Raw genomic sequence first — 144,179 nt, 5'->3', positions numbered from 1 at the left:
CAGTTTACTTTACAAAGAGGTGCTCCAGTTATATCTGCCTGCTATCTTTAAACTCTGTAAGATAAAAAAGCAAGCCAAAATTTTGAACCTTAAGTTTTAACCTGTATTTTTCTTTTTTTAAAAGAAATGCATATGCAATAGAAATATAGAAAACACAGAAAATTAAATGTTTATTCATTATTATATTCTGCTTTTATAAAACCTATTTGTATTTTTGTTTGTTTTTCCAGGCTTAATGACAGAAGTTTTAAGACAGTTGTCCCTTGCCAGTACATATTCTTCTATATCAGCAACTTAAGATTCATAAAGTTGCATCTTTTTTTAATGTAAAATGATTTACTTAACCAATCCTCTACTTCAGAGCATTAGGCTGCTATAAATTCATCATAAATGTAACGAACCCTGCGATAGGCATCCTTCTCTCTGTAATCTTTATGTGTGCCTCTGAATATTTTGGGGGGATGGCTTCAAAGGACTATATGTTTCTTTAGGTCTTGATTCAATCTTCTCCATTGTCCTTTAGAAAAGTGGTATCAATTTATACTCCCCAGTGAATGAGAGGGCTTACATCTACATAATCAAACCAGCACTGAAGAAGGACATTCTTTTTCTTTAACACCAAACATATGCCTTTTTTTGTACAAAATAATAAAAATAATAACTTTCATGGTTTCCATTTAAATTTTAGTAATTACTGATTTTACTTAATTACTAATTACTTGTGTTCTTTTTTGAATTTCCTATTTGTACTCTTCATTTTCTATTGTGTTTTTTTATTATTTTGGTTATTGGTCTAATTTTTTTACTCTTTGTGTTTATCTTGGCAAATTATATATTTTCTAAGAAAATAATTTTACTGAGATTTTCCAATTTTATGCACGATGTTCACTTTTTTAATTTAAAAATTATCTTCCAAGTCTGTGGTTTTATTTCCCATCTCATTTCTGATTTAGTGTCTTTGCCTAATTTAGTATATATTTAGTGTAGAATGCTTTTTGTTTCAAGTGACAGAAAATCCCAGCTCAAATTGACTTAAGCCAAAGTGTCAACTCGCTGATTTTCATTGCTAAAAGTTCAGTTAGATCTCACTTCAGGCATTACTGACTACTGGGGCTCAAAATATGTTACCAGAAAAAAAGTGTTTTGTCCTTTTGTATCGACTGCCTCTGTTTTGACTAGACTCAAATAGGCTTTCTTATGCGACAATATGGAAGCCAGTATCTCCCAGGAAAAGATATGTCCAGCCTCAAGTAAAGCATACAACAGCAGGAGCTTTTGCTCCAGCAAATATCCTGAGTGCTTCTCTCGGGACTAACATCAGTCATGTGGCTGTATAATATCCAGGTTACTGTAGGCAACACTGACTGGCTTGGATCTAAGTTACCTGCTCCTTCTTTAGGGTTGGGTAGTAGCTGTTGAACTGGTGGTGGGGGAAGGTACCTCATTAAGTGAAAATCAGGGCTAATGTCATGAGGAGGTGTTGAGGTAAATTACAAATAGTCAGTGTAGTATGGTCCCGCTCTGTGTTTACTTCTTGATAACGTGGATTTATGGTTTGTCTATATTATTGGTTTTTCAGAGAATAAGTGCTTGTATTTACTTGAAAAACTTACCGTTTTCTAAAACATAAATTTCTACCTTTAAACAATCTTTTTCACCTGCTTTCTTTAGTCTTAATTTGTTAGTGTCTAACTTCTTGACTTGAATGCTATAAATCTCTTATTTACGTATGTATTAATTTTTGAGTTAAGTTAAAACCAATTGGGCAAAAGCATCCAAAATTGATGAAAAGTAGCTTTACAGAATGAATTCAGTCCTACATATATCTGAGCATCTTATTGACTCCAACTCAGCTTCTCATGGCTGAACAATTTTCAGTTGTCCTATGGCACAATACTACCAATGGAAAGAGGTATCATTATATTCAAGTAGAAGAATGTCAGTTCCCTATGAAACATGCATAGGAAAGTGGCATACTGAGGGAGTCATTTTGGAACCACTCTAAAGGTAATACGATTTATAATCACAAATTGAGGGTCTTTTGACACAGCATGAATAGGTTACAAAGTGAGACTAATGGGTGTAATGAACATATATAAAGTTTCTTTGCTGAAATAAGGACAGACCACCATGAGTCTAATGCAGGTTATTTATGTAGACATACATTAAGCTCTTTAACATCCAGTTTATAAGCTAGCGTTCCACACCTCTCTATCTGCCCCTGTGTTTGTGATGACACTTCTCTAACTTATATGTGCTAACTGCTCTCTTGCTCCTCCTTAGAAAATAATAAATTGTTCAATATTAAGAGTAGCCACCCTTGGCTAGAGTGAGGCACAGTGGAGTGGAGCTGTTCATAATTCTTTTACTGAGGCATTTAATTTAACAACAACGATGCCCTTTGTGTCCAAGACAACCTATTTTTTCATGGGAATAACAGCACAAAAGGTCTTACAGGCATATGCTTTCTAAAGAACCCTGACATCCTTCTCACTGAATATTTTTGAGCATTTTCTTTAAGTTATGCTCCCAAACATCACCAGATCTTGCTGTATTTTTGTACCCACCCAAGCCTATATAATCACATTTCAATCTTCTGAATAAAATCATTGTAATCTTATAGCAATGTTCCATTAGCTATTACAGTCAAGAAGTAAGCCACTTGGGGCACAGCTGGCATTGCCTGTGAGTAAATGAGGAAGACCCAAGATGAAAACCCTTTCATTTCCCAATGCAGCCTGACTAAAGCACAACCAAGGTTAATTTACAAAGCAGCATGATAGTTGACCCTGGTGTTGCTTCAACACATTAATCTTGTGTCTAAGTGGCAGGCTGTGGAAGACCTTACCTCACCCACCTTATGAAACACTCTACATAAAACAAACACAGGGTGAAATGTATAAATTACATTCAGATAAAACTTTCTGCGGAGTGTAATGGTTATGAACACAGCTGGTAGAGCCAAATTTCTTTCCTATGTTCAAGTCCTGCTTCTGCCCTAAGTAGCTCTGTGACCTTGGGTGGTTGCTTTATCTCTCTCTGTCTCAGTTTCCACATCTGTAAAATTGGAATAATAATAGAACTTACTCCATAAGCTTCTTAAGATTGAATGAGTTAATATATCTACAGTCTGTGTAACAGTGTCTGCCCTAGAGAAAGTACTGCTCTTTTGCATTTCTTTTTTTAGTGAGGCTGCCCACACATATCATCTACCTTTGTCTAATGTTTGGGGCCCCTATACAGTTATTATATATAATGTCTGGATATTATATATAATGTTTAAATATATTTAAAGCAGTGGAGCCTGTGGACTTGAAAGGGCGTTCACACGCTGAATCACAAAGCAAATAGGTGTTAGGATTTCTGTGACTTGGGCTGCTCCTCAGTCTGTGGAGGAAGGTGGCAGAGGTGAGAGCATCAGGAATTTGGTGCCTGATTCCCCAAGTAGTTCAGATCTTCTCTGGCCAGAGAAAGTGACCCACAGAAAACAACAGGCAAGAGTAATGAGAATACAGTAACTCCTGAGGCACTTCCTGCTCCAAGTCAGAAGGCTACACTTGCTCTGTGGGACTCTCAGAACAATTACTGTGAAGTTCGGTCCTCTCCTGATTTCTCAGACCTCAGACCCCAGAACCCTGCTGCGTTATTCTCTCAGCACCCGTCCCTGACCCTGCTATCTGGCTTCAGGGTAGCAGAACCAATCAGCCTAAGCTTACTGTTTTCTTGCCCATAATGTTTGGCAGTGTTTCCACTGTGTAGCCCTCATAAGGCATGTAGCATAATCACAGACATGAAATTCTTCAGGCAAAACCCCGAGAGCAGGGAGGCTGTTTGTCTTCCCAAAAACAGAGAGAACGCATCAGAGAACACACCTGCTCTCTCTGCCAAAAGCAATTGGCTGTAAAAAGCCTTTTTAAAATCCTAGTTCAGGCTTAGCTTTCAGATTAGAAGCAGAGCAGAAGCCAAAGGGTTAAGATCTTAGCCCAGTGCCAGACAGGTGACAAGTCTTCTATAAATGCTAGTTGTAATTTGATGATAATGATGATGACGATGATGACTAAAGAGACAGAGTAGCCATTTACAAGGACATAAAAAAATAACCAGAGAATTTTTCAAGGGCATTAGAGAAATCAAATCTCCTTAAGAATAGCATTAAAAAAAGTTTGTACTTAAAGGGGATGGGACTACTAGAGCAAAACTACATAAATTTTCTTGGATAAAAAGTATCACTGTTTCAGCCTTTCCTTAGACTTTCAGATGCATCTGCATCTTCATCCTCCATAATCTGCTTGCTCCTTGACTTGTGGAATTCTTCCAGATGGCAGCCAACTCATGCTTCCAGACTCATTTAGCTTGGAATCTTGGCTGACACTTCTTGTCTTATTCCATTTGGACTTGTTAACAAGGATCCAGATTGTCTACTTCATGAATAGCTTATAAAGCACAAGACTTCCTAACACTAGAAACTGCCCTCAGTATTGCCTCTCTCAGCCCTAAGTGGGTCCTTAGAATTCCCACCATAAGAGATCTGACAAAGATGGCCCCAGGAAGGGAAAGTGACATCTCAGCACTGTCAGTGTGGACAAACACCCAAGGATTACCAATATCTGGACAATTTATAAGGTTGAGAAAGCCATTTTTGCTCAGAGACTGTGCTTCAGGAACAAGGGACTCAGTTTTCCTCAATCCCCAGTAAAGAATTGGATATTCGCATTAGAGCCTTATTGTACAGTATGGACAATTGTTTATTTTGAGTTCAATCATCCTAATCTAATTTTTTGTTACGTTTAAAGAGTCTGAAAGGGTAGATTATATCTATTTTATCAAAACATGGGTGTATAAAGTGGGGGAAACAATGAAGCAGAATCTCTTAATGCTGCCACGTAAGAATTTTCAGTCTATGAGATGCTACGCATTAAATATGAAGACCTTCAGGAATCTATTGTTTTCCTCTACTGATGTGGTCTACCTTGTTAATTTTTACAAAATTGAGACCAGGATCATCTAAAAAGTGAGAATCATGACTTCTATTTTTACTATAACGCTCATCCCCACCCTAAGTTTTTCTCATATCATAAATTATTTCCTTCACAGTTTTTATGGTAACTTGTAATTACTTTTTTTAACATATTCATTGTATCTCATGCTTTGTAAAGTTGATTAAAGCAGAGACTTGTTTTCTTGTTCAATGTTAAATTTTCAGCTTCAAATACAGAGCCGAGTACATAAGTGCTATGTTAACATTAAATTAACCTGGTCCAATTCCTTCATGTTGCATTTATAGAGGAGGAAGTGAGATTTAGTGGAATTATTTGATATATTAGATATCTTTTGTTCAATGGCAAAATCCAGAATTGCGCACTAGTCTCCTGGCTCTTAGGAGGTATTATTTTACCTTCTACAACAAGTTATCTCTCTTAATATGTTGTTTTTAATGTGGTTCTCAGCCCTGAGTACACATTAGAGTCACCAGGAGTGTTTTATAAAACCCGAAGGCTCAGACCACACTCCTCAATTACTCAGCGTCAGTATGTTTGAAGTTCTCTGGAAGATTCCAAAGTGCATTAAGATTGAGAACCTGTGTGTGTGTGTGTACCTGTAGGTGCAAAAGGGCCGAGCCAGAGTTTAGATTTCATTCAGGAACCAATCAAGAAGTGAAGCCACGTTGTGTTTTGTTTTTTTTTTAAATTTTATTTGAAGCATAGTTGGGTATAATATTATATAAGTTACAGGTATTACAATATAGTGATTCACAATTGTTAAAGGTTATACTCCATTTATAGTTATAAAACATTTGCTATATTCCTGGTGTTGTACAATATATTCTTACAGCCTATTTTATACCTAATACTTTGTACCTCTTTGGAGAAGGCTGATCTAGCAGCTGCATAGGATAGCTTGGGGTAGATGTCAAATGACAGCAAAGCAACCTATTGCTAATGCAGTAAGAACCACCTGAACTGAGGTGTTAACAGTTGAAATACAATAGAGGAAATAGGGAATGTATGTGAGACACATTGTGGAGACAGATCTATGAGATTTGGCAATTGATTGAAATTTCTCTCCCCTGTAGCATTCACATTCAGAGAGCCTTGACAATTGTGCCTAGCCTGATTCCAGAAGTAATTTGTTACCCATAGGTGGTAAATTAATACTTTGAGTGACAGTATACCAATTTGCAAATTACTTCTTTCAGGACATTAATGACTGAAGAGCATAATCATCATGGCATTATTTTTATTGGCATTAGCATTAATAAATATTTCATGAGCAACCAAAAATTACAGTGCCTATATTTTGAAGAATAGGTATTCCTCCAAAATATGAAATACAAACCTCAGGCTATCACCAGTGCCGAAAATTCTATAAATATTTATAAACAAAATAACAATTCATTTGAGTAGAAAATTAATTGAGATGACTTGCAATTATGCTTAATGTTAAGTAGTTTTGTTTATGTCATTATAAATTGGAGGGCTTGAAGAACTGAGCAGCATGAATTCCAGCAACAATTTAACTGTAACATTGGGAGAGTTTCATAAAGTCTCTAGATTTCAGTTGCCTTATCTGTAAACTGAAGAAAATAATATTTTGTCTGTCTGATAGCAACAATTTGAGCCAGACTTTTCCCCCTTCCTTTAGGTCTGCAAGGTAAAAAATATATGAATGGAAAGTGAAATAGTATGGAAAAAGCACTGGATGAGGAATTCAATGTTTTGAAATTCAGTCTATTTCAAACGATGCAAGAATTAGACAAATAATTTTTTAGTTTTCTTTTGCATTCTAAAGTTCAAAATTCAATATGGAGTTGACACTTTCAGGAGGATGGGTGTAACAAGATATCAAGGAAAAGTAGCAGATTGAATTTCTAGAAAGATGAGGAGACGGTGGCCTGGATCCAAGAAGAAAAGATGAGTCAGAATTGTTCTTGGGCCTTTCTTCATCCACTGATGTTGTGAAAGTGCCTGAAAACATGATACCAATTCAAAGCCTTTCTAAAATATTAAAAAAAAAATTTCATTTTTATTTTGTTGCCATTTTCAAATTTAGGGAGGCAGGCTTTTGTTTTATAGAAAAATTGAAGAGAATTTGCAGGAGAAGTCTTCTGCTCTATACAAATGCCAGGGATGAAATAAAGAAGGCACTTTATTTTGTGGCATTTCTGCAGATTCCTTTTCACCATGCCTATGTAGGCATGTCAGTAAAATAAATTCATGATTTAGTAGGTTTGGGTTGATGAAGTGCAGCAATAAATACTGCCAGGTAGAGGAATAATTCAGTCTTTTATTTTAAGCCACTCAAAAGCTTAAACACCAGAGGGAAATAGTCACAGCATCAGCAAACCCTTAGAAAATGCTTTCACACCATTGGGAAAGGCTCTGCCAGATTTTTCAAGAAATTATGAAGTGAACCAGACAAAATAAGCCAAGTCATCAAACATTAACAAGACAGGTGGGAGTGGCTGGTAAGCACCATTTTTCCCGACACATGTCATTTAGACAAGCAGGCCAGAGGATTATATAAAATGCAAATGCTAAAAAATTTAACATCGGGATGACTGCCTCAGTAAGGTTACTTTGAGAAAAACAAGGTTAAAAATAGAATTCTTAAGAACATGGTTCTGAGTTCTGGTAAAAATGGCCAAGTTACTTAACAGGAAAAGTAGAAAGAACAGAAGTTATTCAGTGTAGATGAAAGAAACAATTCAACAAATATTTATTGAACCTCTACTATGGGCCAGACTGTGCTCAGATCCTTCAGATGCCTTGGTGGGGCTTACATTTTGGAGAAAGAAAAACAGAAAATTAACATAGTAAATTAGACTTGTACATGAAAAGGGGATATGCAATAATACAAAGAGGAAATAAAGTATGGTTCTAAAGTTTCAGTTTTACTCAAAGAGGATACACAGAGAAGAGTCAGGGTAAGATTCATTCAAACGTAAGCAAATACTTAAAATCTTAGAGCATTAGCCAAGTGATAAGGGGAGAGATGTGTTCCAGGCAGAAGGAGTGGATAGAGCCAAAGTCGTAAGACGTGAGTGTGCATGGCACATTGTGGGACAGAAAGGAGCCTAATGGCTGGCAAAGCAAAAATGGGTGGAGACTGTAAGTAACCAGTGAGGTCAGAGAGCAAGTAGGTGTGCATACACTGTGTAATCAAGTTGAGCCTAGAGGACATCTTGGAAAACACTTTGGCTTTCACTCTGGGTTCTAGGCAGAGGGGTGCCGTGATCGGCTCCGAGGCTTTAGAACTTCCATGCTGAGAACAGACTGGGAGTGGGGCAAGGTAACCTGCTCGGAGGCTATGGCAGTATAGAAAGAAAAGAGCAGCATCACTTTCATAAAGATGTGCTCTGAGCTGCTCACCTGGGAAGGGAGAGAGTTGTGTGGTATGTTACCTATACCTGCTTGATCCTACCGAAGACTCTCCTTCTAAGTGCATAAAGAACAGTGGGGATTTTGGAAGGGAGGAAAGGAATTGACCAAACCAGGAGATTTTACTGCTGTCTCTTTAAACGTCTGCTTCAGAAAGTTCATCCATTTCTTAATTCAAGTGCTTTCTTCCTCCTCTGAATCCAATGCCATTTTGCTGGTTCTTACCTCTAAACTGAGCTATTATTCCTTGCCTCCAACCCTGCTAGTTTCCACCTGGTCATGTGCCTATTTCCCCAAATCAGTGTTTCTAAACTTACCTTGTCGCCACACAACATAACTGTCTTAATCATGAGTCCACAAATGTGTCAGTTATTCTGGGTTAAAATCGGAAGACACTCTGATTCCTATCTTTTGATCCCATACACCTAGGCAATCTTTGAAAGGTGTTAATGATTCCTTCAGAGTATCTCTTGCTTCTCTTTCCTACATCCATCACCTAAAACAAAGTACATCTCATCCCTGTATTATTGTAATGGTTTCCCAAGTGTTACCCCTTCCATCCTACTTGATCCTACCGAAGACTGTCATAAACACTATTTTCATTGACACGCAGAACACTTCAACGGTCGACAATGTATACACGTGTCATCTAAAGAAGAAGAATCGTTAAATGTACAAATATTGTTAGAGCAAAAGAAAAAGTCAGTAGTTCTGGTTGTATGAAAATTAATATTATGGCATATCAAAAAACCTTTGAAAGACAGAAACCAGGAAAAGTAAAAGTTTTTAAAAATGAGATTCCATGTTTCCATAATCAAAAGTTGTTTTCAGTGATAACATTCATTGTTAATTGGTATTGGTGGGGAGGGGCGTCAAATGGGTCCAATCTTCCTATAAAGCAATCTGGTAATACCTACTGAGAGCTTTTTAAAAGTCCCACTGGCAGTGCAATTAAAGTTCTATTAATTTTTTAAGGAGAATTTCAGGAAAAAATATGTTTATAAATATATTTTTCAAAGAATTAGTTACAAAGAATGTCTTTCATATCTATCCCATCTTCTCTATCTTTACTGCTTCTGTTTCATAAAGGTCTTTGTCTGGACTCCCAAGATGTTCTTCTAGACTCTAGTCTTGTTCCCTTCCAATGCATCTTCCATGCCCGCCACTAGAATGAGCTTCCTAAAACACTGGTCTCAATGGTACATTCTGCAATGATGGGAAAGTCCTATATCCGGACCGTCCAATATAGTAGCAACCAGACACACATGACTGGTCAGGTAAAATGTGGCTAGTGCAACAGAGGAAATGAATTTTTAATTGTATTTAATTCTAATTAAGTTGCGAGGTAGTCATATCATCTCCCATTTTACAGATGAAGAGAATGAGGCTTAGTTTAAGTCATTTATCCATTATTCTATAACTGATAGTATGAGAGCAGGAGCAATGGATGAGATGTGTATAAGCAGCATGATTGGATCCTAAAAACTTGATCTGAGTGGAAAATATAAATAATCCAATGTGCAATAATTGGATAGTAAATAAGCACTTATAATTAAAAGCTATATGTGAAAAAAAACACTCAAGACACACTTAAAATACGTGCACACATACTACATATATGTATACTTATTTATATTTATATATTAAGATGATTGAGGCAGAGGGGAGTGGGGGCTGTGGATAAAAGAAATTGAATGAATGAATGAATGAAAATGAATGGATGAATGAATGAGTGACTGAACAATAAATGAATCTAAAGAAGCCTCTTGTTTGAGCTAATTATAATATGTCTGGACCTGGAGAGAGAGGAGAAAGAACAGGAGAGAAAGAGAGACTGACACAGAGAGAGAGAATAAAACAATGTGTTAATTACCGCAAATGGTTTTCATTATGCTGAATATGTTAATAAGAGCAACTGTAATTGCCTCAGAAGTTTTAAAATGTAAATCCATCACACTGTGTGCATTACTGAATGAATGAGGTAGGAGCCAAAGTTGAGATTTCAGCAACATTCCTGTTATTACTCACAAATGCACTTATGTTTTGCTAGGGAACTGAGAAAAGAGTTAATTTTGTCAGTTTACCATTTGCTCATTTTATTTTCCAGTTGTCTTAGTTGTCCACCACATGTTTATTTTTAAGCATTGATTCTCTTAGAATGAAAATTTCTGAAGAGTTGTTAGCTGTTTAATTCACTTGATGTATATCTTCATGTATTCATTCATCAAAATTATGTCTATATCTATTTCTGTCTCCTACTATGTGCCCAAAGCTATGCTGATCTCTTTAATGAATGTAAAATACTTCTGATGATGATGAAGTATGAAGTACTCCCCAAAACTGATTTTATTTTTTTCTTTAACCATCAAAGCTTATCATGGTTAGTACTAAATTTAGTCCTAACATCTAGAACAATCAAATCTATGGTAGGATATGCAGATTGTTTTAATTTTATAATTCCAGCCAGTCATTCCAGAAAATGATATCAAAGAAAGATTAAACTGAAGCCCTGAATAGCAGAAAGTGATACTAGAAAGGTCCTATGTGCAAGAAATTTGATCCCTATTAAATTATTCTTCAAGATGTTTGTCAACATTTTGCTTCCCTTTGCGTTCATCTGTGTATACGTTTCTCACCAAAATGACTGGCAGAAGAAAAATATTTTAAAAGTAATGCTTAGTCCAAAAAACCCAATATTCTTTTCCTTTGTTGTTGTTGACTGACTAAATCTGGTTCTAATACCAAGTGGAATTTCAAAACATGACCTGGGTCAAGACAGAAAGCGAAAGTCAACATATTGCCCAAGGTATTAAAACTATCAGAAGGAAGTTCTAATATTTCCTTAAACACACACAATGCAAAATGAATCAAGATATGATGTCATGCTTTATTGAAATATTTATTTTCATAACAATTCGCACAGTTCTTCAAGGTCAAAATGACACTGGTCTTACTAGAAAATATGGGATTTGCGTTGCATAAATCATTCTCTACTGTTTAGAAAACAAACCATGAATTTTCATGAATTTGGGACACAACTCTAGGAACAAGATGGTATCAAACTTCAAAGATAAGTGACAGTATTTCTTTTCTAAAGGCTTTATTGGAAAAAGTTTAACTTTTGTGGTTATATCGGAAAAAAAAAATGCAAAGACCAGTACAGCCTATCCTTTTTTCTTTTAGAAGTTGTGGAGGCCTTTTTTTCAGCAGTGTGATTCCCTGACATCCCCCTACTCTGTCATTCTACTAAATTTCCTCTCACATCTTCTATACAGCCCCCTCCCACATACACAGGACAGAAGTGGAACAAGTGGAGAAGAAAATGATGAGAGTAATGCCGAGGGAAGACAGCAGTGTGTTTAACATCACAAGATCAGAGGGAGCCCGGAAGCAGAACCTAGAAAAATCCTTTCACAGCATGCAATATAGAACAAAAATCCCCAGAAAACTCAAATACTACTATTATCATGTTTCAAAACAAGAAAGCTAAGAAAGGTGACAAAAGGACCCAAGAAAGGATAGCACATACTTTCAGCCACCTGTGTGTCAGGTGGAAAGTTTTCATCAGAACGCTTTAATTCTTCCCTTTGATGTATAAGCCCAATCAAGACAATAATATGTCCTTGAACCAAAATGAATCCTCTATGATACACTATCGCTCTCCGTGATAAACAAAGCTTTAAAAGACATAAACTAGCTCCGTAGCTGGCCTTCACTCACTCCAAGAAAGCTTTTGATTAAAATAAAAATGTATGTAGGAACAAAGTTGAATAAAGGCATACCAAAAGTTTTATTCCATTTGGGAGAAATAAACACAAAAATGAGACCTCTTCAATACCTCTGCAGAAGTAGGCAAATTGATCAAACCAAACAGTAAGATAAAAGGAGAAATAACAACTTCCCTTCAACTGCCTCAAGATTTTTATTTTTAGGAGAATTATCATCAAGGGTTGAACTACCCCTAAGTAGTTCTTTTCTGTACTGTTGTCTAACTTGTTCAACAACAAATATGACCATCTGCTCATGGGCTTGGTTAAGGAAGCTGAAAAGTGAACTCAAGTTAAAGGAAGCTGTGACTTCTGACCTAATGGCAATCTATTTTGAGGAAGTCTCCTCAAAAGAAGAGATGAATAATGATGCAAACAAGTAAAAGAGACCAAAAGCAAGTGAGAAATGGAAGAACACTGGGAAACAAAGGGAAGAAACGGAGGCTGTATTTCAGCATTAAGAGAAGAAATTCAAATGGTAGATATTTCTTCTGGCTCATAACTACAGGAAGCTACAATAGAAATGGACACCTTACTGCCTAGTAAAAATGGAAATATGGAAGCACTAGTTATTGGATAACACAACAAGAAGCAAGTATAATTATTGTAAATTTAATCACCTAAGAGAATATTCTGTTGGGTGTTGAGTGTAGCTTAAGACTTTCTGAAGACAACTCTCACAAAGGCAATTTCATGGGCATGATCACTAGAAGCTCAACTGTTTTTCAGACTTTGGAGCAGGTAAAAGAAATTCAAAATAGAGGATACTATTAGTAAACTCACCATTTAATTTCTCAAAGATACTAGAGTACTTGAAAATGTCAGAGAATAGTGCCAAGCCATTCATTTCAAGTCCTCTGAAAGCACATTTTTAAAAACATGAACCATTTGGGGAAGAGAGAGCTTGGCTTTGGTTAAGTTTGGTTAAATTTAGTTACTTATTGTGTTTCAGGAGAAATAAAAAACTTAAAACTGTACGTTAACCAACATTTTTAAGCTACTACACAGAAGTTCTGCTGATGCGCTTGATGGTTTGTGGAACAAAAATGTTATAATCTCACTCCACTACAGAGAAGACATAAAATAGAATGTTTTATTTTTTTCATTTTAACTTTTAAATTTTTAATTGTTAAAAATTAAGGAAATATTAAAATGTTAAACCTGTAAATAAGAAGATAAAATTTTAAGAATTCAAAATATTCTTTCTTTTAGTGAAATGAAAGTGAATGTAATGAACACAACAAACTACTCAAATTCTTCTACAATTCAGATTATTGGACCAATCTTTCAAATCATATGCAACCAGATAGTAACAATTCTTGACTTGTCTTAGTAATAGGGGGCTGATAAGACAAGAAAAAATAATATCAATATTCATTACCCAAACCTATTTAAACCAATGTTTTCCATGTTTCTTTTATCAAGTATATTTATTTTTTTTATATCAGAACTGCAAATAATCAATGACATTTATAAATTTTCTAACAACTGGGACTGTTTTTGAAAGTTATATATATTTCACTGTTGACAAAGTGCTAAGTGCTTGAAGGAAGCATCAAAAACATCTATAATTATTAGTGTCCATAAGGAAATCATGTACCAATGAATTTAGGCAATCTTACTGTTTTATTCAAATAATTTTAATGATTCAGGATAAGTGATGTTCGGTTTTGCATAAAGAATACCAGATAAATGAATCATCAGATTAAAAATGATTTTTAAAATATCTGGCTTCTAAACATTGTTAGCATTTTTTTTTTCTGGCATTAAAAACTAGAGATTTGGGAAATACAGATTACAAAAAGAAGAAGAAAAATCATTAAAAGTATCCTAATCTCACCAATTAGAGACAACCACTCTTAAGTATATTCTCCTGACAGAGGAAAAGTGTGAGCAAGATGGGAGTAGGGAGCAAGAGAGAGAATATTTTATGAAATTGAGGATTGACTATTAAAAATGAAAAAAAGCAATGTATTCCTGTATAAAGATAGTGATACTTTGCCTGTAAATATTTGTTGTAATAATCTTCCCACTTACACATTTTGCCTAGTAATTGTATATGTGTTTTTGAGTCGTAGTCATTTCATTGTTTTGTGCACTCACATCAGTTGCTCTTTTTCTTAATGATTTCTCCATAGCTTTTAAGTCTAAGTCACTAAAGATTTACGTAAAAGGTATGACCTGTTCAGAGCTGTCTTTTGGAGCAACAATTCTCTAACATTTACTTCCAAAGAATGTGTATTTATGTTGATTATATCTGTCAATAGTTTCTAAGTTAGAAATTAAAATCAAGAAATTTTAAAAATCTGTATTTATTAATTCATCCAAAAATAGCAATAGTAAGCCTTCATACGTTAACACATATGGCATGTTTTTGTGAAGTAGTTTTCAAGAGAAAATTATTCAGGAAGAAAAATTTCATTGATTTACACGTTAGCAAATCTCTTTCATGCCTGACTTAATAGAAGAAAGCAAGGGTCTGATACCTGCTTTTGTATTCAGTCTGTTGCAATATGGTCTTTGGTTGAAATATAGGAAGAAAATCCAACCTCACATGAATATGTCAATGGAAAAAAGAAAGAGTATCTTATACTCTTTTATCTCTTTTATACTCTTGTATTTTATCTTATAATAGCCTTTTCATATAATCATGGGTATTCTTTTTTTATGCCTCACCAAAAAAAAAAAAAAAAAGAAAATGACAAGTAGTAGTAATTTCTTAAAGATTAGTTGCAAAGAGAAATCTAAAGCCATATCAATAAACTTTTTGTACTGTCGCATTAAAATCCATTGACCTGTCTTACACTTTGAATGGTCTTTGACCCATACATAATTTTTAAACATCGTTCATTGGTCTTTGGAAAACTTAGCTCCCTGAGTTTATAAGATCTTCCAAATGTTGACACATTTCATTATAAAATATTTTAAAAATCACATTCATTGCTATCTTGGCTGATTTAATTTTAAATCCTTTTAAAAAAAAGATTTTGCATATTGGATACAAGTTTTCAAAACTCTAATTTTCACTTGAAAGCTCAAACATTGTTATTGGCAACAAATACCACCAGTTGTGTTTCTTGACGTGACAGATTTAGTTCATCAATTTTTAAGACACTGTCTGCCAGATACTCAAGTCTGGATAACAATAGTTTGTCTACTAGTAATTCTTTTATGTAAAAAATGGTGTACCATGAAAAAAGTGGCCTGTTCATCTCACAATTCAATCATACAAATGTTTTTCCTCAAGACAATCATTTTACTGCAGCAGGCAGAAGTGTTCTTCTAATTTTGTCAAGCAGTATATTTTAAAAGTCTTGTGCCTAAGGGCTGAGATTTAATACTGCTAATAATTATTACTGCTTCTTCAAAGATATTCTCGAGTGAAAAGTCACCTTCTTTTAATTTATGTGGAGGTTCATTCCAGTTGAGCACACTGCAGGCAGCATCACTCTCTCTCCTTGTTTACAGCATCAGCCTCCCAACTGTCTCCTTGCATCTACTCTATTCTCAAAATAGTAATCAAAATTATCCTCTTAAAACATAAATCATGCTTCCAAAGCATGACATATAGAAAGGAAAAAATAGTAACTGTAAGTGGAGAAATGTGGCAAATACTACCATAACCAAATGATGAAGGTCAGTATCATCAATGAGGTCATGCAGATATCATAAACCCTTTGATATGACATGACAGGATGAGCACTTCACCTCTGGGAATTCTTTCCAAAAACGGGTGACTTCATTCTAATCATGAGCTAAACATCAGACAAACCCAGAATGGGGGATATTATACAGAATAATTTGGCCACTACTCCTCAAGACTGTCAAGGTCATTAAAAATAAGGATGGAGAGACTATAATGGACCAGAAAAGACCATGGGGACCTGCCAACCTAAAGCCGTTCAAAGCATGGCCTGGATCATGGAACAGACAGAGGACATTAATGGAGGAACTGATGAAATCCAAATAAGTCTGGAATGTGGATAATAGTAATGCACAAATGTTGGTTATTTACCTTGACAAAGAAACCATGTAAGACGTTAACTATGGGGAAACTAGTGAGATGTACATGTATGGGAACTCCCACTGCTATCTCTGCAAATCTTGAGTAAATTTAAAATTATTTCAAAGTGAAAAGTTTACTGGGAGAGAATATTTTTAAAAAGGCACATCATTTTACACCTCTGCTCAAAATTCTCCATTTGCTACTCATCTCACTCAAAGCTGAAGTATTTAACAATCCGTATATAATCTGGCTACCCATGAACTTTCTATTATCTTTTCCTTATAGTCTTTCCCTGGCTCACTTTGCTTCAGCCATGCAGAGCTCTCTGCCATTGTTCCTAACACATTAAGCATGTGTTTCCCTCAGGGCCTTTGCACTGCTTTTTTCTCTGCCAAGAACTTACTTCTTCCAGATAGCAGCATTGTTTATTCCCTGACTTCTTCAGGCCTGTGCACAAATTTCACCCTATTAAAGAGATCTTCTTTGACCATTTTATATCAAATAGTAGCCACCTGTCCCACTCTGGCAAGGCTTATTCCATTCACTCTGCTTTATTTTTCTCCATCTGCTATAACATCAGATGGAGAAAATTTATACTTGTACATTTGTTTAATTCTTCTTCCTGGAAGTTAATCTTTTTGAAAGTAGGGACTTTGTTCACTGCTGTTCCTTAGCATTTAGAACAGAACCTAGCACACCACTCTCAGTAAATATTTTTTGAATAATAAGTCAACAGTGAAGTGTTCATGGGTTCACTTCAAAATAAGAAATGCAAGTAATATATATTTGTTTCTGCCAACCACTACTTCTTGAGAAAACTTGTAATTTATTTTGATATTATATCTCTGATTAATTTTGTTTGTTAAAATCTTTGATGATATTAACAGGGGTTTTTTTAGTAATGTTTTTTCTTAGCAAAATAAAATAGTTGAAAATCTTATGTTTGTTCTCACAACCATTTCTGGAAATTTTACTGATCTAAGAAATCCAAAAGTCTGATTTTAAACTTCTATGTACTACAAAGTTCTAGAGAAATTCACATAAAACATGTACCAAATATCGGTATGGGACTGCATTTCAATAAGCACCATCATTAATTTAAATATCACATGTGTGAAATAGCAACACAAGTTTTATGTCTTATAATTCTGGTCACTTCTCTCAAGAATTAGGTAAAAAACACCTCTCAATAAATCTTATCTTCTCAAAGGGCATTGTTTTCATCTATTTGTAGAACAGGGAAATTGGCTGGGGATAGATTTTAGGTTTTTTGCTAAGATAAAGATTTAGTTAAAGGATGTAATTTTTTAGGTTTATCTAATTATTTACCATATGAATATGTAGCTCTGCTATTTTTAAATATATACGTTCCTTATTTTAATTCACATTGTCACTAGGTAAGTGACAATCTAAGTAAAAAGTACACAATATTAGAGAAAAAAGTCCTTCAAAATCTGATTGCATTGTCCTTCATTAATTGTGCCTAACAATTTATTGAAAGTTTTTTTAAAAATTATGCTTTACACCATTTATAAATAACAATAGGAAATTAAAGGCTATGTTATTCTATCTTGAGTTACCATATTTTTTAAAAGACAAATTATTTTTTTACATATTTTTCAGATTTCTAAATGGTAAAACGCTTTCACTGGATTCAGAGCTTTATTCAAAGGTAACTTCTTAGTTTTTAATTGTTTTATTTGGGATCCACAGATGGTTATGGTTGGCCTGAAAAAATGTTCATTTTTAAATATTTATAGAACTGATACATTTAAAAATTAAGCATGCTGATTCCCCATCTCTCCTGCCTCCATGGTCCCCACCTCCCAGAAAACTCGGTCTAGATTCTGGGTAATTGGTAGACTTGGTAGACCTGATCATAATATTTTATATATGGCAAGTATGTACGTATTTTAAGGTCATCAGGTTATTAGGGCATGGAAGAAAGTTCTGAGGTTGGAAGTACATTGAATAGTTGCTCTTCTAATAGAAAAATTCTATTGATTTAAACCCAGCTCAATAATAATCCTAAACTTTAGGTGTCAGTTTATAACCTTGTAAAAGGCTTATATGCATTTCCACAATTCTGTATAAATTACTTTTTTTTTTAAACTGGAAGTTTGTACCTTTTGATCAGCTTTGCCCATTTTGCCCACTCTCCACCCCCTGCCTCAGGCTACCACCAATCTGTTCTGTATCTATGAATTCAAGTTTGCTTTTTTTTGTTTGTTTGTTTCGTTTTGTCAGATTCCACAAATTGGTGAGATCATACAGTATGTCTTTCTCTTTCTGGCTTATTTCACTTAGCGTAATGCCCTCAAGTTCCACCCATGTTGTTTTATGGCTAAATAATATTCCGTTTCTGTGTGCGTGTGTGTGTGAGATATATATTTGAAAAAAATATACGTATAAATATATATGTGAGATATATATATATATATATATATAGCACATTTTCTTTATCCACTTTTTCATTGATGAACACAGGTTTTTTCCATGTCTTACCTATTGTAAACAATGCTACAATGAACATGAAGTTGCGGATATCTTTTCAAGTTAGTATTTTTGTTTCCTTCAGATAAATACTAAGAATTGGAATTGCTGGATCATATGCTAGTTCTATTATTAATTTTGGGGGGGAACCTCCATACTGTTTTCCATAGTGGCTGAAGCAATTTACATTCACACCAAGAGTGTACAGCGTTCCCTTTTCTCCACATCCTCTCCAACACTTGTTATTTATCTTTTTGATTATAGCCATTCTAACAGGTGTGAGGTCATATGTTATTGAAGTTTTGATTTCCCTAATGATTCGTGATATTGAGCATCTTTTCATGTACCCATTGGCCATCTGCTTGTCTTCTTCAGGAAAATGTTTATTCAGATCCTCTGCCCATGTTTTAATCAATTTCTTGGGGCTTTTTTGCATTTTGAGGTTTTTTTTCTTTGGTTGGTTGGTTTTTTGCTTTTCAGTTGTATAAATTAGATTTTATTATGTTATAGTTGCTTCCAGTCAAGCGGTCAAGGTAGCATTGTAAGTTCATCCTTTGAGGTCCCCCATGCTCAAAATACATAGCAATGTGGAAAACAAAATACAATTTTTAGAAAAAGAAACTATATATATATGTATATGTATATGTATATATATATATATACACACACATATATAGCTTCCTTTGTGTATCTGAGCTCATAGCAAGCTGAATGGCTCTGTGGAATAGACTACTGGAACAGGTACACATAGTATAAGTAAGGCTGAGGCTGTGGGCGTGCTGGGCTCCACACCCAGATCAGGTCAAGACAGCAGGAGGTTCACTTACTGTGATGTAATGAATATTACATCAGCCTCAGTTCTTAAAACAAAGGTTTGGGATATTGTTTCCTATCCTTGCCCCCTGCTCGCACTGTGCTTTGAGAGGACAATGAAAATAGCTGCTTTGGATCACTAAGGACTGTGATTTAAAAGATGACACATACTTTGAGAGACTGGAGGGAGGGAACTCAGATTTGAAGCCAGGTCTGAACCCAAACCAGATATTGGCTCAATTAATCAATTTGAAATATCCCCAGTTGGGAGCAGCTAGTCATCAGCCTAAGACCTGATTCTGACAAGGTGGCCCTAGGGGACCAGATAGAGCAACTCAAAAATTCTTAGACAGTAGAGAGGAAGACCTGGAATTTAGAGAGAGAAAAAAATTAAAGTGCGTTCAAGAAGAAGATTCAGAATGAACATTCAGAACACATGAGAAACTGCCACTAAGAAAGACAACAAACGAAATAAAAATTTAGAAAATGAATTCACATCAAATAAATATAATTGAACAACTTGACAATAACTTAAAAAGTTTGGTTCATTCAATAAGGAACCCCGGGAAAATAATTATTCAAGAAATAAAAACTTGTTCTACCTTTCCTGTTAATGACCATTAATAGGAAAATATCTAATGTCTATGAAATTATTTAAACTTGTTTGTTGGGAGACAATCCTCCACAGCACCGCTCACATTTCAGCATGTCCTGCAAGAATGTTTGTGTAATGAATAGCCTTGGAAGATAGAGATCGTATCTCCCTCTGCAGCTCAGGCCATGTTTGTTTACTCTCCAGTATAATAAACATAATATCTTCCTCCAGGGAAAAAGTATAGCTGGTTTGCTCACAGCTGATTAATAAAGATTTGGGTTCGCTAAGCTTGGGTCACTCAATCTTCTGCATATGCAGGCATTGCCTGTTCTTTTTTGTGTTACCCTGTGGGAGTTGGAGTTCAGGAAATTCGTATAAATGCTGATACTCTGGATGTTGCTCTCGCTGTTAGTAAAAAAGTCCTTTGTTTCTAACAAAGGTGTCTGTTGTCTACCAGCATCCATGAAATTGTGGCAAGCTAGATTTAACTTGCAAATAGACTAAAGTCTCAGACCCTTCACAGCTGCGGACATCGTTAAAAAGTTGAACTAAGTCTCTATAGAATGATGTGGAAAGATCTCTGAGATGTACTGTGAAGGACAAAACAGAACAAGAATGTATATACGAATACACACATACCACGTAGAGTATAAGACCATATTTGAGCACAACATACACAAATAGAATGTAAATATTTAAAGAGAATTCTGGAAGAATATACAGCAAATAATTTTAAAAAGCTTACTTATCTACTGGAAGAGAAGTATGATAGGCATTTGAGTTAAAGGTGGGTGGGGCAATGAATAGGGGGCTACGGAGAAAAGTTCAAGCAGTTGGCTTCTGATCCATTCAGTCTCCTTTGGAGTGCGGAGCACCCCTGGGTGAAAGAAAATGAGGAAAAGTGAATTGATCTAATCTCCTTATCAGCTGGACTTACATGTAAATAGACTAATAATATTTGCTGGAAGAAAGTGACCTTATTCACAGAATTCTCTCAGCAAGCTGCCCCTGACTAAAGGATTACTATAGTAAATAAATCCAGGATCTATGTATGTATTTATAAGGCGTGACTCTTGGAGAACGTCCCATAAATTATAGAATTCTCTTGGGTGTAAAATGGAGATGTTTCATAACTTATATGTTCCTGATTGTGTCAGGTAACACTGTAAAACCTTTTCTGGAGGCCTTATGTTATTTGGGGCCGGAGATAGGATGTCTGTTGCAGGAGGAATGACTGGGAAAGCTATGTGGAAGTTCCAGACCTCTCTGTTTCATCTGTGCTTCTTTTTGAGGACATCCTTAAAATTATTTATAAAGCTTGATACTGGGTGAGAGATCAGATTTGTATGAGTCTGCTTTAATAATCCAATACTTTACTCCTCAACCCACTATTCTCCTGACCTTCTCTACCCAAGGTATTTTGATTGTTCTTGACAAAAATCATCAAAAATTCAATGAACTCTTTTCAAAGTCCTCTTATATATTTGCCTAATGAAAATTATCATTTGCTTCTTTTTCAGTGACTGTTTCTTGAATTCTATTACATAGTTTCTTCCTGGCACTTTTCTACTTTTCTAGTAACTCATCATTTAATGAGCATTTACGTTATCCTAGGTACTTTGCACATATTTATAATACTCATAACACCCCTGTGATCTAAATGTTATCTCTATTTTACAAAGGAGCTCATGAGAATCAAAGAATGCACTCATCTGCTCAAATTCAAATAGAGCGTAGATTAAACCCAAGCCTTTATGATCCCAGAACCTGGGCACTAACACTTCTTTCCCCATCTTCTCCTCTCTAACCCTTAAATGTTATTTTCCAAAACTTCTTTTCTTGTACTTCCACTCTTGCTCCAAATTTGTGTTTCTTAAACTTTTCTGGGTCAAGGAATACTTTGAGAGTTTGAAGAAAGCTTTGGGCTTATTTCTCAGAAAAGTTTATCTAAAAATAAATACAAATATATTTCGTACTTTTTATAGGTTTACTTGTGAAATCTGACCATGTCAAGAGCTGCTGGTCTGTGTGTCTACTCTAGTGATCTCATTAAGTTGAGGAGCTTCAACTAGCACCTATTTGTGTTTTTTTGTTTGTTTTTTTGTGGGTTTCTTTGCGGTACGCGGGCCTCTCACTGCTGTGGCCTCTCCCGTTGCGGAGCACAGGCTCCGGACGCGCAGGCTCAGCGGCCATGGCTCACGGGCCCAGCCGCTCCGCGACATGTGGGATCTTCCCGGACTGGGGCACGAACCCGTGTCCCCTGCATCGGCAGGCAGACCCTCAACTACTGCGCCACCAGGGAAGCCCCAATTTGTGGTTATCTTTTATAGCAAATACATCTGGTGCCCTGACTCACATTTGCTAAGTGACATCTCTGTTTTCAGCTATGAATGGAGCTGATAGTTACGCGGGGCTTCTACCCATCTCATGCTGACCAAATCTAGCATCAAGTCACCCCTTACTGGCTTTCTGCACCAGAGTTTCTAGTTCAGACCTGTGAGAGTTAGGTGGGCCAGAGCAAGCACAGCTTGGAAGTGTGGGTGTCAATACCCTCGGGGAATGTCGGCCAATGGAATAGAATGTTATAGATTAACGCCCTGGCCTCTTGTCCTCAGATACACGTTTCTGGGAAACATTCTGTGCCGTTCTTAGCTGGTACTAGCAGAATTGAGGCCCACTGCCCACAGTGACGACCTCAGTAACACCTTTAAATTGGTTTTTCCTCTTCGCCTGTGTCTCTCTTCCTGATCCCTCAATCCTGCTCTCTGGATCACCTCCCAAATAAAGTAAATACAAGTTCTTGCTTCGGACTCTGCTTTCAGAGCAATGCTATCCAAATTAAAATAACTCTCAAATTTACTTTTCTTGTCCTGACTTCTTTTTAGAGCTCCCGTTCCCCGTGTCAGGCTGCCTGGTTATTCCATGCGTATGCGACCCTTATTCTTAGCACATTGCATTCATCAAACTTCCTTTATATTGGTTACTGACACGATCATAAGGCGGTTCAAGATAAAACCTTTGGTGTCATCCTTGACTCTTTCCTCATTCTCATATCCTGTTACTAAGTCCCATATATTCAATCATCAGTTTATCTCCTGAATGTCTCATCCCCCATCCTTTAACCCCTCTACCATAGACCTAGGAGCCTTAAGTATTGGACCATCGTTGACCTCTCTATAACAATAGACCAACATATCTGGTCTCACTTTCTTCCTTCTGTCTCCCTCATTTCCAGTACCTTCCCATCTATTTGCCTAAATGACCTCTCTAAAACACAAATCTGAAACTGCCTTTTCCTGCTTAAAATTATGGCAAGTAGAATAAGATCTGAATTATTTGGCATAGCATAAAAAACAATTTAGCCACAGCTTATATTCTCAGTCTCATCTTCCACCCTGTCCCTCTCACGTAAGTTGTTTTTTAGCCACTTAAAAGTTCTCTGGTCTTACTAGGACATGCATGCTCTTCGTAGCTTCCTTTATTTGTAGATGCTGTCCCTTCTGCTTGAACTGTCCTCCCTCCTCTCCTTGTCTGCCTGGGAAATGTGAAATCATCTTTCAAGAACTGGCTCAAATGATAGTTCCAACCTAATTCTCATTCCTCCCAAGCCTTGGTCTTCTGCAGTCCCAAACAGTTTTCACATTTCTCTAAATCTCACAATGCATTTTCATAATTTCTTCACGTCTTTGTTTCCCTCAGTCTACCGTGTGCTCTGGAAATGCAGGAGCCAACTCTGATTTAGCTTGTCTTCCCAGTGCATAGTAGAAAGTGGCCAGTTAAAAGAGTGTGCCGAGGGACTTCCCAGGTGGCGCAGTGGTTAAGAAGCCGCCTGCCAATGCAGGGGACACGGCTTCAAGCCCTGGTGGGGGAAGATCCCACATGCTGCGGAGCAACTAAGCCCGCGTGCCACAACTACTGAGCCTGCGCTCTAGAACCCGCGAGGCACAACTACTGAAACCTGTGCGCCTAGAGCCCATTCTCCGCAACAAGAGAAACCACTGCAATGAGAAGCCCGTGCACCGCAACGAAGACCCAACGCAGCTGTAAATTAATTAATTAACTAATTAATTTAAAAAAGGGTGTGCTGAACTTAGCTGAATGGTAATAAGAATGTCGAGAGAGAATTAGACATTGAAGAGAAGCACAGGGCTGAGAGGATGATGGACTTAGGAGAGGATATTATAAACAGGCAATTTGGAGGAAGCAGTGAAGAATGATGAATGAAAATGGAACTTGAATATACAAGGAAAGTCAGAAGAAGAAAAACATCTGCAGATAGAATGCAAAGAGAGGAGAGATACAGATGATACAGACAGCTGTTCAGGGCTCTTGCTGTAGTTAAAAAAAATATCCTACAGGTTATTAGCACTAAATTTCCTAAGTACTATTATTGTTTATACAAACTGTGGTACTCTCAGGGTTAATTTAATTTCAGATTTCAATTTATTCTTCAAAAGTTTTCTCTGTGAAGACAACATGTACAAAATAATGTTAAATGATTTAAATGATCATTTCTATTTTGAAAATATTTTACATTCTGGAATTTCCCTTTTGAGAATCTCGATGGTCCAGACTTCTATATCAGAATGTTGAGCATCACTCTGAGTACCTCATATTTTTCCTGATGTAAAAGCCAGAGGTGGAGCCCAATGAGCAGTGGTATCGGGCTGCCAAAAAGACTCTGAAATTTTCACAAATGAAAAACTCGACATGCTTTCATCATACAAGTAAGTTCAGCAGAACTTGATTTGATTTATAGTGTCAATTCCCCTTGCTAGACTATATCGAGCAAGTAGAAAATATTTGAAACTTTTTTGGATTTTAATATAGAAGATATGTTGGAGAGATACCAGACCTATTAGACTGTCCGAGATTTCGGAATTCATATGAAAAAGGATTTCTCAGAGTTCTAATAAAAAGAACTTCCCCTATGAGTGCAGTGTTCTTTGTTGCTGTCTTGCAGTGACATGATATTCTTTGTGCCATGATACGACGTTCCGTGAATCCTTTTTTTTTTTTTTTGATACACTGTCAATGGTCTCTGTTACTATTTTCTTAATACAGTATGATTGTATTTTTCTGTTCTCTTCCTATCCACGTCTTCTGTTTAGCTGGGCTGTTTTGCCATGAGTTTTTCCTTTTAGAAGGAGACAACTAGGATTCTAATGCCTGTAATATAGTCAGATTTTGCTAGAAAAGAGTCAGCAACCCTTCTTCAAAACAGTTATTCTGGTTATTCTTCCAGGATATATAGGTGATTACGTCAAACAAGGAGATACACACACACACACACACAAACACACACGCACATATTTTTATCAACACAACATAAAAAGCTTACTTCTGGGATTACTTTATACTTAAATCATATTTTTATACTTAGCTTATGTGACTGTGATAGAAATTTGTATTTGTAGCTGAATTGGAAGCAATCAGGAGATACAGAAGGCAAACTGAAAAATGATATAAACTGTTTCTAGACTAACTGAATACTATTGATATGTTGCACATATAAACTTAGATATTGTATGATTTTTATTTTTCCTTGATGAAGTTCAATATAGGTTATTAATATTTGTTCTGTCCGATTTTTTTTAATACATATATACCAGTTTCTCCCATTACCTTGTAGGAGTTTCTAGACCATAAACTATCCCTGCGAATTGATCCCACACTCCCTCAAATAAGACTTTTCATAAGCCCGGTCCTTTAAAAATACAACATTTCATATATTTCTCAGACTACATGTCAAATCAGTATCATGCAAACATAATACTTTTACTACTTTCTTAGAGCATGGTGTTGAGAGGAAAAAATTTAATATATCTGTGCTACATCTCCATTAATGCAGTGGTGCAATATTGAAACTGCTCTTATCTGCCACATTTCTCAAATGAAAGCAGCAGCTAAATTTTATGGTAGTTAAACCGTGAACCTTGCACACAATCTTGCCTGTGTGGATGTGGCCCTTTGGTATTATTAAGGCAGTAGTCTTTATTTTGTATCTTAGATGTTAAAATTTGCTGTGGATATAAGAAACCTATCATGTGGTCATGTCTACACTGTAAAATCTTTCCAAAGTATGCAGCAAATTTTTGATAGAATTCGTAGGCCTTTCAAGAAATTAGAGCAAAATTTTGCCTGGCATTTCCGAAGCTGGCTATAGAGGAGACTGCGGTCTACCTAGGCTCCCAAAGACCATAGACATAGACTTATCAATAGTTCTTGAGTGGATTGGGAATCATCGATTCCCAATCGATTCCCAAACCGATTGTTTGCATCTCCTGCTGTCTACCTTATAATCTTATATCTCACACACAAGGAAAGTGTAAATTCCACCATTTGAACCAACAATGCCTACAATTAAGTGTTTTGAGATAAATATGGTCTCTGTTAGAGTTTAGTTAAATCTTTCAGAGAAATTTACCATTAAGCTGAAAAGGGGGCTGCAGATAAACCACTTCCCATGCAAATGTGTTTAAATGGCTTAGAAAGGGATTATGTTTTAAATATTCTTATACCTTTATGTAAATTGCGTATGCTAGCATCCTTGCTGTGATGCTGATAAACTCCTCTATCATCCACAGTCAACAATATCTTTTCTTTAGCTGTCCTGATTAAATGAGAGACATTCACTATTCGCAAATCCCCCCTGGAGTAACGTGAGCTCATGTGTGCCTAGCCACAATACCAGTAATGACATGATTCTGAGGGGATTTGAAACTCTACCTCAACAAATTTATTTCTGTTTTTCAACCTATATTCAAAGCAATACTTTGGCATTGTAATGCGATTCTTGACAGGGCTAAGGTAAATTCATCATGCTAAACTGAAATGTTTCTGGCAGGTGTCTACTCTGTAACAATCAAATTGTGTGTGCTGTAATATATGACAACCACAGTGCTACTTCTAGTTGTAAAACTTACAAGTATAATTCTTTATTAATGCAAACGTGGCATGTAATTATGCAGTGTATTAGCCCACCATATTTTTCATTTAGAAAAACTTTTTGAAGACAATCTGCCATCTTCCAAAAGACGGGAAATTTTGAGTGAATATAGAAAGAATACAACTTTTTTGTCACAAATATATGCAGGCATTTGATACTTTTCAAAATCAGATACTTGTTGAAAATTAAGAAAGCATAAAAGTAACATGTTTTCTCTCATTAAATATGAATTTTACTCCCCATGGAAATAGTCATAGGCAGATACTCTTCTTTAAAGAAGAAATGATTAAAATGCCAATAGTATGCACTGAAATATTTTAAAAATAGATATGTTTTGAGCTAGCCTCTGACTAATTACTAGTACCACGTATATACTTCAGTACAGTTTATCATATTTAAGGTCAAAGAACCTAAACAACAAAACGTTTTGTTTAAAGGAAAATGTAATCTAAATAAATGGCAACCATTTGACTTCATAATATATTGAAAACCTTAGCATATGACTCCTTTTATTCTATGATGTGATCTCTGAAAACAAAAACACCCAAGGAGTCAAAATAAACATTTTAAGAATCTAGCCAGTTTAAGCTTTGGTTTGGATTTCCATTGCCTTGTCTTCCATACTTTCAATAATTAATAAATATTTTCATGAACAGATAAAAGCCCTCAGTTCATATTTTATGATCTAGTTGCCAGATGCAAGTCAAACTTCCACCTGGGCAGCTGTATTGTGATTCCCTTCAAGTACCAGCCTCCACCACCAGGGACAAGTGACTTCCTTTTGCCCTGGTGACTCTCCTTCTCCCTTATGATCCTTAGGACACACCTATATTTTAAAGACCTCCTTGAAAATCCATTAGTATTTGCAATGTGAATTTAAGTATTTACATTTTAACGTAATTATTTTGTAAAAAACAGAATTTAATTCTATGATCCTTTTGCAAATGTTTTGCGAAGAATAAAATAGTTAAAGCAGGTTTGGGTCACTTTATTAGGTAGAACTAAGGAAACAATGTATTAGGTAACATATGACCTCAGACATGATGGGAACTGGACTTACTCACTAAGCCGATTAAAGAATGATTCATTTAACCAGTCAGTAATCAGTAACTGGTTAGGGATCTTTCGATTTAGTTAAAAATGACCCATCCATTGTGTGCGTAGCCCAGTGAAAATTTCCCCTCTCTTTCAGTTATTATGCTCGTAATTTTCATCCAGTGTGTTGTAGTAATACAAATCCAATTCTGCACATTGTTATTCATGATATACATATATGCTCATTTATTTACTCATTTGTTCACATATTAATTCAGTAAATATATAAATGAACACCTCTTATATGCCAGACACTCTGGAGATCCTTTGTCCATGTCCCTTTGCTTCTGTTTTTCTCTCACTTCTCCCTGTTAACCCCTGGCTTACATCCATTAGCATACATCCCTAGCATACTAGGGAAGTGGAAAATTTTACTCTAACATTTTTCTCACTGGTTCACCCACCTGAACACTATGTATACTACCATTCCCATCATATAAACCCTAAATGGAATTCTGACAAAGTTTCCTAATGTTGGTGAAACTGTTTACAAGTACTTTCAGATCCATTAACTCACTAGTGAAGACATGACACTGGTGGCCTGAAACATGTATATACTTTAAAATTTCTATGAATTTGACTTTGATTAAACATTCATACAGTTTTGTATGCAAACACAGGGCACATTTAACTCGTTATTTCACCTGGAATAGTCTTTCAATTCTCTTTCAGAAATGTGTTTAATTCTGTCCCTCCCCATGGTGCCCCCACCCCCCAATCCGTTTCTACAGTCAATGCCTTAGGTCAGGCCCTCACCATCTTTTGTGCAGATGAACCCACAATCTTTTAACTCCCGACCCACGTTCATCCTCAGTCCCCTCTAATCCATCATTCCTCTGCTGCCCCAATAAAATTATATCAAAATATAAATTTGATCTTGCCATTTCCTTGATTTAAATCCTCAGAAGGCTTCACTTTGCCTACAGGTCAGAGTTCAGAAGACTTCAGCAAAGCAGTTAAAGTGCTGCCTTGTTGGACTCAGTTCTACTTCTTCCCATAATCACCAACTCTATCCTTTCCAACATTACTGCAACTTCAGAATGCACCAATAACTATTTACTTTCTCCAAATCCCAGTTCAAATATTACCTCTTCTAGGAAAACTTCCTGGCTCTCCTGGGGAGCATTAGTCAGCCTCCATTTCTCCCCTCTCTTAGCAATTATACTGTCTCTATTAAAACTCTTTAATTCTATCAAATTAATCTGCATTCTCTCTCTAAACTGAGAATTCGTAAATGGACATCTTGCTATCCCTATTTCCAGCACAGGGTCTGGAACAAACAGGTTATCAGTAAAGTCTCCTTGACTAACTGGGTGAATATTGAGGCATCAGTTAAAATGTTGTCAGTTTACCAACTTGGGGGTTGAACTGGAGGACCAAGGTTGATACTGGACCTACTTTAGCTTAGAACTGTTTGACTCTGAAGGCATACAGATGTCATATTCAATTGTTTTATTACCACTGGTTACATTCACGTAGAGTCCCCAGATAGGACATTTCTGGAGGGATTCATTTCCAGGCTAAGGTTTCTATGGTGGGTCTGCTTATGTCAATAATGTTGAATCATTTTAGGTTGTAGGGAAACAGGAAAACCTCATTATCTCTAGGGATCCTAAAGCTTTACAAACTCAATAAACTTTGGACCATTCATGGTAATGATACCCTCTTTCTTTCCATCTCCCACCCTCAGCTTGTTATAGTCTCAAATATTAGCATGGAGAGATGTGATCATTGAACCTGAAGTTGTCAAGTACATTTCTGGAGTGTCTAGTGTAGTTCTTGCGATAGTAAATTAGACTGTCCATGTTAGAGAAAGACATCTAAGAGACCACGAGGATTTACGTTACTTTGATAAATCTTAGAAACACATGATAACAGTATTGGATTCAGACAACATGTGCATTTGCACACACACAAACTCACTTTTACTCATTAGTCAGAGTACTGGCAGGAAACAGATGGCTCACTCAAAGGGCTTAATTGAAGAGCATTTAATAAAAGGGACTGTTTACAGAGGAACAATCAGTTGAAAGGTAACAAAAGAGGGATTTTTGAAGTTCCAGGGACCAGCAGAGGTGGGAAATATTACTTCCCCATGCCGGAGGGGGCAAGATCACGGAGTTGTAGCTATGGGACAGGGGTCACTGCACAAGATCACCTTATATGGAGGAATGGAGTTGTTAAAAATCACTGCCTGGCAGGAAGGGGCCCTAGGAGCACAGTGGGAATTAGTACCTTGACCTCTCTCTCCTCCCACCTTCTGATTTCCCATTAGTGCTTGCCATCAGCCAGAGCCAATTAGAAATCAGAAAGCAAGGGATCCTGGCGCAATGCAGGCAGAGACAGAGAACAGATCTGCAGGGACCTATGGAGAATGACCAGCAAATAGTCTTATGAAGAACATCTAACTCTTGGGGCTTCCCTGGTGGCGCAGTGGTTGAGAGTCCGCCTGCCATGCGGGGGACACGGGTTCGTTCCCCGGTTCGGGAAGATCCCACATGCCGCGGAGTGGTTGGACCCATGAGCCATGGCCGCTGAGCCTGCGCGTCCGGAGCCAGTGCTCCGCAACGGGCGAGGCCACAACAGTGAGAGGCCCGCGTACCGCCAAAAAAAAAAAAAAGAACATCTAACTCTTGACTCCTCATCCATCTAGGAAAAAACAAAAAGACTCATTGATAGGTAGGAACAGGACAGTGAAATATTGTGAGTTGATTGACTTTGGGGTCAATGTGTATAATAAGAAATAAGTAGCACATATAAGTATCTTCAGATAAGTAGCTATGATTTTCAGTCTCCCTTGGAGCCCATGCCAGGACATCCACTGAAGGTAGGAAAGATGGGAAACAAGGAACAAGGCAGATAAGAATTCAGATCCCAACTTCCTCACTCCAGTTTCAATCAGAGGCGTTGCAGCTGAATCTCCTTATTATATTAAGTTGTATATAAGATTGCTTACAAAAAAATACCTCTCTAATGGAAAGACCTGGGAATAGAAATCAGGTTTCCTACATTCTATCAGGAACTGTGTGGCTTTAGGAAGTGAACTTAAGCAGTCTGTCACAGTGTTTTCATCTGTAAAATGGAGGTAAAAATGTATATCTTGGATAAATCATGGCATTGTGAAGATCAAATGAGAAAATGCCTATGGTTTCCTTTTGAAAAGTTAAACAAGCTCTACAAACGTCAGGCCCTATCACTTTTGGATACCATCTTATAAAGCTGGTCCCTGAGTATAAGCTTGCCAATCATCACATCCTCTCTTTTGGGCTATCTTTCCTCTACACATGGAGCACTTCACTCAACTCCAACTGAAACATCACATACAAAGAAAAGATAAGCAGTAAGAAAATCCAAATGTGTTGGCAATACCACTGCATGTTAAAAAGAAAGAACTAGACTCCGGTTGAACTCCGTTTTCGTGGTGCATAACTCCCCTTTCCATAGGTCCTATTAACTTCAAAGGGAGCTCTGTGCATGTAAATGATTATATTTATTGGATGCGCCAACTCATTCCTATCCTCCGGGCACAATTAGAAATATCATAGAAAAATGAATGTAGAGACTTGGATCCATGTTTGATATTTTATGGGAAATTTCCCATAGTTACAGATGTTAAAAATCCTGCCCAATGGTCCAGTTACAAATTTGTAGTATTTCTTCTTCTGTCATCCCTAGAATTATTTTTTTCTCTGATTTTAGAATATTCTTTTTTACATTAAAGGAAAAATATTCTCTTTAGGTCCAGATAAGCTAGTGATAAAATCTGGGCTTGTTGTACAAATTGGTATTGTAATACAAATTTAGACTGCAAACCCCTCTCTTCCAAGGAACTATTAGCACTTCCCTGAGAGTATATCATTAATACTTACAGCAAACCTGTTCCCACTTCACGTTCACTCTGGGAACTGCTGGTTGAGACAGTATCTAGGAACTAAATTCCTGGGTGTCCAGTTTAATATTACATTTCACTAAACCATACTGTAATTTCAGTGTTTGTTGTAAGTTCAGGCCATTATCAATGTTCTTGTTACCTAGTTGTAAACTCGGGTTTTTTTCCAGTTGAAATTGCCACAGTTAGTGGAAACAGATGGTAGGTATATGGAGAACTGTACTTTTCATAATGCTTTATTGTTTGTTCTTTTTAAATTTTTAAATGTCTCGTGGTTCTTGGTAGAACTGTCTCTAGAACTAATTCTTACAAACAACTTAATATCTTCACCTGGTCTTATCAGTGAATATAAGGGCCTTGCAAGTGTTACAGGCATGGCTTCTCAGCCATGCTATGTATATTATATACCCAAGAGGGCAGGTCAACTCTTTAACTGTACATTTTGTTTTGTAAGTGACAAAAAAGGAGAAAAATGGAAGAAGCCCCTCAAAGTGAATATTTAGAACTATGATGAAAGAGAAAACAGATACTATTCAACGATGAAAACCTTCACTGGAAATGTACCCACATGTGATGGATAGTGTGAAAAATACAAAGATTTTTTTAAACACTATTTTGTTAGCAATATGATTTACAAAAGATCATGCTAACTAGCCTTATAGAGGAACAAATAAAACCACATGCGCAAAGTAATTCGGATCCACTTTGAATTATTTGTAAGAAATAAGTAAGCAAAGGCAGTTTAATTTTAGTAAATATTTATAGGGCAAAACAATCCCAAGTATATATAACAATCAAATTTCTAGTGAAAATGTGTGTAAGTAGGTTTATTTTGAAAGGAGAAGTCCTACTCCCAGTGTCATAACCAATTAAATTCTCCAGGTAATGACCCCATTTGCATAGTGAGCGGAACCCACAAGTGGGAATTTTAATGGGCACACCACCTGAGTACAGTAATTGAGAGTGACACAACTTGAACTAGTTTTGTGCTTACCCCACTGAAAATTCTACTCATATTATTTTTAATGTCAAGCTACAAGTCAAATTTCAAGATGATGGATTTGTTCTTTTTTAAGCACTGAGTTTGAATAAAAGAAATGCTTTAATTCTGTTATGCATTGCATATCTTTGCTTTAACTAATCTGTAGTTCTGATTCTCACCATTGCTTCATTTTCTTCAGTGATTTGAATTTAATTTTATTCATTAATTTGTGAATAATTAGATAAAAAAATATCATGTCCTCAGCAGCCAAATTGCTTTAGGATTGCCATTTAATGTACTTTTACCAGAATATGTATTATCGTTAAGCTGGCATAATAGTTTACTAAAACGTAATTGTGTAAATATGCCCAATTATTCTTTCTGATGATCTAACAAAATCTAATATAATATGTATTCATGGGCATTTCCCTCCTCCTTCACCTCAACACCAATAAAACGCAGTTCCTGCAGAGCTGATCACAGGTGCCTTGTCATCTGAAGGTGTTACTTTTAAAAGATATTCTCCTTATCTCTCAGGCACTATTCATGTCCTTGAAAGAATTGTGCATTCTGATTGAGGGATCATATGACGTCCACATTAAATTATATAATAAAGGTGATCTCGAGACTCTGAGAGTCAGACACATATGATGAACTGTGCTATCTAGGTTTTGAAATGACATTTTAAAACTTCTTTTGTTTCACTCTAAGATTGCTTGAGATCCTAACTATTTGTAGGTGTTTGACACCACTCCGCCACATCTGTAATTGGCATAGCATCCAGCAGACAGGCTCTGTACATCTTTACACTGCAACCTACCAAGTTAAGAAATGTATTGGTTCAATATAAAACAGCAGGCTGTTTTTAGACATAGTTACTAGTGCACAAGCTTTAATATGGCTTGGCTTCATCCTATAATGAGATCTTTTGGTTCCCTGCTCAACGGGCTTTTATTCCTTTGCAAAAGGCTATGAACTATGTCAAGTGGATCAGCTGCTTTTGTACACCCTCTTTCTTGGCTTTGGAATGTAATTCCTTTGCTTCTACCCCTTTATGCATCAGACAGAACTTAAGAACCTTTTCAGTTTTTCAAGCTAAACTTAGAATTTGTTTGAATTTACTTTTCACTATTTTCCTGATAATTACATTCTCCACTGAACCTCAAAGACCTGCCTGAAAATGAACACTTAATTGCAGAGCTATACTTTGTCTTTAACACATATAGCTATACTCGATGTTGGTAATATGTCCAGGCATGGGTATCTAAAGTGATTTCTTCATGGTCCCCTCACAAATAAATTCAAGAGTCTCTTTTAGCAAGGGCTGAGGCGAGGGGTCAAGGGCATACATAATGGACAAACAACAGAACTGGAACTAGTGGCCGCGGTTCAGTCGGAAGGGAGGGAACTACTCAGGTTGACATATGGCAGCTTAGGGGCTATAGTTGTTACCCTAGTGGGAGACGTCACACTGTTGTCCCAGTCTGATAAAGAATGAGGTGCTGCAGATTTCTGCTTGCCTAGATAGAGATCCTGCTTTCCAGGTGAGGCTCAGATGTGGCTTTGCTTAGAATCCTTTCCACGTACAGATTGCCGGTTGACTTTATTAAAATTTGATCATTCGGATGATACTGATTCATAGTCCTTTAAAGTACAGGGAGCAGCCATTGTTCGCTGGGAATTTTGCAGTGTGAAAACACATGGTGGATTTAGTCACCAATGACAGTTTTTGCAAAAACCACCCTCTACGTTAGGGCTGCATCATAACGGTATTCCCTCTCCACAGCCCCTTCCATTTTAACCAGAATCTCTAAAAGTAATCTGAAATGAACAAGTATATATCAGTAGCCTCACTGTTGGAACTAACAGTTTTCTCACGGGAAGCGCCAAACTTCTTCCCTAGGATGAAACATCCTGAGGGTTTTTTGACTCCCTTGAGGGGCTTAGAGAAAATAGTCACTATAAATTTATTGGTTATAGGGGACATGGAGATGAAGGGTTAAAAAGACTGCCTTGTAGTACCTAATCCTCGATTATAAAATATAAATAGTGTAGAATAAACCCTATCCCTGTATTAACTGCTGTTTAAAACAAAAATGGTATGATTTCCTATATTAGTATTAAAATAAGAGAAAAATGGATATTATAGTATCTGATTAAATTTTATCTTGCTTGTCAGATTAGATGTAATAAACCTACAGGCCTACAAATCACAAGTAATTGGAAAGGGCATAAAGGTCTTGAATAATTTGAAAAATAATCTTATTAATAAATAAACTTATTCATTAGGTGGTTGGGTACATCTAGGCATTTAAACTGGAATTCAAGAAGGCAAGCCACAGAGACTCTGGACTCAAGTCTTATTTATGTTAGGCAGTGAGTTTGACGTTTATAACATTAGAATCTAGGGCACTGATAGAGTTTGTATGGATAAAGAATGAAAAGTTATTACCTAAGGTTGCCTTGGTTACTCCTTGAACTGTTCAGAGAAGCACTGACTGCTTCAGGTGAGGAAAATGGATATAGTCGATATACTATAAAAACACAAAAATAAAATTATTATATTCCTAAGTAAAAAGGCTTCTCCTAAATAAAGTGATTTTGGGGGTTAAATACTAACAGTAAAACATTTCCTGTTACTTAAAAATTGTGACACTAAAGATCCTAGTTGAAAGTAATTCTGATGATTTACTCTTGGGTGAAATTCATTAAATTTAATACCCAATTGCACAGCTATTTTGTGTTTAATTTCAGTACACATATTAAAAAAACCTACCACAGTTTTTATAAGTTGGGAGATAATTCCAAAGCAAATGAGTAAAAGCAATTTACTAAAAAAATGTACAGAACATGCATTTTGCTCTACTGTGAATTTTTAAAAGAAAACTATGTTTTGAAATCATTTGTCAGCTATGATTTGCAGTATAAACTGATCTGAATCTTTCATAGTTCATTTATGGTCATGAGTCATGTGATTTACATAATAAGACTAGGAAATCTTTAGAGAGGGATGTAAGGAGAAAAGAAAAGCTTAAGGTTTTAGATTATAGTTGAATTCGTTTAAATATCAATATATCAATTAGATTGAAAATAGGCTAAAGAACAAGAGAGAAGTCATTTTTTAAATTTCATAATAATATATTTGGGATAATACAGATCCAGTTGAAAAATATTTAAGATTAAATTTCCACATTTAAAAAGAGACCAAATCTATAACTGTAAACTAGAGCACTTAGTCATGATGACCATATAATTCAACAAAACATTTTACATACAGAAATTCTAAAATACATATTGAAACTATTTTCACATTTGCCTACTTTTGTTTTTTTCATTTATTTTTTAAATCATACATGGTACTTTATGGAGTGACTGCAGGATAGACAATAGAGCAAAAGTACTGTGAATATAAATACGAGAATAAAATTCTGCTATCAACTAATGCTCTCTGTTACAGAGAAACATTATTTTAAAAGTGCTAATACCATCATCGCAAATAGTAGCAGAATACACTTAAATATTAGTCAAACCATTTGGCTGAAAATTTTTGCAGGACAAAAAGTATAATATTTTAATGATTTCAGGTCATTAGGAGGTTTTATATGTCAATATAAAGTTGATACTCTCACATCCTAATATATATGCATAAGTTAACTCTGGGTATATGTAAATACTCAGACTCTGGTTACTATGAAATAGTAGAAAGATGTTCTTATATTTCATTTGTTACATCAAAGATGCTCTTTAGACAAGGAACAGAAAGACAGCTGTTTACAAGAACTCTATTTAAAACGGACAGTTTAACTGTGTGTGTGTGTGTGTGTGTGTGTGTGTGTGTGTGTGTGTGCGCGCGCGTGTGTAAACAGTACTGAAAGGGGGATTCAAGAGTCTGCTAACTTTTTTTTCTTTTTTAAGCCTTTTAAGTAATGATGTAAGTAGAAACTAAGTTTCATCTCAAAGGAAAAACCGTGGGTCTCATACCCATGCTTTAGGTTTAAAATCTTTCTTAAAAGACTAAATTTACTAAAAGGCTTCCTAAAAGTATGCATTTGTTTTTACTATCAATTTGATGTTCAACTGGAAGAATCAAAAATAACTATTCATCCAAAGGTATACTTTCAAAATTTCTACAAGGAATTACATTAAATCAAACCAAACTACAATTTGGGGACATCAAACTTAGCAGGAGAGCAGGTGGCAGGAAAATTTATCCTCCCTTTCATCTGCATCACACAAAGTCTCTAGGTATTAGTAACTTTGTAACTTACTAAGTCGCTAACACTTAGTAAGTCTTGTAACTGACTAATTTCTTTATACTTAAGGATATTTATAACCTGCCATAATGGTTTCATTTAATATAAAGTTGCAGTACTGAAATTCGGTCATAGTAGTGGATGTCAAGATTCCTACTGAATTGGAAGGAATGGTTTGCATTTAAGATTAACTGTGTTTATAAATATTGGGGGGTTTTTGGTTTGTTTCTTAACAACCCCCCCCCAGCAAAAGACTTAAAGCTCTCAAAAAGAAAAGCTTTTGAATAAATCAAAATGAGAATGCTGAGATTTTAATATTAAAAAATCTCCTAATTTAAGCGTAACTTTTCAAAAGTATTCCACATTCTTTAGAAAACATAGCTATTTTAATAAAGCATTGTTTTTATCAAAACTTTATCATAACATCTAAATTATGTAAAAAATGCATATTATCAGTTAATTTTATAGTTTAAAAAAAGAAAACACATACTTAAGGCGTTTTTCTTCTAACAGCTCAAGGGCACACACAGCTCAGGCTAGTCACCTAAAACTTGGTCCTAAATCTAATTCATTCAAGCAGCAGATGAATCACTCATCCTAAGAGGCCTCCTTCAAATGCCACATTCTCCTTGAAGCCTTCTGAATATTCCAGTAGACATTAGCTTTCCTTTCTGTGTATTCCTATAGCCTTCTGAGTTTCTCTCTCTCATAATCCTCACTTCAATATGCCCTGTGGGCTGGTTTATCCTTTACAGGTCTCTTTCCTCTTCTAAACTTTCCTATGCTCCTCTGGATTGGAGCTGAATGACATCCATCTCTGTGTTGCAGCAGGAGGTTACACACAGTAGGCACTCAGCGTTTGCTGAGCGAGTGGCGAACACAGCATGGAGATGAACACTGGGTCCCCGACAACTGTGTGGGTTTGTTTCCCAAAGTTTAAAGAATACTTACTTTTAACCATTAATAAACATCACAAGTAAATTGTCTGATTTAAATAACCACTGAGAAATAATACATTTGGAGCAAGGGGCTCCTAAGAATGGTTAAAAGAAATAGAAATAAGTAAATAAAGGAGGAGACATTTTGTCTTTTTCTTTCTCCCTCCCTCTCTCCCTTCCTCCCTCCCTCCCTCTCTCCCTTCCTCCCTCCCTCCCTCTCTCCCTTCCTCCCTCCCTTCCTTTCTTTCTGTTTTGTCAAAATGTCCCTCAGTCATTGTAACCTATTAAGAAGTCTAAAAGTAGTTAAAATTTCACATATTAAACCATGTAGATTTGGTTAGAGGAAGGAAAAGGCTCTCAGAGATTTCCTAAAATAATGAGTTAACAGTGCAAATACTGGATTGTTTGATGAGAATCTTACCACGTGCTTTTCTTTCCCCCTTAAAAGAAAAATTTTAAAACACTCTCCAGTTTTAATGCAAACAGAAGATAAATATTTACGAAGGAAAACAAATTCCACAGCATTCCATACAGATTTCCAAACAGTCTGATGATTCACAACAGGCATCCATGATGCCACAATCCATGTCACAAGGGCAGTTACAGTCATCTCCCATTTCATCTCCGCAGCAACAGCAGCAGGCTTCAGAGGTGCAGATGCCACACGAAGCTTGTCCCAGGACAATATTGCAGAGGGTCAGGAATTCACAGAACAGGCAGGCCAGGATACAGTGGACACAGCAATCTTCATTTTCAGTTGGGAGGAGGCCACATAGAAAAAGGAGGAACACAAAATATATAAATCATCAATATACTGAATAGTAAGAATGGATGAAAATAATTAAGTAATCCAGAACCTAATGACATGCAGTCCTAGTAGTCTTTTGTGGGCTGGAGCATAAAAAGAAACAAGTTAAATTCTAGATGAGCAATCTTTAGAAGTAGATACTGGATCTGGAAAAAAAAAAAAAAAAAGACTGTACTTGTGTATATGTGTGTGTACATGTGGGTTAGAGTATTACTCACACACTGTGCACTGGTCCTGCACTTTTCTATGCCTCTCATCCGTCTTCGCTATCTACTGCTCTCTGCTAAATGACTCCATGACATTATAGTCCTTCAGAAAATAGAAACTGCTTTTCCACTTCCTGTGTGGCAAAGTACTTTACATTTCTATTATTTCCCGAGACATCTCTAGTGATGCCTCTCTAAACAATAAATTTCATGAACTGATATAAAAAAGTGAGAAATCAAATGGATTACAATCTAATAAATTTAGTACACCATGTTCTAAACTTCTTTCCTGTAGAATTTTGGGGCAAGTAAGTAAAAGGAACAACTGAAGAAAATTTCTATTTCTGGAGGACTTTAACACATGCAATAAAAATAATTTAAGACCAATGTTATAAGACATTTGTCTATTTTCAGAAATATTTGTGAATTTTTAGCAGGATTATTTCTGGGTTTGTATTTGTGTTCCTTTCCTTCTTTTTTCTTTTCTTTTTTAAATTTCATACAATGCAAGCTTTAATGAGGGGATTCTGCTTCCAACAACAACAACGGTACAGAACAATCCCTACCCGCATCCCACTGTCACATGACTTGTGTATTTCTGTATTTGGCTTTACGATTGCGTGCCTTTGATGGAGTTTCATCAAATTGTGTATTCCATCATAAACTCCCCAACTCCTTGAACATTGCCGTTTCTCTGTAGTCTCTAACTTTGTAGAGAGTCTGTAACTTTGTAAAAGGGGGAAATGTGGGAAATGCATACTCTACATGCCAGATGGCAAAAAGGGGAGAGAGTCAGAAAAAACTCAAAAAGGAAAACTCCAGAGTTGGCTGCAGAAATAAAGTCTAGGAGTTCTCTGGTGGCCTAGTGGTTAGGATTCCTGGCTTTCACTGCCGTGGTCCGGGTTCAATCCATGGTCAGGGAACTGAGATCCCGTAAGACATGCGGTATGGGAAAAAAAAAAAAAAAAAAAAAGCTAAAAAACACACCAATGTTTCCTCCCAATCTTCTCAGTGCCAAGCCCACTCTCATGTAAAATTGTCTATGGAGCAATTGGAAAAAGATCACAGAACTGTAAGACTGTGAGCTTCTCTCCATCTTCCCCTAATGTGTTTAGTAGTACAGTAGTCCTCCTTTATTACTGGGGGATACATTCCAAGACCCCCAGTGGATGCATGAAATCACGGATAATACTGAGCTCTATATATACTATTTATTTCCCATGTATACACACCAATGATGAAGTTTAACTTATAAATTAGGCAAAGAGATTAACAATAATAACTGCTAGTAAAAGAGAACAATTATAACAATATTCTGTAATAAAATTTATGTGAATGTAGTCTCTCTTGAAATATCTTGTACAAATGTAATGCTTTTTCTATCTTAACTACAAACTTATTAGGTACTGTGGCCATAAGTTTTTACAGTTTGAGGTATGACAGCAAAATTATCACAAATTTCTTTCTCCTTCTTCACAATTTCATGGATAGAAGAGTCATTCTTACCATAGACTTTAGCAACCTCAGCATATAATTTTTTTTCTTTCCTTACTGAGAACTTTCACCTTTTCACTTAAAGAATTACTTTACCGCATCTCTTTGGCATATCTGAGTTGCCAGCATCACTACTCTTGTGCTTTGGAGCCATTATTATGTAAAATAAAAATTACTTGAACACAAGCACTGCAATATTGCGACAGTCGGTCTGATAACCAAGAGGGCTGCTAAGTGATGGTCAGGTGAAACATGCTGGACAAAGGGATAATTCATGTTTCGCGTGGGATGGAGTGGGAAGGCATGAGATTTCATCATGCTACTCAGGGCAACATGCAATTTAAAACTTATGAATTGTTTATTTCTAAAGTATTCCATTTAATACTTTGGTGTTGCAGTTGACTGTGGGAAAATGAAACCATGGAAAGCGAAACCACAGATAAGTGGGGATTACTATATCCAATCATATTAGGAGAACAGTAAAATCAACTTCATGGATCCAGGTCCACAGCCTTGGAAAGTTCTTTGTTTCTAGACAGTCCAGAGTTTCCCTCTTTCTACATTCTTTCTATAAATTTTTATCCTAATATCTTATATGTATCTGTTCAGTAGAGTTTTTCCAGGATTATGTTATCGTGATTTGTAAAATATCTGAAATGTTATAGAGCTAGCTTTAGTATTATTACTCCTATTAAGAAACTAGTGTTTAACTGGAAAGCAACCCAGTTCTATTCAATATGCCTTCAAACAAATATCCATATTAACTAATTCTAAGGACACTCCTAACCTTAACTTCGTATTCTACTGTGGAATGCTTATATTTCAAGACTAAGAGGAGGAATCCACAAAAACTCACTTGATACTGAAAAACATTAAGTATAGCTATTGAGCATTAGATTCTTTATGTATTAATCATAAAATATACATTGAACTGTATGTAGTGAATCTATCAATCTTAAAGGGGAAAGAATGGCCTTCCCACCCAGCCTTAGAAATAGAGGGTAATGATACCTTTGAAGCCTCCTTTGGTCCCTTCCTAAATCATCTTCCTCTCCCCTTGCCTTTCACTGTACTTTATACAACAGTGAATGTGTAAATATCCCTACATAATCTATCAGAAAGGAAACGATACCATATAAATTCCCGTAAGTAGCGTTTTTCCTCAATATCATGTGTTTCAGACCTACCCCTCTTGATTCATGTAGCTAAAGTTCACTTGTTTTCTAGATGTACAGTATTCCATTGATTTAACACACTGTAATTTATTTATTCATCCTACTTAGGAATATTCTGGTCATTTCCAGTGTTTTGCTATTCCAAACATTAATGTTTGAAACAGTTTTGCGCAAGTCTCCTAGAGTACACATGCCAAATAACTAGCAGTAGAATTGTTGGGCCACAGGATACGCATACGTTTAATCAAGTTAGGTAATACCACATTTGCTTTCAAAGTGATTGCTCCAAAATGTATTCCCACCAACCAAGTATGAGAATGCTCATTGTTCCACATCTTCACCAGTCTATGAAACTGGTATATTTTCATATATGCCAATTCATTGAGTGTGAAATGGCATCTCATGGTGGTTTTATTTTGCATTTACTTGTTTACTAATAAGTTTGAACATCTTATCATGTTTTTGGCCATTCATGTTTCACCTTTGAAACAGGTGTTCATGTATTCCCCTCACTTTTCTATTGAACTGCCTTTTTCTCTTATTGATTTGTAGAAGTTCTTGATATAGTCAAGACATCAGTCTTTTGTCAAGTATGATTGTCTTCTCTCAGTAGGTGGCTTTTTGTAATTAAAAGAGGTAAGATACAGATGAGTTACCGTTTAGACCTTGGGAGTTTGAACTGATGAAGAGAAATTCAAATCTTGTTTTTAGCTGAAGATATGGGATAATAAGGCTGAGGAAGTAAAGTGGCAGATAGCCAAGTCTGGCAAATGAGTCAGTGAAAAGGAGAGGAGGCGTTAACAAGATTCAGTAGCAGAATGAAATAAAAAGTTTTCGCGTTTGATTTAAAACAAGGGAGTCCAGCCATTCCGATATACAGAAAGGGAGGGGAAAACAATAAGTAATCAGGAGGGAGGGACTGAATGTAACATGTGAAATCAGCTGCCCTCAGGATGACGAGGAATGGGAGTGATAGTCCCAACTAAACTCATTGGTGCTCATAGAACATATTAATTTGAGAATCAAAGTCCCTTCCAGATCTTAGACAATAATGATGGTTGTTATACAAAAATCAGAAGCCCTAAGCCAAGAATAGAATCTCTCCAAACTCCTACTTTTAGCCAACAAGATCTACAAAGTAATTGAAGTCTGTTAAACTTTGCATTTTTAGTAAACAAGGAACATGAAAAAATAAATTCTTAGCGCAAATAGATCGAACACTCGTTTTCTAGACTGTCTTCAACAACACAGTGTAATTTCTCTTTTTTTGAATTTTATTTAATTTTTTTTTTATACAGCAAGTTCCTATTATCTATTTTATACATATTAGTGTATATATGTCAATCCCAATCTCCCAATTCATCCCACTCTCCACCCCACTCCCATCCCCCAGCTTTCCCCCCTTGGTGTAGATAGGTTTGTTCTCTACATCTGTGTCTCTATCTCTGCCTTGCAAACCGGTTCATCTGTACTATTTTTCTAGATTCCACATGTATGCGTTAATATACGATATTGTTTTTCTCTTTCTCACTTACTTCACTCTGTATGACAGTCTCTAGGTCCATCCACATCTCTACAAATGACCCAACTTCATTCCTTTTTATGGCTGAGTGATATTCCATTGTATATATGTACCACATCTTCTTTATCCACTCGCCTGTCAGTGGGCATTTAGGTTGCTTCCATGACCTGGCTATTGTAAATAGTGCTGCAATGAACATTGGGGTACATGTGTCTTTTTGAATTATGGTTTTCTCTGGGTATATGCCCAGTAGTGGGATTGCTGGGTCATATAGTGTAATTTGTACAATAGATACAAGCAGTGGTTTTACATAGAATAAGAAGTCTGGCATTAATGAAGAAAAAAGCATTTATTAATTAAGAATGTGTAATCTTAGGAGAAGAGATATTTTCATCACTCTTTCAATTTTTTTAACTATTTAAGAAACTTGGCAATTCTGTTAAATTCTGGTTTAAGCTTTTTACAAATACTAATTCATTTGATTCAAATAACATCCCTAAGAAGCAGTAATGGTATTATCCCCATTTTACCACAGACAGATTACAGAAAACTTAGGAAATCTTCTCAAAGTCACAGAGCCAGGAAGTAGTAGGCAGGGTCAGAACCCACACAACCTGCCTGTGTAATCCATGGTCTAATCCAGCATGCTATGCTGCCAGTACAGGGATGGGTCACTTCTAACAGTTCATCTTCCTGGCGGGAAAAAGATCAGTTATAAATCCAACTGATTTCTGCTGATTTGTCTTGCTGATCTGTTTTCAGCCTCGATTCACATTTCCTTTCTAAAGATGATTCTGAATTTTAGTTTTAATGAAGACTTGGTAGTTAAGTATTATCCTTCAACATGTTAAGAGCAAAGCTGATGAGTTGGAGAACTCATAAACTTCCAGTTACATTGTGGAAACAGACATAAGACGTAGGCAGCCAAGAGAGAGACGATGTGTCAATCAAAAGAAATCTAAATTTAAAACTTAAAAATTAAGGTTCATATTTATATGAACAGAAGCATTGTAGAGATTATATAGGAACTCTACTGGTAAAATATACGGTTATGACAGAGTTCTCAAAAGGATAAGCCCTTTATGTAAATACTAAAACTTACAAAAATAGTCATCCTCTTAAAACATAGGTCCTACATAATTTACTAGACAAGCACTTTGGGCTGCTCTGAAAAAACAAATCTATGAATAGGGCACGTAAAGAAGCCACAAACCAAAATTCATTTTAGATATTAAAGTGATATTAAGCAAGGTGCATTTACAGAAACATCTACCAGAAACACATTCATTTTCTGTAGTTTATAAGTAGAGAAATACTTAAGACATGACAACAAAAAAAGAAACCAAAAAATGAATCCCTAAATCCTATCAAATCAATTTAATAATCTGGTTTGTATTCCTTTCCAAAAGCATTTTTCTTTTCAGTTGTGTTCTAGAAAGAGTAGTTTGATTGTGATTGGGGTAACGAAAAGGTTAAAATAAACTAAGAAGAAACAGCTGTTACAGTTTCTGTCACTGCCACCCCTCCCACTCCCAGGGGGATGGAGAATCATAAAAGGCATTATGTTGTTGGTTTTATTTGAAGCAAAGAGAGGATCGTAAGAATTAACAAACTAAGAAGACCTAAACGGAGGAACAAACTTTAAAAGAGACGAGTCCTCTGCATCCATGTAGTTCACTGTCAGAAATAATTGTTTTTCCTGCTGTTCTCGTGGTTTTTCGTTTTCATGGTTTTATTCGGTCATATTTGCAGTTTTTTGCCAAAAGTGTTTAACCTTTGAGAAGCCAACTAGGTTCTGGGAAGAATGCCTGTTCCAAACTAGGCCCAAAAGAATTGCACAATTCAGTGTATTACTGAGAGGAGAACTCAGCACAAGACTGACAGCTACTGTAAATTTAGGAAAACAGAGAAACACACCAGCAGCCAAGGAACTAAAAAGAAAGCATAAAAGGAAATCTTTAGCACAACATTTGACTCTTAAAAAAACTGTTATGAATTACTTGCAGACACAAACCCAAACAAAATCTCTGAGTCCTCTGAAAGGTCATCAATGTTAAATCCATGCAGCTGGCATATCTGGCAAGTGTCTAGCTTCCCAACACCCTGAAGGTAACAACTGAAACTTACTTAAACAGCATCTTTGATGACTGGTGAAAATATCTGTGACTGATCTGAGGGCCTTTGTTCTCTTGAAATGAGATGGAAGACTTATTTTTATAAGAATACACGAATTTAATAATAAAATCCCAAATTGTCTTACCCAATCACAGGTGGCTCAAAATACTAGGCAAACGTGAGGAAAGCAGTTATAGTGAAAGGAACCCTAAGAACCATCAGAAAACTCTTTGCACAGGAAACTCAGCTGTATTCTAAATAAGTCTGTTTTTTTTTTTTAGTTTCCTTGTTTTAAGATGTGGTATGACAGGTGCTTTGAGTCTCTTGAAACAAAGACACTGTACAGCAGAGTACAGGGAAGGGCAAAGTGAATTCTGAGAATAACCCACAACCCATTTTTAAGCGAAGGTAGATTTGTATGTGTCTTATCTTGACTGATCTCTAATAACATTTCCTATGACTGAACATGCTTGAAAATACTCTCTTCATCAGGTCCCCATCATGTAGACTGTATACTAAGAAACGGGTTCGTTATTTTTTTCAACAGGCCAACAGTATGCCAAAGAGCAAATGCAGGTTAAAGCATGAACAGTCAGTTATGCGTAATTAGTAATTTGGGAAATTGTGTTGCAATCAAACCTGACTCTAGCTTTATAATCAAAGCCACAGAGAACCCACAGGTGTCCCCGTGTCTTTAGCTGCTAAGGCTCACATCCGCCCTGGGAGGGCACAGGGGGACTCACCATGCAGAGCAAGAGGCATTCCTCTTCCCAGATATTGCTTTGCTGCAACTGTTTCTCAATACAAAATCAAAAAGCAGGCTGAAAGTGGGTTTTGGTCATCCTGAATTGCAGCCAGGATGGCTAAGTCAGTATCTGGCCTCTGTGAAAAGCCAGCTGTGAGGGACGAGACACAGACATCTCCAGGGAGTTCTGCTCCTCAAGTGATCACGGGGGCAGGAAATATTTACTAAGACGGCACGATAGCTTAGCTCCAAGTAGCTGCATGTCTCCAAGCCAGAGGACGCACAGCATTCTGGCCTACAGCCGAAGAATGACCTGCTGCTTGCATAAATTGGCCTGAAGTATGCCTCCCACACAGAGCCCTCTGGCACACTGCTGTCCCCTCGAGGCCATGCGTCTTAGCCAAAACACAGTCAACATTTTCCTAGTAGGGAAGAAAGTGAGATAGGTCAGGAGGTAAAAGAAAGAGAGGAGCTACATTTTCCACTGCAGCACAAAGAGGACCCCACACTTACAGAAACGGAACAATAACCTTTACTATTATCTTTCCTCTCAATAAACTCAAAAGAACTATAGAAAAAAACAGTACCATTCTCCCACACCCCACAAGAGGACTCCTCAATCACATACCTAACACGTGTCCAAATCCTAGAATCCATCCTCCTCCTGTGGGAAGTGCATTCGTATTTTAAATTACAGTAAGTGGATAGCACAGATTTTTTTTGATTCTCTTATTTGTTTGCCCTGCTGCCTCCTCTGTTGCTGATTCATTAAATATTCCAAACTCTCAAGAGAGATTTGATCCAGTAATTGTTGGTCATGACTTAACTATAGCACTGATTCAAGTATTCCTTTCTAAAGAGTCACACTTTATAAAGTCTAGGAAGATAACATATATATCAGGTCACCTTTTGTTTCCCAGGAGCTTAACACAGAAATCTGCCAGGGAGTAAACACTCAGTTAGTAGAGGTGTTTATTTAAAACACTTAAAATGCAAAGTTAGTATGTGGACAGAGAGGCAGGGAAAGAAGAGTGAAAAAACAGCAATGGTGCAAGTATTATGCATATGAGTTTACTGAATCTCTACGGCACTTTAAGGTCACACATTTGATAGCTGGTAATAACAGTACTGTGCTCATAGGGTTAAGGTAAGTATTAAAAGAGACAATGTATATAAAGTACTCAGTAAAGAATTCATGTACATACTTATTAATATTACTGTGATAGCAACAAAGATAATGGCAAAATATTTATTCTAGAGAGGGTACAACTCTCTACCTTTCGATGTTTCATTCGCTCTGATTACCACAACAAAATAGGGCCATTCAATTTTAACCTAAGGAGGTTTATAAAAGGCTGTTCATAGTTCAAATACTTAAAAAGAGAGAATCAAGAAGGTAGTTCTAAGAGACAGAATCTGCAGAAGAGTGGAGCAGAAATCTGCCCAGAAAGATTTAGTCAATCTTATGTTTGGCTATGACAGGAGATTTAAAAATAATAATCATTTTCCATATTTAAACTATTATCCATTTATTTTCTCAGGAAGCTAGAAAGCAAAAACAGAGGAAAACCATACTTGAACCTACTCAATGGTAATTTTATTAAGTTGGCCAGTTGAAATATCTCTAATCCAAAAAGTTTAATTAATAGAAAGGTTGAATATAACTTTTGGATAACAAAATCTACTTTAGATCTTAAAAGCATTTTCCTAGAAAGAGTCACTGTATAAACAGTCTGCTAAAGTTGGTCACAATATCATCTATGGTTAGGACAAAAAATAAGTAAATCCTCTAGGTTTAAGGAAAATATATATTTGTATAAAAATGATGTAAGAAATCTCTCCCAAAAGCTTAACTTAATATTTTCCTGTTTTCACTTTTGCAACTGTGTTTATTTAACAATTCACCTTTCAATTTCATTTCTGATTCGTGCTTGTTTAAATATTGTGCAAGGTATATTATGAGAAAAATCAGCCTTTTTTTTTTTTTTTTTTTAAAGCCATGTAGTACTACAGTTGGGTGATCATGTAAAAGGTGATGATGGTAAAATAATACCTTTGCCATACGGGATGCTATTTATTCATTTTTATTGAGGTATAGTTGACATACAACATTGGTTTCAGGTGTACAATGTAACGATTCCATATATGTATATAATGCAAAATGATCACAATGTGTCTCAGTAACATCCGTCACTGCACATAGTTACAACTTTTTTTTTCTTGTGATGAAAACTTGAAAGATCTAATGTCTGTCAGAAAAATTTCAAATATGTAATGCAGTATTACTAACTATAGTCAATCCATATGACTTATTTATTTTATAACTGGAAATTTGTAGCTTTTGACCCCCTGCAACCATTTTGCCCACCCCCACCCCTAGCCTCCAGCCACCAGCAACCTGGTCCTTGTATCTATGGCTCCCAGCTGCTGTTGTTTGTAAGAGGCCACATATAAGATCATAATGATATTTGTCTTTGATTTATTTCACTTAGCATAATGCTCTGAAGGTCCATCCATGTTGTCGCAAATGGCAAGGTTTCCTTCTTTTTAATGGCTGAATAATATTCCATGGCATAAATGTCCACATTTTCTTTAACCATTCATTGACTGATGGACACTTAGATTGTTTCCACATCTTGGCTATTGTAAATAACGCTGCAATGAACACTGGGTTGCATATGCCTTTTCGACTTAGTGTTTTTATTTCCTTCAGATAATACCCAGAAGTGGAATTGCTGGATCACATGGTAGTTCTTTTTTTTTTTTTTAATATTACTTATCTTTCTTTTTTTTTAATTTATTTTTGGCTGCCTTGGGTCTTCATTGCTGTGCACGGGCTTTCTCTAGTTGCGATGAGCGGGTGCTACTCTTTGTTGCCGTGCGTGGGCTTCTCAGGGCTTCCCATTGCGGTGGCTTCTCTTGTTGTGGAGCATGGGCTCTAGGTGCATGGGCTTCAGTAGTTGTGGCACGTGGGCTCAGTAGTTGTGGCACACGGGCTTAGATGCTCCACGGCATGTGGGATCTTCCCAGACCAGGGCTCGAACCCGTGTCCCCTGCATTGGCAGGTGGATTCTTAACCACTGCGCCACCAGGGAAGCCCACACATGGTGGTTCTATTTTAATTTTTTAAGAAACCTCCATAGTGTTTTCCATAGTGACTACCAATTTACATTCCCATCAACAGTGCACAGGTTTTCCCTTTTCTCCACGATCTCACCAACACTTCTTCTTTCTTTTTTTCTTTTTTTTTTTGGCTGTGTTGGGTCTTCATTGCTGCACGTGGGCTTTTCTCTAGTTGCAGAGAGCGGGGGCTACTCTTCACTGCGGTGCACGGGCTTCTCATTGTGGTGGCTTCTCTTGCTGCGGAGCACAGGCTCTACGCGCATGGGCTTCAGTAGTTGTGGCTTGCAGGCTTAGTTGCTCTGTGGCATGTGGGATCCTCCTGGACCAGGGATCAAACCCATGTCCCCTGCATTGGCAGGTGGACTCCGAACCACTGAGCCACGAGGGAAGTCCCAACACTTCTTATTTCTTGTCTTTTTGACAACAGCCATTCTAACAGGTGCGAGGTGATATCTCATTGTGGTTTTTTTAATCATATTGTTTGTTTCTTTGCTATTGAGCTATATGAATTCTTTATATATTTTGGATATTAATCCCAATTTGCATATACTTTCTCCCATTTAGTAGGCTGCCTTTTCATTTTGTCGATGGTTTCCTTTGCTCCGAATAAGCTTTTTAGTCTGAAGTAGTCTCACTTGTTTATTTTTGCTTTAAAGGCAATGCCTTCGATTTTTGGATCAAATCTAAAAAATCATCACCAAGACCTATATCAAGGATCTTACTACCTATGTTTTCTGCTAGGAGTTTTATAGTTTCAGGTCTTACATTCAGGTCTTCAATCTATATTAATTTTTGTGTATGGTGCAAGATAGTGGTCCAGTCTCATTCTTTTGAATGTGGCTATCCAGTTTTCCCAGCATCATTTATAAAGTGTCTGTCCTTTCCCCATTGTATATTCTTGGCTCCTTTGCATAAATTAATTGACCAATATCCGTGGGCTTATTTCTGAGCTCTCTATTCTGTTCCATCGGTCAATGTGTCTGTTTGTTATGCCAATACCATACTGCTTTGATTACTATTGTTTTGTAATAGTCAAAATCAGAGCACATAATTTCTGAAGTTTTGTTCCTTTCTCAAGATTGCTTCGACTATTCTGGGTCTTCTGTAGTTCCATACAAATTTTAGGATTGTTTGTTCTATTTCTGTGGAAAATGCCATTGGAATTTTGATAGGGATTGCATTGAACCTGTATATTGCTTTCGAGGGTATAGACGTTTTAATAATATTAATTCTTCCAATCCGTGAGCACAAGTATCTTCCCATTTATTTATTTTCTTCAATTTCTTTCAACAATGTCTTATAGTGTTCAGTGTAGAGGTCTTTCATCTCCTTGGTTAAATTTATTCCTGGGTATTTTATTCATTTTGATGCAGTTATAAATGGGATTATTTTCTTAAGTTTGATAGTTTATTATTAGTGTATAGAAATGGAACAGATTTTTTTATACTAATATTGGATACGGCAACTTTACTGACTTCATTGATTAGATCTAACAGTTTTTGGAAGTGTCTTTACACGGTTTTCTATAAGATCATGTCATCTGCAAACAGAGACAGTTTTACTACTTCTTTTTAAATTGGATGTCTACTTCTTTTTCTTGCCTAATTGCTCTGTCTAGGGCTTCCAGTACTATGCTGAATAAAAGTGGTGAGAATAGGCATCCTTGTTTTGTTCCTGATCCTAGAAGAAAATCTTTCAGCTTTTACTGTTGAGTATGTTAGCTGTGCGCATGTCATGTATGGCCTTTATTGTGCTGAGGTATGCTCCCTCTCTGCCCACTTTGAGGGTTTTTATCACAAATGGATGTTGCATTTTGTAAAATGCTTTTTCTACATCTGTTGAGATGATCATGATTTTTATCCTCCATTTTGTTAATGTGGTGTATCACACTGACTGATTTGTGGATGTTGAACCATACTTGCATCCCTGGAATAAACCCCAGTTGATCATGGTGTAAGATACTTTTAATGTATTGTTGAATTCAGTTAGCTGATATTTTGTTAAGGATTTTTGCATCTCTGTTCATCAAGGATATTGTCCAGTAATTTCTTTTCTTGTGGTGTCTTTGTTTATTTTTGGTATCAGAGTAATGTTGGCCTCACAAAAATTTGGAAGTTTTCCCTCCTCTTCTAGTTTTTGGAAGAGTTTGAGAAGGATTGGTATTAATTCTTCTTTAAAGGTTTGGCAGAATTCACCAATAAAGCTATCTGGTCCTGACTTTTGTTTATTGGAAGGTTTTGGGTTTTTTCGGGGTTTTTTTTGTTTTGTTTTTTATTACTGATTCAATCTCCTTCTTAAAAATGGGTCTTTTTGGATTTCTATTTCTTCCTGATTCAATCTTAGTAGGTTGCGTATTTCTAGAAATGTATCCATTTCTTTTAAGTTGTCCAATTTCTTGGTGTATAATTGCTCATAGTAGTAGTCCCTTAGGTTCCCTTGTATTTCTATGGTATCAGTTAGAATGTCCCCTCTTTCATTTCTGATTTTATTTGAGTCACCTCTCTTTTTCTTGGTGAGTCTAGCTAAAGGTTTGGCTAAAGGTCTATCAATTTTGTTTATCTATTTCACTTATTTCCACTCTGATTTTTGTTATTTCCTTCCTTCTACTAACTTAGGGCTTTGTTTGTTTTTCTTTTTCTAGTTCCTTGAGATATAAGTTAGGCTGTTAGAGATTTTTCTTGTTTCTTGAGGTAGGCATTTATTACTGTAAATTTTCCACATAGAACTGCTTTTGCTTTGTCCCATAAGTTTTGATATGTTGTATTTACATTTCATTTGTCTCAAGGTATTTTATTTCTCTTTTGACTTCTTCTTTGACCCACTGGTATTTGATAGCATGTTGTCTAATCACTACACATTTGTGAATATTCCAGTTTTATATATACATATAGTTGATTTACAATGTTGTGTTAATTTCTTGTGTACAGCAAAGTGACTCAGTTATGCAAATGACATTTTTTCATGCTTTTCATTATGGTTTGTCACAGGATATTGAATATAGTTCCCTGCGCTCTACAGCAGGACCTTGTTGTGTATCCAACCTATATGTAATAGTTTGCCTCTGCTAACCCCAAACTCCCATTCCTTCCCTCTCCTAACCCCCCCACCCCCACCCCTTGGCAACCGTAAGTCTGTTCTCTGTGTCTGTGAGTCTGTTTGTGTTTCATAGATATATGTGGAATCAAAAGTATGACACAAATCAACATAAGTTATATCATATAGTATCTGTCTTCCTCTTTCTGACTTACTTCACTTAGTATGATAATCTCTAGGTCCATCCATGTTGCTGCAAATGGCATTATTTCATTCCTTTTTTATGGCTGAGTAGTATTCCATTGTATATACGTACCACATCTTCTTTATTCATTCATCTGTTGATAGACATTTAGGTTGTTTCCATGTCTTGGCTATTGTAAACAGTGCTGCTGTGAATATAGGGGTGCATGTATCTTTTCAAACTATAGTTTTGTCTGGGTATATGCCCAGGAGTGAGATTACTGGATCATATGGCAACTCTATTTTTAGTTTTTTGAGGAACCTCTATACTGTTTTCCATAGTGGCTACACCAATTTACATTCCCACCAACAGTATAGGAGGGTTCCCTTTTCTCCACACCCTCTCCAGCATTTGTTATTTGTAGACATTTTAATGATGGCCATTCTGACTGGTGTGAGGTGGTACCTCATTGTAGTTTTGATTTGCATTTCTCTAATAGTTAGTGATGCTGAGCATCTTTTCATGCATCTGTTGGCCGTCTGTATGTCTTCTTTGGAGAAATGTCTATTTAGGTCTTCTGCCCATTTTTTTGGTTTAGGTTTTTTTTTGTTGTTATTGTTGAGTTGCATGAGCTGTTTGTATATTTTCGATATTAAGCCCTTGTTGCTTGCATTGTTTGCAAATATTTTCTCCCATTCTGTAGGCTGTCTTTCTGTTTTGTTTATGGTATCCTTTGATGTGCAGAAGCTTGTAAGTTTGTTTAGGTCTCATTTGTTTATTTCTGTTTTTATTTCTATTGCCTTGAGAGACTGACCTAAGAAAACACTGGTAATGATTTACATCAAAGAATGTTTTGCCTATGATCTCTTCCAGGAGTTTTATGGTGTCATGTCTTATGTTTAAGTCTTTAAGCCATTTTGAGTTTATTTATGTGCATGATGTGAGGGTGTGTTCTAACTTCATTGATTTACATGCAGCTGTCCAACTTTCCCAGCACCACTTGCTGAAGAAACTGTCTTTTTCCCATTTTATATTCTTGCCTCCTCTGTCGAAGATTAATTGACCATAGGTGTATGGGTTTATTTCTGGGCTCTCTATTCCATTCAATTGATCTGTATGTCTGTTTTTGTGCCAATGTCACACTGTTTTGATTACTGCAGCTTTGTAGTATTGTCTGAAGTCTGGGTGGGTTATGCCTCCTCCTTTGTTCTTTTTCCTCAGTATTGCTGTGGCAATTCTGGGTCTTTTATGGTTCCATGTACATTTTAGGATTATTTGTTCTAGTTCTGTGAAAAATCTCATGAGTAATTTGATAGGGATCCCATTAAGTCTGTAGATTACTCTGGGTAGTAGTGCCAATTTAACAATATTAATTCTGTGAGTCTGTTTCTGTTTTATAAAGAAGTACATTTGTATCAATTTTTTTAGATTCCATATCTAAGTGATATCATATGATATTTGTCTTTCTCTGATTTACTTCACTTAGTATGACAATCTCTAGGTCTAATCCATGTTGCTGCAAATGTCATTAAGTCATTCTTTTTTATGGCTGATTGCAGGATCATACGGTAGATCTATTTTTAGTTTTTTAAGGAGCCTCCATACTGTTTTTGGATGGATGTTTTGAATATATCTGTTAAGTTCATCATGTTGTTTAAGCTATCCATTGATGAAAGTGGAATATCAAAGTCCCCTACCATTATTGAACCACTATTTCTCCCTTTAGATCTGCTAATATTTGCTTTATATATTTAGGTGCTCCAATGTTGGGTGCATAAATATATACAAATGTCGTATCCTCTTGTTGGGTTGACTACGTATTGTAGTTAAAGTTATTTTTACTACTTTTGTCTTTTAACCTCGTAATTGCTTTATAAGTGATTAATCTACCACATTTACAATGTTAGATTATTCTGACTTTTACTATATATTGACCGTTACCACTGTGATTTATACTTTCATGTTTTCCTGTTACTAATCAGTGCCCTTTCTCTTCAGCTTAAAGAAGTCCCTTTAATGTTTCTTATAAGGCCAGTCTAATGATGATGAACTTGTTTTGCTTTAGCTTTTTTGGAAAACTCTTTATCTCACCTTCAATTCTGAAGGACAACTTTGCTGGGTAAAGTAGTCCTGGTTGGAAGTTTTCTTTCTGCATTTTGAATACATTGTGCCACTCCCTTCTGGCCTGCAAAGTTTCTGCTGAAAGATCTCCTTATTGTCTTATGGGTGTTCCCTTATGAGTAACAGTTGTTCTTCTCTCGCTACTTTTAAGATTCTCTCTCTGTCTTTAAATTTTGACATTTTCATGATAATGTGTCTTGTGGGTCTCTTTGGGTTCTCTTATTTGGAAATTTTGGGGCTTCCTGAATCTGGATATCTATTTTGTTCTCCAGGTAAAGGGAGTTTTCAGCCATTATTTCTCAAAATAATTTTCCACGCTTTTCCCTCTCTCTTCTCCTCCTGGGACCCTTATAATATCGTCACCCTTTTTTTTTTTTTTTTTTCCATCTTGCTGCTCTGATTAAAGAGTTCCACTGCCTGTTTTTGAGTTCACTGACCCTTCCTTCCACTTCATCTAGTCTGCTGTTGAATCCCTCTAGTGTATTTTTCAGTTCAGTTTTGTGTTCTTCAGCTCTGTGAGTTCTATTTGGTACTGTCTCATATTTCCATCTCTTTGTTGAAGTTCTCACTATGTTCATCCATTCTTCTCCTGAGTTTGGTGAGCATCTTTATGACCATTATTTTGAACTGTTATCAGGTAATCATTCATCTCTTCCTCATTAAGAGCTTTCTTTGAGAGTTTTTTCTTTCTCGTTTTGCCATTTGAAACATATTTCCGTTTCTTCAATTGCTTTGACACCCTGTGTTGACTTCTATGTGTTAGAGAAAACAGCCACCTCTCCCAGTCTTGAAGGAGTAGCCTCACATAGGAGATAAACCTTACTGTTCAATCCTGCCCTAGCTTTTGGTTGTCTCTCAAACCTTTGTGATTGTTGAAGCAGCCTATTTTATTTTTAGCAGCTCCCAGTATTTGAGGGTGTGCCAAGACCTAACAGTGTCCCTAAGAGGAGAATTTCAGTCAGCACCTAGGTCCAGGATGATTAGAAGCTAGACCTTAGTTAGCAGCTTTTAAATATATTACACTTCTGTGGGACCACAAGCATAAGTTCACTGGCCACCAATCTAGAGGTATCCCCTGGGCAGCAGTCACAAAATCAGGGCAGACGAGTCTACAAGTTCCTTTCCAGGAGATACTGGTGATCTGCAGCAAGGAAGAGAGGCAGCGCAAAGATGGCATCCATTGACCTCCATCCCCAAGTGTAGCTCTGCAGCCCCCTAGATAAGTGCCAAATCAGAAGCCTGCCCCTCCGGCCGAAGCTCAGTTCAAGCAAACGGGCATCTTTCACGAAAACACTGGGGATGTGTTTTAGTCTTCTGTCTGTGAAGTGCCCTGGGAGTGATAGCTAGCCAAGAACTGTCTCTCCATTTGTTACGTACCGTGAGATCTAGGAATGCAAGACCTGCTGGCCTTCCGAGCTAGGCGATCACGGAGCATTCCCTGGCCCCTGGGTGGTCAACCATAAAAACTGGCCACCAGACGTGTATAAAAGCTCCCCTGGTGGATACATGGGTGCTCCAGAGCAGAGTGGAGGAAGAGCACACAGACAGCGCCTGCCCTCAGGTCTACATTGCAGGCCCTTAGAGGTGTGTTTAATTGGAAGCCTGCCCCTCAGGCCATAGCTATGAAGATAAGCTAATAGGCTTCTTTCACAGAAAGATTTTCTTAAGACTATTGCCTCCTGATGTGTGTGTGTGTGGGGGGTGTGTGTGGCCATTTAAGAACTCTCTGTCCTTTGGTGATGGTCTTCTGGGACCCTTGAGCATAAGCCCCAGTGGCCACCAGAGCTAGGTGATCTAGAGATATCCCTGGGCAGCAGCCATAAGAATCAGGGTGCTAGAGGAGGGTACAGCTTCCTTTCTGGGAGATACCCAGTGAACTGGAGGGAGGCGGGGTGGGGGCACAGAGCTGGAGCCTGCCCACCTCTGTCCCCAGAAAGAACTTCAGTAGGCCCTTAGATGTGTGTTAAATTAGATGCCTGCCCCTCAGGTTGATACTTTAAGTTAAGCAAATAAGTCTCTTCCACGTAATGTTTGGTACCTCTCGATTGGTTGTCTTTGCACTGGTCCCAGGTGACAGGTGAGTCACAGCAAACAAGCCCTTTAAGACTTGTTTCTCAGTCACTGTAGCCTTGATGGTCTCACAGAAACGAGTCCCACTGGTAATTAAATCTAGATGTTTTGGGAGCTCATCTCTCCGTTGCAGGTCTTAAAAGTTGGTGTCTCTGATATGAGGTTTAAACCCCTCACCCTCAGGGAGAAACTCCAGGTTTTGAGTTCTCTCCTGATTGGGGGTCACTGCACCAGGGGTGGGGTTTACGGTGAGATTGTGTCTCAGCCTCTCTTATCTTCTTTGATGTGGGTTTTTTTCCTCATTTGCCTGATGTGTAGGAGTTGCTCAGCTAGTTTTTAGGGTTCTTTTTAAAGAGGAACCTGTCCACTATGTAGATTTGGTGTGTCTTTGGGAGGAGGTGAGTTCAGGATCTTCCTATATCACCTTCTCCCCGTGTAGGATGTTTTTAGGCTAATATCAGTGACTATTACAGAGCACCCAGGGTTGGCCATGTGACACGAAGTTTTTGTGGCAGTGTGGGAGTAAACAAACACACGAAGAGGAAGCTGACAGTACACACAAGGCTGGGGTCAGGCACAACCCTCCAGGCACTTGAGCGTTCCTTAGCAAGAGTCCAAAGGGCTGAGCGGCCCCAGCAGTGACTGTTCCTGCAGGCCCCCATGGAGGCAGGGCAGCACCCCCAGCAGGACGCACAGGCCTCACGCAGGCAGGAGGAGCCTCACTTGAGAAGGCCCAGGATGTGCTCCCTGGCCCTGACAGAAAAGCCGGGCCCCAACCAAAGAGGCACAGCAGTCAACAGACACTGCAGGAAAGATGAAGGGAAACAATGCTGAGTAAAACGTTAGGGCGAAATGAGGTACCAAAGCACATTTCAAAGCTGTGCACAGGAGGTAAATCCTGTTATTTATGGGATTAATTTGTGAATCAATGATGCCATTGTTCCTCTTTCCACATCGCGCTCTCTCTCCACCCATGTTATCTGTTAATACCATCTGATTTTTTTTTTAAGGCACCATTACAAGTCTTAGATGAACAGGACATTGAAATTATAAGGTATAAATACCTCCACCTTAATTTAGCGTACAAAAAACTCCAGAGCCAAGAAAAATGTATGATCTTGTTGTTTGCAATACTCTAGAATCGACAACAGCGTATAAACCTGGTCTTCTCATACAAAAAAAAAATTGTGTAGCCTTGTTAGTTATAATACTGTAAATTGTGTAAAAGAAGATAAAAACCCTCTTACTTAGCTGCTTCCCAATCCTCTGCACTTCATCAGGGCCACCCCCCCCCCCACCCCAGCTGAGGTTTCCCTGAGTCACAGCTCATTACCTACTATGACAATTCAGGCAGCAAATGGCAGAACTACCAAAAGAAATGCTGTAAGTGGTGGTGGCTGCTGTTTGTACGTCTGGTTTTGTGCCCCCAAGAACGTTATTTCCCTGTTGCTGGAAGCCTCATCGAAACCAAAGATGTTTCCATTTATGATCACCCTGCCATCTTCATGAGTGGCACAGACAGCCAAGTATATTATCCTATGTATTAGGATCTGGAAAATTAAACCCTGTTTTCTAGTCTTGACTCTGTCACTAGTAGGCTCAGTGACCTTGAGCAAGTCATTTCACTCAGTGTCCATGTGCATAGAATGTGGGGGAAAATGATCTCCAAGTTCTTTTCAAGCACTACGTTTCTATGATGATACAATCTACTATTATCTATAAACAAACAGTAGATTTTAAAGCTCAGGGTCTTTTCTTGGCCTTGAAGAGAGCCATTGCTTGATTAACACAAAGGTCAAAGCACAGTGGAAAGTTAATTAATGCTGAACAGGAGTTGACTCCAAGCCAGCTAAGTCCCAGGAGCAGATGGTCAGATAGCATGTGTTTGTTTGTTAGGTGAAGAGAAAGCAAAGATGGATACAGGTAGTGGAGAGGCTATGCAAAGGCACACAGACAAGAATATGATAGTTTTAGAGATAAGAGTGGCTCGGTATTGTTGGAGCAGGAAACCCAGGTAGAAAGCCTTTAATTTTCTATTTCAGAAATGAGGAGGTAGGGACAGCATCAGTGGTAATAATATGGTATCGGTATCAGTGTGGGTCAGGCAGGATGACTCTGAGGAATATTAAAGAAGGTGGGATTAGTAAGAGTTGATAAGACCCTGGAGAAGCAGTGATGGGAAGAGAAGAGTCAAGCATGACTTCCTGGAGCTACTGACCAAGAAAGAAATAGAGGAAGAAAAATAGTTTTGTTAAAAATATTTTGAATGTAAGACAGGTTAAGCCTGAGAACACTCAAATAGACATGTCCAAGAGGTGGCTGGAGACACTAATTTGGAGATTGCGCGATAGTCAGAGCTGGGCTAGGGAGTAAGGCGTGCCTGAAACTCTTAAGAGTGAGTAAAATCAAGTAGCCCAGGGAGAATGTCCCGAATGAAAAGAGAAGAGCTGCAAGGGAACAACAGCATTTAAGGAAAGGACTGAGCACTTAACTAGGGAGCAGAAACTCCAGGAAAGGGATGTGCGTTGGAAGCAAGAGAGAAAAATATTTCTGGTGTCAACTCTGTTTAGCCAGAGAACTTTCAAGGATGGAAATGAATAGCAGTGAGATAAGGAGTGACGACTGAATAGAGAAGTAGGGACTACAAATGCAGATAGCTTTTCAGGAAATCTGTGAAGGGAAAGAAAAACCTGAGGAAGCACTACAAAGGGACGCAGAATTGAGAAAGAGACATACACACACAAACACTTGGATACGCTCACAACATATATGCTGTGAGACAGGGAAGACTTGCATAATTGCAAGAGTTAAAACAATATGGGAAGGGGTACTCAGAGGACTAAGTGGACGGCAGGACCTGCAGTAACAGGATGTGCTGCAGCAGAAGGGAGCCATCTGTTCCTTTGAGATGGGAGGTGAAAACAGGTTCAGATTATTTAGGTAAGTTTAGGTAAGCTTGCGGGAGAGGCTCGAGGTGGAGAGATACTGAGGAAATGCTGGATGGCCTCCTCTCCCCAGGCAGAGTGAGGGCCAGTTTCCGAGAGCTTTGTTGAAAGAGCAGCAACAAAATGAAGCAGTCATTGTGGAAAATGGGGGAGGGCAGGTCTGCAGTTTGCTGCTGTATCCTGGTACCTGAGGGTCTGTGAGAATCCAGTTGAGACCCAAGACCACACATGGGTAGTGACCGTGCTTTTTATGGATATCAAGGCTTCTTCACTGTTGTTCAGCTCCTTGGTATAGAGAGAAGGTGAAAAGACAGTGTAGATTTGGGGTTCTGAAAGACAAGTATGTCAGAATGACAGGGTCTCAAGCAAGTTACGAGATTCGTCAAGAGATCCAAATATATATAATATATATATATTCCAAATACATATAAAAAGAATATATTAGAATATATTTAAATGTATATTGTTTGCATATATATTAAATGCCATCATATAGATACTATTATGTATATTTATGTGTGTGTATATATATATATATATATATATATATATATATTATAAAATGGTCAACTGGGGTTCAAGAGCCAGTATGTTCATATTTATTTCTGACTAAAACTATAGTTTTTTAAAAAGTAACAACAGTAATCAAAGGCACTAGGTTAAAGAATAAAATGGCAGTGCTGTACAGAATTTAGTGCACAAGCCTGGGCACATGGCAGACCCTTAATAAAAACCTGTTGACTTGAAGAAATTCGTTTGTAGGGCCTGAGGCAAAGATTCCTTTTGGGTTTACTTTCACTTCTCCTATCATCACTCTACAGAACACATTTTCTAGGAGATAGCTACCACAGACGTTAAAAAGTTCTTTCTAAAGTAACTACTCTTCTGTCATTCCAAAATACAATTTCTGCATCCCTCACTGAGCATAATTATTAGGAAAAAAAATAAACTTCAACTTCTAGTGTCAACTTTAAATTATGTTATGTTATGGGATGTTATTCCCCAAGAGGGCCAGTTCCTCCAGTTTGATTTCCCAAGAGAAGTCAGAGTAGAAATTTGGGCAGGTTTAATACATGGTTGGAAAAGTAGGATATTAATCCATTTTGCTCTTTTCTTTCAATTATCTTCACATTTCCCCCAAACTCCTGGATTTCTCAGACTTTAGGAGACAACTACTATTTATTTGTATGAATATTTTTCCCTTCAAAATAGGAAATGATTAATTTCCCTGAGCAAACTTCTATAATTTTTCCATTTTTTTTCTTCTAATTGCTTCCTATATCCACTTGAGAGAGGTCTACCACCTTCCATTTTCCCTTCTGTCAAGTGTACAAGAAGTAGGGAAGCCCGTACAACTTACAAAGGCCCTGTGCTGGGAAGGGGCCTGAGGCCACACTCTGCTGTATATCAATTAAAATCCCTTCGGAAGATTGATTAGTCTGAAACATTTTTCACCAGGTTGTTGACTTTGATTCTTTCCTCTGTTTTCTCCCATACTTATTTATGGAGAGTTACATTAAGATTATTCAAATGGTGGCAGGCAAAACCATGAAGTTAATTTTCTCCATGCCTCTGTGTCCTGGTATTGCTGATAATGCCTTGGTAAAAGAATATCATTAAAATGTAAAAATAAGTACAACAGTAACTTAGGGATTTACTATTTAATATAATTTTTAAGGTAGAAATTTGAATACGTCCTCAATTTAATATGAGCAAAAATTAAAAAGCTATTTACGAAAATGTGTCCTCTGCATTATGAAAACTGCACACAGACACGTAAGGTTACAAGACAAGTATGTTACAAAAGAAATTTATACTACGAAGAATGTTATACTACAAAGAATGCTTAGGATGCAAAGGGAGCTAGAGCAGGGATCCTTGTTTATTTCCAAGTGCCATGACACGAACTAATATTTTTAAATGTGTAAAATGAAATATAAAAGATTTCAATGGAAACCAATTATGCTGGAATAGTTATCATAGTATTAAAAGTTGAGATAAATATGTGCTTTTTTTAACACATTAAAAACAAGATCTAGAGATGATCTCATAACTACTATAATTTTAAAGTAGTGACTAACATAAATAATATTTCATGATTTCTGAAATAACTGTAATGTAAAAATATCAGTCCCAGGTACTACTAACGCTACTTAAGTTTATTGCTTTCATTTATAATTAAGTAAAATTTAGCATTTCCTTCAAAGTTTAGAGGTTACTGACATTAAGTGGACTTTTTTTTTTTTCCCCATCAAAGTCATGGGCTCCCCCCAAAGCTAAGAACTCCTGAACTGGAGGATTGTAAGTGGATCTTTCAAATAGCTTCCTTGTGTATTCAACTGAACCCTTCTATATAAAACATTTTTCATCTTACAAGAGTTTTTCAGAAATATGGCAACTTTATACCACGAGCTCCCCTCTATCCTATTTCATACTATACTAGTTGAGAGTTATATAAATTAACTATAAAAGGTCCTCAAAACTGTCATAGTTTAACACTATATGTAAGTATTAAAATTAATGAGAAAACTTCTACGAGAAGCTAGTGTTTTGTGTTACCTCAATTAGTTCTAGGACTCAGGCAGGGTCATTTAAGAATGCGTTTTTTTTTAAAAAAAACAAAGTAACTATGTATTCTGAAAGAAAAGAAATCAACTCAAATATCATGAGAATCTAATTCAACCTAGAAAAGAATCACCGTTAAAAGTCTTGGGTCTTAGAGAATTTTGGAGTTGCTTCTTTTAAGCTATATACCGATACAAACAAACTAAGAATAGTTTTATCTGAAAAGAGTATTAAAACATTTTTATTGAAAATGTCATGAATCACTGCCATTTGAATTCCTCTAAATTGCAGTAAATTGTTGAGTGAAATCAGGCAAAAGTTCTAACTGAAACGAGTCAGGAGGGAGGAAAGACAGAAAGTAAGAAAAAGAAATGAGGAGGCAGGGTGTTTGTTGAAAGACTGACAGACAGGTGGACAAAGATACAGAAGGTATGCTTTAGAATAACAACCAAAATAAGATAACCAAAATTCTGGGCTCGCAGGCCAGATCTTTAAAGATGGAAGCTTCTCTGATGAGTGTACAAAGCAGACATATTTCTAGACGTGTTCCTGTTCCTTAAGAATCTTCTTTTTCAAAAATTCTTTGTTCAAAGTTTATTTCCCTCCAATATTACAGTTCTCTATTCATAAACATTTTAGTGTCTATTTAGCCAATAAAACACTAGATCCTTTAAGTGTATAGAGAGAGCGGTGGCAGGCACACAAAGGAAGGAATTGGGGAAAAAAAATCTAATAATAAAACACTGGGGAAAAAGAAGGAAATTTACAACAGCACCAAAGATAACAATAAAAAAATATAGTATTACTGAAACAGTTTTAGTTAAAGACAAAAGTATGTGAATAATCTATTTAGGTTTAAAATTCTGAATGTTCTCTTTCCTCCGGACTGTCAACGGGCAGACCACATGGCATTTAGACGTGAACTGAGGTACAAATGATACATCAGTATTTTCTTCAGTTCATCAGCTGAGGTAAATATTTTTATTCTTCTATCCTTAAAAATGAAACTAATTTTTAAAAAGTGAAAAACACTTTAGCTAAAGTAAAAATTTAGGCTAAGGTGAAACACAAAATGTAACGAAAATGTTTTGATTTGTCATGAGCATCTAAGATAAAGTTTTGCCCTATGTGGTCACCTCTAATATTTGACGACAAATTACATTAAGTGAACAATGCTCTCTGATACTATTTTTCTTCATAAACTACAAGAGACTAATGAGTCACCAGCCAGTTTTCGTCAGAAGATTCAAAACATCCTGCATCTCTTCCCAAAAACTTCTTCCTTTGGGAATTGTAGTATTATGCAGTGTCTAGTGCTATTATTATAACTAGGAAATAATATTCTGAAATCCTTCTAAAATGAATGGAAACTTCTAGCATAATTACAAATGATAAAATAGTTTCTTAGATAGAAGGTTTGCAAAACTGTAAATCCACAATGTCAACTGCTACTCATCTGAAAGATCACCGGTTAAATAAATACAAAGTGCCTCATATGTGTAAGCCTCCTAAAGAAGGCACTGGAAAAGATAATGGCAAAATGCAGGGGACACGGGTTCGTCCCGCGGGCCGTGGCCGCTGGGCCTGCGTGTCCAGGGCCTGCGCTCCGCGGCGGGAGAGGCCACAGCGGTGAGAGGCCCGCGTACCGCACATACACACAAAAAAATGTGGCCACTTTTTGCTAATGATCTAAAATCTGAGAGGGGCGATAAGAAATAGATACAGAAATCAATAACTACAAAATAGGCACCTTCTAATGGATCGCTTCTGCTTCACCTACTCAAGGACATCCTTGTCCTGCAGAATCTACCAACTTCTTCTCCTCTACTAGCTCATTACCAATAACACTCGACCAACACATCCCATTTCTAAAAATACTCCCCTTTAGCTCACAGCCCTTTTACTATTCTCCTCTAGGAAAACTCCTTGAACAGAGTAGCCTAGACTTGCAATCTTTAATTTTTCTCTTTTCATTCTCTCTAGAACCCACTTCAATCAGACTTTTGTCCCCCTCACAACACCAAAAGTATGATGGTTACCAATGACCTTCACAGGACAATGTCGATGGTCACTTCTTCTTCATCTTACTGGTCTTCTCAGTTGCCATTTGACACATGGTCACTCCCTCCATCTTGAAATACATTCTTCATTTGGTTTCCAAGTGGCCCCCTCTTTATTGGTTTCTTCTCCATTGCTGACTACTCATCCCATTTTTTTCAGTTCCTCTTCATTTTCTGATGCCTACACATTGGACTGGTCCATAGCTCAGTTCTTGGAATACTAATCAACTTCCTGGGCAGTAGTTCGCAACCCTACATGTATATTAGAATCACGTGGGGAGCATCTAAAGGATGCTGATGCCTTGGCCCCACTCCACTCCAAATGAATTAGATCCTCTGGGGTCTATACCCAGAGGGATATTGCACATCCTACTCCCTTTGCCCAGAAATTCTTACTCCAGGTACCCAGGTGCTGGAATTGAGAACCAAAATCCTAGGGGATCCCATCCACTGAACATTCTGTACCCTGATGACTCACAAAACATCTCAGGATGCAGAGCTCTCCTCTCACCTCCAAACTCCTCTATCCAACCACTTATTTCACATCACCACTTAGAACGGCCATGGGCATCTCAAGTCCAACATGTTCAAACCAAACCCTGTTCTTCCCATCTCTGTTAATGGTAAATCCATACTTTCAACCGCTCAGGCCAAATAACCTGGAGTCATCCTTAATCCCTGACTTTCTCTCACAGTGAAATATCATCCTTCAAGAAATCTTACTCTGCCTTCAAAATACATCCGTATACAACAGTATCTCACCACTTCCAGCACTGCCACCCTGATCCAACCCCATCATCTCCCATCTGAATTACTGCAAGAGTCACATAGCAGGCCCCCTTTCTTTGGCCACTGGGTACCTGGAGTCTACTCTCAGCACAAAAGGCAGGTGATACTTAAAAATGGTAAGTCAGGTCATGTCGGTCATCTGCTCAAACCCTGTCACTGGCTTCCCACCTCACTCAAATCAAAATCCTTACAGTGGCTCATTAGGTCCCCCACACTCTGCTCCTCACTTTACTGTTTAGTTCTTAGAGATATTTGATTTTTAGAATAAGACAGCTGAAGGTATCCAGGGTCTTTTGTTACGTTCAGGAATAACACAAGCTCTAACAGGATTTTGATACTACCTTAAGGATTTCGTTACTACCTTAGAAACCTGAGGGAAAGAATCATAACTGTTGTTGGATTTTCAAAGAAGCCCATGAACCAAATATAATCAGAATCTCTAAGAGACTATCACAATTAAATTAATTGGAATTTTGATTGTCTTAACCTTTTAAAGCCTTTGCTGGTGATAGTAATTCAGTGAAGAGCAGACCACATTAAAACACAAATATACTTTCAAAACAGTTTAAAATTAAGCTACTGGATTCTGCAGTAGTTTCCTCGCTCATGTTTCCTACACTTTTCTTCTAACTCTTTAACTGCGTGTTTACGTTCTACGTTCTATTTCCTGTCTTATACTATACTGTGTGTCAAAGCTATGGTTAAATTCAATCGAGGGCCTTAGCAATCTAAAGTATAAGAAGCTATCAACTTCCATCAACTTATGGTCCCAAACACAAGTCAGGAATTTGGAACTCAGAATCATAAATGTCTGCCCTGTCAGTGTCTTCCATTCAAATGCAATTTACGCTCCTGGAATGAGGTACGAGTGGGGACTTGATAGGCTTTTTAATCATTTCTTCATACCAACGTATTCCATAGAAGTTACTCAAAAAGCTTCTAAGATTAATCAACCGTACAACCCATAAAGAGTGGAGTTACCTAGGTTAACAATTCAGTAAATGCTTCTCTGATTACTCAGTTCTCATGCTTGGATAATGGATGTGCATTTACATAATTCAGTAGACTGAACTCTAGATCTAAACTCTAAAGAAAGGACATGCTGGCTTGTCAATAAGGGTATCATTATTGCCTTCTTAAATCTTCAACCTTTCCCCCTCTCCAGGGTCTTTTCCATCCAAATGTAAACACACACAAACCTTTCCCATCTTAAAACAAAACAACCCTCCGTGGACTCTGGCCTTTCTAGAGCTATTGGCATCAGTGTGTTTCAACCACAACCCCCATCATTCTGGCTTCTCCATAAAAATGGCTCTTAATCAGGTCACCAAATGACATCCACATTGTTAAGTCCAACAGAATTATTTCAGTTCTCATCCCACTGAGGCTGTCAGCAATAACTGGGGCAGTAACTGGGGCAATATTGGGCGCAGGCCTCTTCCTCGAGTTAAAACATTTCTTCTCTGGCCTCCATCACACCACCCTCTCCAGTTTGTTTCTTCTCTCACCTTTCTTACTGATTCCTCTGGGCCAGATCATCTTCCTCTTCTCTTCTTTCCGACCTCTCCCCTCGGCTATCTTATCAGTGCCACGGCCTCACTCTGACGTCACCGCTGGAGAAAAGTTTGAACTTTCCATGGGACTGTCTCCCAAGTGCTCAAGCTGAATCCACGCTCCCATCCCACCAAGCTGGCTACCTGCCAGTGATCCCTGAGTCACTCAGTTCTCAGCCACGCAACCTTTGCTCTTAAATCTCTATTTGAGAACTCTCATCCAGATGCATCGTTTCAACTATCCCCTCTGTGAGAACAAATATAAACTTAGTACGCTTGCTCCTAACTCCTTCGCTGAAGCTCCAGCGGTATACTTCCAAATGTTCTTGGATTGTAGAGCATTATTTGAAATTGAACAGGTCCAAAACTCAACTCATGGTCAGCCTCAAAGTATATTCAGCTATTCTTCATGATTTCCTAACTTCTATTCGTTTTCCCAACTAGCTGAACGAGACGATGACTGGCAGTCCTGCTTAGAATGCATATCTGACTGCTGCTTCAGTTCTATTCAGCTTTAGTCCTGGGCCAGAACCCTGAAACCCTAAAGAAAACCTTCACTGCCCACACCTGGTACAACTCTTGGGGTGGAAAACAAACTGTAATCTGAGTAATCTGGGACAAGCCTGGCTGCTGCACCTACCTGTTACTGTTTCACCTAATAAAACATCACCTAAACTTACCATCACCAGATAAAGAAAAAATTAAAACCTGGATATATTAATAGGGTCATTAGATTTATTCAATTCTTCTTTCCACTTAGCCTATTATTCTGAAGCTGGGTTTCTAAACAGTCTCTTCACTCAGCTACCCCACACCCCAGTGCTTCCTGGCCAATCTATCTGTATCTCCATTGTTTTATTTCCTCCCCACCCATCTCCTGAGTGAATGCTAAGCTAATTTAAATTCTTAGAGCAGTGGGCTAAGCGTGCCTACAAAACCAAAACACCAAAGGTGGAGTCCACATACGGTGGCTAGCTGTGTCCATCTCTTCTTTAACATGGCCCACAAAGCTGTCGGTTATTAGAAAAGAAGCACTCCAAGATTTGAGGCATATTGTGAGGCGTTTCTGTTTCAAATGTCAAATATATATATATATATATATTTATCTGATATATATAGCAGAACCTTGTAAAATCTTTGCTTTTCATCAAATGCATGGATATGAGAATAATTTACTGTAGATCATAAATTACAAAGTTAACCTATTTTCCTAAACTCAAAAGGAAGTGTACTTAAATACTTACTTTCGGTCCTAAAGTAACACTTAGCACTTATAAATACTCTGATAGATAATTGTTTTAAGGACAGCTGATTCAATCCTTCAAGTAAATAAGAAGCAATGATTATATGTGCAGAGTAACATAGTCAAGTTTGGTCATGCCTGCTCTCCACACACACATTCAAACACCCTTCTCTTTGTGTTACTGTTGTTCCAGTTAGCTTGCTGGCTGAGCAATGAAATTTATTAAAATCCTGTTTTCCACTGGACTGGCAAATATTGCATCAGCAAGCAGAATTCTAAACCTTTCTCCCACACAATTATTCTGACATGGAATGGAAGGCACTGTGCCTGAGAAAACAGAACAAAACAAAACACAACATCATCCAAGCAAGTTACGTATTTTGAGGGATGCAGCAATATATCTTGCCAAAGTTGCAGGAAACTTGTTTCTGGAATCTCAGATTATAATACTATGGTCACATCATGATAGTCCTATTATTATCATTCCACTAAAATACTAGTACTTCTACGGGAGAATTTTTTATGGGGGAAAAAGTGAATAAGATTTTATAATACTATTAAAACTAAGAATGAACCATTCAATTCCAAGTTTACCTTTCTAAGTTTTTTTTTATGGTTTTAGGATTTGGGCACGTATAGTTGACTGAAAAACCATACGGAATAATGAGAAAACCTGATGGGGCTGGAAGACAGGAGTTCTGAGTTCCAAGTCTGCCCTGCCTCAGCTGAGTTTCTTTTTTACCTTTCTTTTAGCTCAAATATCTGCTCTCCCTTTTATCTCCCCTAAGGCTTTCAGCAGTTCCTGAGGTTTCAACCATAATGTCTGTGAAATGTTAAATAATAAGTATCTATGTTCTCCAATTTATGTTCCTTACCTGGAAAATGTTATGTTTCAACATTTATGATAAGTCAGGCACTAGGCTGTGTGCTCGAAGCTAAAAGATGAATAGAACAGAACCTTTGCCTTCAATGAGATTACATTTTAGTGCCGAAGACAGAGAGTAAAAGAAACAAACTCCAGTATCATTTTGTATTTGGAGGATACTATGGGGACCCAAAAGAAGAGCAATTAGCCCAAAACTGGGGCATCAGGAGATGATGCTTGAGTTCTGAAAAAAATGTGTAGAGGTCAAGAAGGCAAAGTAAGTTATAAGAACATTCCAGGATGAGGGAAGATGAGCAGCAAAGGCATTCAGCTGTGTCATTAACCATGTGTGCAGGGAACTTCAAGCATGCAGAGAAGGCACAATTTCAAGTGCAAGGAGTTAAGTCAGGGTTTGCAGATGATGAGGAGAGAAGGGGAAATGGTGAGGTCAAGGAAGGAGGGGGAGGGATCTATCTGAATCACCTAGTGGGCTTTTCAAACTGTCCTGCTCAGTTGTGCTATATCTCCTTTGAAGGCTGTGTGCCCCACCCAGACTGCCTCCCGGTCATGGCTGTACTCCTTCTGCTGGTGACGTGATGCCTGTCCCTATGGTAGTTGCGAAATACGGCTACACTATGAGTGCAAGGGGAAATGCACTGAAAAGAAGAGGAACAGGAGTCTAAAAACAAGACCGAGGAAAGGTAAGAAGCCAAGAGACTACTTTAAAGAAAGGGAAGCAGAGAGAACGAGTAAAATGGGAGGACTGGGCTTAAGTCCCTCTCTGTAGGTCCAAAGCTTTCCTAAAGAACTTGTTAGCATCCCCAGCTCAACAAGTCTAAACCCAATTCATCGTTTTATCTATGGTAATAGTTCATTACTAAAATACAAAAAGATTATAAAGGCAATCAGAGTACAGATGCTTAACACATAGCAGTATTCTGGGTTTACATAATTGCAACCATAGAATTTCTGCATCATGGAGAAAAAAGAAATACGTTTCGTGATATAAAATGATGTCCTTCAGAGAAGTTGTAAGTATCTGGCTACATAGTTTTGGAAGAACAGGGCATTCCAGGCTGCCTATGGACTGGTCCTTTCCAGTCTCATCTTTGCTACTTTGACTCCTCAGCAAAATACTATTTGTGGTTCTCTGAACAAAATACATTATTTCACAAGCCCCCTTCAGCCTTGAATGCCTCTTTCAACTCCCTAACCTTGTCTTATCCTTCAGGTCTCCATCCAGGCATTGCCCTGTCCAGAGAGCTGACATTCCTGACCCTTCCCTGTGTGCTCCTTCAGGATGATGATGATAACAGCAGAGCCTGGCCCGGATGAAGTATATGCTAACTCAACGGAATGCAACATCAACTCAACTCCTCTTCACAACCGTCCTATGATACAGGTAACTAATTCTATGCCCATTTTACAGATAAGACACTGAGGCACAAAGAGATTAAGTAACCTACCCGAGGATACAACATGGGCCACTGGTAAAGCCAGTATCTGAACCCAAGAAGACTGGTTCTAGAGTCTGTGCTCTAATCACCAGGCTATGCTGCCTCTATGATTTAAAACGAGACTGTTCTTAGCTATTGCCATGTATGCAATGCTCCTGACACTTCTGTGCAGCATTTATGTTCAATGAGCTGCTGGGATGGGATATGCAATTTCTCTATAAGTACTAAATCTATATTTTAATATGAAGTAAGTTAACTATCAAATATTCCTAAAAAGTATAAAAATCTCTTTCCAAAAATATCTTCGTTGAAACTTAATTTTTACAAAAACATACAGCTATAACTGGCACACCTAAGATGTGTTAGGATTTACTATTCCCATAAGAAAAATCATCTTAGAGTCTAATGAAAACCCTTGGTAATTTGAATATTATAAGATACTAAATTATACTATAATTATTTCAAAGGTCAAGAATCTTAAACATTTAGTCTTAAAACTTTCTACCTGGGTGATGCAATCAGGAAATTGAAGTATGTATGAAAATATTTAATTATATAAAACAAGTAGAAATCTACTAATTTAATAATCTTTAAATAAAATGTACAATATTTTCCCACATGGGTTTTTTTCCCCCCTCTATTTCATAAAAGGAACTTTTTTAAAGAACATTTTTTTTTAATGAATATGAGTACATTGAGTACATATTTTAACTTTCCAGTGCTAGTTTCAAGGAAGTGGTTTGGAATAAAACATTGCATCACTTATTAACTCGTGTGAAACTCTATGAAGCTATAGTACTGAACACCACTGTAAATTTTTAAAAACTGGACTCAGAGCCAATCCAGCCTCTTCAGAAATTTATGATCTAGTGGGGAAGGAACATGGACACAGAACACAGGTATGAGAACTGTTTTTAAAATTTTAGAAGAATTTAAAGAAGGCAAATGTTTACTAATCAGAAGATCCCTGCCTGACCCACAGCTGCAATGATATCAACGTCCCATGTGATGTTAGAATGGCCACTAAATTACCTTTTCCTCAGAGAACTTTAAGGCAAAATACCATAGTGGTTTCGAGCATAGACTATAGAGCCAGAACGATCTGGGTTTGAGTCTCATTTCTGTCATGTACTAATTTGACTTTGGCGGGTTCACTTAACCTTTCTGTGCCTCAGCGCTCTCATTTATAATTAAACAATTACATACAGTTCATAGAGTTATAGTGCTATTAGGAGGATTAAATGAGTTCATGTGAGTGAAGTAGGTGGAACAGTACCTGGTATACAGAGTGAACCTACATAACTAACTATGGATCAACATAGCTTAAAAAGAGAACCTGATGAAACACATGTCTATTTGTACTGAGACCTTAAATAACCCACAGTTCAAGACATATGAAAAGATGCCACCAGCTCACTGACCCAGTTATGTGGCTGGGTCCATCCTTACCTCTGTATAAGCAATGGACCCACATCATAGCAGTGTTTTCCAAACTTGGTCAGCAAAGCAGCCCTTGGTGCCCTTAATGAAAGACTGTGAAAGAGTTATACATTTAATTACACCATCTGAACCAGACAGTGTCCCTCTGGTTGTCAATATTGTTTATGTGCAATACAAAAATCATAACCGCAAGCACCATTTATCCAGAAAAAAACACACATTGCCAAACTGGGCAAGGTTAACTGTTTTCAGCGAATATTGTTTTGCTAGCATTTGCTCACTTTGCTATAAGAACAGGCATAGACGATGAAGAGTTAAGAAAAATGTGAAACAAAAGGAAAAACATAAAATGAGGAAAGTCTAGTAATTAAATCCCCCATTGTTTTTTAAAAAATAATCTCTTTCTATCCCTTTTTAATAGTATCACAAATCAAGCCTGCTCAAGACCTACTGTTCTGACGTACAGGCCTCCTGAAATCCAGATATTATCTCTGTTTATCGAAACTATTTACAATAGCCAAGACATGGAAGCAACCTAAGTGTCCATCGACAGATGTATGGATAAAGATGTGGAATATATACACAATGGAATATTACTCAGCCATAGAAAAGAATGAAATAATGCCACGTGCATCAACATGTATGATAATCTCTAGGTTCATCTAAGTGAAATAAGCCAAAGACAAATATCGTATGTATAGATGACAAATATTATATGATATTGCTTATATGTGGAATCTAAAAAAATGATACAAATGTGAACAAACTTACGGTTACCACAGGGGAAAGTGGGGGGGGGGGAATAAATTAGGAGTTTGCAATTAAAATATAAACAAACACTACTACATATTAAATAGATAAACACAAAGGACCTACTGTATAGCGCAGAGAACTGTACTCAAGATCTTGTAATAACCTATAATGGAAGAGAATGTAAAAATATATATGTGTGTACATATACATATATGTGTGTGTGTATATATATATATATATATATATACACACACATATATATATATATATATAAAAAACTGAATCTCTTTGCTGTGCACCTGAAACTAACACAACATTGTAAATCAACTATATTTCAATAAAAAGAAATAATTAAAAAAAAATTTCTCCCGTTGCCCTGTTCTATCAGCAGTTATTAGATTTCTACCTGCCCAGAATTCACATATTCTATACAGCAAGAGACCTGTTCCGAGGGTCAAGCAGCTTTGCTATAAAGAAAGCACCACAGAATCCTGGAATCGAACCTAACCTTTTAGATATCTAATCCAAGGCATCTTCTAGAAAAAAGCAGCCCCAGACCCAAGTGCCCCAGCTAGTTGGTGGCAGAGCTGAGGTCCTTTTCCTTTTAATTTGCCATCTACCAGTTCTGTGCTTTTTGTTTGTTTAAACTTTCCTTCAAAACTGAAAGTCAGAAGAAACAATAAAATTTGAAGGCACAGCCTTAAATAGCAGCAAAAAGCAGGAAGATGTCTATCCTTGAGAAAATATGTAGTAGGACAATGGAATTTTCATCTGAGTTCAAGTAATCACAATAAAAGGAACCTACCATCAGGCTAAATTGTATAGCGTAAGAGTGAAGTAAATGGGTAGGACATTGTACAGTATGTTTAGACAACTCTACTGGCATTTCCTACTCCTCATACCCCCGATCCAATGTGGAACAGATTTTGTAATAAGAGAAGGATTACAAGGGACTTCCCTTATCCACACCTTTGTAGTGTGGGTAAGAGGAGGATAGTAGAGAAAAAGCAAGGAAGGGAGAGTAGAATTATATTTCATTTATATTACTTCATTTATATAACTACTGGTTTTCCTCTTCCTTCATATGTTACTTACAAAGCTGCATTCTTCCATTAGAAATCAATTCAGACATGGTATTAAAAATAAGTGAATAATAACAAATTTTATAAAAATTCCATAAGCTATTTCAAGTTGGATATGCAAATGTTACCATTATTTAAAATCAGTAAATATCAAATGGCAAATTAGAGGCGAGGGGCACAACAAGAAAAGTCAAATGTATAAAACAAGAAGATTTCAATTGCATTCAATTATTTCACCCAATCACCTAGAAGCAAAGAGTCTCTCTCAAAAATTGCATTGCCTTCCCAACTCCTTGGAGAGCCAGTTTAGTTAACAGCCTACCTATGCTTCAGAGATGACCACGCAGCTTACATGTCAAACTCATTTTAAAGTGTCAATCATGTCCCTTTCAATCTAATTAGTTTGGAAAGTAGTGTCACTGACCTGGAACTATGCAGACCATTTATTATCATATCATTTGATCAACCTAACACTTTACCTCAGTTGAGTTTGAGACACCTGTAGCCAAAAATGTAATATCCTTTCTCCCACTCATTACTGGTAACTCTCAATACAATTTCCTATTTACAACTCAATTTCTCTCTCTATGAATAAGCATGGCCAACTTCACAGAAGCATCCCCAGAATTTCCCTTCTTTAAGATTTCATGATAATTAAAATAGAAAGGTAAGGGGAATAAGAAAAATATTTTCTATTTTATCTATATGAATGTATATATATACACACACAAACACAATACCTGAACCAGAAAAACTACATATATATATTTAAAAAAAAAAAAGATTTGAGTTTTTGATGCCCACGAACTGCTGAAAGGAGGGAAGAGGTAGAGCAGAGGAACATGCATATATGCTGGGAGAAATCTGGGACCTTAAACTTGAGGGGAAGCTATTCTTTTTTTTTTTTGACACAACACCACCGCCATTTTTATAAAAGGAATCTGTAGGTTATAAACCCAACATCACCAGATGGGTTTGTGTTATAATAAACAAAAGCTTTTCCAGCTTCATAGTATTTAATTAACAAGGTAATCAGTAATTCCTGAGAGGTCAGAGAACGTAGCCTAGTGCCTCTAGGGAAGGAGCTAAAGGCCAGACCACAGTGAGCTTGGAATGAGGCAGGGCTGGGGGAGGGGAGCTGTCCAGGGCAGCACTGGTAGCTGGAAGATACTGGTCCTCAAGCAACAGAGATTACCTAGCCCACTCCCTGGCAAAAGCACGAAAATTACCAAATCTTTGCTTTAGTTTTGCATATTTAAAAACTGATTTGCAAGCCAAAAATACAAGCGGGTATCTCTGAACCACAGCATAACATATTGAATCAGGGATGAAAAACATACATTCATATGCCACCAAAACGTTGTATTTGTATTTTTAAAGGTGGTATTAAAAAAAGAAGTATAGCAGTCATATTTAAAGTAATGACTGTTCACTCTAGAAGACAATCTAAAAGCAGGATGTCAGCTGCCAACGCTTCCGTTCCCGGCCTGTGCTTTCTTTTGGGGAAGCTGCATTTTACCAAAATTCCTGTTTGGAGGATAAGCAAGATTCTGCATTTACGTTTGCTTGATCAAATAATTATTCGCGAATATGATTTTACATCTGGTCAAATAAAATATGCATATATTTCACACTTACCTTCAGGTGAAGAGCCTGTCTTTTGAGAAAAGACAGCATGTACTTTACTCTTCTTACTGATGTCACTGCTTACAGACAAGCTGGATTGAATTTTTCTATGCATTTTTTGAGAAACGGGTGCTGAAAGTCTTCGATTCTCTGCAGATACATGTTTGGCCCCGTGGTGGATTCCATTTCCATTGCTCAGACTTGGGTGGCCATTCTTTATCTTGCTTATTTCCTCCTCACTTTCCTGTGCTGCAGTTTGAAGCTGAGGCAAGCGCTGAGGTTGGGCTAAGTGAAAAAAAACAGGCAAAGTTTATCCAGTTAAAAAAATGACTATTTGAAAACAATCAAAATAGACTCAGTAACAGACTTTCTTGGATTTTACCCATGATCCTAAAAGTGAAGAGGAAAAAAAAAAAATAAAAGGAAAACATGAATAAACATGAACATAGAGAAAGCATAATTACTAAAAGGGAAAATGGGAAGGGGGTCATCAAGGGTGACTTTCCACAAGGGATATAAAGAGGAGAAATAAAGGTATTTTTTTTCTTTAAAAAATTTAAGTTGCAAATCTGAAAAATGTTAATTCAAAACTCATTCAACAGCTAATGTGGATTGTTTTCTAAGTCCCAGGTCCTTTTTTAGGCGCCATAGACTAAGAGTATTATAGCAATATCCCTGAAAATGATAAACTGCTCAATTACCTTTTGAGATAAGAGGCAAGGAACAATGAGGTCAGGTATCAAAGCTGGATAAGAGAGAACGAGATAGTCGTTTTTCTTTTTAATTCCACTTTAAATTCTGAAGAAGAAAACCTTTTCCATATTCTTTAATTTGATTTTAAAATAAACCATTTATGGAAAGATAGGAATAGAAAAGAACTTCCTTAATCTGGCAAAATGCATCTAGCAAAATTAAAAGTCAACACTGGAGAAGTGCTCCTGTTTGGTCAGGACCAAGAAAACAATGCCCACCTTCACCCTCTTATGCAACATTACACTGGCAAAAACAATAAACATCAAAAAGAAAAAAAACTGGGGTGAGTCCTGGAAAGGAAGAAACAAAATTTCTGAGATGGGTACATAATTGAATATTCCAGGGGAAATCTAAGAGACTGTACATTCTGAAAAACTAAGAATTTAGCAAGACTTACACACGATGAACCATATTCAAACCAACCAAATTCTACAAGCCAACAGTAAGCAACTAGTAAATATGCAAGAAAAATTGAACTCTTCATAGCAACAAAAGAAGAAAAACAAGCCAACAAACAAAAAACCCTATAAGTATCTAGGAATTAAGCTAGAAAAAAGGCGGCAGAGATTTCGTGGCAAAAATTACAAAATATTACTGAAAGACATAAAAGAAAACCCTAATAAATGGAGAGAGTATAAATGTTAATTCTGATAATATGTTAATTCTCCCCAATTTATTTAATGTAATTCCCATAAAATTTCCAAAAGGCTTATTTGTGGAACTTGACGAGCTGATCCCAAAATTTATAAGAGTACAAGAATCACTAAGGAAATTTTAAGGAAGAAAAAGACAAATGTGGGACTTGACTTACCAGATATAAAGTCTTATTTTAAAACTACAGTAACTGAGACAGTATGGTGGCGGTCCAGGCATAGACATAAACCAATGGAACAGCAGAGAAAGTCCCCAAAATGTGTATGTGTGCCCATGCAAATGCACGTGTATCTCATACAAAGAAATTTCAGATGGATTAAATGTCTATATATGAAGAGCTTAAAAGAAAATTATAAAAGAACATTTTATTAGCACGACACTAAAAAGGGCAAACTACTTTGATTCTTTGGACAACAAATCACAAAACAAGCGGGTGACTAGTGATCATCTGTCTGCCCAGCATTTCTGAATACGCCCATAGCTTTTGATAACGTGCTCTATCTCTTCCCTACATTCCTCTTGAGTTAGAGGGCACATACGTGACTTACATTCTACCAAGGAGAAGTATGCAGAAGTGCAGAAGGTGCAGAAGTACCAATGCAAGATGGCAGCCACACCTGGGTTGTGGAGCCTCTCGCACAGACAGCGAAGAAGGCATTTGTTGGTCTTGGCAGTGGGTGCGGTGTCTGCTGTCCACTTCCTAGCAGACCAGTGGGCCTACGGTGCAGCATTAGTGGGGTTTTCATTAGGGAAGCCCCGTTGAATGGATGGGCATGATCCTTGGCTGTGTAACTCTTGGGAGAATCTATTGCTACTAATACATTTATTTTCTATAAATTAGCTAAAATGGATTCTGCTTTTTGCAGCTAAGAGCCCTGATCTCAACCCAAAATGTTATCTGTTTACATTGGTTAGGTAATGAGGTTCTTAAAATCAACATTTACCTTGCTTGTGTAGCTCCTAAGCAGAGTGACCAATCATAGCATTTCATCAAAACAACAGCAACAACAAAAAACGTTCGGTGTCAAATTTTACTATTATATAATTTCCTGGAATTTTAAAATCTGAAACTGCTGTTTTAGTCTTTTCTGTTTATGATTATGAACAGTTAGGAAATGTAAATTAAATCTGAATACTAAGAGGTCTTTGACTTAGAAAAAGTATTGCATGCAAAACTGTAACAGTTATACATGGCACTGGTAAGTCTAAAATGGACTAATTATCTGTCATCTGGGGACTACCTAAGACTTGGTATATATTTTTGACAAACAAGACAGCTTGCATTTGAGTGACTCTTTAGCACACATTGTTTACTTCCATTCTTGTTCACATATCCTATGTCTCTTAAGGAAAAACATCTTAACACACCAGAATATTTTACTCATGAATGTGCATATTGTAAGAAAAAAAGTTTGGTGTTTTTCTGCTTAATGAAAGCATCCTTTCATACCAAGGCCAATAACAATGATACCCAATTTATAAAACTAATATATGAACTCCTCTTAGAGTTATTCAGTTTTTTAGTGATAAAGGAGAATAGTTTTCTAAACATTTATTATTTGGGAATAACACAAAGTAACAGCTATAAAATTTATCAAAATGTTCTGTTTTTCTCCTAACTTCTGCTGAAAAGAAAAAAGGTTACTTCTCTGTTTACTAGCTATATATGCCCCTCTCAAAACTGAAATCAACAATCAAGGCTTGTGCAGAAGATCTGTTTCTTATGGGTGTGCAATCACTTAATCCAGAGATTAATTTGCTGCTCCTGTAGCTTCTTGTATCAACTAGAATGACATCCTAATGACTGCTATTGAACATAAAGCTAGTTATGCATATGTATTTAACGGGATGCCAAAGAAGACAGTTAAACCTAATTTGGTGTTCTTTTCAGAGCTCCTTCCAATAATTGCACCAAATAAATGGAATGTTTTGGGCCACTTCTTCTCTGCAAAGAATAATTCAAGCAATCTGAGAGCTGGGTTAAGTTGAAATGTTACTGACCGATGCTGGGGAGACTTATCAATCAAAAAGGTGCTGTCATATTCCATAATCCAAGATCAATTTAAAATTATTATGTAATAAACATTCTCCATAAGTAAAAATAAAGTTGGCAAAAGACATCAGGTCTTGCCACCAAATTCTAAAACCGACAGGTCTGACCTTTTCCTACTATCAAAATTGACTTTTTGCAAATTACTGGGTATGGCCAGAGTGATATTCAAACATATCCTTAATGATTTATCTACATTTCAATCTTCAAAATGATATCTATTTCTGTTGGCAGATAAATGATAGTACATTCATTTTTGTTTCACTGCCACCTAATTATTTTTAGTGTAGTTTCTATTATGGGTCAAGTAACCAAGTATTATCTCTTCGTTCCAGTTTCTTAACATTATGATTTTGTCAGATACATGCAATATATAAGTCAAATCAAAACTGGATAAACCCTAGGTATATGAATTATCTTAAGACATTTAACTTCATTGATCATTTTTCATAGATGTGAATTAAATCTTACAGTAAAAGTACAACTAAAACCAAATCAGGAATGTGATTTTATTCTTGAATAAAGAACAGAAACATCTGACTGATTAAACCATAACTACTTGGTTTTAAACAGATTTCTTTTCCTTATTGTGTAAAAGTTGTGTATGGCTTAAAAAAAAAAAAAAGCACACTAATATGGAAACGACACAATGCTTCTTAAAACACAAGTGATGCCTAGGGACCCTCACTCTCCCGTTAATGATCCACTGCTCTCATTCAGCTGTCTTTCTTTTTTCAAATCTTTACATATGTGACAGCTCTCAAAAGTAGACCATAGACCATCTGGCATTTTCAGAGGTGTAACTTGTGCAAATTCAGCTCTATTGGGAGTGCACTGCTATCTTCTGCCTGCGTTATAAAGGGACAATAGAATGTAGAACTTATGAGTTGTTTTGAATTATTCATTTTTTTGCCTGTATATTCAAGAAATTTTACAAACTCTGCATTTTGTACTACATAATCACATGCGTTAAAGGTACAAAGAAACTTTTTGACACCTCTTTTCTACAGAAGCCTGGCATTTTGTTTGATATGTGAACATTCAGCATCTGTTATATCATTCTAAACAGGATGGGTGCTTCTACAAAAGACCCCATTTTAAACTTACTCTATATGAGCAAAAAAATGTATTCTTGATATTCAGTAACAAATGCAATACACATCAAAATTTCAAATACCAGTTATATGAACATTCAGCATCTCCAAACCTGGATAGCATTGGTCACCCGCTTACCATATGTGTAAAGAATTTTTTTTTTAATCATTGTTCACACAATGCACCATGATTGTAATTTTAATATCCATGATGAATAGTTACAAATGTCTTAAGAAATACTGTGCTTTCTAGGTTCAAATGTTTTCAATCAGGAAGGAAACCAATAGAATTAGATCTAGTGATTTTCAATAATAATAAATATGGGAGTAATGAGTCAATAGCATGAACTTCTTTTGATAAAATTTTTTTTAAAAAAACTGGGTGATATTGGAGCTAGTAATAACTATACTTGAAACTGCAGCTGCTGGAGTAGCAATATAAAGCAACATTCTGCTATAGCGTATAATCTATTAGCATGTGCAAATCGTCTTCAGTCGCTGGTCTCTTTACACAAGTCAGGTTTAATAAAATTACAAAAGAATTCTCATGCCATTTAGTCAGTTTAAATGGTTGTTGTACACATACAAAAAAAATCTAAATTAAATGCTTAGGACTTAAAACCGAATTTACTCTTCCTAGGGTTAGTCACAAAGCTTTTAGTCGGTACCAAGTACTATGCTACTCCACGGTCACTATGAGACAGACAGACAGACAGACACACACACACACACACACACACACACATACACACACACACGCAGACTTTATTTATACATATCTATAACAAAATAGTGTTTTATTATATATACATAAAATATGCATCTATACACAATAATAGCTTTAAAAGTTTCTTACTTCAATATGCACTAATATGACAAAACTATACTACTTTATTGTTATAATCTAAATTTAGGCTAAAATCAACTAAAATAAATGTGCTATTAGACAACCAGGTATCAGCTTGATGCAAGCCTTTCCCAGTGTGCAGACCCTGGGTGGACCCAGCATCCTAACACACACTCTGGAAGCTCCTGGCATTTTCTATTTCTGTGTCCTTACTTCCCCTCCAAGGGCCTTCTGATTTTCCATCTTCATTTTATTTAATGTGTATACTAACATACTGAGATATATTTTGGAACTGTAAATTTTTTGGAACCTTGATCATTTAAGAATCCCAATATAAATTCTGATTACATGACTGAGGCCTCACAGGATGGAGGGGATTGTCTTATGATGCTATCACAATGGTTAGCATTTTAAACAGTAATTCCTTTTTAAGTATTGCAAAATAAATCACCAGATGCCAGGGCTTAGATGTACTTCTTCCCAAAACAACACAATACAACTTTTAGAAGTTTGGAGAATTGAGCACTTTCCTCCATTTCATAAAGAACATTTAGGAAGTACTTAAACATCTTTAAGTAGAGCCTGGAAGAGGGTGATTGCTAGCTGTTCACCAGATCCATCCTCCCCATTGTCCCGGGCGTGGGGATAACCCATTTCCCAGCCTCTCTTGCAGTTCAGTTCAGCCACGTGTCCATGTTCGCTCTGAAGGACTGAGAGAAGAAATTATTCTTGCCACTTCTAGGCCGGGGCCTTAAGACTTGGGTGTGTCCTCCCTATACTATTTTTCTTGCACTTGGGCAACGCAGCTTTGACCACAGCTGAGGGAAATATCTTAAGGGATATTGGAGAAACCGAACAGAAGGAATCTGCATGGCAGCAGGGAACAGAGCCTCTCAGCGACCTGGAATACTCATCTCATACTGTTACATAAGAAATAAACCTTGAGGCGAGCGCTGTGCTCCGGGCGCCACAATCCTGAGGACACGGCCTCTCCAACACCTCCGGCCCAGGGGAATCGGCGGCATCCGCAGCGGGAGCGGCCATAGCCACCTCAGCTCCTCACTCGGGTCCTTCCCATCGCCTATACTGAGAGCCTGTCCCGGCCACAGGGACACCCCTTTTGTCCTCCCTCCGAGGCTCACGGGACCGACAGACGGCCGTGGCAACCAAGGGCCGGACTGCGGGCAGCAGCAAGCTGGCTTGCTCTATGCCAACCTGCTTCTCCACCTGTCTCAACAAAACCTGTTCCTACACCTGTGATTTGAAAACGAGACCTTCAAGATGGCAGAGGAGTAAGATGTGGAGATCACTTTCCTCCCCACAAATACATCAGAAATACATCCACATGTGGAACAACTCCTACAGAACACCTACTGAACGCTGGCAGAAGACCTCAGACTTCCCAAAATATACAGATTTTTTTCCTTTTTCTCTTTTTGTAGTGTGTATGTATATGTGTGCTTCTTTGTGTGATTTTGTCTAGCTTTGCTTTTACCGTTTGTCTTGTCTTGGGTTCTGTCTGTCCATTTTGTTTGTTTCTTTGTTCTCTTTTTTGTATAGTTTTTAGCGCTTGTTATCATTGGTGGATTTGTTTTTTGGTTTGGTCGCTGTCTTCTTTCTTTGTTCCCTTTTAATATTTTTATTACTTTTTAATAATTTTTTAATTTTTAATTTTAATAACTTTATTTTATTTTATTTTTATTTCTTCCTTTTTTTCTCTCTTTTCTTCTGGGCCGTGTGGCTGGCAGGGTCTTGGTGCTCCGGCCAGGTGTCAGGCCTGTGCCTCTGAGGTGGGAGAGCCGAGTTCAGAACACTGGCCCACTAGAGACCTCCCAGCTCCAGGTAATATCAAACGGTGAAAGCTCTCCCAGAGATCTCCACCTCAATGCTAAGACCAAGCTACACTCAACGATGAGCAAGCTACAGTGCTGGACATCTTATGCCAAACAACTAGCAAGACAGGAACACAACCCCACCCATGAGCAGAGAGGCTGCCTAAAATCATAATAAGTCAACAGACACACCAAAACATACCTCCGGACGTGGTCCTGCCCACGAGAAAGACATGATCCAGCCTCATCCACCAGAACACAGGCACCAGACCCCTCCACCAGGAAGCCAACACAACCCACTGAACCAACCTTAGCCACTGCGGGCAGACACCAAAAACAACAGGAACTACGAACCTGCAGCCTGCGAAAAGGAGACCCCAAACACAGTAAGTTAAGCAAAATGAGAAGACAGAGAAACTCACAGCAGATGAAGGAGCAAGGTAAAAACCCACCAGACCAAACAAATGAAGAGGAAATAGGCAGTCTACCTGAAAAAGAATTCAGAGTAATGACAGTAAAGATGATCCAAAATCTTGGAAAAAGAATGGAGAAAATACAAGAAATGTTTAACAAGGACCTAGAAGAACTAAAGAGCAAACAATGATGAAAAACATAATAAATGAAATTAAAAATTCTCTACAAGGAATCAATAGCAGAATAACTGAGGCAGAAAAATGGATAAGTGGCCCAGAAGATAAAAGAGTGGAAGTAACTACAGCAGAATAAAGAAAAGAGAATGAAAAGAATTGAGGACAGTCTCAGAGACCCCTGGGACAACACTGAACACACCAACATTCCAATTATAGGGGAACCAGAAGAAGAAGAGAAAAAGAAAGGGACTGAGAAAATATTTGAAGAGATTATAGTTGAAAACTTCCCTAATATGGGAAAGGAAATAGTTAATCAAGCCCAGGAAGCACAGAGAGTCCCATACAGGATAAATCCAAGGAGAAACACGCCAAGAAACATATTAATCAAACTATCAAAAATTAAATACAAAGAAAACATATTAAGAGCAGCAAGGGAAACACAACAAATAACATACAAGGGAATCCCCATAAGGTTAACAGCTGATCTTTCAGCAGAAGCTCTGCAAGCCAGAAGGGAGTGGCAGGACATATTTAAAGTGATGAAAGGGAAAAACCTACAACCAAGATCACTCTATCCAACAAGGATCTCACTCAGATTCGATGGAGAAATTAAAACCTTTACAGACAAGCAAAAGCTAAGAGAATTCAGTACCACCAAACCAGCTTTACAACAAATGTTAAAGGAACTTCTCTAGGCAGGAAACACAGGAGAAGGAAAAGACCTACAATAACAAACCCAAAACAATTAAGAAAATGGTAATAGGAACATGCATATCGATAACTACCTTAAATGTAACTGGATTAAGTGCTCCAACCAAAAGACATAGACTGGCTGACTGGATACAAAAACAAGACCCATATATATGCTGTCTACAAAAGATACACTTCAGACCTAGGGACACATACAGACTGAAAGTGAGGGGATAGAAAAAGATATTCCATGCAAATGGAAATCAAAAAAAAGCTGGAGTAGGAATTCTCATATCAGACAAAACAGACTTTAAAATAAAGACTATTACAAGAGACAAAGAAGGACACTACATAATGATCAACGGATCAATCCAAGAAGAAGATATAACAATTGTAAATATTTATGCACCCAACATAAACATAGGTGCACCTCAATACATAAGGCAAATGCTAACAGCCAAAAACGGGGAAACTGACAGTAACAAAATCATAGTAGGGAACTTTAGCACCCCACTTTCACCAATGGACAGATCATCCAAAATGAAAATAAGTAAGGAAACACAAGCTTTAAATGATACATTAAACCACACGGACTTAATTGATACTTATAGGACATTCCATCCAAAACCAACAGAATACACTTTCTTATCAAGTGCTCATGGAACATTCTCCAGGATAGATCATATCTTGGATCACAAATCAAGCCTTGGTAAATTTAAGAAAATTGAAATCATAGAAAGTATCTTTTCCAACCACAATGCTATGAGACTAGATATCAATTACAGGAAAAAAAATCTGTAAAACACTACAAACACATGGAGGCTAAACAATACACTACTAAATAACCAAGAGATCACTAAAGAAGTCAAAGAGGAAATCAAAAAATGCCTAGAAACAAATGACAATGAAAACACAATGACCCAAAAACTACGGGATGCAGCAAAAGCAGTTCAAAGAGGGACGTTTATAGCAATACAAGCCTACCTCAAGAAACAAAAAATATCTCAAACAACCTAACCTTACACCTAAAGCAATTAGAGAAAGAAGAACAAAAAAACCCAAAGTTAGCAAAAGGAATGAAATCATAAAGATCAGATCAGAAAAAAACGAAAAGGAAATGAAGGAAAAGATAGCAATGATCAATAAAAGTAAAAGCTGGTTCTTTGAGAAGATAAACAAAATTGATAAACCACTAGCCACACTAATCAAGAAAAAAAGGGGAAAGACTCAAATCAACAGAATTAGAAATGAAAAAGGAGAAGTAACAACTGACACTGCAGAAATACAAAGGATCATGAGAGATGACTACAAGCAACTATATGCCAATACAGTGGACAACCTGGAAGAAATGAACAAATTCTTAGGAAAGCACAACCTTCCGAGACTGAACCAGGAAGAAATAGAAAATATGAACAGACCAATCACAAGCACTGAAACTGAAACTGTGATTAAAAATCTTCCAACAAACAAAGGCCTAGGACCAGACAGATTCACAGGCGAATTCTGTCAAACATTTAGAGAAGAGCTAACACCTATCCTTCTCAGTCTCTTCCAAAATACAGTAGTGGGAGGACCACTCCCATTCCAAGAGGCCACCATCACCCTGATACCAAAACCAGACAAAGATGTCACAAAGAAAGAAAACTACAGGCCAATATCACTGATGAACATAGATGCAGAAATCCTCAACAAAATACTAGCAAACAGATTCCAACAGCACATTAAAAGGATCATAAACCATGATCAAGTGGGGTTTATCCCAGGAATGCAAGGATTCTTCAATATACGCAAATCAATCAATGTGATACAGCATATTACAAACTGAAGGAGAAAAACCATATGATCATCTCAATAGATGGAGAAAAAGCTTTTGACGAAAGTCAACACCTATATATGATAAAAACCCTCCAGAAAGTAGGCATGGAGGGAACTTACCTCAACATAATAAAGGCCATATATGACAAACCCACAGCCAACATCATTCTCAATGGGGAAAAACTGAAACCATTTCATCTAAGATCAGGAACAAGACAAGGTTGCCCACTCTCACCACTATTATTCAACACAGTTTTGGAAGTTTTAGCCACAGCAATCAGAGAAGAAAAAGAAATAAAAGGAATCCAAATCAGAAAAGAAGAAGTAAAGCTGTCACTGTTTGCAGATGACATGATACTATACACAGAGAATCCTAAAGATGCTACCAGAAAACTACTAGAGCTAATCAATGAATTTGGTAAAGTAGCAGGATACAAAATTAATGCACAGAAATCTCTTGAATTCCTATACACTAATGATGAAAAATCTGAAAGAGAAATTAAGGAAACACTCCCATTTACCATTGCAACAAAAAGAGTAAAATACCTAGGAATAAACCTACCTAAGGAGACAAAAGACCTGTAAACAGATAACTATAAGACACTGATGAAAGAAATTAAAGAGGATACAAACAGATGGAGAGATATACCATGTTCTTGGATTGGAAGAATCAGCATTGTGAAAATGACTATACCACCCAAAGGAATCTACAGATTCAATGCAATCCCTGTCAAACTACCACTGGCATTTTTCAAAGAACTAGAACAAAAAATTGCACAATTTGTATGGAAAACACAAAAGACCCCGAATAGCCAAAGCAATCTTGAGAAAGAAAAACAGAGCTGGAAGAAACAGGCTCTTGGACTTCACACTATACTACAAAGCTACAGTAATCAATACAGTATGGTACAGGCACAAAAACAGATATATGACCCAGCAATCCCACTACTGGGCATATACCCTGAGAAAACCATAATTCAAAAAGAGTCATGTACCAAAGTGTTCATTGCAGCTCTATTTACAATCGCCAGGAGATGGAAGCAACCTAAGTGTTCATCATTGGATGAATGGATAAAGAAGATGTGGCACATACATACAATGGAATATTACTCAGCCATAAAAAGAAACGAAATCAAGTTATTTGTAGTGAGGTGGATGGACCTAGAGTCTGTCATACAGAGTGAAGTAAGTCAGAAAGAGAAAAACAAATACCGTATGCTAACACATATATATGGAATCTAAGAAAAAAAAAAATGTCATGAAGAACCTAGGGGTAAGACAGGAATAAAGACACAGACCTACTAGAGAATGGACTTGAGGATATGGGGAAGGGGAAGGGTAAGCTGTGACAAAGTGAGAGAGTGGCATGCACATATATACACTACCAAACATAAAATAGATAGCTAGTGGGAAGCAGCCACATAGCACAAGGAGATCAGCTTGGTGCTTTTTGACCACCTAGAGGGGTCGGATAGGGAGGGAGACGCAAGAGGGAAGTGATATCGGAACATATGTATATGTATAACTGATTCACTTTGTTATAAAGCAGAAACTAACACACCATTGTAAAGCAATTATACTCCAATAAAGATGTTAAAAAAAAAAAAGAAAAAAAAGAAATATAGATCAATGGAACAGGATAGAAAGCCCAGAGATAAACCCACACCCATATGGTCACCTTATTTTTGATGAAGTAGACAAGAATATACAGTGGAGAAAAGACAACCTCTTCAGTAAGTGGTCTTGGGAAAACTGGACAGCTACTTGTAAAAGAATGAAACTAGAACACTCCCTAACCATACACACAAAAAAACTCAAAACGGATTAAAGACCTAAATGTAAGGCCAGACACTATAAAACTCTTAGAGGAAAACATAGGCAGAACACTCTATGACATAAATCACAGCAAGATCCTTTTGGGCCCACCTCCTAGAGGAATGGAAATCACAGCAAGATCCTTTTGACCCACCTCCTAGAGAAATGGAAATAAAAACAAAAATAAACAAATGGGACCTACTGAAACTTAAAAGCTTTTGCACAGCAAAGGAAAACATAAACAAGACGAAAAGACAGCCCTCAGACTGGGAGAAAATATTTGCAAACGAAGCAACTGACAAAGAATTAATCTCCAAAGTTTACAAGCAGCTCATGCAGGTCAATATACAAAAAAACAAACAGCCCCATCCAAAAATGGGCAGAAGGCCTAAATAGACATTTCTCCAAAGAAGATATACAGACTGCCAACAAACACATGAAAGAATGCTCAACATCACTAATCACTAAACTACAGTGAGGTATCACCTGACACCAGTCAAATGGCCATCATCAAAAAAAATCCAAAAACAATAAATGCTGGAGAGGGGTGGAGAAAAGGGAACCCTCTTGCACTGTTGGTGGGAATGTAAATTGATACAGCTACTATGGAGAACAGTATGGAGGTTCCTTAAAAAACTAAAAATAGAACTACCATACGACCCCGAAATCCCACTACTGGGCATATACCCTGAGAAAACCATAATTCAAAAAGAGTCATGTACCACAATGTTCATTGCAGCTCTATTTACAATAGCCAGGACATGGAAGCAACCTAAGTGTCCATCGACTACTAGAGAATGGACTTGAGGACACGGGGGAGGGGAAGGGTAAGCTGGGACAAAGTGAAAGAGTGGCATGGACATATATACACTACCAAATGTAAAATAGATAGCTAGTGGGAAGCAGCCACGTAGCACAGGGAGATCAGCTGGTGCTTTGTGACCACCTAGAGGGGTGGGATAGGGAGGGCGGGAGGCAGACGCAAGAGGGAGGGCATATGAAGATATATGTATATGTATAGCTGATTCACTTTGTTATAAAGCAGAAACTGACACACCACTGTAAAGCAATTATACTCCAATAAAGATGTTAAAAAAAATAAACTTTGAGTTAGCCATGGAATTAATGCTGGGACTCATTTTAAAACATTCATAGCTTCTATCAAAGCCTATGAACAACTATGTATAGTATATCAACATATAATATATGTAAATTGTCCCTAGCCCAAATGACCCAAAAGACACCACTCTTCCCTAGCAAGCAAGAAACAAAACAACATATTAGTAGCAGTGGAAAGACCACTGCCAAATCCACAGCCTCTGGTGGATCTTAGAAAGCAGCAGCTCAGCTTTATAACACAGGCTGCCACTATCACTGAGGGATAGTCACGCATCACGCAGTTCTGTAGGAAAAGTACCCCAGCCTTCAGCTGCCATTCGAGGACAGTGATACAACTCTGTCAAATTTCTTCCTTTACGGTGGCTGGAAGAAGAGCCAGCAGGGTGACCATCCACCACAGTTTACTCAGGACTGAGGGAGGTGCTGAGAGGTAGAACAGTGGTTTTAAAAACAGGACAGTCCCAGGCAAGCTAGGACCAGTCGGTCTCCTTTATATCAGGAGCAATCGGTACACAGGTGTCTTCTTCAACAAGATACTGCCAACAACAGATGGTGGTGGGACGCGCGCAGGCTTTGACAAACAAGACCCACTAGGGTTTGAATTCTGGAGTCAGTATTTCCTGGTTCTGTGAGCTTGAGAAAGGTATTACATCTCCCTGGGCAGTAGGACCTTCACTGGCAAAATGATAGATCTTCATGGGCCTGGGGAGGTTTATCTTCCCAGTTCCACCCCGTTGATTTCTCCCTCTTCACTTTCCCCTACTTAATCCCCTCCCCCGCCATTTCCTTCTGATTTATTACTTGCCTTTTATTTTTTATTCTGTTACCAGGTGCTCTATTTCCCCCCTATAAATCAACCCCAAACCTTCTTGTAAATAAACAGCCTTCAAATAAATATACAAACAGAAGAATAAATTCAACAATAAAGATCATTAAAGAAAGCAAGCTACACTTTCTTTTAATATTTGCATGTAATACTGAAAAGTCCCCAGACAGTACATCGATGAATAACACAAATTTTATTATATCCCATCCAAGTGGAGCTTTTCTCTCATGCTTGTTTTTATCCTCGAATGGATGACAAATTTGGCCTTACTTTACACCAGCTATTGAATATCAGTTTCTAGTTAACTTATCTGGATAATAGAAGCTCACCACCCATATATTCGAAAATAGAATATTTTCAGTTTAAGTTAGCAGCTTTCATTATGGATTGCTGTCTACAAGCTTCATTTATATATTAAAAGAGCATATCATCCTCCCATCTAATCCCATAGTGAAGATGAGACCTCTGGTTGCTGTGGTCTCCTTCGTTCACTGACTCAACAGGTATTTCCCTCATTTGATTCAACTGATAAAGTGACCTCTGCACAATTATTTATCATTGTATAATAAATATCTAAATAAATGTATATGTGCTTATATTTTGCAGAAAATCAATAGCTTAAATGGTATTTTTTGTATGACTGAAAATACATTAATAAAAAATAGCACAAAGACACAATCTTCCAAAAACCTATTTTACATACTGCAATATTTTTTAATATGGTAACTTCAAAAGGGATGTAATGCCTTCATGTTCTTTTGAAGAATGACTCCTGAGTTTTCTAATAGGTAATAATGGGCATATTCAGGACAAATATATATATATATCACATATACTTTTTTTAGGTATAAAAAGGCATTTCCTTTGTTGTCATTGTTGTTTTTAAGATCGATAGTGGGCAAGCAGAAGTGTGAAAAGTTCTACTGTTCCTGTGTTATGTTTCAACAAAGAGAAGTTTTCCTCAGAATTTTCAAAACAATAGCAAGTCAGGAAGTATTAAGTAGCTACACCTCACTTCAATTTTCAGACCATTAGTTAAACATTTCTTTGACCTTGCTAGTGTTTCACCATGAGGTTTATAGAAAAAGATTTTTTAAACTATGATTATTAGTTTTTAGAAGTAATCACTTTAAAAGCACCTGATCTATCACAATGGGATAGAACATATTCAAGTATTACCTTTTTAAATAACACATCAGAAATGCTTAACCAAGTCACCATTTACAAACATTAAGCGACGTATACTATAGTAAAATGAGGGTAGTTGGCAACTAAAAAAGCAAATACTGAAAATCCCAAACACTTGAAACTTCAGAATTCACCCAGAGTCTTTATACACTGATTACAGCTTTCAAGGACCACAAAGCATGTAAGAAGACATCCCGTTAAGAAGCATGCAGCACTCTTAGGTTTTAACTTAATATACACATTGACACGCTTGGATAGGTGCAGACTGCTTTCTGATGTAGGTCCTCGACCCAGCCTGCCTCTGGGTGCCTTCAGCCCTTCTCTATATGATAAGGCTCTCTGGTACGGCAAGGTACAAGTCAAAAACCTTGAAACGAAGGTCTGTGATATAATATAAAAACCTGCATCAGGAGTAGGTTATTAAAATGGGAAACTAAGTAAAGCCAAAACTAAGTTTGGGGAAAATGAGGATCACTCCATCCTAGCTGGAAAATAAGCTGTCAGTATGAAACAGTAGCAAAGTAGCTAGTTAAAATGAGCAGTCATCAGGCCTTGGGACACAGATTGCATGCACAGGAAGGCTGGAGCTTTAGGGGGCTTTGCAGAAATCTACCCGTATATTGGTATACTGGATTTCTCATGGCTTTCAGTAGCTGCTACAATAAAACAACAAACTCGATTCTAACTGGCCAACATAAAAGCTGACTAGAAAATGCGGACAGTTTTATTAAAGAAAGCTTTTTTTTTACCTGCAAGCAACACAGCCAAAGACAGCATCACACAAATAAATTTGCTACTCTGTAAACCGAAAAAGGTACTGCCCTCTGTAGAGACAAATTTCAAAAAGCCTTCCTTGCCTGAGTGCAAACCTTAGTGAGTAGAGCAAGGGCTAGATTTTGGCCCCCACTTGCCTTTGTGCAACTCACAGATATAAACCCGTAAGAAATAGCCCTGGTAGCCAATAATGTCGGACCACTAAAGTTCAGATATGTTACCTGAATTTCAGCAGCCAAATTATTTGTTACAGTCTGAATGCAGTGTGCTGACTGGGTAAATGTGAAGTGCTGGAAAATGGAATAAGGGGATATTAAGGAGGCGCAAGAGCTGCGGAAGCCTGAAACTCCAGGCTCTCTCGAGTGCCTTTCCTACTAAGTAGTTCATGCAACTCATTCACAAGGGATACAGGCTGGGGAAGGAGCCTGGGGAAGCATACAGCCTGGGTCAAGCTTCACCACCCACGTAAGTAGAGCTAGTGACAGGAAGCCATTAGATCAAGACTAAAGGAGACAGAGGGATCCCTGAACTCTGAAACTAAAGTGGCAAGGCAAGGGACCAGTGTCAAAGATCATTATTTGACACACAACTTTTGTGCCAGAAAATGAAGTATGCCACCCCTACCTCCAAAAAAAGGATATTGATAAGCACCTAACAAAGATGTTAAAGAATTTATATTGCTAGGAAAAAAAAAATCCCTAGCCTAGCAAATAAAGACCTGTAACTTGTTCTACCCTAAGGCAATCCCTGAATCTAAGTCCTTGTTACCAACAAGAAAAAAACTGCTAAGGCCCCTGCTAGGGAATTCTCCCCAAAGCCCTTCTCAGAGATGGCCATGAAGGTGACCCAACAAGGGAAAACTTTTTAGCAGATAATCCTCGGGTAATCCTCGGGAATCCATCCACTGGCCACAAAACCCAAGGTTAGGGAAGAAACTGAATAGAGATGCTTAGATGACAGTCCCTGACCACAGCATCTTCTGGACTATCCTGAATCAGGGGAATACGGATATTCCTTAGACCAGGGCTGTAACTGAGTTTACATGGCAGCTACCCTATACTTCCTTCACCCTTATACAATCAGATACGTTTTAAGCCATAATTTCCAAGATCATGAGTCACTACATCCCAATTTGATTGAGACCAGATTTCTGGGTCATTCCAGAGGAATAAAGGTCACCCAGAGATCTGTGGAATAGCCATATGACAATAGCTCTAGATATATCATCGGGATGTAACTTTGATTTGTCTCTCATTAGGCAGAGGCAGAGTACCTAATGTTTGTTCAAAAGATAACTGGATCTCATTAGGTAGGAGTATTTTGAAATGATATGTAGGGAAAAAAACTATATCTGTGTAGACACACACAGAAATGTGTGCCAGTCAAACGGGGACTGGACCATAGTAGACACCTATTCTTGGTCCACCCAATGCCCCCTTTCTTCTGGTGGCTGTACAGGTATTAATGAGAGTGGGACCTCCATTTGCTGACAAGAACCCTAATATTTTCTGTTACATAGGTTTTGTACACAGAGCTTGACAACTCTAGGCATTTGCTGACTTGCCTTTGATTATACAGCAAGTGCCTTAAGGGCAAGATTCCGTCTTCTCAGAGTTCCATCAACCTTATCAGGCACATACCTGCTGACAAAAAGCCTTGTACGATGTTCAGCACCCAGTGGACACCCAGTGAAAATTAACTGATGATGATAAATTATACTAGCTTTTAAGCTGTCACTTGATCCCAGTATATAACAACCTTCCTGAATAAATCAAGCAACAGTTTGGTATTCAATATCATTATAAACTTCATCCTTCCCCTTCACGAGTCTAGGGAATTGCTGTAAAAGCATAATATAAGGATGGTGAAGCTATAGCAAGGATTCAAGAAACTCTGTTATAACAAGGGAATTAAAGATTCAGTTAGAGATATCAAACTATGTGTAGGGGAATGCATCAAAAATACTGGTTAAGTGACCTTTTTGAAAACAGCCTAGGAAAAGTCAGTACCAAATTATAGAGCTAAAAGTTTTTCCCCCTCCCTATAATAAAAGTAAATCCAGGGCTTCCCTGGTGGCGCAGTGGTTGGGAGTCTGCCTGCTAATGCAGGGGACACGGGTTCAAGCCCTGGTCTGGGAGGATCCCACATGCCGCGGAGCGGCTAGGCCCGTGAGCCACAACTACTGAGCCTGCGCGTCTGGAGCCTGTGCTCTGCAACAAGAGAAGCCACGATTGTGAGAGGCCCGCGCACCGCGATGAAGAGTGGCCCCCACTTGCCACAACTAGAGAAAGCCCTCGCACAGAAACAAAGATGCAACACAGCAAAAATAAATAAATTAATTAAAGTCTTTAAAAAAAAAAAAAAAAGTAAATCCAACTTAATGTACAAGTAAAACTGGTATCTCCTTCAGATTACAGGAGTGGCAATGCAAATGAAGTTCCAGTTAGGAGATATGAAATTAGGGAGAGGAAGCTATGAATTGCTAACTGAACATTTAAAAAGTCCATTTATTTCCAATAGCTTATGCAAGTGAATCAGAAAAAGAAGTAAATTCTGTTACTGTGAATTCCTCAGCGCTTTAATAGAGCACATAGCCATTAAAGTTCACTGATGAGTATTTGTTATTAGTGTGGCTTTTCACTCTTCAACAAATTCTTTTAAGATATGGCCCAAGACAAGGAAACCTTTGTACTTAACTTTTTTTTTTTTTTTTGCAGTACGCGGGGCTCTCACTGTTGCGGCCTCTCCCGTTGCGGAGCACAGTCTCCGGACGCGCAGGCTCAGCGGCCATGGCTCACGGGCCCAGCCGCTCCGTGGCATGTGGGATCTTCCCGGACCGGGGCACGAACCCGTGTTCCCTGCGTCGGCAGGCGGACTCTCAACCACTGCGCCACCAGGGAAGCCCTGTACTTAACTTTTAATAGCAGTTCTCATTATAGATGATGCTGTCTCTGACATAATTTGAAAATAGGTCTCCAAGCAAAGTTTTCAGAATTGACAGGAAGACTGGGATGGTCCTAACTGTCATGTCCAACCCTAATAGGAGATCCTGTGAGTTTCCTCCATAAGGAAGTAATAAATAAGCTGCTTATCCCAGAAACTAACTAACAACAATATTCAGAATAATGGTGCAATACAGTTTTCTAAACCTGTAGAGGTAGATTCACATATATGAATTTAAAATTCTTTCTTATATGTGAACAATATATTATAAACTTAAACATATTGGAAAGGTTTCAATATGCAAGTGAATAAGTGAAAATAACACTATTTTCTCATTATCTTGTCTCCTCCTGAGATAAAAGCTCTCCCCGCACCTCCTTACAGGGCTGCTTTAAATTTCTGGAGACTGATTGGAGGAATGTGAATTTTAGATTCTTGTCCTCACCAATGTATCAAGACAATTTTAGCCTCTGTGAGAATAAAATGTTTCCCAAACATAAGCACCAGGAAATGACTAAACACAGAGGAACAAACTCATTAACCACATTTAAAGATGAATACGATTGAGACCATTTATACAAACATTTCTTCCTCTGATTTTGCCATTACAACATACAAAATCCATCAAGGTACCTTTGGCTGCATACTATTGATAAATTAAATAGGTTATTATAAAATATTTGTTGAGTACATACTCTAGTCCCAGCCTTTGTTCTAGGCATAAGGGATTTACAATGAACAAAATGTACAAAGACCTTGCCCTCACAGAGCTTATGGATACACATTATCTTGCATAAAAAGAAATCCAAACACGGTAGCTCTCGTATTATTAATTTCACAGATTCCATCGATATATTTTCACCACCATCCTTGGCATGTCAACTTTCCCATCTGACTGTTCCCTTCATAGTTACAAGACTCCCTGACACCGGTCCAGGCACCATATCCAGAGATGATGACAGTCCTTGAAAAAAAGAGGGAGCTCTTTCCAACTGTCCCTTTTAAGAATATAAAAATACCATTCCCAGAAACCCTCCAGGAGACATCCCTCAAGGTTCATTTGTTAGCACTGCATCACATGCTGACCCCAAATCTCCTTCCTCTCTACCCCTAGAGCAAAATTTGTTTAAAGGTCTGCCCTCTCGACCAGACTGCAGGCTCCTCTGTAGCAAGAAACATGTCATTCATGCACTTGTATAGTCACTCAATGAGCATTTATTAAGTGCTGAAGTGCCCATCACTTCAGAATATCTGCTCCAGCACTTTGAACAGTGGTCACTTAGAAAAAATGAAGGAATGACACAAGGAAAAAATAATGCTCATTTTACAGCTCCCAATTTCAGCCATTTAAATAAAATCTTAATAAATACATACTGTATACCTAGAAAAGTAAACAAGGGAAACATAAGCACAATTGCCTTCTCCCATACCTCCCTGATATAATGACTTCTTCTACTTAGTGATTTTTAGAACCCGTAGCAACTACCTTCATCCTCCAAAGCTCCACAACTATTCCACACATTTAAACGGCCAATTATTATTTGTAATTCAAAAGGATTGGAAAAATGAGAATGTAAAGTTTATTCATCACCACTGACCTCATATTAATTTACTCAAAAGAACGCGATGCTCTGTTTTCCAATAGTAGACAAAAACACACAAATAATAACTGGAGCCAGTAGAAAAAAACTAAGATTGTTATCTTAGCACTTGAAGATAAAAGAGTGGGTGGAAGTGCTCATTATCTATGAAATTATGTCTTCTTTATGTGTTATGCCTGCTTTTGCCAAGTATTTATTGAACATCTACTATGTATCAGACAGAGTGCTGAGACTAAATAGAGGTGAAAAAAGGACTTTAAACATTAAATAAAAATAAATAGAATATGCAATTTAAAATGATGGTAAGTACTATAAAGGAGAAGTACTGCTACCAGAGAGAATAACAAGGGAAACTATTTTGGTCTGGATAGCTAGGAATGGCATTTCTACAGAGATCTGAAGGGGAAGGGGCCTTGCAAAGAGGAGTAACAGGGTTTCAGGCCAGGTTAACAACTCATGACAAGCCCTGAAGCAGAAGAGGGCTCAGCACATTTGCTAAACTGATGGGAAGCCAGTTTGGCTGGAGAATATTCCACAGTCCTTTGGACCACATATTTATTGCCTAATTCAACTTATAAACAAATATAGTAGAAAAATGATAGACTGTGCTTCCATAAACAATTCCTGACAATATTTTTCAGATATTATGCTTCTTTACTATATAAGCCGTTATTATAATAAATTATTCACTTATAAGACCACTCTGATCAGAAATTGGCTTAAATACTTACTGTGAATAAAGACACTCTCAATAAAAGGGTTCTTAGGAAGTTACATAAAGGGGCCATCAACTGTATATAAATGTAAAATACAATCACAATTTGGAATATTAGGAAACATTTATAGAAATCTTATCCTTTAATTACCTTCCAAGAAAGCAACACATACATCCATTTCCCTGAAACGCACAAATCTGTTTATATTGAAATTGGGTGAAAATTGTTCTGAGGCTAAAGAGAATTGCATGAATTATTTGATGCTCTTTAATAGTAAAATGAATGGTTGTGAGGGAATCTTGCTACTATTCTTATGAATCTGCACAGATTTTAGAAATAACACTATCACTCTGATTTGTCCTAATCTTCATATTTTATTCCAATTTCCTAAATCAGATTCCATTACTCAGTTAAAACACAATTCTCTAGCAGTAAGTCTCAACCTTTTCCCAACTCCACAGGGTTTATTTGAGCAACACACATGCTTTAGTAACATCTTGGTGAGGTTCCAAAAAACATACTCTCCCTCCAGGGATTCTCCTTGTCTCTTGCCTCGTGCACTCCACTGGAGAAAGAATCAGAATTCTAATACCAGAACCACAGGTGGGTAGAATGCTGACCAAAGCAATTTTTATCATGAAGATAAACTCTTAAGGGAGAACAAAATGGGCAACTGGACAGTGAATTGAATAAATGTATCTACCTGGGGACTTTAAAATTCCTATTAATTTCTAGTAATTATTTTCTATTAATATGGCCTTTCAAATCCCACACTGTGGTTTACAAATTGCAAGAGGTCACTAGATATTCTCATTGATAATCAAAGACCATTTTCAAAAATTATAGCCTTGCTCCTGCCACTAACTACCTGATTATCTTTGGACAAACTGTTTATTTCTTTCTGCTTACTGAAAAAATAGAGGTTGAACGCACTGCTCTCTAAGGCACCTTCCTTAATTTTAATATTACAAGAGTATAGCTCCATGATTCACTGTCAACATGTAGAAAAACAATGTATATATGACATGATATCTAGAAAACAATCCAAAAAGAATCAGTTTAAGTACCCACCTCATTAGGACCTTGTCATTTAAAATCTAAGCCACCTGGATAATATCTATTAACACAGTTGTTAAAATTTTCTTCTTTCTCTAGAGAAAGAAGTATGAGGCGGGGAGACGGTGTGACACCTTAAATAGAGAGACCTTCATTGGGAGCCAGACTAACCTGAAGGAGTCGTAGTAGGGATTGAGCACTTTTCTGTCCACCTACAGCCAACAATGACTAATTGAACTAGCTTCATAGCCCCTCTGCTCTCAGCCAGTTGTTGGGAGCTCAGGAATGCTACTAGGGACTATGGTAGCCGACAGGAGGTAAGATGAAATCTCTTCCATTTGTTTTTTTCCAAAACTGGAAAACTAATGAGCAAGAAAAATATAAAAGTAAGTACTTTTCTCTGGTTTGTGATATTTGGTTCATGACCATCAATGATTAAGGGGAAAGGAGGTTGGGACTGCGTCTGTGTCTTGTCATGCAGGGAGTTAACTGTCACCAAGCACCCTGTGGTCAGTATGTCACTTGCCCCCATGCTCTGCCATTCCAGGTGTCCGAGGTCTGGAGCCTCCCTGGTTTAAATTCTCTAGAGCATCACTCTTTTGTGTCTTGTGAGGGTTGGAGTGGGAGTAGCACAGCTGCTCAGATTCAGTGCGTGGAAGGGACCTGATGGTCTAAGCCTTGTGTATGCAAACTTTCCACCTTCCTTCTTCTTCTCAGTCCAAATTTCACCCCAGATTCCAAGATCCCAGGTGTCTCCAAATCTTGAACTTTTAGGGGGTATTAAGTACCGTATTGCATTATACTGACACTTCAGTTCTGGCTTTCAGTGCTACAAACTCAGTTATTATTTTTCCATCTACTTTCCATCATTCAGAAAGCTCTTAACATTTCTGATCCACTGTTGTGTCCTTGTCTGTTCTCTATTTAAATGTGTCTTTTTTAATATTATTAATTTACTATCATTTAAGGGAGATTTCTAAAGAGAAAGGAATATATATGTTCAATCTGCCATGTTGAACAAAACATGTTTTATTTTTTTTTTTTAAACAAACTGGGAAAACAAGAAAATTTGGCAAAATGTTGACACTTGTTTGTTAAGTCTGAGCATGGTTGGTATATTGGTATTTGCGTATTCCTTTTTTTCCCATTTTTAAAGTAGTTAATTTAGTGTTAAGAAAAGTCAGAATTCCATTTATTAAGCACATAAATCCACACAGAAGTAAATTCCTATTGATTAGTAACTTAGGTAGAAGCATCATTTTATACTGAGAACACTAATACAGTGGGATATTACCAGAAATCAAGGACAAAAAGAGTATTCTTTTTGTAGAAGAATATTCTGTTATATATTTTTATCTGACTGAGAGACTTCATTTATTTTAAAATTAATTTTCAGCTTTAAATATAAGAGGGGCCTATTCAGTGCACATTTTCTGATGATCTGTTTTGGGTGGTTATTTTTAAGATCATATGAAAGAGGCCATGATATGTGTACTTGACTCTTCCCCCAACTCTGGATAACCAGTGAGAGCATTCAGAGAATCACACCCCATTTTCTTCCCTGGTTCTCTGCTTAGTATCTCTGGATCGGCCTAAAAATGCAATTATGGAAGAGATTCCATTCTTTTCAAGGCATAACTCAAAGGGGTCCTGCACTTCGACCTTTAAACCAGGTACTAGTTATTCTCATCATTATATATAACTAATATCCACCTATAAACTTAGATTTAAAATATTTCCATTTAGATTTCCATGTTTGACCCTTCACCAACCTCAGGAGGTAGTGAGGGAAGGTACTCCTCCCATCTATATTCTAAAGATGCAGAAGTTGAAGCTGGATGGCAAGTGACTTACCCAATGCCCCACAGCTAATGGGTTTTAGGCAGGATTAGAATCCAAATCATAGGACGCCACCCCTTACCTTCTCTACATACACACAGCCTTTCTCTAAGCACCAGTGTTACATGCTGCTGCTTTACTATGTCTGACCAGAAGGCTCACTCCTGTCAAAATGGAGCTGGGAGACAAGTCAGTCAAGCTTTTGGCCATTATTCCATTTTCCTCCAAATGCTTTGTCTATTTAGAATTTGGGAGTCAAGTTAATTGGCTTGCCACATGTATACCTTCCCCTACTTTAAAAAAGCACTATGCTATGTCTGTATCCATCGCCAGTGACACCTCCAGTTCTTCCAGGGTCTTCATACATAATCATTAACAGTATGTGAGATTTCAGCAGTCAGTTTGCAAGGCATACTAGAGTGGATTGCATCAGGCCCAACTGACTGGAAACTCTCTAAGTTGAGGCAGCCCTTATGAAGACTTATAAAAATTAAGTTCTCTGAATTATGACATTTTCCAAAGGACTAAGTTTTAATACTGTATGCCAAAAAAAAAAAATCATAAGGATACAATGAGGGTGAAGATGTACATAGTAATAAGCCTCTTTTCCAAATAGACCATCAACAAATATTTTCATATTTGTATTAATATGCAAAGAAGTGAAAACAACACTGTACCTGCAATTAAAAGGGAAAAAAAGAAAACCACCCTGAAATGATGTAATGTCATCCACAGCCTCCAAGAAATGCTATTCTAGGACTATAAACTACCTGTTTTTCAACTCATAATTTAGTGGTTCATACACTAAAATGGACACTAAAATCTGTCATTATTACTGACCAAGCTATAATCGCAGCTATTCAGCCTCCTAGAATGGTAGATCCTGACTCTGTAAGCTGAGTTATCCTATTTTGTTTTTTAGATCCAAGAAGTAGTGGTTGGGCTTTTGTTTGTTTGTTTTTAGTAAAAAAAAAAAAAAAAAAAGAAAGAAAATGAATACTCCCACACATTTGTGCTTCTAACACATTTAAGTATGCACTCTGTGAACGGTTTCGTTTAAATATTTTTGCTTTGACACTGTAGATGTCATCAGAAAAACAAACCAAATGGAAGAGTTCTTCCCAGTGAGTGTCGTAACAAACCCCTGATTTTCTGTAGGCTTAATGGAGACAAGGAGCTGATCATGGATCCAGTGTTTATCAAACTAAGCAAACCTGAAAAAGGCAATGAGGAGCGAGTGATGAATCCTTGGCTAAGTAATGGGCTCCATTTCTCAGGAAGACTCTTCAACATGTTTCAAATAAGGATGATAACCTGTGCTAATTTCCCGGAGTGCAAATTTCACAGAGTTGTGCAAAAAATGAGACGGTATAGTCTTTTGTTTATGTCTCAAAAAATTAAGAGTCGATGGAAAATTGCTTGCATAGGGTCTTATACTACACATACTATATATATATGTATCATAGCCTGATTAATTTCCATGATAAAACGGAAACCTTTGAAAGAAGTCCCTCAAGGTTAGAATGATTAGATTTTCTACTGTGCAAGTTTGGAATATTTATTCCTGGTAGCAAAATAGTTCCTTCCATAGAGGTAGTTTCTCCATTTTTACTTAATAGAGTCAATTTATTCCAAACTCTATTCCTCCTTTCCTCCCTCAGAATATACTTATTGCACAAATCTAAGTCTTCTTACTCTGTTAAGTGCTGATTTTTCTGGAGTAGGTCCATTATTCAGTGTTTTGTAAAGGAGTAGCTCATAATAACTATATAACCAAGCCCTTTTGAATATTTACGTATTGTCATACTGATTATTCTTATACAAGCAAGTGATTAGTACTTGGTTTATTGGCTACAAACAATGGTGCCAGAAGTTGTATAGAATTAATGCTTTCCAAGCAGGCCTATACATTTTTGTTATTATTCTTCTTTTCGGTATCCAGTTCTAAGTAACAAACTATGAACTTCTACATAGTAAGAATGGTTTAAAACCGCCCCTAATAAATCTTCTCAGTCTTAGGCTATACTTCCATACCATTGAAAGAAATAGCTGATATTGCACAAAGTTTTGAAATACACTGTTCTCCAAAGTATATGCTTCATCAGCAATTTATTTTAACATCCACATCTCCCTCTCAAAGGGAATTGAAACTAATTATGTTTTGTCCCAAGTGCCTAGATACCACTGATACCATATGAATTCATATATTATTCAAAAAGCTGATTTTTTTTTTTTTTTTACTTATTAATATGACGCTTAGGTAAACTGTATCTCTATTATAAGAGACTTTGCTTTACTCTAAGAACAAACTCTAGCTTTAATAGTTAGGGAGATGTTCTTTCCAATATATCTATAAGACACTTAGATACAGTGTTTGGAAGGCTGCTTATTCCAGAAATTTTTAACTGAAAGAGACAGCTTACTCTGGTTTGGAACATAGTGTCTAAAGCAGATGAAAGAAGCAAGCATTTGTAATTCTTCAGAAAAAGAACAGGCAAAAGCGTTTTCATACTTGAAACATTTGACTTACGTAACAAACTTCGATTTTGACTTCATAAATGTCAAGATCCTAAGATACACCGTAATTCCTTATAGTCACATCAAATTTTAGATTTTCAAGTCTTTTCATTGAACAAGGCTAGGGGTACAAATTATAATCGTTCTTTACCAGTGTAATAAAACTTAAAGTGCTACATAGCAAAATTAAAAGAAACGCACATTCTGAACAATGTAAACATCTCTTGAGAAAACAACTTCCCCAAAGGGCTAAGACAGGTAGCCAGCACCTGGGCTCTCCCCAGTAGGCAGCCCTATCCACCAGTTCCTCTGGGTCTTATGGTCACAGCTATTGAGGAACCACTTTAAAAAAAAAAAAAAAAGTCTTTAAATGTTCAAATAAAAAACTAGTTTTCAGCTTATCATACTTGTTTGTTGTAGAGCAACATATCTGATTAAAAACTTTATGAGTTCTAAGTCTGAGCTGTACCTCAGAACTAACTGGGGAGCTTTTAATAATTAAGATTGCCTAGACCCTACTCCTAAATGATTCTGAGGTCATTGGTCTGGGCTGGGGCCTGTTTTTAAGCTAATGTGAAGAGTTGAGAACAAGTGCTTTGCACAAAGGGGTATGACTATAGAATCAAACTCCTGCCCATCCCCATCCCCCAGATCTTCAGCTTCCATTATTAAGATCTCCTTTTGTTGCAGAAGGAAAATGCCTATCTTCATACCACAAGAAGAATGGCAGATGCCAAGATTCTTTGCCCATCTCCTGAAATGAGAACAAGTTCTCATGGAAGCAATGAGTAAATAGTTCTGAAAAGTAAAGAAACCTTTTTTTCCTAAGATATCAAGTATATATTAAGCCCAGGAATTGTCTTGAATTTATCACAACAAAGATGACATTCCAAAGGAATATGATTGTAATTTTCCCAACTTTTTTTCTGACCTAAGACAAAGGCAGGATGCAGTCATATCACTCATAGTGGTAGAACGGCAATAAATCCCAACTAGGAAATGGATTAGAACTTTCAGCTTGGAATATGCTTATAATTTGGGAAAACTGTCATCTCCGCCTGTGATTTTAATGCATTCTCTAGGGGACCACAAACAGCACAAAGTCCTTACCCTTTCCTCTGCTCCACCCCCCACGTGAGAATCACCGCTAGGTAATCGGGATATTAGCTGTGCAGCCCTAGGCACACTGCTTGACTTTTCTGAGCTCAGTCGCATCTATGGATAATAATATTTATCCCACCTGCCTGATAAAGTTGCTGGTAGGCCAAGTTAGATCATCAATATGAAAAATTTCATTAGCTATAAAAAGCTCTAAGTAATAACATTGTTAATATAACTAATAAAAAGCATTCTTTGATATGCATGAACTGTAGACGGAAAATTAGCTCCTTAAGAGAAGCAAAGAAAGTCAGTCCACATTTTAAGACAAATTACTACAGCTTAACCAATTCAAAGCCGTCAGACTCCTACAGAGAAGCTAAGTGCAGTCAAAAGGTACCGATTTTCATTTATTCAACAATTAACATGTACGTATTGCGAACAAACTCTCATGCATGGCCCTGGGCTAGACACTGTGAGGGATGCAAAACTGAATGAGATGCGGATACTGCCTTTAAGGAGCCTTCAGCTCGTGACAGGGAAGAGGGCCATCCACACGTGCACTACAACTTTGAAATTAATGAGTCCTTTAGGAGAGATGAAGATAAATACTCTGCAAGTCCAAATGAGGGAGAAATCACAGATGTCTGGCTGGAGATGTGGAAAGACAGGTAACACAAGTGAAGCTTGGGAGAAGGAAAATACAGGTAGAGGGAAGAGCAAGGAACATATTTTAACTAAGGGAAAAGTTCATGAAAGGAAGTAGTGGAGGACAAAGTAAAATTTATTTTATTCCCACAGTCATTCATCCAATATAGTTTACTGAAAGTTTCTTGTGGTCCTAGAGTAATGCTGATTGCTAGGACTGCAAAGGAAAGCCAGCAGATATCAGACATGTAATAGCAAAAATCAGTTACAAACTGTGACAAGGGCTAGGAAGGAAAAGGTGCTATGAGAAATAGGGAAACCCATTTTAGATTGAGAGGTCTGGGAAAGCCTCCCTTTGGAAGCGACAATTAAGCCTGGGGTGAGATCTGGAATGCATAAGCCCAGAGACAGAAAGGGACTCAGGGCATCCGAGGGGCTGAAAGGGAGCCAGTTATAGCTACAGAGGCAGAAAGAGGGGCAAGAGTAGCAGGAGGAGAAAGAATTTCAAGAAGGAAACGTCCTATCAAATTTTACAGAAAAAGTGAGGACTGAGAAGAGGCCACTGGACTGAGGAAAGTGACCTATAAGAAGCCTATTTTAGTTGTATTTAACCCTTCCATGACATAGATCAAGAAAGGATAAGGTATCAGCTATACAGACCAGAACAGGCTTTGAATACCAGGAGGTGGTGTTTAAATAGGACATAACATGTCTCCGTGACGAAGGAATTAGAACATAATCTGAGTCCCTATTAAAAAATGTCATAAAATAAAAAGGCAAGAATGGACCACAAGTGGAAATCAACCAGAAACTGTACCTCTAGTACTAGCAGAGATGCCTTAATTGAGATTAGAGACCACGTATTTATACCAGAGCTGCTCCGTCTGCTACACCACATTTTTGGTCTATGATCCACAGCCCTTGGGATGTGAAGTGAAAAGCCTGATGGTGTGGTCGGCTACCTTAGTTTCAGTGTAAGCTTGGCAGATACAGCATAAGGTTGTAGAATTTAGGGGATAATGAAGGATCATTTGCAGGTCCCAGATGGCCATGAAAAAATGGTAGGTGAAGTGAAGGAGGAGATGAGATACTATGGGGGAAAAGAACATAGTTAGCAGATTAGGCATAATTATTAGTAAGGTAAAGTGCAGGAAGATATGAGAAAGTTAATTTCTGATTTCAAAATCTTAGAATAGAGCAGATCTCATTGATAGCAAGGTCCAAGGTGTGTCCATATTTGCAAGGTGGCTAAAGTGAAAGAGACATAAATTCTTTAGAGTTAAAGGAGGCAAGAATTGATGTGATTTCAAAGAAATTAAAAGAAGCTCTATGTCAGTCAAACACTGGGAAGCCTTGACTTAGAGGACACACAAGATACTAGTTAAGCATAAAATTGATTATGCTAGAAGGTGGAGCTGACGGCATGAATAAGGAGTCACAGCTATATTACACCCAACACCGGTTCACACAACGACTGACTATGGTTCTGCCATTTCATTGGCAATGTTAACAGGAAATTAATGTACTACCCACACCCCTTCACATCAACTTTCCAGGTACCAGATTGGCAACTGGGCTCAAATTTAAAGTAGAAATGATGAGAAGATTTTGTAGCCTGAAATTAATTGTTCACCCTGCCTTGAATTAGTCCAAACAGATTTGGACTTCATGGCAAAAGTATTATTCAACCCTCTATAAAAACAGACTTATATGTATATTTATATATACATTATATGTATAATCTTTGAAATTTAATTAATTAAAAAGGAATATTTTGTTTAAAAAATTAAAAGGCAAGTCATGCGTATCTAAATAAAAAATACCGAATGGCTTTTGTTCTGTTTCCTGCAAAAAAAAAAGCCAGACCTAAAGTCGACCCTCTTAAATTGGCTAAAGTGAAAAATATTGAAGTCCTAAATATGTAAGAATATGGGTTTAATTTTACATTCCCAGTAGTAAATTTTCATATTCTTAGCTATTTGGTAAGACTTTAAAAAGTGTACTGGATATGGGAGAAGTGCAATGAGAAAAGCCTAACTCAGAGGACTAGTAAGACAATGTTAATTACACACGATCACACTGTTTACTAGGCGTGTTGTTGTCACCGCTGAAACCTACGTTATCACTCACCTTTGTGATTAGGACAGCACCTTGGTAATGTTGAAGGAATATGGAGAAGATAACCAGCAAAGACAGGTCTCTACATAGAAGACAGGTGAATATCTTTTTCATAAAGACAAGTAATGTATGGGCAGCATCCAAAGATGAGACGTACGGTCTTATTACGATCACACCAGCATGAATCAATATTTGTGACAATTCGAGACTGTGGGAATCTTAAATCTCCCAATCCAAGTTCTCAAGAACCATGGAAAATGTATTTAATTAAATATAATATGCCAAAGCAGAACAAATTTCTCCACCCACTCTCTTCTCTGGTTCACTTAATGCAATTTCACCCTCTAAACCAGCATCTGAGGGTTTTAAAAGAGATTTCCCTGACTTTTGTGTCTCTTGCTACAGAACCCAGGGACTTGGGAAGAATCCAGCTTCCGGTGGAGAACGATGGAGCTCGGATTTACCACCACGTCCTGAAGGACTCCTTGAAAGCAGCACGGGACAAGTCACAGTATTGACTCCCAGCTGTGCTAAGCTGAAGGGCAATGGGACTCCTGAAAGGAGTGGAGAGGGAATTCCACCAATGCGCCTCAATCCGATGCAGCCCCTCCCTCTCAGTACTGAGCCTAGGTAAAGCTGGAAGCAGATCTCACCCCTTCTGTGGCTGGATAAGAGCTGGGAGCCACTGTCTCCCTTTGAGAGCTTGCCGCCTGGCAGCTGTTTCACGTAGCTAACGTCACAAGTCACTCATGCTTGTGACTAACAGCATAGCAACTGATTTGACAAGCCCAGAAAAACTCCTTCATTCTTGAATTTCAGGCACATACTAAAAAAAATTATAAAATGTGTACAAGGTATACCTTTTTTGCTTACCAGCACTAAATCCCTGCTCTCTCAAGGCTCCAGCCAGGCCCAGCTTCATAGGCATGTGACCCGTGCAAGACCACTTGAGCCCCAAGTTTAAAAGGAGCAGTGAACTTGGTTTAACGCTCTGCTGTTGCCACGGTGAAATTCATAAGTTTTCAACAAGGGGCCCCGCATTCTCATCTTACACTGCTCTCCACCTCCAAAGTGATATAGCTGGTCCTGTCTTCTGCAGAACCTGAAGGAAGCGGAATCTCCTGGCTTACCTGTGACCTGAGCATTTCCTACAGGTACCTGGGCTCTAATGCAGCTTTGGGAAGCTAGGCCCTCACCCTGATCAATTTTCACTATATGGGAGAATTTTCTTTTTCAAATATTATTGCTTTTAATACAACAAAACAATTCACCTCATGGGGGAAAAATACAATGCAGAAGATAGCATACAGAATATTAAATGGAAGTCTTCTTCACCAGTATGTCCTCACTCAATTTCACATTACTCCCTAGAGCTAACTATTGTGAGGAGATATCTTCCATTAAGAAAAAAATAAATACACACATATACTTTGATACGCACACACTGATCGATATTAATCTGTTTTTTAAGTCCCAATTTTGTATGTCTACTGGACTAGTTGGAGAAGATCCTTTAGAATCTTCCAGTAAAGAAAACCAGCAGCTTCAAATCATGTGTATTATTCTTTGCTCATTTCAGGGTCCTCAGCTTAGAGGATATCAAACTACTATCTCTCTGATCTACAGCAGGTGACTGACCTTAGCACAAAGCAGCAAAGACCCAGAGACAAGGTCTCAAGAACCATGGAAACTGGCTGCCGCCTTCTTAGCCACCAAGGTTTGGTGAGGAATTCAAGAGATTGAGATGCAAGAAAAACGTAGATGAAGCCCCAGCTTTGCCATGTTGCTTGGAGGAAACATCCGCATTTCTGTTTCCCCACCTGCCAAATACGGCCATTTTTTGGTTTTGGTTTTGTTTTTTTGCGGTACGCGGGCCTCTCACTGTTGCGGCCTCTCCCGTTGCGGAGCGCAGGCTCCGGACGCGCAGGCCCAGCGGCCATGGCTCACGGGCCCAGCCGCTCCGCGGCATGTGGGATCCTCCCGGACCGGGGCACGAACCCGCGTCCCCTGCATCGGCAGGCAGACTCTCAACCACTGCACCACCAGGGAAGCCCCCAAATACGGCAATTTTTATGAAGCTTCCAAAACCTCTTCCCAGTCAAGTACTCTGGGTTTAGGGAAAGCTATTTCCATCGCATCCTCAGGGCCACACCTCGGTCCTCGTCCTCACCTGGGACTGTTCCACCTCAGAAGTCTTAAATTCCTATTTCCCATTCTCATAATCCATCTTCTCTTTCCACTTATCCCATTCACCTACTGCATCTATACCTCTTTTGTTTAGTTTCTTAAAAAAAAACAGAAATCTTTAGGGACTCATTAGTATCACTGGTTTTTCTTTCTTATCTGTAAGATCCTTCCTGTCTTCACTTCTTTCCCAACCCATCTGCCATTCACAGCCCATCACTTCAAGCTCTAGTTGGACAATGTCCTTAACTCCTTCGCCCCACTGTCCTTTCATCACAACTATCATTTGTCCAAACTAAAAACCTTGGCCTCCTTCCCAGCACCTGACATTCCCTTTCCCCAGAGGTCTTACTGATTGATTGTACCCTATAAAAAGCTGAATCCATCTACTTCTTGCAAACCCACCTGCCACTACCCCAGTCCAAGCCACCTTCTTTTCTCAGTTGGATTAAAACAACAGGCTCAGTTGATCTCCTAATGCCTTCAGTCCTTCCCATTCTTATTTATTTTCTAACTATTGCAAAAGCAATCATCCTAAAATATAGCCAAACTAAAATATAAATTGAAGTCACTTCTCCCTTCAATACCTTCCATCTTCCCTCAACGCTTATTAACAGATTCTTTCCCTCCATCTTTCCACCCCTCATCTCACATCTTACATCCCAGCTTACACAAAACTTCTCCAACTCTCCTCAAGCTGGCCACGTTCTCTCTTGCCTCTAGACCTGTGGGTGTACTGTTCTTTGGGCCTGGAACACTCTGGCTCCACTCCCTCCCCTGCTCTGCTTGAGTTGGCCAACTCCTTCAGGTGTCAAAACAGACACCACTTCCTCTGGAAAGCCCTCTTGGACTCTCCCCTACCTGAGTATTTGTGTTTCTGAAATGTGAACACACAGCTGCCTGCACTTCCCCATCACAGCATTCAAAACACACACTATCATTTCAAGATGAACTGTATGTCTCTTCCACCAGACTGTAAATTCTGAATGTGGAGACCGCACCTGTATTATTCATCACTGTATCCAACACAACACAGTGTCGGCACACTATTAGCACTCCATCGTAATGTAACTGATTTTTTATTCAGTTTTCAAAGTTATATTTTGATTCCTAATCCTGAAAGTTCATTATAGTAACATGTTCTACAAATAATAATCTATGAGTAAATTCACAGTGTTCAGATCCAGGAAGTTTGAGGTTTGAGAACTAAAATTATCTAGACCGCAGTATTTATGGTCTTGATCATTAAAGGTTATTTATTTCTTCAGTGGTTAGCATTTTCAGGGTGGTCTCTAAGCTAGTTCCCAGGCCTCAGCTCCTCCCTGAGGCTCAAAGAACTCCCAAATGGGAAAGGAGTAAATCTGGCTCCCTCACTGAGCCCTCATCCACCACTTGTACTTCAATACCATCTCATCTCCCCCAGTAAAGAGCAAAAGATTTTAGGAATATCTGAAAATCTTTAACGAAAGTGTAGTAGGATATAGATTGGAAATTGAATGAGTCATGGTATTTGATAAAGATGAAAGGTAAAGTAATAGATTAAATGATAATATTAATAGGAATAATAAGAACAATAATAAAAATATTGTATTTTATAGAATACAAAACATAAAAACTAACTTAGAAAGGCAGCGAAAGATATAAGAAGAAAGGAGGGAGAGAAGGGAGGAGAGTGGGGAGGTAGGGAGAAGCAAGGGAAGGAAGGATAAAGAAGGAAGGAAGGGAACTGAAGTAGTCTCAAAATTTTTTCTTGTTGGTAGGCGAGAAAAATAAGGAATAGGAGACCAGAAAAGGCCCTACATAAAGCGTCATCCCTACCCACCTAGGCAGACAGTAAACGTTATCCAGAGCACTGCCACAGTTCACTGAAAACACTTCAGAAGGGCCTTATCAGTGAACAGCAGTCAAACTTAGGACTTGATAGCTTCACATCATTAGAGTATCTGTGGAACTTGGAAGTTCCACATGGAACTTGACATGAATGAACCAGGAATCTCTGCCCTCCTCTCATTAATTCAATACACTTAAGTAATCAAGCATTTATTAATCATAAACCACGGAGCAGCCACTATGCTGGCTACTGTTATGGACGTAAATATCAATGGTCTCAGAAAGACCTGAAATATACCCAGGATGTACCCAGGATGTCTGGACGTGTAACCCATTGGAACCACAGAGAGAGGAAAAAAAAAAAAAAAAAAAAAAAAAAGCCTTATAACTGATACTTGGGCCCAAGAATAATCATAATAAAAAATGGTAAATTCACTTGAGTGTTTACCCACTTAGCTCTGTGCTAATTAGGCATACAGTGCGTTTTCCTGTATAACCTTTAAAATAGCACAATGAGGTATACAGAATTAGTACCTCCATTCTAAAAATGAGCAATTTGATCTCATAGAGTTTAGGGAACTTGCTCAACACCAGTACTAATAATGCATCCAAGGTCTGAACCCTGGCAGTCAGCTTTCATTGGTCTCCAGGTCCCTGAATCTAAGATGCTGAAAACAAAACACGGACAATGGTTCTCCCCAGCTTTTTGGGCAGAACCCAGATGAGCACGGGGTAACGCACGCACCACGAGGAAAAAGTGTGTCAGGGAACTTGAGCTCCATTCTAGAACACAGCCTAATGGCTATCATCGACCAATGTGTTAAATATGGGTGACCATCAGAAATGGCTACTGATTATCCACCCAACCCTAAAAGCAAACCATGAGTTGGGTTTTGGATTGATTGATGGTTCATTCCTGTCTATAGCAACAAGTAAAGCATCCGAACTGTAGCGACATCACCATTTGGTCAGCATATTAAAAAAGAGAATTTTTCTGAGAGACAAATAGAGGACTAGGCACTAAGCAAGATAGACGTCACCATGACTTACTCCCAAAGGAATGAGCATGAAGTATTGATATCAGGGAAAGACTACCAGATTACCTAAGAAACATAGCAGGAAAGCCACATCTCCCAGTCCTACTGGGTGGTACCTACCTGGGGGGAGGGAGGGTGGGGTGCTTGTTTATGGCCTCTTTTATATAAAGTGAATTCTAAAGAAAACCAAGTAATACTTACTGAGATGAGCATTAAAACATGAGAGCCGTTGAAAACATTTAAATCCTGACCTCTCAGTGTTCTCTCCCTATAGTCAAAGTGAGAGACGCTCTAAGTATATAAATAGTGCACCTGAGTAGTCCCTGCCTTTCTTTCAGTATTTTAGATAGAGGAAGCATTCCGTAATGTGATGAAATGGTATTCATTAAGGGGTGATCAGCAATAAGTTGGCAAAGGCGAGTAAAAGAAATGATAGAGCTCCTAACAACAGAGCCTGTTGAGAGGAAACTCAGAGGACGCCAAGAGGGTTTCAAGTAGAAGCATGAGTGAAAAAGCATGAGGCACCATCTCCATCAAGAAGAGGTGAGTGTGAATTAGAGAACAAGGGCTTGCGTTCTACTACCAATTAAGTGCTTACTATTATGAGAGCTAAAACCTCTTCAAAATGAATAAATGGGTTAAATAGAATGGGGATTACCATTTAAGTAGAGCATTCTAACTTTGCTTCAGATCATGGGAATTCTACAAAATCACAAAGGAGAGAACTGGCTGAGCAAAATAGTTTCATTTAATGGGAAATTTATTTCAGAAGAGAAGCTAAGGAAAATTTCTAGGGTGAAGTAATGACATTTAGAATTAGGAGGCGTTTATGTAAAAAACAATGTCCAAGGATAAAGTTAAGTAGTAAGAATTTTCAGAAAGATCTAGAAAAAACTGAGAGAGAGACCTGAGGCATTTTAGAAAGAAGACCAAAGAAAAATGTAAGCTGTCTCTCCATAGGAAATAATTAGAATAGTAGAATTTGACCTAAATTAAAGGAAAATTTACTCATGCCTATGAGTATAAGCACAGTAACACACACACACACACACACACACACACACACAGACACACACAGACACACTCCCTCCTACCTTAGAAATCCCCCCAAAGACTGAGATGAAATGTTACTTCTGTTCCTTTTCTAGCCTAATTAAAACATGAAATGTTGCCTGTTGCCTGTTATCAGTTTATGCACATTATGGGTTAAATAGAAAAATTAATATTAATTGGGGAAGTCACTTCACTGCAACATTTATTCCACTGAGTCAGAGGACTAATGATTAGTAAAACAAGGCATAGCTCCAAATTCTATACTGTCCCATATATGCTAATCTGAGGGGAAAAGCCAGTTTTAACCATAGAAAGATACCCTTACAAATTCTAAAATGTAAGCCCCATTCCAGAAATTAAATTATACACCAAAATATTTTCTCCAAATACGAATGACTTTTAAACTGTATAAAGGATAAAAATTTATACAGTAAAAAAAACCCTTTCCAATTATAAAATTTCCTCACAAAACCTCCTTATGTTTTTAATTCTTTACTGATTTGATTTAGATTTTTTTAAAAACAAATTTAAGTGGTTGGAATCATCTTTTTCATTTAAATTTCATAAGAAAGAGAATCACAGTGCACATTCCCTGACCAGATTGTGTATGGCCTATTTATTTGAAATGTTCGATTCCATATGGATTTCTTCTCCTTTATTTATAACTTCCAGAAAGGATTCTAGTAAGTCAGCAACTCAAGGGCAACCAATTTGAAATCTAGGCCCTGAGAGCATAATACCTCAGGTCTGCCACCTGTGATGTTTTCTAGAAGAACCAGAGAAGGCACACGAAGCTGGAAGGCCTGTGTAGAGCCTGCACCAGCTTTGAGCCACAAGTGGGTGGTCCACTGAGGTCAGGGTTAAAGTTCACAGAATAATTTGGAAATTATTCTCAGCTTGGATCTCGTTTATGAGGTCTGAGAATACACCCTTTAATTAGAATACAATTTCCAAAGCAGCCACTCCCTTGACTTTCCAGAGCCCGGTTATTCTCAGAAAAGTAAAAACAGCCTCATCACACTGACAGCTAACAGTCCCCTATAAATTATGCCTTAAACATCTAACAAAGAAGGCAGCAGGCATCTGGGACAACAGAGACATTAGCGGCCAGCCCTCACTCACCACTCTCAAGAATAGATAAGGAAAAAGTCTCATTAAACAGTCACTCCCCTTCACTTCTTGCTTATGCAGCTGAACTGTCCCATGGAAGCTTGGAAAAAGAGTGGGTTGCACATTTGAAAATGTTCCCACACCCTAGCCGGCCTCATTTTTCTGATGATGCCTCCATCCAGCCAACCTCGCACTACAGTGGGAAACTAAAATCAATTCCATGAGAGCAAGCTGTCCGCCTCTTCCACGGTGCTCAGGGAGCCACACAGGACTCTGGCACAGGAGCCAGCCCAGTCCTGACTCACCACAGATGTTCCCCTCCTCCCCCATGCAGCTCTGAGCCACCGCCTTCTTTCCAGGGCCTATTGTTATTACAAAAGACTCACTGGGCCCCCAAAATGGGCTAGATGCTGAAGCATCTCCCTAACTGCAGGGTTAAGAGAGACAGATGTTAAATGACACAGAGATGGCCAGCGACTCAATGGGGAAAGCCAAAGATGGAAAGTCAGGCTAGGTTTGTAGAGTTCAGTATCTGGGAGTTGGAACAGCAGAAGCTATTAGATTATCAAACTTGCAAATGCTATCCAGACTTAAATCGGTTTTAAAGATGACATAAAATGCTCCATCCCAGCAAATCGAGATATCAAACTTTTCTGTAGACCCAACAGAGTAGCCTTTGTCTAGAAAAGTATGACCAGGAAAATAACAAAAATGTAGTTTTTGAACTCTGTCATCAGGATTCACAGTCCAAACTCACCCACAAATATCTGGAAATTCTTGGCAACATGTTTTGGGCCAGAGAACAATACTGTCTTTGGCCATTATCTTTCAATATCCATTCATCTGTCAGTTTTCCCAGCAGCCCTCTCAGAGGGGGCCATAAAGCTCTCTCTCTGCATTCCTTCAGTGCATTCCTTCTAGTAGGCAACTAGACAGTTGTTCCCAAATACTCCACTGCCCCGTGATACAGGCTGCATCGTCATCTCAATAAAGAATTTCATGCACTTTACAATATTTTCTTTTTATCATTGTCCATGTAGCCAGTATAGACAATAGAGAGAAGAGTTCATTTTAAATCCATTCCCTTTAATGGTATGAATTCTGCAACTAAAAATGAGCTTCATCAAATAGCACAAAAAAAATTTTAACATGTTAATATGACTTGCCACATCCTTACACAACAGTACTTATGTTTGGGGTTTTGTCCTAAGAGTTCTTACTCACGTTTTCCTAGTGTGGGCCCTGGGAAGGGAGATTAGGGAAATAAATCAATTAAATGAAACACACACACTTAAAATTCTGTGACTGTGGGAAAAAAAAATGAGCAAACAATTTTGTCTCCCAAAAGGTGAAGTTAAAATTGTCTGTAAGACCCCTTCTCGCTCTAACTCTCTGGTTGTTTGGGAAATCATAGATAAAATATGCCAGTATCTCACAAAACCTTAAGTTTCACAACAGTAGAGCCAATATTTAGATAGAAGACAACCAATATATGTTTCAGCGATAAATGTTTACTTGAAATAATGTTTATTTGATTCTTTGGAGAAAGCTATATAAATCTCGCTCCTCACAAATTTCTGAGTTTCATTTCCTTTCTATTCCCTTCCCAAATAGAAAGGTGTAAAAAACCAAAATGGTTCTAAAATTAAACTATAACACACTCACTTTTAGAACTTTTGTTTGAAAACTTGAAGTCTCCTTCAGTACTGTTTCTATTGTTATTTTTTGTTTTCTACAAAGTTGGCTTTTTCCTTCTATCTGCTTTTTTTCTGTTTGGTTTCAGTTAAGGACAGATACTGGGCATTCTAGAGAGGAAAGGCAATATTCCAAGATTCAAAGTAAATGTAATATGTAACACGAAAAAGGGTCTGTATTATGAAGTTGTCTGAAGTGAAGAATTAAATTTAAAAAAATAAAGTAAAACAACGCTTGATTCCCAGAATAAAACTTCTCCTCTGTCTACTCTGGAAAACTGAGAAGTGACACGATAATTCTGTAACCATGAATGAGAATTTCAAAAGATGTAGTACTCCTATGCCCTTCCAGGTGTGGCATAGTAGTGTTCTTTCTACTTACACATTCACTACAGAAAATTGTTCATTATATGGCAAATTCATCTTGAATCCACCTGGGGGAATTTAGCGACCAGAACAAGTAAAACCTGACATTGACAGGCATTCTGAATAGCACTCAAAAGATACTGACATTTCAGTGTATTCCCAGAGTAAAACAAAACTAAACCAAAGCTTCTTATATATTCTACAGAGCAATTTTAAGAAGAGAAAGAGAATAAAAAGAAGCCAAGTAGTGATAAAAGTGTTAACTGTAAAAAACAGGTTGGAATCATTTGGCCAGAAGAACAAGGACCGCACGGCATTACCAAAGCACTACGCATCGTCCTTTACCTCCGTCTTTATCTTTTTAGTTTCACAGTCTGTTTATACCTCGAACTGTCTGACTTCTACTTAGTCACTGCTCAAGAAGGTATTAAGTTTTGTTTAAGTCTCTCTGAGGATGGAGTCCAAAATGTATAGGTCAATTCTTCCTTTTTAAAGATGGGATGAAAGCTGACAGATAGTATTGTTTATACCCTACTTTTAGCGCTGCATTTTAAAAGACTCATGAAAAACACTTTCAGGTGAACTCTGGTGATTTACAGATTTCTAGCAGAATTATATCAGACGATTAACTGAGAGCATATTATCATAGTCAAGTCCCCAAAGCACTCCAGTTTTCTCCAAAAATACTTACTTCTGATGAGTTTGTCATCCGAACAATTTCCCCAAATGGACTGGTCTTGCATCTCTCCATGTGTGAAGCAGCTATCAGTGGCTTGAGTTATATCTCTCTCAGTATTTTCTTTATCACATTTTTCTAAATAAAATAAAAAACATATATATTTATTATCATTAAATGTTACATATTTTTTCTCTTTTTCATTTTATAGATTTTTAAAAAATGCTTCTAAATCTGCCATAATTTAAAGAAATGGGAGCAGTATCTCTATAGTAACTGTTGCATATGTTATTGACTCAATAGCAGAGCTTTATTGAGCACCTACTATATGAGTAGCAGTGAAGATTTTACTGTAAAAATTATGTTAAGATTATTGTAAAGAAGTTGTTGAAACAGCACATGATCTGCCATAATAGAAAAATGTGGTACGGTTACATCAAGGATGGAAGTGAGTCCATACATGCAGAGGGCAGGGGTGGCAGGGAAAGCATCAAAGAAGATGAGAGATTTATATGTGGGTTTATGGGTTCTCAAGGGGGAAGCCAAGAAGTAAGGAAAAGTAATGTCTTATGAGGAACATAACTCAGGCAAAAAGCAGGCTGTAACGTAAGGTACAATTAACATTATAAGAGGTCTAGAGCACTAAAAAAAAGGTTCAAAGGCAGAAAAAGAAACTCATCAGTATTGAGAGCTCAAGAAAGGTGCTATAGAAAATGGTGCATGTTGGACGGTCTTTAAGATCAGCAGGAATTCTCAAAGTAGAGATGGGAGAAAGGCCATTCCAGGTGGAAAAACAGCATGGGTGAACTCAAAAAGCAGACACCTGGGCAAAAGTTCCAACTTGCTGCACTGTGAAGTACTTAAAGAGGGATATTAGGAAATAAGATGGTAAAAGTTTGAAGAGGGACATGCTATGGATACTTGAATACCAAGGTGAAAAATCTGGACCTTATTTCAAAGTGAAATAAATAAGTGATAGTAGCCACTGAATCTTTATGAATTGTCTAATCAAAGCCACACATAAGAAAGATTAATGAACTTGTACACACCAGTGGTTCTCTATCCTGACTGTACTTTAACTCACTCAGGGGACTTTTTAAAAAAGATTCCTGGGCCCCATGACCTAAAATTCTAATTTAATTTGGGGGAAGGGGGCTTAGGTGATTCTACTATACTTACATCCTTGAGATCCTTGAGATTCTACTATACTACTATAGAGACCCTTGAGATTCTACTATACTTACATCCTTACATCCATCCTTAGACGGATGCATCTAAGAGGGAGAGCAGAGTAAGGGAAACTAAAAGGGAAACTTAGCACAGTCCAGGTAGAAGTTGATGAGAGTTTCGACAACTGGATAAAAAATGGGAAAGGAGGTAATTGGGAGAAAATAACTAGAGGATTCACAGATTATCAGAGAAGATGGGATTGGAGCTGACTGAGTTCTCTTAGTCTGGAGTTGACTGGAAAAACCTAGAGACCAGGAGAATAATTTTTAAAATATGTATTTGTACATGGTAGATGTCTGGGCATCATACTATGCAGTGGGGATACAATCAGTTACGTGACACAGCCCAGGCCTTCATGGAGTTTACAGTCTAGTGGATGAGTTTAGTATTGAACATTTGAATCTGCAAGACACAAATAACATATAGAGAGAAACAGTCATCTTCCTAAATCTGATTGCTGAAGCCATTCAAATGAATACACTCACCAAAAGAGTGAGTATATTAAAAGAAGACTATCAAGGGGGGTCTGTACAATTAGAAAGGAGTCAGAGAAGGAAGAAAAACTAGATAATGTCAAGCCATGGAAGCAAGGAAAGGAAAGAGATTCAAACAGAAGTTGTTAGTCAACTGTAGTAACGTTTCCAGTGGAAGGAAAAATTTCTGCATATGCAGAAATTTCTCATGTACCATGGGGATTTCACAATTGAAAAGTTCTGCAATAAAACACATTTCAACACATGAAAATGCAGGGACACTCAGGAATAAGTCCAGAGGCTAAGATCTCTGAAAAAAATAGGGTCTTCAATGCTAAGTATTTTTAGAAAGCAAAACCATATTCAGATAGCAGTAAAATATAAATTAGAAGCATGCTAAACCAATATGTTCTAGATTTATGTAACATTTACTCAGCATTATCCTAGAGAAAATGTAATCTTCCTGAGATGTGTTACTTTCAATTAAAATCTTGACTTTTTTAAACAACTCTAGAAATCTTTCCACTGCTACAGTCAACCCAAGGCCTTTCTGAGATGATCAACAGACAAGATTTTTCTACCCTCACTAGTACACAGGAACTCTCTCACCGCAGTCCTACATACTTGCTGCTACTGTCATGTAGCTGACTGCCGCCAGGTGTCATGCTAGTAGGCTTGATTCAATTAGTCACTCTAATTGTAGCTGAATGAAATTAATTATATAATTTTGAGCTGTTCAAGTTTAATCCCATTAAAATTAATTCATGAGACCAGGGCATTATGAAGCATTGCTGACTAAAAGAAAATAGGTATGAATAAAGCCTCTAGACACACTTGACTCACATTTGAATCGTGTCCAATATTCAAGTGCTAAAACACAGACCCTCTCAACTCTCCATTGACTAAATGAAAATGCCATGTGATCCGTACACACATAACTTAGTAGTGACCCACTACTAAGAGGAAAATAAAGTTCTTCCTGCTCTGAATACTTATTAAGAGACAGTTATCACATTTTTTTGAAGTTTCCTTATCTGTGAAATTCTAGAATTAGATGATCCCAGGAGTCCTCAAGTTGAAAAAGAAAAGAAAACTCATCATCCTCTGTCTCATTATATTCAAGAAATTATAAATATGTAACAACTATAAAATCACAATCATCAGTCTATCCAACTTTGCCTCCTTTGAAAACTAAATGTCTTGGCTCAAAAGTTAGTCTCACCAATCACAAGAAATTGAAACTGTGATTAAAAATCTTCCAACAAACAAAAGTCCAGGACCAGATGGCTTCACAGGTGAATTCTATCAAACATTTAGAGAAGAGCTAACACCCATCCTTCTCAACCTCTTCCAAAAAACTGCAGAGGAAGGAACACTCCCAAACTCATTCTACGAGGCCACCATCACCCTGATACCAAAACCAGACAAAGATACTACAAAAAAAGTAAAGTACAGACCAATATCACTGATGAATATAGATGCAAAAATCCTCAACAAAATACTAGCAAACAGAATCCAACAACACATTAAAAGGATCATACACCAAGATCAAGTGGGATTTACCCCACAGTTACAAGGATTCTTCAATACATGCAAATCAATCAATGTGATACACCATATTAACAAATTGAAGAAGCAAAACCATATGACCATCTCAATAGATGCAGAAAAAGCTTCTGACAATATTCAACACCCATTGATGATAAAAACTCTCCAGAAAGTGGGCATAGAGGGAAACTACCTCAACATAATAAAGGCCAAATATGACAAACCCACAGGCAACATCATTCTCAATGGTGAAAAACTGGAACCATTTCCTTTAAGATCAGGAAAAAGACAAGGATGTCCACTCTCACCACTATTATTCAACATAGTTTTGGAAGTCCTAGCCATGGCAGTCAGAGAAGAAAAAGAAATAAAAGGAATCCAAATCAGAAAAGAAGTAGTAAAATTGTCACTGCTTGCAGATGACATGATACTATACATAGAGAATCCTAAAGATGCCACCAGAAAACTACTAGAGCTAATCAAGGAATTTGCTAAAGTTGCAGGATACAAAATTAATGCACAGAAATCTTTTGCATTCCTATACACTAATGATGAAAAATCTGAAAGAAAAACTAAGGAAACACTCCCATTTACCACTGCAACAAAAAGAATAAAACACCTAGGAATAAACCTACCTAGGGAGACAAAGACCTGTATGCAGAAAACTATAAGACACTGATGAAAGAACTTAAAGATGATACCAACAGATGGAGAGAGATACCATGTTCTTGGATTGGAAGAGTCAATATTGTGAAAATGCCTATACTACCCAAAGGAATCTACAGGTTCAATGCAATCCCTATCAAATTACCAATGGCATTTTTCACAGAACTAGAAAAAAAAAATCTTAAAATTTGTAAGGAGACACAAAAGACCCTGAATAGCCAAAGCAGTCTTGAGGGGAAAAAACAGAGCTGGAAGAATCAGACTCCCTGACTTCAGACTATACTACAAAGCTACAGTAATCAAGACAATATGGTACTGGCACAAAAACAGAAATATAGATCAATGGAACAGGATAGAAAGCCCAGAGATAAACCCACGCACCTATGGTCAACTAATCTATGACAACAGAGGCAAGGATATACAAAGGAGAAAAGACAGTCTCTTTAATAAGTGGTGCTGGGAAACCTGGACAGCTATATGTAAAAGAATGAAATTAGAACACTCCCTGACACCATAAATAAAAATAAACTCAAAATGGATTAAAGACCTAAACGTAAGACTGGACACAATAAAACTCTTAGAGGAAAACATAGGAAGAACACTCTTTGACATAAATCACAGCAAGATCTTTTTTGATCCACCTATTAGAGTAATGGAAATAAAAACAAAAATAAACAAATGGGACCTAATGAAGCTTAAAAGCTTTTGCAAAGCAAAGGAGACTACAAACAAGACAAAAAGACAACCCTCAGAATGGGAGAAAATATTTGCAAACGAATCAACAGACAAAGGATTAATCTCCCAAATATATAAACAGCTCACGCAGCTCAATATTAAAAAAAAAAATAACCCAATCCAAAAATGGGCAGAAGACCTAAATAGACATTTCTCCAAAGAAGACATACAGATGGTGAAGAGTCACATGAAAAGCTGCTCAACATCCCTAACTATTAGAGAAATGCAAATCAAAACTACAATGAGGTATCACCTCACACCAGTTAGAATGGGCATCATCAGAAAATCTACAAACAACAAATGCTGGGGAGGGTATGGAGAAAAGGGAACCCTCTTGCACTGTTGGTGGGAATGTAAATTGATACAGCCACTATGGAGAACAATATGGAGGTTCCTTAAAAAAACTAAAAAATAGAATTACCATATGACCCAGCAATCCCACTACTGGGCATATACCCAGAGAAAACCATAATTCAAAAAGACACATGCACCCCAATGTTCATTGCAGCACTATTTACAATAGTCAGGTCATGGAAGCAACCTAAATGCCCATCAACAGATGAATGCATAAAGAAGATGTGGTACATATATACAATGGAATATTACTCAGCCATAAAAAAGGAACGAAATTGGGTCATCTGTAGAGACGTGGATGGATCTAGAGACTGTCATACAGAGTGAAGTAAGTCAGAAAGAGAAAAACACATGTCGTATATTAACACATATATGTGGAACCTAGAAAAATGGTACAGATGAACCAGTTTACAGGGCAGAAATAGCAACACAGATGCAGAGAACAAACGTATGTACATCACGGGGGGGAAGTGGTAGTGGGATGAATTGGGAGACTGGGGTCGACATATATACACTAATATGTATAAAATGGATAACTAATAAGAACCTGCTGTACAAAAAAATAAATTAAACTAAATTAAAAAAAAAAAAAAGTTGGTCTCAGGCTTTTGCTATAATCCACAGAACCCAGCCCAAAGCAAGGCTCAGAAAAAACTCCAAGTTTAAATTGGCTTGCTAATTCGCCACTTTTATAAACTTCTGTGACCACTTGACTGTTCTGTGATTTCCTAACATATCTATTTTTATTTTATTAACATCTCTTTAATATTTAATGGGATACCAATATGGAAGCCTCATAAATGGTGTGCAGTTATATCTAATATTGAATAAATGCAATGAGAGTGAGATTTAATTGATAGATAACTGTAAAATGGGCCCCATGATGTCCAGCCACAGAACCAATCTAACTACAACTTTCAATAGGTTTGGGTTAGCCACTACTCATTAAGATGACAGAATAGCAGTTTCTAATAACAGATTTCTGTTATCAGTGTAGACTGTCTATCACTTCTGAATTACAGCAGCAGAAGTCATAGTCCTTATTTAGTTAATTCCTTTCTGGCTTTATGAAGGTTTGTAGTTGCAATTCAACTGCTATGTGGGCCCAAAAGACATATCCCAAAAGCAATCAAGTAATTTCAATGATGCAAAAAATCAGCCTGTATCTTTCTACTAGGTTTCTATATACACATCCATTCTTGCCCAACTATATATATACAAGCACTCCTTTCCAACTTAGCAACTTTCTCTTAACAGGGGACCTTATCTCAATGATGCTGTTCTTCCACGCCAATGGTTCTCTACCACAGAGCACTTTAAACATAAAGATACACGAGTCCCAACCTCAGGGGTCCCAATTCAGGTGGTATGCGGGGAGGGGGGTGTCATCATCATATATGGCCAGGTTTGAGGGGCACTGTGCTAGGTAAGCTCTTCTGTACTATACAACTTACAGAAAACTTAGAAGAACCCATCGAACACTGAGACACAGACCTTGCTTCTCATCCCCTTTGTCACAGTATTCCAAGTTATCAGAAAGTACAATTTTATCTAATCAGTAATTAATACAGAGGTATTTAGTTCTGTCTCTGTGTCAGGACAACTCTGAGAATACAAAACCTGAATTACATATAACATTAGACAGTCCCACTAATAGATAAACATATAAGAAATATGTTTTCAATATTAATACAAAAATTGCAGACAGCTTAAAAATAGCACTAGAGCAAAGGATAGTCATATACCACTGGCATCTGCTACCAAAAGGCTAGCTTCCCAGCATTCTCTTGTGCCTCCACTGAATAGGGACAATGCAGAAGAATCTTTGGATGAGGGGAAAAAAGCTTGGTCCCTGACAACGAATCCTCTAGCTGGGGAGACCAAACATACACACAAAACAATCAAGCAACTACAAAACAGAAGGGAATGAAAACTGCCCTGGGTCATAATTCTGGCTCAAAAACTGACCAGCTTTGTAACTGGGGCTGGGTCTCATTCTCTTTATCCAGAAATGAAGGCACTGAGCTGGATGGTTGCAGAGAACTTTTTTGGCTCTAAAAATCTGTAAATCTGAGTCTGCGCAAGTCTAAACAACAGAGCCAAAACTTCATATACACACTGTAGGGTGTTTAGAATGAAGTGGAGAAAAACCTAGAAAACCCTCTGTAAAGCACTGGATTTGAGTTAATTTTCAAAGAAAATGATGAGCATGAATTACGCCAAAGAGTCCAAGGAAAAAAGTAATAGTTCTAAAGGATCAATTTAACTATAATATGTCCTACTCAGAAATGACTGTCTATCTTACAGGATCAATACTCTTTATTTTTTTCTATTTTTCTAAAGAAGGGCATGATGGTGAGAAGCAATCTGTCTCCAATCTTGATTTTTCTTGCTAAAGGATAATGAGACAGATTCCGGTAAACAGAATTTCCATTTGATTTAAAATTGTATAATATTTTACCTAGTTGGCGTTATCTAAATTTAAAACTTTGAGAGTTTTACTTATCTCAGGCAGTTGGGGAATAAAATAAGTGAATGGTGATTAAAAAGAGAGAAAAATCTAAATGTATTAAAAATAAGTCAATTGGATAATAATACATGTAAAATATATGTGCCATATAACAGCCACTCAGCTGGTATGTAGTTATTAAATAAGAAAAAAAGAAAAGAAAAAATGCTTCCTTTTGTTGAAAGAATTAATGAATTATTATAATTACAGTATTAGCAATTTTCAAAGGACTTTAATATATAATATTTATTTGATCTTCAGAACCCATCAACCATACAATAAAGAAAACGTTAGCTCAATTTTACTGATGAGACTACAGAGTAAGTCTCAGAAACAGATATTCAATTGGAAATAGAATGATGAAATGCCGAGTTGGAAAGGATCTTGCAGCTCAGCTAATTTCATATCCCTCCCAGGATAGAAAGCCCCCTGCAATACTCAGCCTTTCTCCAAAATTCCAAGGAATGATATCCCATAAAGGAATATATTCTATTCTTCATCAGTTTGATTCAGTAGTAAGTTGTTCTTTATTTTGAGCATAAATACACCGACAGGTGATCTTTAACTAGTTCTAGTTCTGCTCACTGTAGGTAGAAATAATAAACTTAAACTTACTTCTATAAGACAATCATTCAAACTATTGATGAGGGATTTTTTTTCCAACAGTAGTCAAGCACATTTATTATCTCAGTAGTTAAATGGTTTTAACAAATAAGAGTAACAGAAGAATTTAGTAATGTCGTATGAGGATGAAATGAGCTTGTCAAAGTTACGAATGAACTTTTAAAACATGTACAATACTGTTCATGCCATGGTTTTCCAAGAAATAGAGAAAATATTGTCACCTAAAAGTCCAGATATTTGAATCTTTCCTGATAAATAAAGACTCTCATTAGGTTCTCTGGGACAGAAATACTATCCTTAAACTGTACTTTTTACTGGAGAAATGGTTAAGAGCACAGGATCTGAAATCAGAGTGCCTGGGTCCACCACTAACTATGTGAATCCTGAGCAAATTACGTAACCTTTGTCAGATTCTTAATCTTTAAAATGGGAATAACACCAGTACCTCCATCAGAAGGTGGATGCGGAAATAAACGGAACCATGCCTGGAAAGCAGAGTGTCTGGTATACAACAAGGGCTCATTCACACTTGCTATTAGTATTACATTAAGCACCTTTACAATAAGCACCTTCTTAAAACCTTAGGGATACTGTTGAGGACAGTATCTATCTATTCAGTAATCCCTATGTAAGAAACTGTGCTAGAAATCTGTTTCCAGACTGAATACAAGGAAAACTATTCCTTCCTCTGAGAAGCTATATGTTATTTTTTTTTCCTTATGGACAATGAAAATCATATGAGGGACAAATGTTTTCTTTTTGCCTCAAATTTGCAGACAAAATTGAGTAACCGGGTTGGACCCTACAGTTATACCTGTACATTTCTATTTTCCCTCAGGTTTGGATCTCCTGGGCTACCATACTTCCTATTATTCTGTTTGAATCTCTTTTTAAAAATGCACTCTTATGGGCTTCCCTGGTGGCGCAGTGGTTGAGAGTCCGCCTACAGATGCAGGGGACGCGGGTTCGTGCCCCGGTCCGGGAGGATCCCGCATCCCGCATGCCGCGGAGCGGCTGGGCCCGTGGGCCATGGCCGCTGGGCCTGCGCGTCCGGAGCCTATGCTCCGCAATGGGAGAGGCCACAGCAGTGAGAGGCCCGCGTACCGCAAAAAAAAAAAAAAAAAAAAGTACTCTTATAAGTTACCTCAAATGTTCTTTTGAACTAGGCAGAGGTAGGTGTAAATGCACGAGCCAATCATCAAGTACGTCGGTCTACTTGTTATCCGTACTTTATATGCTTACTTTGCGAAGAACTAATATAAATGCCGGTCCTTGGCAGATATCCTTATAAAACCTCATAAAACTTAATCAGTATATAATTCACTTAGTTCTTATAGAAAGGAGCATTAGCAGCTTTCTTCATGCTTAAAATTTGGGACTGTTGCATGTTAGATCTACTTCAATTAAATATTTGATTTTAATCTATGATAAATCATTTATAATCTACATAATATGTATATTCTTACTGCTATGCAATCTATACTCATACCTCCTTTATCTGTAAACTTTAAACCATTTCATTTTTACTCTTCCATTCAAATACTAGCATTATTTCAGATCATCTATGTGTATTTCAGATTATGAAATCTCAAGGAATCTGAGACTAAAATGTCTGGGAAAAGGGAAGAAAAAAAAAAAAAAAATCTGGGTCTCTATTTCCCAGAGGCTAAGAACGATGTGGAAATCTACAAATGTTTCCCAAATGTAACCTTTAAAAACCAAAGATAAGGCAGCTTTCAGGAAGACCTGAGGCTCTGGAATTCTACTTCTTCACTGATGCAAAAAAAAAAAAAAAAAAAAAAAGCTTAATGACCTTTAAGAAACACTGCAAAGCCTACCTGCTTAGCCTAATGTTCTAACACAGATTAAAATCTCATTGTCCAAATCAACATTTTAAGATAACCATAGCATTTTTAACAGATGAATGAGCATATGCACAAAATTTTGTAATTTTATAAGTTATTGTATAATCAGATATACTATGTTTGTTGAATGAATTAAATGCTTAAATCAATTTAATCAACTAATCGTTATTACCATTACTTTGAAAAATAATAAGATTCTGAGCAAAATCTAAATTCACTCCTTCAAAGGGCTTCTTATGCATTTAGCAGCTTATGGTGTGTTTCGATTCAAAAGAATGAGAAAAATGACATTGACTCAACTAGTTTACAGGTTGGGCGTGGGTAGAGAACGGCAGGTTTTATACACAGCAAAGGGGAAAACAATTACCAAAAAATTACATGAATATGCAATTGAATACAGATACGCAAATGAATAGGTGCAAAATGCAGCAGTATTGCAAATAATCTCTCAATAATCTGGACTCTAAATAAATGGGGGGAGAAAGAAGTAGACACTTCCCATTATAAAAAAAGTAGTGGGGAGGTTAGATAAAGGCAGGGTGGTGCAGGGGACCAGGACACATTATCTCAGTCATCTTAATCTCCTGCAACTCTTACATCTACATCTAAAGTTCCTCATCCTAAAAATGTATTTTCAGGATAACTGAACCCTGACTCCTGCCTCCTCAGATGCAAGTTCAATTGTGTTCTTTCTACCAGCAAATATACTCATATTAAAGCCAAACTCTCATAGGCTCATGGAATTTGGAGTGACATGGGCTCATAAAGCTCTCTTAGCCCAACCTGAAAACATGAACTCAGTTAAAAACAATCAACATTCAGCATTGCCAGGAATAAACCGAGGAGAGTAGGCATGAATACTTCCAGGGATAGGGAAACAGCCTCAGGAGACAGCTTACTTCAACTTAGGACGCCTTAATTATTCAAAGACTTCTCCACAATTGTCTAAAATCTACTTACAGTTTTCATTGATTCATCATATTTTGCTCTTTGCAATCAAAACCTAATCTTCCCTCTGCCATATTCTATCCAATTTTATAAGCACGATAGTCTTCTTACTCTTATCTAAAAAGCTATCATGAAAGAATTTGCCTTACTGACTGTTGAAATCCAGAGATACCATATCTATAGCAGTTCCCCTACTCAGCAGTCAATTAACCCTGCTACAATATAAAAAGGAATTGAGGATATTATCTTCTTCCCCTTTTTTAAAACAAGGGTACACACCCATCTTTAGTTTTTTTAGCATCATCATTATTCTAAGTGCCACAATTTTTAAAACTTTTCTGTTACCTCTCAGTTAAACTGAGTGATTTTATCAAGAACACTTTCTGCCCCAATCTCTCTGGTTAAGGAATAAACCCTTATTTGGCACTGTTACAAGAAGGAAGGCCAATGGAAGTCAAAAGTGAACCAAAGGAAGTTGTTTAATTTGTCAAGGCATTTGAAAGCTATGATTTGAGCCTGATCTTGAAATAAATGAGAGAGGATGGAGAAGAGCATTTCAAATAGTGGTGAAGTCACAAATAATAAGAGAATTTGCAGTATACTGAAGTTGATTTCTTGAACTTCAGAATGACGGATATGAATTAGAAGTCAGCGGATGCTTCCTCTCTGGTAATTCTCCTACAGGACAAAACCTGGAGCCTCTCATTTAATTCACCAACACAGCCTCTGACCTTCTGGACCATCTCTTTGGGGCACTGCCTACTTTAAATTCTCCTTTAAGACCACCAACCCATTTTGGCTTTACAACCTCTGCAATCTCATTAACTATCGCAGTTCCAGTCACCTCCAGGAGGATAACTTGTAGATCCATTACCTTCACCCTGATTCCTGCCCTGACCTGTAGATTTGGAGTTTCAACTCTACACGACTATATCTTTAGCAATTAACTTAATTATTTCCCAAAATTCATCACCACTTCAGTCCCCGCCTATTTCTCCAACTGTAGTCTGTATATTGGTCGATGGTATCCACGGAATCACTTTTAGCTATTTTCCCCTTATTTCCCCGGCCCCAACAATCAGTTACCAAACCCTGCTAGTTACAGCACCCCAATTTCTCTTAAATCTATACTTTCTCGCCCATACCCACTACCAGGGCCTCCCACCTTTTCCTGCTCCAACTGGAAATATTTTTCTAACACAAAGATTGAATGTGCTACTCCTTGGCTCAGTAAAAATTCAATTCATTTTGCATATGGAGGAAAAATTGTTATTTTAACATTGTACATATTTTAAGTTTGTAAACTCCTACACCTTTCCCATGCTCCATAATTTCACCTTGTATCTCAGTAAGAAATAAAGAGTAAAACCCCTCAGAAGATTTTCCTGAAATCCTGCATGTTGCTTGGATGATGTGATGGAAAAAGTAAGAACAGGACAGGTCTATATTCATAGAGACCCAGAAGATTAAAGACTGATCCCCTATGAAAAAGAGTAGGAGAACCATTTCTTGGAGTACAGAAAGTGAGGAGAGGAAGCTTGTTCCCCTGCACTCTGCCACCTGCCTTCAGAGGGCCTGTCACCTGCTCAACCACAAGGTGCCTTATTTTTGGTGCTCAACACTGCATGATCCAAACCAAGAAGACCTACAAACTGTGCCTTCTTCAGCTGGGGTCACTCACAACCCAACCCAGACAGAAATGACTCGTTATTCTGAGATTCGCTCTCAACCTCCAGAAGCCAGAACTGTGCCAGTAAGCTGGCAACTGCCCATAAACTCATCTGTCACATGGTACTTGTCGTAATCTTGAATTGATATTTAGACAAGGGATTACAATTTAATTTGGCACACATGTAAACATCATCCTCCCTCTCACCTAGTTTACAAATTCCTTTTGGGCAGAACTATGTGTTACACATTTTCAACCATCACGGGATTTTCTACATAGTAGGTGCACAAGAAATATTTGTTGACAGGGTTTCCTGTTCAAATATGTCGATATATTTGATAAAATATATGTGCTAGCATGAAAATGTATTTCAGACTTTATTCCTGAAACTACTTAAAAATCGGGCATAGGGCTTCCCTGGTGGCGCAGTGGTTGAGAGCCTGCCTGCCGATGCAGGGGACACGGGTTCATGCTCCGGTCGGGGAAGATCCCACATGCCGCGGAGTGGCTGGGCCCGTGAACCATGGCCGCTGAGCCTGCGCATCCGGTGCCTGTGCTCCGCAACGGGAGAGGCCACAACAGTGAGAGGCCCGCGTACTCGGCGCCCCCGCAAAAATAATCGGGCATAAAAGCACATGCATATGAATCATCTTACTTCAGATCATGTGGGTGTGAATCTGAAAACAGAAGTGGACTGCAAGTAGAAACCACAAACGAAATTAATGTTAAAATAACTCTCCATAGTTCCTACTTAGTGAACTCGAAGCGACTAGAACCTGTAAAATACAACTCAGTTTCAAAACCTTACAGTAAAAAAGCTCACCTCCTTCAGGATGTGTACGCTAATGTCAAAAGAAAATATGAAAAGTTTAAGTAACTTCAGTAAAGTGTTAATGGCAAGAGGGAGAGGAGGGGAAAAAGAGAGACGCAGAGCATAAAAGGTAAAGACAGAGAGAGAAAATCATCTAAAACCCAGGACTGATTAAGATAGCAGGAAGGGCTGCAGCATCTTTCATCTGCTCCAATGAATCACCAAAGTTCAACTATCCAAACATCTAGACTCTAGCCAGTGCAGAATCAATCCCCCCTTAATAAAAATTGAGTAAAGATTTTTCAGAATAGAAACATAAAAATCACATCCCATGCCTTTATACAGTAGAATAATTACATTGACTCAGAAAAACAATTTGGTTGAATTGTTTCCCTCCTCTGTTTGTTGTTGTTCTAACTAATTTTCCATTTGCAAATGGCCTAACTTTAGACTGTGACAATTTATGTGTTTCCTTTTCCCCAAAATCTTTTATTATAAAAATATAATGCTAGTAAAATAATTGCACACTTTTATTAGAACTTTCCATGAAATCACCTCACCAAGATCCAGGAAATGAGGTTCAAAGAAACAGGAAAGACTCTTACACACCCAAAAATTCCACAGCTCCCCCAGTAGCCCTGTAAAGATCACTCAGTTATGTATATTAAATCCTTGTATGTGAACTGACCAAACAAGGCCAACAGGCATGATTCTTGCTGGCCAGAAATCATAGCCTTCTAACTGCACTGCTGGTCTCTCCAGCTCCCCATACAGCCTGGAACACGAGATCAGTTGGTACAAAGACACTCTTCCCACACATGCTTAATCCTCCTCCCTTGCCCCAGCCCCTCCACTGCTTCCATTCTGCCAACTTCCAACCCTATGCTAATACAAAAACTCCATTCTATCTGCTTCTATGCCCAAGGTCCCGAACGCTTCTTGCTGAGAAAGGCAATCAACCATGCTGACCGTGTCCACTAAAAATTCATGCTGTTCATTCTTTGTTAAGCCCTCAGTGTTACTGAGCAGTGCTTTTGTTTGCCCCAGATTGACTCCCTCTTGAATTCTTCATTCTTCCCAATCTTTTCTACACATCTCAAATTTCTTGACTCATCCTAACACGCCCCCTTGCTCTCAGCAAATGTTACATCTATTTTGCTGAGAACATCTAGGCCTTCAATAATCTCTTTCTCACATGAAATTTTCTCTAGATGATCACTCAGCCTTTTCTCCCACCCCCATCTCAAAGGGGAACATTCCCCACTTTCCTAAGACTGATCTCATCATCTCCTTCCTTCCTACAATTTTACTCTTTCAATTACAAACACCCACTGCAGCACGGTCCACCCCCATGCTCTTTCATCTTTTCTCTCTCTATCCCCTGGCTTTCTTTCCATTAGTGTGTGGTGGACATGCTCAAAATCCGCCCATCCAAAAGGAGCCTTCTATACCCCCTGCTTCTCCCTTAACAAACCAGAACTCTTCTCATCTTCCATGACCTCTAAACACCTAACACTTCTGTGACCAATCCTTACGGACTCTGTATTCTTTTCCTTCTCCTCCCAAAAGGGCAGCCATTCTCCCAAGTCTGTCTTCAGTCCTCTCTCTCTCACTCTCGTGCCCATCCATCAGCTACTTGGTGGTGAACTCGTAGTCTGTGCGCCTGACCCTCACCACTCTCCTAGTAACAAATTCTCTTTTTCAGTGGCCTACTGGCTATCCTGGCTTAAGGATAAGTTCCATGGAACCAACATGATCAAAAGAAGACTCAACGGCTCCTCCCATGTTTCCACTCAGGCTAAAAAGCAAACCTGTGGATTACCTTACATTTCTACCTTTCCACCTTCTCCCATATTAAATATTTCGCCCAACCACATCAATTCCATTGAACAAAATTTAGACACTGTGCCTGGCTTTAGGAGATTCAAAAATGAATAAGTAAAAATCAATGCCCTGAACAATTTCTCACAGCAAGATAGAGCTCTATCCTACTTTTGCTATCATTCTTAAATCCATATTCTCAATTCTACTCCCACTGGTACTGCCCTAGGTCCTCTTATCTTTTGCCAGGCTATTATAATAGCCTCCTGGAAAATCACTGCCTTCACTCTTGCCTCTCCCTCCAAAATCATCCTTTGAACTGTCACCAGATTTATTGTCCTAAAAACACCAATTTGGTCCTATCCTTACCCTATCAAGAACTTTCAATGGCTCTATTGCCTACAGAAAGGACATACAAAGTCCTCAGCAGGAAAATCAGGGCCCTCCTCGCAATTACTTGAGCTTATCTTTACAACTTTACCTTTTTCTCAGCTCCTTTAATGCAGCTCACACAATGGTCTTAGTGAAGTCCTCCACACTCTGTAACAGTCCCTTCCAAGCCTTGCTTTCCACATCCATGTCCACAGAGGAGAGTTTGACTATGCTTCTTAGTCCAACTCAAATCAAAAGTTTTCTCTGAGGTCTTTCCAAATGCCCCAGCTAGAGATGCTTTCTCCCTCCCATGTTCTGCCATCCTTTTCTTTGTGCCTCTGTTATAACCTTTCCATCTACCTTGTATTATAGGTATGTGTAAACTTATTTATTTCTCCCATCACTCTGCAAGTCCCAGATTTCATTCATCAATCTATTTCTCTCTGTATCTGTCATATAGCATCATATCTATCTATCTATCTATAGATAGATAGATAGACATGATGGAACATTCACAGAGCACCTGAGTAAGGCAGAAATAAACGATGTGAAGACAAACAAAAAGGCTATAGTAGAGATGAAAATCGGTATTAAAAATTTATCCTCTGTACAAGTATCCTGAATTATAAACACAAACATATAAATGCTTTCCCTAGTCCCATCCTCCACCCTGACCCCCAAACCGATGCTGTTCATCGCCTTTTGCTGCCATGACTCACACTTGCTCTGGACAGCAATCAAGCCCTCCGTTTACCCAATCATTTATTCCACTAGGAATATACTAGGGCCTACTTCAAGGTAAGCTGTGCTCCTCCCTCTCTCAAGATTTTGTGTCATCATCTTGTTTCTTAACATGGTCCCCTCCAGCTCACTTCATACCATGCTATCCCTTAGAACTTTATTCGCCGTTCTCAACTCAAACACTTCAACCTCTCCAAACACTTTTTAGTCGTACCTTTTTTAACCACTTCCTTCCCCCCTCCCCTCTTAGTTTTTTCCCAGTTACATCCTCCTCTTACGCATTTGATTCTTTTACTTAGCAGAAGGAAAATGACTATGCCTAGCTGATAAGGCTTGCACTTCTCTAACTAAACTTGTAAAATGAACGTTAGTTCCTTTAGGCATAAAGAGAATTGGGAATATAAACTCCAAGGTGCTTGAAAATGCCCCCAAATCCTCTTCCAAATCTAGACAAGTTTCCTTATCGTTTTCCAGTTAAGGCTGTTCTTTCTCAAGCATCTGAATTCAAAATGTTTCACTCAATTTTGTTCGTGGTTATTTGTATGTGGTTGCCAGAAACATAAGACTATGTTCTCTATAATTTATCGTTGTAAATATATAAAATTTTCAACAATCTTTTGAGATTATGGAGGTAAACATAAGTTATCATTCTGTTTCTATGAGAAAAGATAATCCAGATTCCAAAAGTCCAATTTACAGGTGAATACAGCTCACATGCAAATTAGGGACTTCTTTCCTTATTATTGCATAATGCTGGGATCCTCAGAGAGAAGTGTAGGGTGGTGGGACAAAAATATCTACTGAGGTGGGCAGAAGAAAGTATTAAAAGATCTATTTATTTACTTATTTTTATCTCATCCTTTTAAATTTTTATTCATATATTTCTTTTCTAATATTCACAATATATTTGTACTATAGTACATATGGTCTTGACAGGAAACTTCTTTGAGGATGAATACTCAGGCCTAGTTTTATTAATTGGGATATGGGAAAAAAATGCTGGCGAGCTCTAAGAGACGGTACACGTGGAGTGATATGATTTAAAGTCTGGAATTTGAAAAAGGGACTTTTCTCAAGATTTTATTAAGGCTTTCTACCAAATACATATATATATATATATATATATATATATATATATATATATATATGGCATGTCTTTCTACAGATAAAAGCCTCTAAAAACAATGATTCTCAACTAGAGATAAAGAGCACCTGGAGCTTGCTAAAAATGCAGATTCTTGAGTCTTACTCTCAAGATGCTGATTCTGTAACTCTGGAGTGGAGCCAAAGATGTCAGTAGCCTTGAAAGACTAGGATAGCAAGTCAACACCATCGACATTCTGGGCCAGATAATTCTTTGTTGCGAGGCGCTGCCCTGTCCTGTGCATTGTCAGTTGTTTAGTGTTATCCCTGGCCTCCACCCACTACATCCCCGGAGCAGTCACCCCCACGCCTGTTACCACCACCAAACATGTCTTGAGAGGTTGCCAAATGTCTCCTGAAAGGCACTATCGTCCCCGATTGAGGACCAGAGATAGAAGCTGCCCAAAGATGACACACTTTGAGAAATGCCACTCTTAATCAAAAGGATAAAACGATATGATAAAAGTTGAAGAATATGGATATTACGAGCCTACGTGGTATAATTGAAACAAACAGGCTTCCCATACAGGAAACCTGATTAGCCACTATAAATTCCTGACAAATCAGCTAAGCTTCTAAGTCAAAGCTCTTCTTGTGTAATTTCAACTTGAACATCTTCTCCCTAGCTTCTATTTTAAATTATTTTTAATTAACTTTACTGGCATTTTGCATCTTGCTATGAAAAGTCCGCCTAATAGTCTCAGAGGACTCTCCCAAGAGAGAAGAGTGCATTAAATCACACATTATCACATTAAAGAATATTCCAGCACACAGTCCAACAGTCTACATCTTGGCAAATGCAATGGGGGAGGGAGCGGGGCTGCAGGAGCCGGAACAGGCTCAAGCGATTCGCAGTATCCAAAGCTGATTATCTTCAATTCATCCATCCACAGGAAAAAAAGCTGCATTCATTCTCTACTTCAACCACATTTACCACAAAACACCCTGATTTCTACTGTGTATGAGACCTTGGGCAAGTCACTTAAAGTCTCTGGACATCTCTTCTAGAAAGTGAGCCAGTTAGACTAAGTTATTTCTAAAGATCCTTCTAGTTACAAGTCACAAATATGGAAGCACTTAGTCAAAAGGCTCTTTCAACCACATGGATTCTAATAACTTTTGCACAAAAAAGCAAATACCTATCAGGATTGATAACACAATGAATTTTAAGATGCTTGATCCAAAAAAGAAAAAAAAAGAGAATTAGGTGAACCCCCTATACAAGAGCCGTTCTCTCTTAAACAAAAATAAGTTTGGCCCAAACTGTCCTTCACTTATCGAGACACTTATACACGTACTTTGCTTGAGAAGGCAAATCAAGTCAATCTTTCAGAAGTTCGTCATAAACAGGGAAATGGTTTTAAATCACAGGTTTACTTCCTATTTTCTATAATAGAGATCACAAATCAGCTGTATACAGGCCATTTCCAGCCTGCAGGTGTGGTTGTTTTGTTTGGCCTGGATAAAAATTGAATTTAATTAGTTGCCAACTTTTAAAAAGGGCGCAACGATACATAAAACTCCCTATTTCCAGTATCTCTTGAAATACCGGAAGATATTAACCCAAATGGCAACAATGAGCTGGACCTGAGAAGTACCGTCTCCTGGGCCTGCGCTCTACAGTAGTCCCCAGTCCCCACTGCTCCCTACCTTCCCACACCCATTCTGGTTCCCTCTGACAGCCTGGGGCATATGAGCTTAAGTCCTTGATCTGTAACAATTTTCAGAATGCACAAATAAGATTTTTCATGCTTTCAGAGCCATAGAATTGTGCTTGCAGAATCACAGCCAAAGGGGAGACGCTCTAAAGAGAGCAAGCTATGCTCTGAATACGAAAAACTTCCACAACTATGAATGCTGATGAGGAGAACGCACTACACTGTAGGTGTCTAACTAACCATCTGAAAGAATGTAGAAAGAAATTCTAGATTTGATGGGGAGTTCAGACTAGAGACCCCTAAAATTACTTTCATCTTTAATTTTCTATGCCTTTGGTTAGTAGTACAGATAGTGCATCACAACACAGTAATATCTGTATAGATTATATCGTATGTCTTTATGTGATATAATATGTATATGTATGCACATACATATTAATACACATATATATTGTACTTTGTTCGCAGGGGAAGACTTGATCTTATCCTCCCCCTTCATGAAAAGACATTTTCTGTTAACTTTCATAGAACATTCCATTTTTCTCACTGATTTTAATATATAAAACTGTAAAATTAGGTTTCTATTAACTAAGCAGCCTTATCTTACCAGAGTACTATTCAACTATTATTCTGAAAAGATGATCAATAACCCAAGGACAGAAGGATGAGGATGAAAGAACTCGAGCAAGAGCTTAAGAGAAGAGTGGCTCGCGGGCAAAGGTTCTTCACTAACGTCTTTACCAATAAAACCACCCTAACCATGGCGGCTACGTCTTGAAGATTTCTCCCTACCCACTTGCTCCAAAACTTTTTTTTCTTTCAGCTTATGAAATCTGCTTGTTTGAGACACAATCTTTTAACAAGATTCTGAGGATTTTCTTTTTTAAAAACTCAACTTTATATTACATTTACAATTAAATTGATGCCTACTTAGAGGATGTGGTGAGTCAAAGTTAAACTACTAAAAAAAAAAAAATGTTGCTGAGGTTAAGTCAATTTTCAGGTAAAACATAACCCGAGAGTTTCCACACTGATAATGTGTTGTATGCAGTCCACATTCTCCTTCAGACCATTCTAGATGCTGGCTTCTTAAAGTCAGATCATGTGATACCTTACAGCATTACATCTGTACACTGCATTATCGCTGCAACTTCTACTGACTTAAAAAATGTGTATTATTAAAGTTGGACACTGTAGATATCACTAGTTCTAAATCAATTGTTTTTCTAGTGTGTTTGAGGTTGATTTTGACATAAGCATTTGTTAACAATAGTGATGAACACCTCAAGTGTGAACCTAAACATCCCATCAAGGAGTTGATATGACTACTGAGGGCATGCCTAATGACAAGAAAATGATTGCCTTGGCAATACAGTGTGAGGAACATGGGCTGCTTCTGGGAAAACATGTTTATCGTTCTAGTTCTGATTTTCTCTGTTTAGAAAAAATGACTCACTGTTTAGGAGCCAAAAAAAAAAAAACAATGATAAACATAATTCAATTTCACAGCCCTTGAATTCCACATTTTAATTTAGCCATGCATGTTTTCTGCTCTTACCTATTGTGGGTTCGACACTCACTTCTGCTTTTCCACTTTTTACTGCCTTAACAAAAAGAGTCCCAAAAAGCTCATTACGTTATTGCTAAAGGGGGTGGGGGCGGGGGGCATGGATCAGATAGGCTTAAAATCAAGAGAAAAAGTAAAATAGGTTTTGGAGCCCTGGAAAATTATGTAGTTTGTATCAGTGTCAGAACTCTTTAAATCAGAACCACCCTAAGAGGAAAATACATCAGGAGATTAAGATCCTTGTTCTCTGTCACCAATGAAAACCTGAAGTATGTTACCTTCAAGAGAAAAAAGATACTGTTTGACTTGTTAACAAGCTTATTGCGGAATTTTCCCAGAAACAGAAGTATTTTCTTTACAGGCTGAATGTGTTTACGCTTTGGAGGAACACAAAGAGCTAATTCATTCTTGAAAAGCATTTCTTTTGAAGCCTGTGTATTTCAAAACAAAAATAGTTATTGAAAACGTATGCATGAGCCATCCCAAAGCAATTGGTCACAGAAACCTGGATTATCAGAGTTGCAGACGAGCCCACAAGAAACAGGAAGATGAAGGGAGAGTGCAGGCTTGTTCAGAACGCAGTGGCAGTCCTTGATCTGATGAACGCACAGAACTGAAGAGAAGTAGTGGGGAAGCGCTTCAGAGCCCACACTGACGGGTCTTAGGCCCTGAAATGCATATGCTTAAGAAAGAAGCGATCCTGTTTCTCCGCAGCCAAAGGAAGGGGGGAGCGGAGGGACCAACGGATCCCGCCCTCTTATCCGGTTGTTGATCTAGCGCTGCAGTGCTAGAGAACTTGCTTGAGTAACGCTAACTATGCAAAAGTTCACAAGGACGAGGTTGGCTCGGTCCTCGCACCAATTCCCCCCACACAGACCCCAAGCAGTAAATGCGCGAACACATTTTAAAATGCAACAATGACAAAGGAGCTTGCAACTTGCAAGCGACACTCACCCTGGGCCGCGTCGCCCAGCCGGCCACCACCCGCCTCGGCCCCGAGCTGGGGCCCGGGAGCGGGGTCTTCACCCGCCCCGGACATGGGCCGCTTCACGGAACCCTCGCCGCGCCTCCGCCTAGCTCACCGCCCTGCGGGGCGGACACACTAAGGGCTCGGAGATGTTGGGTGCAGGCAACTGACCGCTTCTGGCGGGGATTAAAAAAAAAAGTGTTTTGAGAGAAGAGCACACCACCCCTGCAGGACATTCCCTCCCCCTCTGCTTCCCTTCCCCAAACCCCACCCCGGGGAAGTTTTGACTTGAAACCCGGGAGGAAAACTGTTACCCAGCAAGTTGACAGCAGTGAGTCCTAGGGGGTCGAAGGGGGGCGGGGGTACCCAAGGGGGAGAGGCTGGGAGATCGGATTTGGGATCAGAACCCATCCTCCTCCCGCCCGGGGGACCGCCACCTACCTCGGCATCCCCCCCAACTCACTCAAAGCCCCTTCCTCCTCCTCCTCTTCCGCCTCGGAAAGTTAGCGAGGCTCCGGCAGGGGCCGTGGGTCGCGCTGGCCCGACGGCGGCCACCCCTGGGTGTCCCTCCCCTCCTCCCTCCCGCTCAGCGCACACCGCAGTGGCGGCAACGGCGGCAGCAGCCGCTCCTCTGCTCGGCGCTCTCCGCCTCCTCTTTCCAGCTAGCTCAGCCCCGCTGGCTCCCCTCCGAGCAGGGCTCTCTCCCCTCTGCCTCTCTTTCCCCCTTACAGCGCGCCTATGCTCCAGAAACACTTCTCCCTCCGTGGCTCCTTTTCAGCATATCCGGGTCGGGGAGGCCCCGAACTCTTGGCTCTCGGCCCCGAGGCTGGGGGCGGCGCGACCCGGGCTCGGCCGCAGGCTCCCTAGCGCCCGGCTCTGTCTGGGTCAGGAGGCCAAAGCCCTACAGGGCTGGCGCTGGGGAAGATGGGGGGCAGGGGGGACGCCGGTGGGGGTGGGGGTGGGGAGGAGGGAGCAGGCTCTTCCCTGGCTGCCCCAGAGTGCCCCCCACCCAGAGAGTCACCGCATTCCCTCTCCCTACTCCTCTTCCCAGCCCTGCCTCAGACCCACTGACATTCAGGGGATGCCCTGAGGAAAGTAGAAGCCTTTAGGGTGAACAATGCAAAACGAAAAAGTATCAGACTTTCCCGGTGGAATACAGTAAAGGTGGTTTTGAAACCTTGACCCCTAGCTGAGTGTTTAATCTCTGACCCTAAAGTAACCTTTATTCTGTTTTTCAGTCCTTTCTTTCTTTGTATTGGTCAAACAGGATCCTGGATAAGGAAAAACCTTTTGCAGTTGCATGAAGACCCTGGAGGCATCCAGGCAGGCAAGGGTGACACCCTTGAGGATGCACTGGCCCAGGGCCTCAGGCCCAGCCTATTACAGGAGGAATGCCTCCCCCACAGATGACTTCTGTGGTGAGATAAACTTGTGATCGGAAGTAAAAAGCTGATCAACTCTCCATTTATAAAGGAGATGTTCCAATTGCAATTTAACCTGATGAGCCAAGAATAACAAGTATAAAATAATTTGCAGATGTAAAGTATTTCTGATAACTTTTGCTCTTTATTTCATTGTGAATGAAATGCAAAATTTGTAGAAAGCTAGAACAAACTCATTCTCTGACTTTCTAGGACAAGAGTAATGACAATAATGTTCTCAAAATTGGAGAAAATGTACATTGGATACATCTTCCTTCTAGGGGTATCAATAATATCCCAGGAATTTCATATCTTCAAAAAACCAACTGGAATTGATTCCAATTGACTGAGAAGTCCTATTTCTTACCTTTAAAGAATTGGTGCAACCAAATTTACTTTCAATTAAACCTGAAAAACACAGCCTTTGAAGTTTCTGCTGACAGTTATTCAGACCATATTCTGCCCCAAAAGACGAATGACATTTTGCCCAACGACCTGTGACTAGCAAATGCCTTTTTTTTTTTTTTTTTTTTTTTAATTTAGAGATTTCAGGAATGGTATGTATAAGAGTGCCTTAACTCTCTGAAAACTTGTCTGGGGGCCTGGACTATTTGGAATCTGCTTGATGAAAACAGATCAATTCTGATCTGCATTACATTAGAGAGCAAACATTTGAGGAGGCTTCACGCCTAGATACTATTTTATCCCTATTTTATATATTGCCTTTTGCCTTTTGCCTTTTTAAAAAATGTACCCTCACTAAGATGTTAAACTCCACGAATATTTAAGAAATTACAGCACTCTTCTAGAAAGTCATAGTCAGCGGTAAATATTTGTTAATTAAATTTCACACAGTACTTAATGTTGCACACATGGTAGGTGATTCAATAAATACTCCTTGAATTAAATTTAAATATCTTACTCTTTAACAGTGAAGAAATAAGATTCAAATAAAAATATTAGGAACAGGGGTGGGACAGGGAGGGTGGGAGGGAGGGAGACGCAAGAGGGAAGAGATATGGGCACATATGTATATGTATAACTGATTCACTCTGTTATAAAGCAGAAACTATCACCCATTGTAAAGCAATTATACCCCAATAAAGATGTTAAAAAAGTATATATTAGGAACAAATGAGAGGCTGTGTGGTAGAATCACCAGGACAGTCAAATGCTGTATCTTTGCTCAGCAAAACTTTGAGCAAGCTAGTCAATCTCTCTATGCCTTGGTTGCTTCATAAGTGAGAATGATAAAAGAAACTCTTCACAGGGTCCCATAAGGACTACACAAGATAATTTTCAGAAGGACATCAGCTATGAGGAAAGGTACTCAAAACTATTAACTATTATTATTATTCAGCAGAAGCATTTTGATGGGTAGTGTTGAACATGGCATAATGACTATATCACAAGGGCCACATCAAAATACCAGGTAACCATGCCTGGTATACATGTGCAGTCTATGCTTTACACAAATTATCTCAAAGACTTCTGACATCAGCCCTCCCAGTACCTTGCCAGGATTACACTGCTAGGATTTATAGCTCAAGTCTGTCTGACTGAAAGCCTATCTTGTGTCTTTAGGTAAACTCACGTCTTCTTTCTAGGAGCACCTAGAAGTCCATAAGCTTAGTATTTGATAAACCAGCAATTAAGGGTGGGCTCCTAAGTGTTCCCCAGGCTGTCCACTTACCCCATCCTTTGCTGTATTTCTGTCTTTCTGACTCATCACTTAGCCTGGTTGCTGAAGAGCACTCCAGTGACCTCATCCTCTCATTCTTTTATTCAACAAATATGTATGGAAGTGGGAGGCACTGTCATGGGGGCTGGGGATGCAGCAGTGAAGATGACCAACATGGCCACTGCCTTCATGGAACTCAGTCTAGAAGGAGATATGGACACACAACCACTTAACAACAGTCGCTGAATGGGATGGCAGGGAAAGTTCTGGCATGCCATGGTAATTCTTTTTTGCAGGGAGATACAGTCTGGTCTAGGAATCAGGGAAAAGTTTCTGGAAAAAGTTATGTCTCTCCTGGAAGCAGAAGAAGAAATTGATAAGAGAAAAGACCGGTCTAGGCAGTGTGGATGGAAGTGCAGAGGTTTGAGGGCAGCCTAGCATCGATGAAGAACTGAAAGAAGTCCAGTGTAAGAGGATAACCCAATGTGAGGGGGAGAGAGATGGAAGCCGGAGAGAAGAGTAGTGCTCTTAGCAACTTTGAACAAGGAGGATATATTTTCCACATTTCTATTTATACAAGGAACTCTGGTATAATATGTAAAATGATTTGGAGGCACTGAGATTGGAGCTCGGAAGTCCAATTAGGAGGCAAGGGATGATGATAGAAGTGGGAATGGAGCCAAATAGGCTGAGATAAAGGATAAGGAAGCTAGAGGAATCAAGGATGACTTCCAGTTTTCTGCATCTTGATGAATGGGGGTAATACTACCTACAGAGATGGAAACATTCAGGAGAAGCAGGTTTGGGGAAAAGCTGCTGAGTTAGTCATGTGGATGATGTAGTGTCTGAGAAACCTGTGAAATGGCTCATTGGAACCATGCAGTAGGCTGCTGGAGAGGTGTCTGGAATACAAGCACATAGATGGTATTTACTGGCAAGGAGGTCATGAGTACCCAAGGTGGGCATGCTGTGTAAGAACAGAAGGCCTAAAACACAGCTATGCCCTGAAACTCAATCCAAATGTGTGCTTACTGGCCCCTCTCCGTTTCTCCACACCGTTCTCAATGCGATAATACTTTTATCTGACTAGCTTCGAGAATCACCATTATTTAGTACTACTACTGCCTGTGCCCCTCCACCAGCCCAGATGCCCCAGGTGTATCACCTGATGGTCCTGATTAAACCGGATTTGATCATGTCCCAAACTCTAGTCATCTTGATAGATGGAAACCTTCCCTGGGGACCAGCCTTCCTTTAGAATTAAATACCCTAGCCCTGGCTCAAAGCCCTCTGCCACTGAAATCCCAATGTGCCTTACAACCATTCCTGCCTAGTGATGTACACACTGATGATGATGTAATAATACGTAAACACGTTGTGAAAGAGATCTGACATGAGCTAAGCAAATGAAATGAACTAATTAAAAGGATTTAGAAAGCATCCTTGTGGACTACCACATCTTCATCACTCAGTCAACATTCAAACATTTATTGTGCACCTATTATATTCTAGGCCACATGTTAGTTTCTGAGATTTTTTTTTTTTAGTTTGATTTAATGTCTTGAAAAGCAGCTAAATTACTTTTCAGTTGGGTAGAGGCCTATCTGCCTAGCAAACGTCGAAGTTACTATCTTTGCATAGTTATCTAAGCCAGAGGTCTACAACTGGGGTGTGCTATTGTGCATACTTCCCAGGGGGTAGACAAGACAATTCTCTGGAATGTGAGGAGGAAACAGTAGAATGAGTATTTATATTTGGTTTTTTTTTTGTCATCATTTGTCATTTCAATTCTCAAGTATGTTTTAAAACTTATACAAAGTATTAGTACAAAAGTATGTATAATTTATAAATAAATATAAATTAGGGGTTCACGCTTAAAAGTATTTTACTGCTTACTTGGTTAAAAAATGATTTAAATGCTTTATATCATTTAAGGTACATTCAGTCAATACATTCACCCCGATTGTACCAAGGTTAGTTTTTCTACAAAACATATATACCTACCTCATTTAGGTAGAAGCACGACTTTAGCAATCCCCAAACCCAAGGACATATAAACATACAAACTGAGTCTCTTAGTACCCTCAGGTAACCTCCATAACCTTCACATAATGCCAACACAACGGCCATCGACTTTCTCAAATTCTACTCATTTTTTTTTGGTGCACGTATACTTTTCAACAAACTTAATTTTCTATTGTTCTACCTCACAGAAGATTTAGGGCACAGGGGCTTTGAGGAAAAGAGATTAGCTCAGGGAGCTATTAGGTCAGAAAAAAGTGACAGCAGAAGAAATGACAGCTGACAGACAGGGAAGATACAGGGAAATAAACACGTCATAACAATGCCTTTGTGAATTCAACTCAGTGAAACGGACTGTTCCTAATGAGGGCCTGAGTCATTAAGGAAGGATTCAGTTATGTTAGTGCTGCATTCTGTTTTTTAAGGAGGCAGGTGAGTATTTTTACATTTAAGGAAAAATGCCACCAAAAAAAAAAAGTTCACATAAGAAAATGTTGCTACTTGAAAGAATAACTTTCACAGGATTACATTTTTGTAGCTGCCAGGGAAATGAGCGATCATGATTCTAGGCCAACGTGCTGTGACTGTATTTCTCCACCTCCTGGTGCCCTGTGTGAAGAGGAGAGGTCAAGTGGACAGATTTCTGGAATTCCATCCTTACTTCAAATAGAGCACTTTGTTCTTTTTCTCCATAATGCATAGGTCCTTCCCTTAAATTTAACTGAGAAAACTGGTTCTTCCACTTTTTGAACATTTGAAAACTGCCGAAAGGCCCAACTCCTTCATTCAACATATAAAGAAATACAAAGACATAAAGTTCATTCATTAGGTTCAACAAACATACACTTAGAATCTGCTGTATGCCAAACCATATGCTGGGCATCAGAAGTTCAAAGATAGAGGAAAGACTGGCAGCTCAGAGTGTGTGAGGGAAGAGATGGGCAGAGAGCAGAGTGGGAGAGGGCCATTCACGTCAATAATGAGTGTACAGCAGGAACTTGAAGGCAGCAGCACCTAACTGCTCGAGCGTGGGCGGGGAGAGCCAGGGGATGTTTCAGAAAGAAGAAGATACCAAGCTGAGTACTGCTGATGAGTAAAAGTTTGCCTGTCAAAATGCTTAGGGAATTCCAGACTGAAGAGATACTGCCTACAAAGCACAGAAGTGTGAAAGCCCCAGAGAAGTTAAATGACTCGGCAAAGGTCCTTCTGTAGGTTTGCTATAGAGCTAAGTTTCTAAACATCCAGGCTTCTTGCTCTGATGGATTATCTGGATATGCCACGTAAATGAGTCCATCACTTCTAAGTGATGGTGAAGCTAGGGCATATCTGATCTTCCATTCAGGAGTTCCAACGATTTTCTGTTGTAAATGTGTGACCAAAGAATGCAGCACAGAATCTCCTGTTGCTGAATTAGCTTGACTTGTCCTTCCTACCAAGCTCTCAGTTAGTGTCCCTTTTGGTTGTCTGACTCCTCTGGCCTGGGGCACTGGCCTTCAGGTATTTCCTTGCTGTCACTGTACTTTCCTGCTTGTGTTTTGAAGGAATGGAGGGAGAGGTTAAGGCAGACAGTGGCACATGTCAGAGAACAAGTGGAGTGAAGGTAGAAATGGAAATGTGCTTCTATCATATGCAGCCAACAAGAAGGTACGTAGACAGTGAACCTGGATATATAAGGTATTGTGGAAAAGT

At 38.0% G+C, this 144,179-nt stretch overlaps 1 protein-coding gene across 1 annotated transcript; it reads right to left on the bottom strand.

Annotated features, from left to right (window-relative positions):
* Window positions 1-38,542: 38,542 nt before the first annotated feature.
* Window positions 38,543-137,516, bottom strand: MDFIC (MyoD family inhibitor domain containing). The gene is made up of 4 exons (XM_082846064.1): window positions 137,354-137,516; window positions 115,681-115,803; window positions 75,145-75,417; window positions 38,543-38,903 (listed from the first exon to the last, which is right to left on the bottom strand). The coding sequence occupies exons 1-4, from the start codon at window positions 137,436-137,438 to the stop codon at window positions 38,656-38,658; spliced, it is 729 nt and encodes a 242-aa protein (XP_082702190.1). The 5' UTR covers window positions 137,439-137,516; the 3' UTR covers window positions 38,543-38,655.
* Window positions 137,517-144,179: the final 6,663 nt, after the last annotated feature.

This window comes from Leucopleurus acutus, assembly GCF_964270905.1.
Source record: "Leucopleurus acutus genome assembly, chromosome: 9".
NCBI classification, from domain to species: Eukaryota; Metazoa; Chordata; class Mammalia; order Artiodactyla; family Delphinidae; genus Leucopleurus; species Leucopleurus acutus.
This window is presented reverse-complemented; position numbering and strand designations above follow the sequence as displayed.

Excerpts from the sequence above, each read along its gene's own strand:
- MDFIC (XM_082846064.1), bottom strand. The coding sequence starts at position 137,438 with ATGTCCGGGGCGGGTGAAGACCCCGCTCCCGGGCCCCAGCTCGGGGCC. Across the intron at positions 115,804-137,353 it reads GCTGGGCGACGCGGCCCAGG|AAAAATGTGATAAAGAAAAT; the intron begins GTGAGTGTCGCT and ends TATTTTATTTAG. Across the intron at positions 38,904-75,144 it reads GACAGGCTCTTCACCTGAAG|ATTGCTGTGTCCACTGTATC; the intron begins GTAAGTGTGAAA and ends CTGAAAATGAAG.